This window comes from Pelophylax lessonae, assembly GCF_965119305.1.
Source record: "Pelophylax lessonae genome assembly, chromosome: 4".
Taxonomy (NCBI): domain Eukaryota; kingdom Metazoa; phylum Chordata; class Amphibia; order Anura; family Ranidae; genus Pelophylax; species Pelophylax lessonae.
This window is the reverse complement of record NC_138771.1, coordinates 42291837-42436015: the sequence shown is the minus strand read 5'-3', so window position 1 is coordinate 42436015 and position 144179 is coordinate 42291837. Positions and strand designations below refer to the sequence as shown.

At 42.9% G+C, this 144179-nt stretch overlaps 1 protein-coding gene across 1 annotated transcript; it reads left to right on the top strand.

Annotated features, from left to right (window-relative positions):
• Positions 1–31236: 31236 nt before the first annotated feature.
• On the top strand, positions 31237–134198 carry LOC309552497 (uncharacterized protein; the record flags this gene model as incomplete). Its single annotated transcript, XM_082253466.1, has 5 exons — positions 31237–31333; positions 33614–33757; positions 36162–36311; positions 41415–41502; positions 134174–134198. 5 exons carry the CDS (start codon positions 31237–31239, stop codon positions 134196–134198), a joined length of 504 nt encoding a protein of 167 aa, XP_082109592.1.
• Between the last annotated feature and the right edge of the window lie 9981 nt (positions 134199–144179).

The window sequence follows — 144179 nt, the reverse complement described above, 5'->3', positions numbered from 1 at the left end:
CGAGGCCTGTTCTGAGTGGAATCTGTCCTGTTAAACCATTTTATGGTTTTGGCCACCATGCTGCAGCTCAGTTTCAGGGTCTTGGCAATCTTCTTATAGCCTAGGCCATCCTTATGTAGAGGAACAATTCTTTTTTTTCAGATCCTCAGAGAGTTATTTGCCATGAGGTGCCATGTTGAACTTCCAATGACCAGTATGAGAGTGAGAGCGATAACACCAAATTTAACACACCTGCTCCCCATTCACACATGAGACTTTATAACATTAAGGAGTCACGTGACACGGGGAGGTAAAAATGGCTAATTTGGCCCGATTTTGACATTTTAATTTAGGGGTGTACTTTTGTTGCCAGTGGTTTAGACATTTATGGCTGTGTGTTGAATTATTTTGAGGGGACAGCAAGTTTACACTGTTATACAAGCTGTACACTCACTACTTTACATTGTAGCAGATTGTAATTTCTTCAGTGTTGTCACATGAAAGATATAATAAAATATTTACAAAAATGTGAGGGGTGTACTCACTTTTGTGAGATACTGTATATACATATACACACACACACACACTGCTAAAAAAAAAAACACTTTGAAAACACATCAGATTCCAATGGGGAAAAATATCATGCTGTATATCTATACTGATATGGACTGGGTAATGTGTTAGGAATGAAAGGATGCCACATCGTTTGATGAAAATGAAAACAATCAACTTACTGAGGGCTGAATTTAAAGACACCCTGAAAATCAATGGCACTCAGTAGTTTGTATGGCCCCATGTGCTTGTATGCATGCCTGACAATGTTGGGGAATGCTCCTAATGAGACGGCGGATGGTATCCCGAGGTATTTCCTCCCAGATCTGGACCAGGGCATCAAAGAGCTCCTGAACAGACTGAGGTGCAACCTGGTGATGTCGAATGGACCGAAACAATGTCCCAGAGTGTTCTATTGGATTTAGATCAGGCGAGCATAGGGGCCAATCAATGGTATCAATTCCTTCATCCTCCAGGAACTGGCTGCAAACTCTCGCCACATGAGACCAGGAATTGCACCAAGAGGAACCCAGGACCCATTGCAGTGAGCACAGGGCCAACTAGAGAACCTCAGGCCCTCAGGCTATCCTCATGAAGTCTGTTTCTGATTGTTTGGTCAAACACATTTACACCAGTGGCCTGCTGTAGGTAATTTTGTAGGGCTCTGGCAGAGCTCATCCTGTTCCTCCTTGCACAAAGGAACAGATACTGGTCCTGCTGATGGGTTAAGGACCTTCTACGGCTCTGTCCAGCTCTCCTAGAGTAACTGTCTGTCTCCTGGAATCTCCTCCATGCTCTAGAGACTGTTCTGGGAGACACGGCAAACCTTCTGGCAATGGCACGTACTGATGTGCCATCCTGGAGGGGTTGGACTGCCAGTGCAACTTCTGTAGGGTCCAGGTATCGCTTCATGCTACCAGTAGTGACTGACCCTAGCCAAATGCAAAATTAGTGAAAAAAGTCATAAAAGATGAGTAGGGAAAAAATGTCAGTGGCCTTCACCTGTAAAACCATTCCTGTTTTGGGGATCATCTCATTTTTTTTCCCATCTAGTGCACCTGTTGTCAATTTTAGTAACACCAAAGCAGCTATTTAACGGACCAGATCAATATCCCAGGAGTTTCATTGACTTGATGCTATACTCTAAATTAAAAATTGTTCCTTTATTTATTTTTTGAGCAGTGTATATATATATATATATATAAAATCAAGGGGGAAATCCTGCGCTAGGTGAAAATGTATATGAGGAATGACAAATAGTGTATAGCAGCTAGAACACTGGACCTATAGAAATCCAAAAGGTATAGTATATCAAATAGTGCAGCGCTAAATAGTAACAATGATGACTATGTATCAAAACAACATATGTGAAGTGAAATCACACAAAATCAACATGAACGTCCATGAGAATCATGAATCCCCAAAGAAGTATGGATCTGGAGTGGAAAGCAGAAAGTCCAAAAGGAGGTGAGGTCCCAAGATATGGTGAGCAGGAGGAAGACACCCGTGATGAATGGATAAAGGTGGCTGCTTACCAAAATGACTGGACCCCCAACTTAATGGACAGGTCAGTCAAGCTTGAGACAGAACCACTCAGGATGGACTCTTTCTTCCACAGACAATGGACAAGGGTAATTTCCAGCAACTTCTCAACTCTCCAGGGTATGACAAACGGCCATAGTATATCATATGATAGCTCAGATGTTAATGGCAACCCAGATGGAAAGGAAGGAGGAAGGACACCATAGCGTAATCCAGCAAAATGATGATTTAACGTTTATTAAAATTATACTCACATAACATAAGGCACAAACGAGCAGACATCAAACAAACATCGTGAATCGCGGCGTTCCGCGATATCAGAATGGAGCCGGCGTCAAGAGGGGCGTGACAGGTGTGGTGTCCGGAACCGCCCGACCGGTTTCGCCAGATGTGATGTCACAGGGACCACGCCCCTGACAACGTCACATCTGACGAAACCGGTTGGGCGGTTCCGGACACCACATCTGTCACGCCCCTCTTGACGCCGGCTCCATTCTGATATCGCGGGACGCCGCGATTCACGATGTTTGTTTGATGTCTGCTCGTTTGTGCCTTATGTTATGTGAGTATAATTTTAATAAACGTTAAATCATCATTTTGCTGGATTACGCTATGGTGTCCTTCCTCCTTCCTTTCCATCTGGGTTGCCATTAACATCTGAGCTATCATATGATATACTATGGCCGTTTGTCATACCCTGGAGAGTTGAGAAGTTGCTGGAAATTACCCTTGTCCATTGTCTGTGGAAGAAAGAGTCCATCCTGAGTGGTTCTGTCTCAAGCTTGACTGACCTGTCCATTAAGTTGGGGGTCCAGTCATTTTGGTAAGCAGCCACCTTTATCCATTCATCACGGGTGTCTTCCTCCTGCTCACCATATCTTGGGACCTCACCTCCTTTTGGACTTTCTGCTTTCCACTCCAGATCCATACTTCTTTGGGGATTCATGATTCTCATGGACGTTCATGTTGATTTTGTGTGATTTCACTTCACATATGTTGTTTTGATACATAGTCATCATTGATACTATTTAGCGCTGCACTATTTGATATACTATATATATATATATATATGTATGTGTATATATATATATATATATATATATACACATATATATATATACATACACACACACATATACATACGTACATACATACATATACACACACATACATACATACATACATACAGGTGTATCTAATACAATTTGAAAATCATCATAAAGTAAATTTATTTCAGTAATTCAATTCAAAAAGTGAGACTCATATTTTATATAGATGTGTTACACACAGAGTTATATATTTCAAGCTTTTCTTTCTTTTAATGTTGATGATTATGGCTTACAGCCAGTGAAAACCCAACATTCAGTATCTCAGAAAATTAAAATATTACATAAGACCAATAAAAAAAAAGGATTTTTAATACAGAAATGTTGGCTTACTAAAAAGGATGTACATGTACAGTATAGTATGCACTCAATACTGGGTCGGGGCTACTTTTGCATGAATTACTGCATCAATGCGGCGTGGCATGGAGGCGATCAGCCTGTGGCACTGCTGAGGTGTTATGGAAGCCCAGATTTCTTTGATAGCAGCCTTCCTTTTGACAATACCCCACAGATTCTCTCTGGGGTTTAGGTCAGGCAAGTTTGCTGGCCAATCAAGTGCAGTGATACCATGATCATTAAACCAGGTATTGGTATTTTTGGCAGTGTGGACAGATGCCAAGTCCTGCTTGAAAATTAAATCAGCATCTCCATAAATCTGGTCAGCAGAGGAAAGCATGAAGTTCTCTACTCTAGAATTTCCTGTTAGAGGGCTGCTCTGACTTTGGACTTGATAAATCACAGTGGACCAACACCAGCAGATGACATGGCTCCCCAAATCATCACTGACTGTGGGAACTTCACACTGGACCTCATGCAACTTGGATTTTGTGCCTCTTCCCTCTTCCTCCAGACTCTGGGACCTTGATTTCCAAATGAAATGCAAACTTTTCCACAGTCTGTTATGAGAAGCACATCTATATATATATATATATATATATTTATATTATGCTGTATACCACCCCACCTCCAAAAAGTTGGAACACTCTGTAAAATCTAAGTAAAAACTGGCAGCTGGTGCAACGATCCTGCTCCAGGCTCCCCCTGCATTCTATACCATTCATAATTGGCGTCAAGCCGTGCCATGACGTCACCACACATCCGCCTTAACCTGGCCTGGCTTCGGAACCAGCCAGCCCGTGGCCATCTTTTCTTACAGGCAGCGTGTTGCCATTTCCGTACATTTACAAACAGGTAAAAAAAATCGGTCTATTATTACAAACAGTTCATAAATTTACAGGCATGTGGCAACCCTGAATATAGCATCACCACTGGCGGTGCACTACCTAAGGAGAAAAGAAGGACATGGTGCTGGTTGGATTGTACCAATTAGGATCCCTAATGTGACTTGGGCCTAACATTCCTTTAGTGGTCTTTTTCGGACTCCAACTGTTGTAATAGTGACTTGTCCCCTTGCTGAGACCCCTACGGCTGACCTGTATAAGCAGATATAATCATCACGGACACTCAGATATCAGATAGCTGAACTCAACTTTTTCAATCCACAATATCTTTACTGACTACAGTAGTTACAGCAGAGAACAGGATGTGGCAGATGATTGAAAGATGGTATTTTGCAGGTCAAAACATGGTAATGTGTTCCTAGATGCAAGCAGATTGCAAAAGGCCTAGACAGAAGTGGCCATCTTTTTCCTCACAAGGCAGCATGAAGGAACAGGAAATACATCGCTAGATGGGAGGGGCAGAGCAAATACAGAAGGGAAAGACAGAAAGGACAGGTGCAACAATGGAAATAACCACAAGATGGCAGTATAATAACCAACTATACAGAAGTCAAATAAACAATAGTTTAGGAAATAACTACATAAATTCTCACAGCATGTGTAACAGCACAGTTCTTGACAGGTGGGTGAAACTGGGTGCTCAGAAAAAGACCCCCTCTACCTAATAACAAGACACCCAAGGTTTTGGATAAATTAAAGTATAATTAAAGGCAAAACTTTTTTTTTTAGTTTTAAAGTTGAGAAGGATCAGAACACCTGTCAGTTTTTATTGATTTCTGTGCCCCCATTATGGACATTCATCCTCTCTGTCCTACTTACCATTATTATTGAAAGTGAAAGAAAATCCCACATTTTGGGTTATCCCCAGATAAGTAATAGAGGTGAAAATCTTCCAAGGCGAACACATTGGAAGGGAAATCTCTGCAATGGAACACAGATGACGGTAAAAAATCTGGCAGGGGTTATACCCCTCCCTTACTCTATCCAAAATGAAAAAAAAAAAGTTTTGCCCATTCCCCCTACATCAGAGACCCCCTTACAACAAGGTTCCCAGAGCACCTCTTACATCAGAGTCAACCTATTACATCAGAGTCCACAGCATTCCCCCTTACATCAGAGCCCCTTCCCACCCTAAATCAGGGTTCCCAGAGCCCCCCTTACATTAGAGTTCCCCTTTAAATTATAGTCCACAGAGCTCCCCAATACAGCGTAAGTGGAAATTCTGCAGACTCTGATGTAAGGGGGGCTTTGGAAACACTGATTAACATGGACTACTGGGAATTCTGATATACATGGGGGGCTCTGGTTACCAGAGTCCCCTTATATCAGAGTTCCCCCTTACATCAGAGTTCCCAGAATTTCCCTTACATCCAAATCTGCAGAGTATCCACCTACAGTGTAAGGGAACTCTGCGCGTTCAGATGTAAAGGGGAACTCTGTGCGTTCAGATGTAAAGGGGAACTCTGCGCATTCAGGTTTTAAGGAAATTCTGTGAATTAGATGTGAAGGGGAACTCTGCAGATTCAGATGTAATGGAGGAACTCTGTGTATTCAGATGTAAATGAGGAACTCTGTGAACCGTAATAAAAGGCCCCGCGATGGGGGTAAAGGGCCCCGGGATCAGTAAGAAGGGCCCCAGGCTCGGAGGGAAGGGGGCCCTTCATGGTTTCTTGTCACGCTTCTGGCGCCTGGCAAAGATTGGGTAATGAAGAGCTACATTATTACAACACTGACAAATGTAATTGTTTGTCGCTTCATTTTATTATTATTACATTTATATTTGGAAATGTATGTAATGTGTATGTCTTCTGGTTTAAAAAGAAGACATGCAACTACAAAAGGCTTTTTTTATTTTTTATTTTGATCTACTCCATCCTATGGAACTGAACATTGGTAAATTTTAAGTACGGAGCTGGATAAGTGTCATCACCTCTCGCAGTGTCTTGCTTACAGCCATTCACAGATATTACAGCATGATTGATGAGGTCTTTAGATGTTTGTTAGCTGAGCTGCAATGAATTTTACACGGATCGAGTAGCTGTCAGGGAATATTGGACCTTTGCCTGATCTGGCTCTGTAGGACTCCATCTAAGTGATGGAGCACCAGAGATAGCGCTTCCCAATCTATTTACTGCATATGAAATCACTAATGATATGAAGGCAAGGAGAACCACATGAACTTCCTGGTCTGCTTCATTCTTATCAGAATGAACCTCTGGCAAAAAAAAAAAAATAGGTGTAATTATATATTCATTAAAAATAGCAATAAAATGTATCTAAAGCCAAATTGTTATTCATTCTGGATAGGTTTGGGAGGGTAAAACTGCCATCAGGTTTTTCTGCTTTCTCTTTCTTATTAGGAATATTTCCCTTCACTTCCTGTCCTGTATGTACCCCAGCCTATGATTGGCAGCCTCAGCTCTATTTCTGTGTGCTTTGTGAAGGGGGGGGTGTGTCCCTTCTCTCCAATCATCGCTCTCTGAGTTCTGCAGAATATAACTTCAGCTCCCACCCCCTGCCTTCTGGAAGTTCAGACAAGCTGTAAATGTTCTGCACTTTGAATGGCTGTAGAGAAGAGAGCATTGCAGATAAACAGGAACAACTTTTGCAGGAGGATTTCTTTCATCTCTGGGTATCACCTCGGCCAGTTACTTCACTGGGTGTATACAGTGTACAACCATTTTAAAGTGTATTTCTACTTTTTATAGTCAATTTGAGAAAACCCCACTATATGTTTGTTATGTGTTCACAGTCACACAACATACCTAAACAACATTTTTACTAAAGGCTTACCTTTTTAGATGTTTCTAAAAAGAAGCTGTCATGGCTGTTTCTAAGAATTTCTGGTCAGTCTCACAGTGTCTTTGTCTCCACACTTTCTTTTATTAACGTCCCATAAACTAGGGCAGTTTCTAAGTTTTTAGCCCTTTGTTGGGGCACACAGTGTTCAAATCCAGCTTTTAAATCCCGTTTCCCAACTGATAATGAAAAACTGTGAAAACAGTACAGACTGGGCTAATTATGTTAAATATTAACCTCTTGCTGACTGCATCACGAGGATGTATGGGGGGGGGGGGGGGCAAAGCAGCTCTCCTGAGCCCGCCTCATGTACCTAGTATTACATTTGGTGTTATCGCTCTCACTCTCTCATACTGGTCACTGGAAGTTCAACATGGCACCTCATGGCAAAGAACTCTCTGAGGATCTGAAAAAAGAATCCTTGCTCTACATAAAGCTGGCCTAGGCCATAAGAAGATTGCCAAGACCCTGAAACTGAGCTGCAGCATGGTGGCCAAGAACATACAGTGGTTTAACAGGACAGGTTCCACTCAGAACAGGCCTTGCTATGGTCGACCAAGGTAGTTGAGTGCACATGCTCAGCATCATATCCAGAGGCTGTCTTTGGGAAATAGACGATAGATGAGTGCTGCCAGCATTGCTGCAGAGGTTGAAGGGGTGAGGGGTCAGCCTGTCAGTGCTCAGAACATACGCCGCACACTGCATCAAATTGGTCTGCATGGCTGTCAGAAGGAAGGCTCTTATAAAGATGAAGCACAAGAAAGCCCGCAAACAGTTTGCTGAAGACAAGTAGACTAAGGACATGGATTACTGGAACCATGTCCTGTGGTCTAATGAGACCATAATAAACTTATTTGGTTCAGATGGTGTCAAGAGTGTGTGGCGGCAACCAGGTGAGGAGTACAAAGACAGGTGTGTATTGCCTACATTCAAGCATGGTGGTGAGAGTGTCATGGTCTGGGGCTGCATGAGTGCTGCTGGCACTGTGGAGCTACAGTTCATCGAGGGAACCATGAATGCCAACATGTACTGTGACATACTGAAGCAGAGCATGATCCCTCCCTACAGAGACTGAGCCACAGGGCAGTATTCCAACATGATAAAGTGGAAGAGGACTCCAGTGGCAACCTGTGAAGCTCTGGTGAACTCCATGCCCAAGAGGGTTAAGGCAGTACTGAAAAATAATGGTGGCCACACAAAATATTGACATTTTGGGCCTAATTTGGACATTTCCACTTAGAGGTGAACTCACTTTGGTTGCCAGCGGTTTAGACATTAATGGCTGTGTTGAGTTATTTTGAGGGGACAGCAAATTTACACTGTTATACAAGCTGTACACTCACTACTTTACATTGTAGCAAATGGTCATTTGGGACCGTGGGTGTCCCAGCAACCAGTGACGTCCCGTGTGTGCGCCCGGCCCCCCTGCTTTTGACTGCGGCTCCTGGAGCTCACTCCTAGCCGGGTCGTGAGTTGGGACGTGATGTCACGTGCGTGCCCTACCCCCTGCTTCTGACTGCGACTTCTGGCTCTCACTCTCAGCCAGGCCCGAGTTGGGGTGTGACATCACGTGCGCGCCCCGCCCCTCTGCTGCTCGTGGCTCCTGGCTCTCACACACTGCGAGGTATATCTTGCATTTTCCGCCCCCTGCAGCTTGCTGAGTCCTTCCCCAAAGGTTTGTGGGGCACATTTTAAAGGGGATTGCTGGTGATATTTGCACACTGATGGGCATATTTTGTAAAGGGACACGCTGATGGGCACATTTTGTTGTGCCTATTAGAGTGCCCCATAAAATAAAATGTGCCCATCAGAGTGCCCCCTAACATAAAATGTGCCCATTAGGGTGCCCCTTATTTTGTGTTAAGGGTCACGCTGATGGGCACATTTTATGTGAAGGGTCACTCTAATGGGCATATTTTATGTTAAGAGCAACGCTGATTGACATGTTTTGTTTTGCCTATTAGCGTGCCCCTTAACATAAAATGTGCCCGTCAGAGTGCCCCTTATTTTGTGTTAAGGGTCATGCTGTTCGGCACATTTTATGTGAAGGGGCACTCTAATGGGCATATTTTATGTTAAGAGCAACGCTGATTGACACGTTTTGTTTTGCCTATTAGCGTGCCCCCTTAACATAAAATGTGCCCGTCAGAGTCCCCCTTATTTTGTGTTAAGGGTCACGCTGATGGGCAAGTGTTATGCTAAGGGGCACGCTGATGGGCATATTTTATTTTAAGGGGCACTCTGATGGGCACAATCTATGTTAAGGGGGCACACTGATGGGGACAAGTGATGTAAGGGGGTACTCTGACGGAAATGCCTAATGTAAGGTGGCACTGTGATGGGGACAGCTGATGTAAAGAAGCACTGTGATGGGGACACCTGATGTAAGGGGGCGCTCTGGTGGGAATGCCTGACATAAGGATGCATTGTGATGGGGACAATTGATATAAAGGAGCACTTTCATGTGGCACCTGATGTAAAGGAGTACTGTGATGGGCACATTTTTTTGTGCCCATCAGAGTGCCCCTTAACATATAATTTCTAATTTTTTGATAAGACATAGTCATAGCACAGACTTGAGATTCGGACCTCGAGAAAGAAAATTTAGCAACTGGACTTTTTTGGATTTTAATTCAATACCCCTGGTATAGATATAAACACAAACATGAATAATACAAATCCAATAAAATGTATTTAAAGTGATAATACTACACCTTTGTGTTTATATTTCACTCTTACAATCAATTTGTTAGTGGTAGCTGCTGTTACTTTTGATGAAGTATATAATTATTATTGATCATTTTTTCACGTTAGCCCAGGGTTCATTGGGGTTTGGTATATGCATAGTTGCATAGTTACATTGGTCCAGCTTGGGTGTAAACATTTACAATGTAAAAATGATAATACCTAAACTTTAGCTTAAGTGTCAGTTCACACTACCGCGACTTGTCAGGCGACTGGTCAGCCTGACAAGTCCCGGTCCATTGTGTGCTACGGGAACCGTTCTAATAGGAGCGACTCAAGTCGCTCCGACTTAGAAAATAGTTCCTGTACTACTTTGGGGCGACATTGGAGCGACTTGCATTGATTTCCATTATGTGAAGTCCGTGCAAGTCGCCCCGAAGTCGTGCCACGGTAGTGTGAACCGGCACTTAAAGAGGGGAAATCAGTTCTAACCTTTGTTAGACACATCCTAAATAAGCAGTGTGAAGGAGTGTACTAAGCTGAACAACTCAGAACACAGCTGCATGGTCAGGGGTGTGTTTTGCTTTGTGTCTGTTAAAGCAAGGAAGCATAAAAAGCCTCTGCTGTATATTAAGGTTTACTTTACTAAACAAAAATGCTGCACATACAAATTACTTACAATTATAGGAAAACTATACATGACATAAAGGGTTTTACAGATATATAGTAAATCTCATAAAAGTGAGTACACCCCTCACATTTTTGTAAATATTTTATTATATCTTTTCATGTGACAACAATGAAGAAATGACACTTTGCTACAATGTAAAGTAGTGAGTGTACAGCTTGTATAACAGTGTAAATTTGCTGTCCCCTCAAAATAACTCAACACACAGCCATTAATGTCTAAACCACTGGTAACAAAAGTGAGTACACCCCTAAGTTATAATCTCCAGGATGGGCCCAAAGTGTCTATATTTTGTGTGGCCACCATTATTTTCCAGCACTGCCTTAACCCTCTTGGACATGGATTTCACCAGAGCTTCACAAGTTGCCACTGGAGTCCTCTTCCACTCCTCCATGATGACATCACGGAGCTGGTGGATATTAGAGACCTTGCACTCCTCCACCTTCCATTTGAGGATGCCCCACAGATGCTCAATAGGGTTTAGGTCTGGAGACATGCTTGACCAGTCCATCACCTTTACCCTCAGCTTCTTTAGCAAGGCAGTGGTCGTCTTGGAGGTGTTTTGGGGTCGTTATCATGTTGGAATACTGCCCTGCTTCCCAGTCTCTGAAGGGAGGGGATCATGCTCTGCTTCAGTGTGTCACAGTACATGTTGGCATTCATGGTTCCCTCAATGAACTGTAGCTCCCCAGTGCCGGCAGCACTCATGCAGCCCCAGACCATGACATTCCCATCACCATGCTTGACTGTAGGCAAGACAAACTTGTCTTTGTACTCCTTACCTGGTTGCCGCCACACACGCTTGATACCATCTGAACCAAATATGTTTATCTTGGTCTCATCAGACCACAGTACATGGTTCCAGTAATCCATGTCCTTAGTCTGCTTGTCTTCAGCAAACTATGTGTGGGCTTTCTAGTTTTGTTGTCCTTCTATATAGGATCACAGGTCTCTATGGTCATTCCACAACCCCCGCCCCCATACAGTTAGAATCACTCCCCTTAGGCTCACATTTAACCCCTTGATCACCCACAGTATTAACCCCTTCCCTGCCAGTGTCATAAATACAGTAGCAGTGCATATTTTTAGCACTGATTACTGTAGTAATGTCACTGGTCCCCCCAAAAGTGTCAAAAATGTCAGTTAGGGGTCTGAGCTGTCTGCCGCAATGTAACAGTCCCGCTAAAAATCGCAGATCGCCGCCATTACTAGTAAAAAAAAAAAAAAACAATAAAAATGACATAAATCGTTCCCGTAGTTAGTAGACACGATAACTTTTGAGCAAATCAATCAAAATACGCCTATTGTGATTTTTTTTTTAACCAAAAATATGTAGCAGAAAACAAATTGGCCTAAAATGTTAAAAAAATTGGATTTTTACATTTTTTTTTTGGGTAATGTTATATAGCAGAAAAGGAAAAATATTATTATTTTTTTTTTTTTTTCAGAATTGTTGCTAATTTTTTGTTTATAGAGCAAAAAAAAAATTGCACAGGTGATCAAATACCACCAAAAGAAAGCTCTACTTGTGGGAAAAAAAGGACATCAACTTGATTTGGGTACAGCGGCGCACGACCGTGCAATTGTCCGTTAAAGTAACGCAGTGCCGAATCGCAAAAAATGTTCTGGTCATTAAGGGGGCAAATCCTTCCAGTCCAGAAGTGGTTAATGACTGCATATCAAGGATATCACGATGATAATAAAAGGGTTATACAATTACTTCCATATGGCAATGTGAGTAACATTTTAGTATGGCACCCCTCCAACTAGTGCCAATCAAAATATCAATGTAAGGCACCCTGAGCATGGACCATACATGTAACCGTCCAAATCTTCTTTTTTTACATTATTCTGATTTTGTGCATCAACCACCAAAATACAATGTATGTTCTAGTATATGCAGAACACTGCAACAACTTTCTTAAGATATGTTTAGGAAATTGATGGGGTTTGGGCAGCTTTGATTTTGCTGTGAGGCCTATTTCAGCTTCTTTGTCCTTTCTGCCTGACTGGATATAATTGCTGCACTGAATATATGTATAGCCATAAATACAGGTAGCGGTAAAAAAATGCTCAGCAGTTTTAGAAGTAAAGGTTCTGTAGATACTGAATTGTGAAAATCTTCATCCTGCAAAAGCCATACATTTGGTGATTTGTACCTTGTTCATAGAGCTAATAAAAAAAAGTGCCAGTCCTTCATCTTATTCAAGCAATATATAAAGTTGTGTAGTATTTTGGATTAAAAAATGACTTGGTCTAACATTTTTGTTGTCCATTATAACTAAGCCTCTGCTTTTGGGTCAGAAGCTTGTAACATTTAGACGTAAATTGTTTTAAAAGTTAAATTTTTCCAAAAAAATAGCCTAAGTATTAAAGGAGCCCCAGTTAGAAAAAATTGCAGTTTTTTTTTTTCTTTTTTTGAGAGCAGAATATTATTTTTAATCAGAGATGTATAGTAACGAAGTAGAACTACTTAAGTACTGTACTTAAGTACCGAAATGCGGTATCTGTACTTTCCTAGAGTAGAATTTTTTTCTCCTACTTCTACTTTTACTTCACTACATTTTTTCGATGATTTCGATACTTCTACTCAAGTATTTTTTTTTTGTGCTGCATAGTTACTCGTTACTTTTAAAAAAATTACTACGGCCAGAACAGTAGATGGCAGGTTGCATAAAGCTCAAAAAAATGTGTATAATGTCATTTGTAAATCAGCGCATACGAAAATAAAGGCTGTGTATAATAAAAGCTGCTATACCAAATCTTTCCAATAAAAAGAAAATATGAAACAAACAAATAAATGGTGCTACAGCGCTTAAAGTGCATCAAGAAACTACTAACAAACACAGGTTAATCATTTGAATAAATCATTTGAAATAATAAAAAACAATATGATGTTCAAACTTTTGACTTCTTTCTTTAATAACTACATAACACAGTACTTGTACTTCTACTTTCAGTACTTGAGTAGAATTTTTTTTTCAAAACTACTGGTACTTTTTACTTTTAGTACTTAAGTAGCAATTTTTTTGAAAAAACTACTTGCAATACTTAAGTAAAAAAAATGTTGAATACTTTAGTACTTCTACTTAAGTAACTTTTTCTGCGAGCACTTCCACTTCTACTCAAGTCACTTGATCGAGCACTTGTACTTTTACTCAAGTAGAAATTTCGAGTACTTTATACAAGTCTGTTTTTAATACAACGTTACAGTTGACCTGAGCAGGTGAAAACGTAGGGTGCCATAGGTTTCAGAGGAAGTCTAATCACCCTCAGGCAAAACAATGGTCCACTGGGTGCTTAAATATAAATGTTAAATATGTTTGTTGTTTGGAAGATTGTTACATATTTCATTAACAAATTTCAGAAATCTAAAAAAAAATCTATTGCTTTGTCAGTGAATATACGCAAAAAAAAAAAAAAAAAAACTATAGAACCACCACAAAATACTATAAGATAAAACCACAATATATATATTAAAATAAATAAATTATATAAGAGACAATATTAACAATGATACAGGGAACCTATGCGTATCTAGTAATATTGTTCTTATAGCATTTCTATGGTACATATAGTCTCATACTGTACATATCCATGCTTCCCCCTATCTACTTTATATTCATACATGTATGTGCATGCTAGCATTACTGATAGCGATCTCATTGTCTACTTTGATCCCAGAGACCAATTGAACTGCTTGCATTTCCTCTGTATATTTATTCTTGCTAAATCACCTATACTGTATTTCCTCTGCAGTGGGTTGTAAAATTTGTCAGTTTGCTTGTGAGGAGCTTAGAAATTCAGTCTACTGATCGAATTTCTACAGTATTTAGGTCTTCTGCATTTCACCTCCATGTGCAATCCTTGGTTATCGATTCTTAAATATTTGAAGGACTGTATAATGATTGTATGCCAATTTTACATGCTTATTATTGCTGTGACTGAAAAGATACAATTTAAAAGTATTTATTAATGTGTAATGCGAATAGTGCACCTTTCAATGTAAAGAAAAAAGTATATAAATATGTGTTGTAAAACTTACATAAATACTCAATAGTGATATAAAAACCACCCGTGACCAAAAAATAGTGGTATAGAAGAATCAATAAAATGAAACAAATCAAAATAAATCAAAATATATCACAATGTGTAATGAAAATGTCCACAGTCCATATGTGCAAAAAAGTTCACAAGTGAAAAGAAGTAAAATTCTTCTTAGACTTCCGTGATATAAAATTTATAAAGGGATGAGGAATCCAAAATAAAATCAATATGGTGATGAACAAATGGTTAAATCCCTCCACCTTGTGAAATGCCTCCTTACCCGGCGGATGTAAGATAAGTGCCTTAGAATATATTCTTGTATAATTGCTGTATAGATCTCAACATAAACACCTCCACTCGTGCGCAGATTCACCACTGCAAAAACCAATATAAGCCTCTTACCAGACGAAGGAAAAAATCAGCTCTTTAATCAACGGCTGAAACCTGTAGAAACTCCTCCTGTCTCTCTCAATAGGGGTGGGTGGCTAGCAGCTCACACGATGAATCGGCAACATATGCAAAGAGTATATGGAAGCTGATAGTGCATTACCTCAGATGATTTTTTATTTCACAAAAAAGATTGCACTTACATTGTTTAAGTTGGTACAGGCAAGATGAATATTTCTATGAGCAGAGGATCTCTGTGTTGACTCGTGTCCGGCTGCAGCACAAACTCCGAGTGACGCAATGACGGCACGCCTCCCTGCTGACGCGTTTCCTTCAATAGGGCTTCAACTGAGAATGGGAGGAAACATCTTGCCTGTACCAACTTAAATAATGTAAGTGCAATCTTTTTTGTGAAATAAAAAATCATCTGAGGTAATCAGCTTCCATATAATCTTTGCATATGTTGCCCCAGCATTAGGGAGAGCCCACTCTCAACTGGGGACGAGGCCCTCCACCCAAAGGCCAAGTTCAACCCAGGAGAAATATGCATACATTATTAAATGTGATATTTATGCCCTGCCAGCCTTGTCACTGTCATATCTCTCATGTAAAGTCCCAACCTTCTCTTTTTTTCTAATTGAATTTGGGGATGGAGACGCACGGCAAATCCCACCATGCGCCTCATTTAAAGTCCCGCCCTTTCCCCCCCTCTTCCCTTTAACTGACAATTGTGCAGTCATGCAACGCTGTACCCAAATAAAATTTGTCATTTTTTTCCTCCACAAATAGAGCTTTCTTTTAGTGGTATTTGATCACCACTGCGTTTTTTTTTTGTTTTTTTTGCGCTATAAACAAAAAAGGACAGACAAATATTTTTTACTTTCTGCTATAAAATATATCCAATAAAAATGTAAAATATCAAATTTCTTCATAAATTTAGGCCAATATGTATTCTGCTACATGTTCTTGGTAAACAAAAATCCCAATAAGCGTATATTGATTGGCTTGCGAAAAAGTTATAGCGTCTACAAACTATGCGATATATTTATGGAATTTTTATTTATTTATTTTTTATACTAGTAATAGCTGCGATCAGCGACTTATAGCGGGACTGCGATATTGCAGTGGACATTCGGACACTGACACTTTTGACACTTTGCGAAACCAGTGACAATAATACAGTGATCATGATCAGAGCTAAAAATATGCACTGTTACTGTACTAACGACATTGGCTGGGAAGGGGTTAAACATCTAGGGCAATCAAAGGGTTAAATGTGTGCCTATCCAGTGTTTTTGTGTACTGTATGTGCTGCCTTTACTAGGGGAAGACATTGATTTGAGTCCCTACTTTGCAGGAACACAAAATCCATCCCTTCCCCTCTGTCAGAAAGGAACTCTGCCTTGTTTACATAGGTAGAGCTCTGTTTTGAGTCTCTGCCCGATGATGCTTTCAATAACCACAGCAGAAGTTTCCCACTGGCGGCACATGCATCCCCCCTACAGGGCGGAAGTGCAGGATTATATATATATATATATATATATATATATATACACACATGATTTGGCACAGAGGTGCCACCCTGTAGCAGTAAAACTGCTATAGGGCTGTCAGCAAGTGGCTAACCACACGTTTAAGGCCTCGTTTTCACCATGTGCAGAGATGTGAGTTTTCCTGCACCTGAAAAAACAATTATTCGCTGCGTGTCCTGTTCACACTACGACACTGGTATCATGTGCATTTTTTTCCGCGCAGGAATGTGCAACATGTATGCAGTTTTTCTGCGTGGAAAAAAAACTGACATGACATCAACATTTTAATGTGAACAGGGCACATAAAGAACAATTGCTTTTTTTGTGCCCTTACATAGAATAAATGTTACATTCCTCCTTGCAGAAAAAAATCTGCACGCGATATCAGTGCTATTGTGTGAACAGGACACAAAGAAAACCTTTGTTTTCTTTGTGTCCTTGCAGAGACATGCATAATAAATACGCACGGTTCTGCACATGGTGCGAACAAGCCTATGCAAGTCAAATCTGCACATTTTTTCTATCAGTTTAAATCCCTTCTTGTCGGTTGCACATGAATATGTGACCTCTCGATGGGACGGGTCTTGGCGCCGAGCGGCCACATTTTGCATACCACACTGCAGACACAGCTGTGCCGAGAGTGCGTGCCCTGCGTGCTTCCAGCACAGTTACTGGCGGCTATTGGAAAGCTTTCATTGTTTTATGATCAAGTGACGCCGTGATTGGCAGTCGCGACAGTCACATAATCACAAACTCCGCCTCCCAGCATCAGAAACTCCTTTAACCACTTAAGGACCGGGCCTATTTCTGACACTTGTTGTTTACAAGCTAAAATCACTTTTCTTTGCTAGAAAACTACTTAGAGCCCCCAAACATTATATATATATATATATATATATATATATATATATATATATATATTTTTTTTTTTTAGCAGAGACCCTAGAGAATAAAATGGAGATCGTTGCAATATTTTTTATCACATCGTATTTGCGCAGCGGTCTTCCAAACACAATTTTTTTGGAAAAAAATGTACTTTTTTTGAATTAAAAAATAAGAAAACAGTAAAGTTAGCCCAATTTTTTTCTATAATGTGAAAGATAATGTTACGCCGAGTAAATAGATACCCAACATGTCATGCTTCAAAATTGCGCACGCTCGTGGAATGGCGACAAACATTGGTACTTAAAAATATCCATAGGCGACATTTTCAAAATTTTCTACAGGTTAACAGCTTAGAGTTACAGAGGAGGTCTAGGGCTCAAATTATTGCTCTCACTCTAACGATCACGGCGATACCTCACATGTGTGGTTTTAACATTGTTTACATATGTGGGAGGGACTTTCATATGCGTTCACTTCTGCACGCGAGCTAATGGGAACAGGGCGCTTTATTTATTTATTTTCCTATTTTATTTATTTTTTATTTTTACAGTTTTAAAAAAATAAAAAATGTTTTTATCACTTTTATTCCTATTACAGGGAATGTAAACACCCCTTGTAATAGAAATAAGCACGACAGGACCTCTTTATTGTGAGATCTGGGGTCAAAAAGACCTCAGACCTCACAACTACACTAAAAAAGAAAAAAATAAATAAAATTGCTGAAAAAAATTGGCTCTTTAAACCAGGTGCTAGGAGACAACGTTTGACGTTGCTCTGGTCCTCCAAGACCATAGAGTCTTGTGGGGGCCATCTTGCCCTCACTCGACTTCCTATCTGTGAGGAGTGCGGACTGGATCGTTTTAGTTTTCCCCGCTGCTGGCGGGTCCGGTAAGCGGGGAAAACGGTAAGGGTGATCCCACGGCAAATCTGCCACTAGGACCACCCTTATCTGAAAGAGGACCGCCCGCCGTTTCGAAAAATTCTGGGGTTATGGCAGCTATCTGCTACCATAGCCCCGATATTTAGCGTCAAAGTACCGACGTAAATCGATGGCGAGCGGTCGGTAAGTGGTTAAGGGCTAAGAAGTGGCGGCTCAAAGTGGTTAATGCATGTATGGTGTGAATGAGGCCTAAAGCTGAATTAACCCCGTCATTATAACGGTTTCCCAAAATAGTTGCATTCAAGGCATGCCATAACTGCCAAAACCGCTTTTTCTCTCAACCGAACCGTCAAACAATCAAATAGCTGGTGTCATAACTGATCACATGTCCGTCACCATGGCAAGATCAGAGACTAAGATGGCCGCCTCCTTGGCTGTGAAGGAGAGGTGGTGGGTTTAGTTCCGCTTTAAACCAGGCCCTACATTAGCTCTAGGAATCAGCTCAGCTCTGTTAGGTTGCTCCTGACACCGGCCGGCGTTAGATTGACACCAAACCCAGAGACATGGGGAAAAAGATGAAGGTTTATGTACCCTTCATTTTACGGATCTCAGTCATTTTTCTGACAGTCACAGGTGAGATAAATCATATTATATGTATGTTTAAAATGTAATATTATATATATCGTTTTAGGATCTCTATTTTGGATGCCCAGAACATTTTTGAAAATTAGAAAAAAAAGAAAAAGTGTTAAATAGGCGGTCCACCTTGAAATTTTATTTTAGTTATAGGCTGGTTTCTCACACTGGTGCGATGTTAGACATCACATGTGATTTTCATCGCACTGATATGCATATTACATGCGATATCTGTCCGATGCGATTCCAGCCATACAGATTGTATTGCTGAATTTGCATCACATTCGCACCAAAATGGTGCAGGACCCTTTTTTTGGTCCGCACTGGAAATGGATCGCATGGGTGTTCTTCAGCAGATGAGGATGGAAGCACCTGCAGCGGTGACAGCGCGCCGTTTGAGGGCTTCATTCTAAGGTAAGTTTCACATAAATTGCTGGTATGAGATGGATACTAGCACATTATTACATTGCCTGGCAAGTTAAAGAAAAAAAAAACTGTGGTTTACTACCGCTTTAACACTTTTCTGACAGTATGGTCCCTCTAAATGTCCTGTCCCAAATTCATGAAAGTATTGCACCATTTTCACTAAAGGGTCAGTTCACCTTTACCAAAAAAAATGGTCTATGCAGATAATGGTCATCTGTAGATAAAAACAAACTGTACAGCTCTGACTTAAAATGATGCCCTTTCTATAGGTGTAGGCCATTTACATACCTCCCAAAGCCTGACTGGAATACGCCCAGGACGTTACTAGGACGTTGCTAGGTGAGGCCTAGTCATTACTGCTCACCTTCACCATCACAACAAAGGTTGAGCTAAACGTTACTGCATCAGGGGAGAGAAAGCGCATTTAAGGGTGTTTGATTCAGAGAAAAAGCTCCCCCCTGTGACGGTGAAGATGAGCAGTAACAACTAGGCCTTACTTAGCAATGTCCTGGGAGTACTCCAGTCAGGCTTCAGGAGATGTATATGGCCTACATCTATAGCAATAGCAAAGGCATTATTAGTCACAGCTGCACAGTTTTTTTTTTTTTTTAAGCTTTAATACTTTCTGACATTATGGTTCCTCAAAATGCCCTGTGCCAAATGAATGAAAGCATTGTGCCATTTTCATTCAAGGCTTAGGTCACCTTTACAAAAAAATGGCCTATGCAGATGAGAGGCATCTGTAGATAAAAACAGACAAACTTTGCAACTCTGACTGAAGTTGAATGATGCCCTTGCTATAGGTGTAGGCCATTTACAAAAAAACTGCTTATACAGTTAGGGTGACCAGACGTCCCTGTTTTTCGGGGACAGTCCCCGGACTGAGGACACTGTCTCCAGACCAAGTCTGTCCCCGGTTTTGTCCCCGGCACTAATCTGTGCGGCGATGGGGGGGAGTTACAACCCTTGATCTCCCTGTATAGCTTTCAATGAAGCAGCTGACAGCTGCTTCTCCTCCTCTCCCTCCCGCGGCTGTCAGCTGCTTCATTGAAAGCTATACAGGGAGATCGGGGGTTGTAACTTACCCCAACCGCCCCACAGATCATCCCCGAATGCCCATCAAATGTCCCTAATCTCTGGGCCCCGTGCCCTCCTCTGGCTCCCCGGGTCCTCTGTGCTCCTCCAGCTCCCCCTCTGTTTTCCTCTGGTCCCCCTCTGTGCTCCTCTGGCTACCCCTCTATGGTCCACCCGCTACCCCTCTGTGGTCCTCCTGCTACCCCTCTGTGCTCCTCCAGCTCCCCCTCTGTTTTCCTCTGGTCCCCCTCTGTGCTCCTCTGGCTCCCCCTTTGTGGTCCTCTGGCTACCCTTCTATGGTCCACCCGCTACCCCTCTGTGGTCCTCCTGCTACCCCTCTGTGGTCCTCCAGCTACCCATCTGTGTTCCTCCAGCTCCCCCTCTGTGTACCTCTGGCTCCCCCTCTGTGTACCTCCGGCTCCCCCTCTGTGTACCTCTGGCTCCCCCTCTGTGTACCTCCGGCTCCCCCTCTGTGTACCTCCGGCTCCCCCTCTGTGTACCTCCGGCTCCCCCTCTGTATTCCTCCGGCTCCCCCTCTGTGTACCTCCGGCTCCCGCTCTGTGTACCTCCGGCTCCCCCTCTGTGTACCTCCGGCTCCCGCTCTGTGTACCTCCGGCTCCCCCTCTGTGTACCTCCGGCTCCCGCTCTGTGTACCTCCGGCTCCCCCTCTGTGTACCTCCGGCTCCCGCTCTGTGTACCTCAGGCTCCCCCTCTGTGTACATCCGGCTCCCCCTCTGTGTTCCTCCGGCTCCCCCTCTGTGTTCCTCCGGCTCCCCCTCTGTGTACCTCCGGCTCCCGCTCTGTGTACCTCTGGCTCCCCCTCTGTGTACCTCCGGCTCCCCCTCTGTGTACCTCCGGCTCCCCCTCTGTGTTCCTCCAGTTCCCCCTGTGTGCTCCTCTGGTCCCCCTCTCATTCTGGATCTGTCAGGATGGAGAGCGGAGGAAGGAGACGGTAAATGTCATTTACTGGCTCCTTCCTTTTCTGAATGAGCAGAGTCAGTGATCACTGACTGTTCATTCATAACTGAGCATCGTAAACTATGTCTCCTGTCCATTCATATTATTGCAGTTGAGTCTGCAGAGAAAGGGATTGGGTAATCTGTGTCCTCAGTCTCTTTCTCTGTCTAAACCAGGGACCCTCAAACTACGGCCCTCCAGCTGTTGTGGAACTACAAATCCCATGATGCATTGTAAAACTCCAACATTCACAGACATGACTAGGCATGATGGGAATTGTAGTTCCTGAACAACTGGAGGGCCATAGTTTGAAGACCCCTGGTCTAAACAGACCCCTGATATCTCACCAAAGCCCCCCCCCCCCCAACAGGGCTGATAAAAAAAGAAAGAACTGTAATAAATAAATATTTAAAAATTACATTGTATAAATAGTAAAGAATAAAAAAAAATCAAAAAAAAAAACAAAAAAAAAAAAAAAACACTGACACCCTCTGCTCCACCCCCCCCCCCTCCAAAAAAAAAAAAAAAAAAAAAAAGGACACTTCTCTACTGACACCATCCACTGTCCTATTGTTATGATCCACTAACAATCTCCGCCCCCCCCCCCCCCCACAAAAAAAAAAATGTGAAAAAATGAAAAAACAAAAATAAGAAATTAAATTGTAAAAAAAAATATATATATATTTATAAAAAATGTATAAATAATAATAAAAAAAACTACTAATACTGTCCACTGCTCTACTGACACTGTCCAGCTATACATGTCCACAACCCCCAACCAAAGCACTTTAAAAAAAAAATATATTTGAATAAAAAGAATAAAAATAAAATTGTAAAAAGTATTACAAAATAAAATAATAAAAAAACTACTGACACCATCCACTGCTCTGATACTGTCCTCACAAAAGGTTTGTAAAAAAAAAAAAAAAAAAAAAACTAAATTGTAAAAAAGATTAAAAATAAAATAATAAAATCCAGGTAATATCTAGATAATTTTCCCCCTAATGACCAGTTTATGGGCGGCCCATAAAATGTTGGCGGAGATATCCCCTGTATCATTTAGTTGGAAAAAGTCTTCTATTACTTGTTAATAATCGTATATTGTACAGAATCGATCAAAAGGGCCTCATTAAGGCGCCATCTGAACAATTTTTCAGAGCCTAATGGTCGAGTAAGGAATAGTAACACTAATGCATGATCTGATAGGGTCATGTCCCTGATTTTAGATTTAGAGGCCTGGGGGATAGAGAAAGATTTAATAAAAATATGATCTATCCTGGCATGGGTCTGGTGAGGAGCAGAGAAGTGTGTGTAATCCCTTGCACGTGGATTGAGCTCTCTTCAAATATCGTGTAATCCCAGAGAATATAAGGATTGTGCTATTTTGAGGCTTTGTCTGGGAGGACGTTTAGAACAGGAAATTTAGCTCGATGATTTGTCAATGGATCTAGTGTTAGTATCCTCTCCAAGTATCACAAAGCCTTTGAGGTGAGATTTAAGAGATTGAAGCATTGATTAAAAAAAAAAGGGCTTGGCCTTTGTTCAGAGAATAGTAGGAGATAAACCTATAGGGAGATCCATCGATAAAACCCGAAACTAGAATGTAGCGGCCATTAGGGTCTTTGATGACTTTGGTAATGGAGAAGTTTAAGTGTCTTGAGAAGCAAACTGCACTCCTTGTGTCTTATTAATAGCATTGGCCAAAACAATTTAGGATATTTGTGGTGTAGGAAGGGTGGATTATGTGAGTTAGGAAAATGGGTCTCCTGTAGTAGCGTTACATCTATTTTTTGTGAGTGGTATAGCTGAAATATTTTCTGTCCCTTAACCCCGGAGAGTTTAACCCCTGGACATTGTGTGAGGCTATACAAAGATTGGTAGAGTTACAGTTTGCAGCACACATGGATCAGAAAGATAGCAACCTCATCAAAAGAAAAGGATGTACCCCCAGAGTGAGAACCAGCTGTCCCGTTCAAATGATCATGCTTTCCAGGAAACCTGACAGTTGGAGATTTGGAGGGATCCCAAGTGACTACGAAGAATGTATGTTTCCCAGTGAAAAGAAAAAGAGCTAGGATCATAGACAAGACAAAAAGAGAATGAGTGCAACTAATAACCACAAAAAAAGGTGGAGACTCCCTGACCGTTTCGGGTCTGGAGAGAACATCCAATTCCCACACAGGGGGTCCATGCAGGTGACTGCCCTGAGGGGGGCTTCAGTCTGTCTGAGAGTGGAAGACATAGTCCATGCCAAGAGAGAGTGAAGTGCATGACATCCATCATTTGGCTGAAGACGGTCCTCTTTGGTGTGAAGTAGGTGGATGGTCCTGCAAGATCAGACCCAAATTCAGTAGAATTCGCTCCCCTTCTGGAAAGGAGAAAAAGCCATAGGATTTATTGCGATTAGAAAAGTTAAAGCGAAATGGAAAGGACCGTCTGTATGTAATATCTTTCTGTGTTGATGCCAGTGGCAGGGGTTTTAAAGACCGTCTTCGTTAAATTGTATAAGGGGAAAGGTCCGCAAACACTTGGATTTGGAAGCCTTGAATTGCAAGTTGGTCAGAATTGCAGGTTAATCTCATAACTAGGGTTGAGCGGACACCTAGATGTCCGTGTTCGACGGGTTCGGCCGAACTTTAAAAAAAAGTCCGGGTCCGTGTCCCGGACTTTTACCGAACTTTTCCCGGACACCGAACCCCATTGAAGTCAATGGGGACCCGAACTTTAAGGCACTAAAATGGCTCTAAAACACCAAAGGAAAGGGCTAGAGTGCTGCAAATGGCAGCAAAACGTAATTAAGAGCATGGCAAGTGCTCTGCAAACAAATGTGGATAGGGAAATAACTTAAAACAACAAAAAAAAACAGAAAAATAAAACAATGTTCTTCTTCATCTCTGAAGGACGAGGCCCATATGGAGTAGGAGGGAGGTTGAGGTGGTGGTGGATGTGGCGGTGACATAGGCGTGCGCACAGGGTGTGCTGGGTGTGCCTGGGCACACCCTAATCACCTAGGGCACATAGCATTGCCAGTGAGGAGATGGGAAAGATCTCCCTGGGACCTGCTCTGCTCTATTTCTCCTTGCCTACAGGTACATGGCCCCGATACATTACTCTCCCTGCTGGCAAACACATGCATGTGTATTTCAACTTTGGGGTGCACACCTTAATGCAATAGGCTGCGCACACCTATGGGCGGTGTAGGTGGAAGCGGCGGTGGAGGAGGACCAGGGCCGGATTAACAGCATCATGGGCTTGGTGCTGAGGATTTTGAAGGGCCTTAAGGGCCGTGCCTTGCCATGCACCCAGAGGAGTAAGGGTGCAGCCATGCATGCCTAATTCAACATGGGATGCTGTCTCTGAAGCCCATAAACACATCCATGCATCGCCAACTGTCCCTCCTTGTCCGGCCTTCACGCTGTGTGGGGAGGTTCTGAGGGTGCTGCCTGGGGAAGCGAGCATAGAAGCCAGACTTCTGTGTTTACAAGTGACAGAAGAGCGGTAACAGTGAATATGGCCAACCCGGGGCCTATATAAAAGGTAGGGGCCTGGAGCTGCAGCTCCAATAGCCCCTACATTAATCTGGCCCTGAGGAGGAGGACGAGGTAGCCAACACTGCTTCTTTTCAAAAATTTTAAATGAGGGTACACCCCAAAAGAGTGAGAAAGAGCAAAAATGGAACAATGGGTGGGTAAGGTCGGTATCCATTGCTATTCTGCATAAGGTACGGAAAAGTCCCGTGGGATCCATGCCTGGTTCATTTTAATGAACGTGAGCTTGTCCACATTGTCTCTGGACAGGCGGCTGCGCTTGTCTGTTATAACGCCCCCAGCCGTGCTAAATACCCGTTCAGATAATACACTGGCTGCAGGGCACGCCAGCACCTCCAAGGCGTAAAGGGCAAGCTCAGGCCATGTGCCCAATTTGGAGACCCAGAAGTTGAAGGGGGCAGACCCGTCATTCACTACATGTAGGCGTGTGCACACATACTGCTCCACCATGTTGGTAAAATGCTGCCTCCTGCTAAGACGTTCCATCTGAGCTGCTGGTGCTGCTGTTTGTTGTGGCGTGCTGACAAAGCTTTTCCACATTTCGGCCATGCTAACCCTGCCTTCTGAGGTGCTGGCGGTGCCCTGGTTGCGTTGGCGACCTCCTCCTCCTCCTCCTCCTCCTCTGCCTTGTGCTTCCACTGTGGCCCCGCTGTCAGATGGGAATGCCAGCAGCATGGCGTCTACCAGCGTGCGCTTGTACTCGCGCATCTTGCGATCGCGCTCCAGTGAGTGAATTAAGGACGGTACGTTGTCCTTGTAACGGGGATCCAGCAGCGTGGCCACCCAGTAATCAGCACAAGTTAGAATGTGGGCAACTCGGCGGTCGTTGTGGAGACACTGCAGCATGCAATCGCTCATGTGTGCCAGGCTGCCCAGAGGCGACGAAAGGCTGTCCTCTGTGGGAGGTGTATCGTCCGTGTCCTCTGTATCCCCCCAGCCACGCACCAGTGATGGCCATGAGCTGGCCTGGGTGCCACCCTGCTGTGAACATGGTTCCATCTCCTCCTCCAGCTCCTCCTCCTCCTCATCCTCCTCATCCTCCAGAACTGTGCCCCTGCTGGACAATTGTGTCCCTGGCGTTTGTGTGTGCAGGAACCCACCCTCGGAGCCCCTTGCGAATGACTGCCCTGAAAGCCTTTGAAATGTTACCTCTTCATCCTCCTCCTCCTCCTCCTCATCCTGTGCCACATCCTCTTCCATCATCGCCCAAATTGTTTTTTCAAGGAGGCATAGAAGTGGGATAGTTAAGCTGAGAATGGCGTCATTGCCACTGGCCATGTTGGTGGAGTACCCAAAACAGTGCAACAAGGCACAATATATGCAAATGTCAAATATGCAAACTATGCCGCAATTTAATGTTTTTTACACCAAAAGGGTGTGTATTGAATAGCGGAATAGGATAAAAAACTGTGTATCTCACACGTACAAACACAGACTAGGCCCGATTAAATTTTTTCCTACCCTAAAGGGAGGATGAGGAAGAGGAGTATGGAACATGCAGCACCCTCAAATCTTCAGAAGTATGAGATGAACCCCAAAAACTTGGAAAGGTGGATCTCTCTCACACGTACCAACACAGACTATCCCCCAATTTAACTGATCCCCAAAGGTTTTTGATTAAATAGCGGAATAGAAAATATGATCCAAAAAAAGTGTATGTATATCACACGTACACAACCACACTAGGCCCCAATTACTATTGTTTGTACCCCTAAAAGGCTAGATGAGGAGTAGGGGGGGTATGGAACAGGCAGCACCCTCAAACCTTCAGAAGTATGAGATGAACCCCAACAACTTGGAAAGGTGGATCTCTCTCACACGTACCAACACAGACTATCCCCCAATTTAACTGATCCCCAAAGGTTTTTGATTAAATAGCGGAATAGAAAATATGATCCAAAAAAAGTGTATGTATATCACACGTACACAACCACACTGGGCCCCAATTACTATTGTTTGTACCCCTAAAAGGCTAGATGAGGAGTAGGGGGAGTATGGAACAGGCAGCACCCTCAAACCTTCAGAAGTATGAGATGAACCCCAACAACTTGGAAAGGTGGATCTCTCTCACACGTACCAACACAGACTATCCCCCAATTTAACTGATCCCCAAAGGTTTTTGATTAAATAGCGGAATAGAAAATATGATCCAAAAAAAGTGTATGTATATCACACGTACACAACCACACTAGGCCCCAATTACTATTGTTTGTACCCCTAAAAGGCTAGGAGTAGGGGGAGTATGGAACAGGCAGCACCCTCAAACCTTCAGAAGTATGAGATGAACCCCAACAACTTGGAAAGGTGGATCTCTCTCACACGTACCAACACAGACTATCCCCCAATTTAACTGATCCCCAAAGGTTTTTGATTAAATAGCGGAATAGAAAATATGATCCAAAAAAAGTGTATGTATATCACACGTACACAACCACACTAGGCCCCAATTACTATTGTTTGTACCCCTAAAAGGCTAGATGAGGAGTAGGGGGAGTATGGAACAGGCAGCACCCTCAAATCTTCAGAAGTATGAGATTGTGTTCACTGTACCCCACAAAGATTGAGTTCACTGCACCCCACAATGATTGTGTTCACTGCACCCCACAAAGATTGTGTTCACTGCACCTCACAAAGATTGTGTTCACTGTACCCCCCAAAGATTGTGTTCACTGCACCCCACAAAGATTCTGTTCACTGTACCCCACAAAGATTGTGTTCACTGCACCCTAAAAGGATGTTGTTCACTGCACCCCACAAAGATTGTGTTCACTGCACCCTAAAAGGATGTTGTTCACTGCACCCCAAAAAGATTGTGTTCACTGTACCCCCCCAAAGATTGTGTTCACTGCACCCCACAAAGATTGTGTTCACTGCACCCCAAAAAGATTGTGTTCACTGTACCCCCCAAAGATTGTGTTCACTGCACCCCAAAAAGATTGTGTTCACTGTACCCCCCAAAGATTGTGTTCACTGCACCCCACAAAGATTCTGTTCACTGTACCCCACAAAGATTGTGTTCACTGCACCCCAAAAAGATTGTGTTCACTATACCCCCCCAAAGATTGTGTTCACTGCACTCCACAAAGATTCTGTTCACTGCACCCCACAAAGGATTTTGTTCACTGCACCCCAAAAAGATTGTGTTCACTGCACCCCAAAAAGGATTTTGATCACTGCACCCCAAAAAGGATGTTGTTCACTGCACCCCAAAAATGATTTTGTTCACCCCACCCCAAAAAGATTGTGTTCACTGCACCCCACAAAGATTGTGTTCACTGCACCCCAAAAAGATTGTGTTCACTGTACCCCCCAAAGATTGTGTTCACTGCACCCCACAAAGATTCTGTTCACTGTACCCCACAAAGATTGTGTTCACTGCACCCCAAAAAGATTGTGTTCACTGCACCCCAAAAAGGATGTTGTTCACTGCACCCCAAAAAGGATGTTGTTCACTCCACCCCAAAAAGATTGTGTTCACTGCACCCCACAAAGATTGTGTTCACTGCACCCCAAAAAGATTGTGTTCACTGCACCCCAAAAATGATTTTGTTCACTGCACCCCAAAAAGGATTTTGTTCACTGCACCCCAAAAAGGATGTTGTTCACTCCACCCCAAAAAGATTGTGTTCACTGCACCCCAAAAAGATTGTGTTCACTGCACCCCACAAAGGATTTTGTTCACTGCACCCCAAAAAGATTGTGTTCACTGCACCCCAAAAAGGATGTTGTTCACTGCACCCCAAAAAGGATTTTGTTCACTGCACCCCAAAAAGATTGTGTTCACTGCACCCCACAAAGGATTTTGTTCACTGCACCCCACAAAGATTGTGTTCACTGCACACCAAAAAGGATTGTGTTCACTGCACCCCAAAAAGATTTTGTTCACTGCACCCCAAAAAGATTGTGTTCACTGCAGCCCAAAAAGATTGTGTTCACTGCAGCCCAAAAAGATTGTGTTCACTGCAGCCCAAAAAGATTGTGTTCACTGCAGCCCAAAAAGATTGTGTTCACTGCAGCTCACACACAGAAAAATGGATGTGGATCACTGACACCTGCCTATCTCCAATCCCACACCACACAGCAATATCGATTGTAGTTTGTAGAACACAGTTTCCCTAAAATTCAGCAGACTCTGTCCCTAACAGGATTGAGAAGAGATCGTAGATCAGGATTGAGTGCAGATTCACCCCACCCCCCACACAGCAATATCGATTGTAGTTTGTAGAAGACACTGACCCTATAATTCAGCAGACTCTATCCCTAAAATGCCTACAACTCGCCCTGCCTAAACACTCCGACCTGTCCCTCAATTCTATACGGACACAAATGGTTTTTTCCTGCCTATCTTTCCCTAATCAGCAGCCAGCACATTGATGTGTGCTCTGTCCCTTAGCTAAGCAGCAGAATGACGCTGCTGCGGCGGCTGCCTCGAACTTATAAAGACTTGGTCACATGCTTCAGACGGCCAATCACAGCTACTAAGACATTTGCAGGCATGGCTGGGATGGCTTAAGGCACACCAGTTAAACGATTGTTGATTGGCTGTTGAAAGCCCGCCATGAAAAGAGCGCCAAAGCATGCAAAACCCGGAAATAAAACGACCGAACACGGATTTGTACCCGAACATACAGTAAAGTGTCCGTGTCCGTGTTCGGGTAAAAAAAATCCAATTATTCGGTACGAACACGAATAATACAGTCCGTGTTCGCTCAACACTACTCATAACCTCTTCCATTACTGAGTAGAGGTATGACTTGACTATAATGTCTCTAGGAAGGCCGCCTGTACGTGGAGGTTGGAGTGCCCTATGAGCTCTGTCCAGTTCCCGACGGCTATCCGCGATATCTGGTATGAGATCTTTTATAAAAAAGCGGATTGCAGAGTGGACATCTTTCACTGATTCAGGGAGCCCCGTGTTCTAAAATTGTAGCATCTGGATCTGTTCTCCAGATCATCAATTTTAGATATAGCAGAGTCTAGTTGATCCTGGAGATCCTGTAAGCGAGCTGTATTCTGATTTTTTTTTTCTCTATGGCTCCCAGATGTGAAATGTTTTTGTGTGTAGTAGTTGTGATCTGAGCCGCTGTGTGAGTTAAGCCCCTGGATAGCAATTTGGAAAAGGATGTCATCATAGAGGAAAAATCAGTTGGAATGGGGGGTATTAATGTGCAGCTACTCCAAATATGTCAGGGCTTGCTGTAATGTCACCCATAGGTGTAAGTAGGATTTCACCCATAGTTCTCTCTATCAGAGATTCAGTGGAGGTTGGAGAGGGTAAAACTGGATGCGGAGTACTCACAGTTAAGTTAGTGGGGATGTGAGCCCCACTATCTACCTAATCCTGGTCTGCTATGGAGCTTTCGGCCTCTGCTACAGAGCCTTGTGGCGCTGCTGGTGCCATCTTGGGGATCTTCGGTGTCTGCGGTCCGGTAAATAGAAGTTTTGAGAGGCCTCTCCTAACTGAGCCTCCCAACATCGGATCACTACTGTGGATCTCCAGGATCGGGTGTCTGCGGTGTGGGGAGACACTGAGCTCTTTTGCGGCTGTGGTAGGGACGAATAGGCTGGAGCAGTGCGGAGCTCATGAACTAGACGTCCATTCCGTGGCTCTCGCACATGCTCCCCATTTTTTCTTTATTTTATCTTCTTAACATTTGGTAGTCATATTCCCAAAAATTCTAAGAAGTGTCTTTTATTTATCTCATGGACGAAAGTTGAGAAATAATGTATATATATCATACAATTATTCCATAAACACCATTTGCCATTTAAAAAAAAAAAAAATATATGATTTTTCATTTACAAATCTGGTCACCTTATGTTAAGGTCCTCCCTCTGGTCTGTTCTGCCTTAGTGTACTCATTGGGAAAATTCTCCACTCTATTTGTCCTTTGTGACCACTGTCACTGAAAAGGAAAGTGAGGGAAAATCCACATTTTTAGAGCTGTCCCTAGAACAAGTTGTAGGGGGAAATCTTCCAATGGGGACAACTGTCTAAGAGGGAAATTTCCTTTAGTTCGGGAGATTCCTGCTGCATCTCTGGGACAGAGAGCAGAGTTAGATTCCCAAATGGTACACAAACAGCAAAATTTCATCTAGACCTTTAGTGTGCACTGAGACTGATTTTGCTCCATTTACCAATAAATCCTTGTTCTTAGTAACATGCTGTGCCAGCGTTAATCAGATCATAGGGTGCTGTATTAGTCTCTTGCTTTCTCTGGTCAGGTATGAAGCTGCTTTGGGGATTTCCAGTGACCAATCCGAATGAGATAATGACTAGTGACAGCCAAGTACATGAACATACTAAAGGTAATGTGAAGAAAAGCTGGAAGCTGCAACATCTAAATCAGCTGCTACAAAAAGGGAAAGGTAAGCTAAAACGTCACTCAAAGCTTTTGAAAACTGGGTTGCAGAAAATCAAGTTGGTAGGCTACTGGTTTGGACGCAGAGAGGTTGAGGCATGGCCCCAGTTGAATGGGTCAAATTTTGCTTATTAAATGTAATAGGGGGGAAAATTTTGCTACACCATGAAGCAAAGGATTACATTAAATGCTCACCCCTGTCCACTGCCTTTGCAGCTTAAGGGGGTTGGTAGTGGGGCAGCGAAAAAGCAGCTGAAGAAGTGTTTTTTTATTGCGCCCCCCCCCCCCCCCCAATAGCCAGCACCTCAGCATCCAATGACACAGGTCGAACATTGACCATGGACGGAGCCTGAGACACTAGTTCCACATCAGGTCCGCCTTAATTGTGATCACCAGTGGGTGTCAGTGGGTGGATTACATAGGCACTATTAGGCTGAATAGTGGTTTTGGAATCTGCCCACTACCACCACTAGTCTCAGAGTCCTTCATAAGGCTCCATCCAACCAACAACTCAACTCCACCTCATTGTGGCTATTGAGTGGGCGGGGCCTGATGGGGAACACTGATCGACTACTTGTTTCACTTGCATGTGATTGGCAGCAGAGGGCAGTGGGCGGAGTGTCTACGACACTTCTTATGAATTTCATAGATTGAGTCATCTGTCAGTTTTTCAGGGTTGCTTAAAAACAGTCCAAAGATCAATTCTTTAGGTTTTTCCAGGTATGCACACATTGTCACTGTATTTGCAGATTAAAACATCCTTTTACAATTTCATGAGCCTAAAAGGCAAATAAAAAAAAAAAAGAACAAAAATAGGGCTGATTACATAGTACATTTTTGGATGTTGTCACACATGATATATTCACCGAACGGGTAGAGATTTCTCAATGCGTTTCATGAACCAAAGTCAACATCTTCAGGAGAAAAGAGGAATGTTGAATATCTACCTATTAATATTTGCAAAACAGCCACCATAAAGCACATAATGCTCAACAATGAACATTGCCAAAAGCCCGACCTGGGGACTGCGAGAGGTATAGAGAGGGGGGAACTACAAACCAACCAAATTTCTGAAAGTACTTTGAAAATTACTTTGATATTCCTAGATAGGCATTACGTTAGACTAGAGATTTCTTGTAAATGGATTTTTATGTTTCACTATATTTAATTGGTCTGACCCGGACTTGAGCTAAATCCAACTTGCATCAAGATAGACAAATGTAAGAGAGAGAACTCCACATAATACTTCCTCCTATGCCTCCGCTTTATTAGGGTCCTCTTTCTTTTCCGTTCTGCCTCAGTGTCCCCATTGCGGAGATTCACCAATCTCTTTCAGTGAACGATGCCAGAACTCTGTCTACGGGACTGTGAAAGGGACAGAAGACGGGGGAACAATAAACCAACCAGATGTCTGAAGCATGCTTTCCAAATTGCCTAAATTGTTAGCGAGGCTTTAAGTTAGACTAGAGGTTTCTTGTAAATGGACTCCTATGTTTCAGTGAATTTAATTGGTCTGCTCTACTTAGTTGAGCATCATCATCAACCAAAATTTTACAGTTTTCACTAGAACAATGGGTAGGGGGAAAACCTCCAATGGGGACAACTGTCTAAGAGGTGTACTGCCCTCACTTTGGCAGATATGTTTTAACTTCCCTCTGTATCTCTGGGACAGGAAGCAAAGATAGATTTCCCATTTGGTACATAGAATGGTACAATGGTACCATAGGCATACACAGGGGGTGTGCCAGGTGTGCTTGGGCACACCCTAGCCACTATGTGTGGTACTGATTCCCCCTATCGCTTCCCCCTGTGTTGTGCCCCCCCCCCCCACCAATGCCGCAGTGCTGCTGGCTTCCCTCCTCTCCCCCTGGCTGCTGTGGGGATATTTCAGGATGGAGAGCGGGGGAAGGGACTAGTAAATAGGTAATTTACCAGCCCCTTCTATTTCTAAATGGACACAATGAATACAGCCCCTCACTGTGTTGATTTACAACTAAAGCATAGAGCACTTCCCATTCATTCATTCATTGTCCGGTGCAGCTGAGGCTACAGAGAAAGGTGTGTGTTTGAGCTTGGGGGTGCACACCCTAAAGCAATATGCTGCGCACACCGATGAATGGTACACAGAAAAATAAACTGCCCAGGGTTTTCAGTCCTCTACAGCTTTAGTGTGCACTGACACTGGTTTTTCTCCGTTTACTAATAAATCCTTGTACTTACTAAAATGCTGTGCCGGTGTTAATCAGATCATAGGTTGTTGTATTAGTCCCCTGCTTTCTCTGGTCAGGTATGAAGCTGCCTAGGGGATTTTCAGCGAAAGCTCCAAATGAGATGATGACTAGTGACAGCCAAATACCTGAACGTATTAATGGTAATGTGAAAAAAATCTGGAAGCTGCAACATCCAAAGTCGCTGCTACAAAAAAGCAAAGGTAAGCCAAAATGTTCTTCTATGGCAAAGCAAAGCTTTTAAAAAAATGCACTGCAGAAAGTCAACTTGATAGGCCATTGATTGCAATGCATGCAGTTTCAGGGCGGTTGTTGCACGGCCCCACTTAGCTGAATGGGGCTCATGCGGTATGAGACGATATCGCTCATTAAAGGAATGTTAAAGGCAGGAAGGTTTTTTTTAATCTTAATGCATTCTATGCAGTCTCCCCAGCACGCCCAAATACTTACCTGAGTCCCATCTCTGTCCAGCAATGTCCATGAGTCCCTCGGCTGCCTGGGACTATCCCTCCTGATTGGTTGAGACAGCCGGAGCACCATTGGCACCCGCGGCTGTCAATCAAAGTCAGTTAGCCAATCAAGAGAGAGTGGGGCGGAACAGTTCTTTCTCTGGATACACGGAGCTGCAGCCCAGCTTGGTTGCCCCCCCCCCCCCCCAAAGCAAGCTGTTTGCTGTGAGGGCACTCATCATGAGGGAGGGGCTAGGAGCAGCGAAAAGGGACCTGAGAAGAGGAGGTAAGTATACTATGTTTGTTATTAAAAAAAGAAAAGCAATACTTTACAATCACTTTAAATGTGACAGGGGGCACAATTTTTGCAACATGGTGATGCAAAGGATTGCAGCCGCATCATGTGTACACCCCCATTTACTTCTATTGGGCTGAATAGTGATTGTAGAATCTGCCCACTGTAACCACTAATCTCAGAGTTCCAGAGGCTCCATGTACCCGACAGCTCAACTCATTGCATCTGTTGAGTGCACATGGCCTGATGAGGAACACTGACAGACTAGTTCCCCATTAAGTCCATCTTGCATGTAAATGGCAGCGGATGGCAGAGGGCGTAGTGTCACCCAACACTGCTTATGAATTCCAGGTATTGAGTCATCTGTCAGCTTCTTTCAGGGTTATTTATTAAACTGTTAAAAGAGCAATTCTTTGAGTTTATCCAACAAACACACATTGTCACTGTATTTGTGCAACCTTTTATTATTTTCCGCTGTATTTAATTGGTCTGTCCCACTTTGACTTGAGCATCACCATCCGCCAATTTCAACTTGCTTCAAGATTGACAAATGCAAGAGAAAAAAAACTCCACATAATGCTCCCTCCTATACCTCCGCTTTGCTAAGGTCCTCTCTCTGGTCTGTTCTGCCTCAGTGCCCCCATTGGGGAGATTCACCACTCTATTTGTACTTTGTGAACACTGTCACTGAGAAAGAAAGTAAGGGGAAATACAACATTTTACAGTTGTCCCTAGAACAATAGGTAAGGGAAAATACTCCAATAGGAGCAACTGTCTAAGAGGGGAATTGGCTTTACTTTGGGGGATTTGTTCTAACTTCCTGCTGTATCTCTGGGACAGGAAGTGGAGATAGATTTCCAAAATGGTACACAGAATGGAATCGTACGCAGAAAAATAAACTGGGCTTGGTTTTCAGTTCTCTGCAGCTTTATTGTACAATGAGACCAGAGTTCAGGGCCCTGGTGCAAGAAGCCTTGAAGGGCCCTCCTTACCCCTGGGGCGACCCAGCCCCATGCGTCACCTCTGTACACCTGAATAGAAGGGGTGGCTTATAGAGGAAGTGATCTGATCCCCTCCGTTTCCTTCCTGCAGCAGAAAGAGGATTGGTTCCTCTATATGCCACCCCGAAACCCTTCCTATCCAGGTGTACAGGGGTGAGGCATGGGCCCTCTGGAGCATGGGGTTGGAATGAGTCGCAGCGGTGGTGGTATTGGTAGGGGGATGGAATAGGATGATTGCCAGGAGTGGTGGGGGCATGGAATCAGTGGCAGCAGAGGGGGGAATGGGAACAGTGGCAGCAGTGGTGGTGGGGTAGATGGGATGGCATGAGTGGCTGTGGTTGTGGTATTGGTGGGGGGATGGGATGAGTGGCAGTGGTAGTGGTGGGGGGATAGGATGGAATGAGTGGCAGGGGTGGTGTTGGGATGGGATCAGTGGCAGGGGTGGTGGGATGAGATGAGTGGTGATGGTAGTGGTGGGGGGATGAGATGAGTGGTGATGGTAGTGGTGGGGGAAGGATGGGATGGGATGAGTAGCAGCGGTGGTGGGGAGGGGGTGGGATGAGTGGCAGCGGTGGTGGTATGGGGTCAGCTTTTTTGCTTTTTGCTATTTGCTTTTAGTAAATAGTAAATAAAACCCCAATGTGAAATGCTTGCAGTCTGCCATGACACCTTCTCTTAAGATGTATCTAAAAAGTAATAAATATTTTAAAAAAGAACATTTTTTAGGTAAGATGTGTAAGTGGGAACACATACTGTAAACATATGGTGGAGTTTTCTCATAATTGACTGCAAAAGTGGAAATACTCTTTTAAGACAATTTAAAACTGAATTAAATGTAACTGTGAACACTTTGCTTCCCCAGGCCTATGGCGCTCCAATGGGCATCCGATCACCAGGGCGCGAAATCAGTCAAAGAGTACAGCATTGTTCTTTGATTATGAGGATACCAATACTGATAGGCTTGCTCAAATTGCACGTTTCATAGGTGAATCACCAAAACAAAAGCTGAAAGGTAATTTGAGTTTTTACTTTTAGTCCAAGGCCTTGATATTATTATTATTATACAGGATTTATATAGCGCTAACAGTTTGCGCAGCGTTTTACAATGTGAGGGAAGACAATACAGTTACAATACAATTCAAAACAGGAGGAACTAGAGGGCCCTGCTCGTTAGAGCTTAAAATCTAGAACACATTAAACATGGCTTTAAAATCATGCAAGCTCATCTGATTTCTGAATAGATCAAAGCTGAACTTCAGGAATGATCTTTATTGCATGGTTACATTAGTCCAGCTTGACACATTGTAAGTATGCATATCTCATACTTGAAGGAACACTATGGAAGGGGACAATCACTGTTGTAGTTGCGCCTACTGCAGTAATTGCCAAAATTTTCTTGGTCTTGTGTGGCTTTTCTTCTACATAGTGACCACAGGGGGCGCATGCTCGGCACTTTCCATTCACAGAACACCTTGTATTTTTTCAAGGTGTGGTCACTATGTTGGAGGGAAGCAATTTGGCACAGGATCTAGAAGAACATGGCAATTAACCACTTTAACACTGGACAATTTTACCCCCTTTATGCCTAGGCCAATTTTCAGATTTCAGCATGGTCACACTTTGAATGACAATAAGTCATGCAACACTGTACAATAATAAAATATGCCCTGATGCACCCCGTGATGCACCTCCATCCCTCAATAACATAGAAAGTTGCAAAGATTTGCCCTTGGGACTTTAAATGAGGTGTGACACAATTAATGATAAAGGGTAAAAAGCATGTTTATTGGAACATACAATGTCAGCAGGTACCATATTATGAAACAAATTTGTGATGTTTTACATAGTATATTCATAAGTTGCGCTAAATAGTGAAAACATATATGATAATGTAAAAAAGTCCAGAGATAAAGTCCATATAAGGCAAACAGCACGTCTGACGAAATTTTCTGTACAGGTACCGCTTACCAGAGGCTAATGATAAATAGGCCCAAAGATTCCAAGTGATCCACAGGAACCAGATCTCGGACGGACTCCGTGTGTTGAATGGATCTCCTCAGTGTTGAGTGATCATGTGAAATGAAATAAAAAACGCCATAGCGTAAAACCACAAACAAATAGATGTAACACTCCAAGTGATGGAAATATCAGAAAGGTGCTGTAGTAGTGATAGTAAAGAACATAGACACCTCCAATCCTGTGAATATACTCCTTACCAGAGTAATAGAAAAATATTGCAGAAACAAATAGGGTAGAGGACCTCCCCCAATAGGACTGCAGCTTACCAAAAGGAAAGTAAATAGAGCACTTAGATCCCAATCGTGTCACCGAAGAGGGCTAACAAACATATGCCCTTACCAGCTCCAAAATGATAAAGGCAGAAAAAGGTCCTGAATCGCCTAAGCACTTCCGCTGCGAGCAAAACTCCAAATGCTGGTGTCTAGATATTCCAAACCAGGCGCCTCCAATGGGAACACTGATACAGGCTCAGCATACAGATGGTGATGGCTTTGTCAGTCGATTTCTCCCTCAGCTTCAGACAGTCTCGACTGTCCTCTACACTATTTGTTTCTGCAATATTTTTCTATTACTCTGGTAAGGAGTATATTCACAGGATTGGAGGTGTCTATGTTCTTTACTATCACTACTACAGCACCTTTCTGATATTTCCATCACTTGGGGTGTTACATCTATTTGTTTGTGGTTTTACGCTATGGCGTTTTTTATTTCATTTCACATGATCACTCAACACTGAGGAGATCCATTCAACACACGGAGTCCGTCCGAGATCTGGTTCCTGTGGATCACTTGGAATCTTTGGGCCTATTTATCATTAGCCTCTGGTAAGCGGTACCTGTACAGAAAATTTCGTCAGACGTGCTGTTTGCCTTATATGGACTTTATCTCTGGACTTTTTTACATTATCATATATGTTTTCACTATTTAGCGCAACTTATATTTATACATTGTTTCTGAGGTGATAGTCACACTTGAAGTTGCTGCTTACAATCTTTTTGGTTTAGCGCAGTTGTTCACTACTTTTTTTTATAGTATATTCATAGTCAAGTTCAGTATTCCATAGAGCAATCCATGGTAGGTATGAAAATGCATCCTGATCACCTGCTATCACCCCCCCCCCCCACGACCCTCTCCTACTTACCCTGATGTCCTCCCAACCCTTCCAGCCCAGCCCCCCCCCCACCTGGCCCCCGGCATACCTAATCAAGTGATATATCTTTGTTTTGGCTGAGACCCCTTCTGTGTGGGGGTCCATCCACGCATTGTGACCTTGGCCACACCTACAGTTAGCGCGTACCCTCAATGCTTCTCAGACGGGACGCCGGGTCGATTCCATATACGGATCACATTGTTACCGGTTACTTGATTGTTATATGCTGCAGTTCTGTATTTCAAAGCGACTTGTTTTATCACGGCATGTACCTAATCAAGTACCGTATTTCTTTTGCCTTAAATAAAAACCATTTAAAAGAAAATGCATCCTGATAACCCAGCGCGTTTTATGAACAACCTCTTCCTCACTTCCTCAGGAGTTGACTTCCTCAGGAGTTGATGCGATACATGGTTTCTAAGAAATAAACAATTTGTAGCATGTAATGAAGATAGTAGATAGCGAAACACTAAGGGGTCACCAAGGGGCCCATACTTACAAATCTGTTAAAAGAAATCGCATGGTCCTGATCCATTGGCTGCCGCTGGGAATGTCTATTCCAGGAGCTTTGGGCCTGCGATCCACAAGGGCCCGGCAGGACAAACAGGGCCATGCAACACTGTGCCTAAATTAAATTTTTATCATTCTTTTGAGACAAAGCGTTCTTAGTTTCTGTTTTAAAATTTTGAAAATAAATAATCGTTTTTCATAAATGTAGGCCAAATGTATTCTGCTTCCTTTTAGTTGATAAAAATAACCAAAATCGGTGTATATTATTTAATCTGTAGGAAAGTTATAGAGTCCACAAACGTTGGTATATACAGTATATTTACAAATTGATCAATCCTCATGTACTGATGGCTTATCTAATTTCTTGAAGCCCTAAAATACCAGGACAGTATGAATACTCCCCCACTTTTGGAAACTAGACAGTCCAAGGTATTTAGGAAAAGGCATTGTGAATTTTTTGAAGATTTAATTTTTTATCACTTTTTTAGGAAAACAAAGACATTTATTAAAGTTTGTTTTTCATAATTTTTATTATACAGTCATCAGAGCAGTGAAGTTACCATATGACTGGTGCAACAGTGATCAGGGACAATGACTGGTGACAGTATATAAATAAATATTAATATTTTTTTTCACTTTTTTTAAACTTTTCTTATTTTTTTACAATTGTTTTCTTTTTTTACTTTTCTTTTTTTTTAATACTGTGACCATAGAAGTACAGTGTAACCATAGATGTGAACAGAACGGGGACAGCATATAAAACTCATGAAACACAATGCTTTGATGAAGGCTTCATAGCCAATACAGGTCCGGGAATACTCTGTACCTGTACCCATGTAGCAAATAAAGTACTTTTATTAAAGAGAATGCCGAGTTGCCAGCCTTTCCTGATTAAGCACAAATTAAATTCAATACTAAAAGAGAAAACCATAGATTAAGATGAAACTTTGAAACCTACACAACTTGATTATTGGACGTGAGAGATGTATGAACACATCTCATTGCTAGAGAATAGACAATGTAGGACAGACATAATTTAAAATGGCATCTATGGTCTTTTACTGGCCCTCCATTGTGCATATACAGTATATTTTTAAGGAGGGCATTTTTGCTTAAAGTAACAAAACTTGACAATTCAACAGAGTTGGTTTCATCCTCAAACTTAAAGTGTATCTAAACCCCAAACAAATACTGTATGTGATGTAGCACCCTCCTAAATAGGCTGCTAGGATGTTAGGTAAATTAAGTTCTTTAAAGCAGTTGTTGATTTGGATTTCACAGACTGCAGATTTGATTGCTTCCCCCTGCATTCTATAGGCTTCTAGAACATCGAGTGCAGGAAGTGGCAAATGGGCAGCTTGAATATTTATTGTGCTCCAGCAAATCCCTCAGCAGGTGTGCCCAGTAGGTGGCTGGAGTGGACATTAATAGTCTTGGGTCTGGAGCAGCTCTGTTCTTGCCCTGCTGGTTTAAGCTGTGGTAGAGCTTGGGGCCTATTCCCAATTTACTTTAGAGCTGACCAAGCAGTCTCACCCAAGGATCTGGTTTGGAGTACTCACTGAAGAGTGTCGGGTAGAATCTAGGGACTGAGCAGTTGCCGTGAAGCATAGAGATGTCTGAAGGAGACGGGATTTCAGCTGCCCTGAATATATATTGTGACAATAGACCTGATCTCAAAGCTCTTTTCTGAGACAGTTCTCACAGGGTCTCAGTCCTGGCCATTCCGATAAACCCCTAGCACAGAGACTGAAGTCTAACCTAGTCAAGAGTGTCCTCCTATTACTATTCAGTGTGCTTTGAGTATCCCATACCTCCTTTATCCTGCTCTCATCCCAAGTTCTACAAGCAAAAATGTACAAATGGACAACCTAGACTGTTTATTGGAGCAGTCTGCATTGTGTGGGAAAAAAAAAACGTTAAAATCAGCAGCTCCTACGGAGGTAGCCCTACAGAATATATTGCAGCTTACCAGTCCTTAATGTGGTCGCTGCATTTGTTTTCCTATGTTTAGTAAGTACAAAATATTTCTGATCTTGTCAAAAATGCAGTTCCCTTGCCACTTGAAAAGACATTATCTCATCCTCCATATAATGTAGAAGAGCAAAGACAGACATGTTTGTAGTCTAGCCTATGTGACAACCATAGATCTCTCCCTGGATGTAATGGATAGCTGAATGTAGTCACACAGGGAAAGGAAGTGAGTTATTCCAGGTTATTAAAAAGGGCAAAAAAAAAAAAAGAACTGACCACCACATATGCAATATATTACATTTTTTTTTGGATTTAGATATACTTTGAAGCAAAATATGAAAGAAGATGTATATTATAACTGGTGATAAGCATGCTCAGTTTTTACGAGTGTGAATCTATGAAATGGGCTGCAATTAACCTACTTAGCCAAGGAATGTAATATTTTATTTCTTTTTTGTCTTTTAGTTCCCCTGAACGCCATATTAAGGATTATGCAGATCAGTGTTGGGGTCTTACTTATACTGTTTCTGCTTTTTCAAATATTCTTCTGGAGGTATTTATTAGTGCATCCTCTGTACAGTATATCCTACAATTAGTAACTCGCAGGGCTATAGTTTGCTGCCCTGGGCACTTCTAAATGATTATACCCTTTTGTTAAAGTTCTGTCCCTTCTGTCATGTGATTATTTGAAAAAAAAAAAAAAAAATAGTTAAAAGATAAATACAGCACTGCAACCCAACCACTCTTACTGCCTAAGGCCCCTTGCAGATGGGACGGACTCTGTCCTGATCAGCAGGGATCCACTCAGATATCCCCTGCTGAGCAGAGAAAAGCAGGCGGATTACAGGTCCATGTCTGCTCAGTTTCTGCAAAGCATACATGGAAAGAGCCCGCTCGGCTCTATGGGTAGCTAGGTGTAAATGCTGTCTATTTAACCCAACTACCCTCCAAACAGGTGCACCTAAATGTAAGGGAACAGATACTCTTCTGTATTTTTGAGTAGTTCGGATTAGACCTGATGGTAGGTGGGTGTAAATGAACACAAGTTCATTTACACCCGCCTGTCTATTGGGATGAATAGACCTTCCAATCAGGTCTGCCTGAAAAACTGACAGGTGGACCTGATTGGATCTCCTTTGTCAAAGGGGCCTCTACAAAAATCAAACAAAACAAACCTTTAAAATGTATAAATGAACTAAGGTTTTTGTAATGTTATTGCAATGATGTAATGGTGATCTTCAAAAAAAAAAAAACAAACAAAAAAAACGGTGCACTTTCCCACCCACTGCAACTCAAATCTACCAAATTCAAAAGACCCGTATCTCTAGATCAGCCTTTTCCCAATGTTTTCACCTCTGAGTGAACCTTGGAATTACAGTATTTTCAGGTTTTGAGGCATCCCTGCTAAAGCTAATTCAGAGATTGGTGGGAAAGTGCCCCTTACATTGGTGGCTAGTGGGAAGAAATACCCCCTTAGAGTGGTGATCAGAATGACACCCTTACAGATAGCTAAAAAGAGCATTGGTGTCATGTAGCTGGCCCTAGCAGGTGTCGTTGATCTGGATCTATGCAAGCACCATAAAATAGGAGGTCAGTTAGCCACAACTCAAACAACCCCTACCAACCCTTGGAGGAACCCTATCTAGGATGGTTGCTCTAGAAAGTCTTAATGCACTTTCTCTGCATGCATTATTCATAAGCCAGAAGGGAAAACCTTTATTCAAAATCTTCTTGAATAAAGTACATATTTCCATTGATGGACTATCCCTTTAGAAAAGATAAAAGCTGCATATGGTATCAACACAATAACATTACTACCCTGCTCAACTCATTACATCTACCAAGAACTTTGAGAGTGCGTGTGTAAGTCAGCACTGCTACATAAACCACTTAATACAATAAATCATCAAAAAATAAATAATCATCAAATAAATATAAATATAAAGTGCTCAATGCAGTCCGTGCCAAATATAGTGCAACAGTATCCTCCTGAAAATAAATGATGTCCCCATAATTTCAGGGTAAACTGTTCATAAGTCCAATGTGCCCAAAAGTGCTTCTGTGCTCCAATCTGAAGAAAGTGCTTGTGCTCTCCCTCTGATTCCCTACTCACCGGAACAGTATGCAATCCAAGCCTGTACGACACAAAGACTGTGCGGGGCTGCTGTGCCCTCTTTGGATGTCTGTGTCCCAAACGCTGTTCTTGTGTAGGATTTACAAGTAAAAGTCTGATACACAGCATTATGTGGTCCGGTGGTTGCTGCTCCTGCAGCGTGCGTTCCACCGTCCGGAAGTGACATCGTACGCTCTGCCTCGCTAGACACATTTTTCCCTCCCCTTGGGCATCATCTGTAGCCAAGGCACAATTGGAGCAGATTGGAGCACAGAAGCACTTTTGGGCACAGTTGCACTTATGAACAGTTTACACTGAATTTATGGGGACATTATTTATTTTCAGGAGGATACTGTTGCACTATATTTGGCACAGACTGCACTGAGCACTTTATATTTATTTGATGATTATTTATTATTTGATGATTTATTGTATTAAGTGGTTTATTTAGCAGCCCTGACTTACATATGGCTCTTTTCCACTGCATGGAACCGAACGGTTCGGCTCGCTTTTGTGCTTTTCCACTGCTGGTACCGCATGGTATGGTGTAGGAACGGTTAGGTACGGTACGGCGGTGCTTTTCCACTGCATGGAACCGAACGGTACGGCTCTCAAAAACAGTACCTACTCGATTGTGGTTCAAGAGGTACCGTACCCGGTACCATATCCCACAATCCTTTGCATGCAGTCACTACTAGCCACTGATTGGTCAGAGAATCCCACCCACCCCATTGTTATCCCACCCACTTAACTTTAGTACTACTTTAGTGGAAAAGCAAACCATACCGTACTGTACCGAACCGTTCCAACACCGTACCATGCGGTACCAGCAGTGGAAAAGCAAACCGGGCCAAGCAGGGCCAAGCAGGGCCGAGTAGACCCGAGCCGGTACTTGCAGTGGAAAAGTGCCAATACACTCTCAATTTAAAGGCACCTGCACCGTATTTGTCAGCAGCAGCTTTAATTTACTAACATTCAAACTCAGCACATTATATATCCATAAGCGCGAGGATCTCCCTTTGTTACCAAGAACTTTGTCAACATCTGGGGGAATGACAGACTTGTACATCTTTATAAGCTCTCTCATTTTTAACACTTTCAACTTTTTAAAGTATAACCTTAGTAGGATTATGCAGTTGAAGGCAACAGAGTCTCGTTCATAGACTTTTGTCAGACTTGCTTGTCAACTACAGAAACCACCAAACAGGAGGAAAAAGACACATGGTCTTGTGGTTTTTTAATTATAAAAAGCCTTCTGATGCTCAACATTTCCTTTACCCCCTTCCCATTACTGCTGAATATAGTCACAAATGTTCAGATGTGAATAGTAGAAGGAAACAAAATAAGAAAACATTTATCGTACTTTGTGTATTCTGAGGATTGGCACCCAAATGTTCATTGTGGTAAATACAGCCCAGATTGTCTTGTACAGTCTATGGGCTCAAACATATATTTATTATTATATCCGTTTTTATACTGCTTACAATTCCCACAGTTCTTTACATATTGTACATTCACCTCGGTCCCTGCCCTTAAGGAGCTTGCAATCTAAGGTACCTAACTTGCATACATATAAACACATACTCTACCCAATTTAGGAAGGAGCTGACTAACGTACCTTGTCTTTGGAATGTGGGAAGAAACCAGAGTCCCCGTGGTCCACTCTAGTAGTCCTATCCACTAAGCCCCTGTGATTTCTATTTGATGGAGGTCAGAAAGGACAGGAGGAAAGGAAAAACCTTCCTAAAGGGCAAAAAAACATGAATAATTGCAAATTATTCCAGTGAATAGTGATGGGCCGAACACGCACCGGTACGGTTCGCACCAGAACACCAAGAACGGGGAAATGTTTGTCAGAACATTTGAACTCCATTGAAGTCTATGGGACTCGAACATGAAAAATCAAGAGTCCTCATTTTAAGGCTTAAATGCAAGTTATTGGCAAAAAAAAAAGTGTATCGGGGTCCAGGTACTGCTCTGGGGGATATGTACCAATGCAAAGGGTTTTTAAAGGAGCAGTGATTTTGATGATGCTTAAAGTGAAACAATAAAAATGAAAAATTCCTTTAAATATCATGCTTGGGGGTCCCCTTAATGTGCCTGTAAAGTGGCGCATTTGTGTGATGTATGTAGCCTGCTGCAGCAATACTGACATTTCTAAAGGAAAAAATGTCATTTAAACTTGCTTGCGGCTGTAATGTATTGTCGGCTCCCGGAAATACAGATAAAAAAACATAAAATAAATGGTGTAGGGTCCCCCCCAGTCCCTTCGGGTCTGGTATGGATTTGGATCTGGTACGCAAATTTTATTTAAAAAAGACGCGCAGGCACAAGGCGCAGGAACGAGCACTACTGTTGAAATCGCATGTACTTGTCATACAGGTGCAAAAAATTAGGTGTTGGTGGTGCCCTAAACCAAAAACATTGTTGGAAGCTAGCATAATCAAGATTCAGGAATAGGATAGGCCTGCATACGCAGTCTTCAAGGGATGCCAGACCCCTAGCAAATTCTAATTCAATCAATTCCTGTTCATCCAGGACTGATTCATTTTCATAAATGTCAGCTGGTCAACAGAGTCTGTGGACAGGCGCACTCTTTTATCAATCACAAAACCTCCAGCAGCACTGAATGTCCATTCAGAAAGCCAGCTGGAAGCAGGACAGGCCAGCAGCTCAATTGCATATTGAGCAAGTTCTGGCCAGTGGTCCATCCTCAAGACCCAGTAACCCAGTGGATGCTCAGTTGGAAATGTCTCCATGTCTACTCTTTCCCCTAGATAATCCTGCACCATATGATGGAGACGCTGCCAGTGGTTGCTTAAACCTAACAGCCTTGGGCGCTGAGGACTAAAGAATTGTTTAAAGGCATCGGTCAGCTGGCCGCCTTTTCCACCTCTACTCATTTGGCTGAATGATGCCTCAGAAACACGCCCAGAGAAGGTTAACCTCCCAGTGCCTGGAAAGGTGTTACACAAGTTTTTCTTCAAGGTGTCCTCAAGATGTTTCATCCTCTGCTCCCTCTGTAAAGGCAGGATGAGCTCTGCAACTTTACCCTTGTAACGTGGATCAAGAAGGGTTGCCAACCAGTAATAATCCCTCTCCTTGATACCACAAATCCTCTGGTCTTTTCGCAGGCTTTGCAGAATCAGGGAGCCCATGCAGTGTAAGTTTGAGGAGGCATGCGATTATGAGTCCTCTGGGTCACTAAGGATGACATTGTCAGGAGAAACCTCTTCCCAGCAAGGTATAACTCCTGTGGTTTCTGGGGAATGAAAACCATCCCTTGAAGACTGCTGTATGTTATCCTCTACATCCATGCTTCCACAATCCTCCTCCTGTTCCTCCAGTGTGTTTTGTGGCCCCGCAAGTATGTTATCTGCATAAAGGTGGACTTTGGAAGAAAGGAAGTCCTCCTCTTCCTCCCACTGTTCTGCCTCAAATGCCCTGTCCATGATTCCATGAAGCATGTGCTCCAGCAGGAAGACTAGAGGGACAGTGTCACTGATGCATGCATTGTTGTGGCTCACCATCCTTGTGCCCTCCGCAAATCAAGACAGGGCAGTGCATGCATCCTTTATCAGCAGCCACTGGCGTGCCGAAAAGAAGCCAAGCTCCCCCAAGTCTGTCCTTGTGCCATACCCACACAGGTACTCATTATTGGCCCTCTGCTGCGTGTGCATTGCCAATGTTGAGTTTCACAAATGATGCGGTTGGTGGGCAGGTTGATTTCCTGTTGAATCTCAGGTAACCGAGCATTGGCATTGTGTGACTGCCGGAAATAGCCACAGTCTTTTCTGGCCTGATCCACAGGCTTCTTGTCTACAGCTACTCCTTCAGTAGCCTTACCATCATGCCCATAGGAGTCACCTGAATTATTTGATCATAGTGTCAGTTACATGATGTTGGAGGATGCGCAGCAATTTGAATGCTCCGATGTTGGTTCCCAGGTTGAGGAAGGGAATAACAAGAGCCTAGAGAGAGGGGGTGACAATAACGGACAAGAAACTAGCAGTCATGTTGCCACAGCTGCAGCATACTGCCAAGTTTGCTCTAGTGATGAGGAGGGAGGGGATCATGAGGTCAAAGACTGTACTTGGGTGCCTGAGAGAATAGATGAGGAAAGTGAGGAGAAAAGTGATGAGGATGAGGTGGCACAACTCCAATGAGCCAGGATGTGCTCCAGGGCCTTAAGGGCAGCCACCCTATTGCAATACACCACAGAGCTCCACAGATGCAGGGCACTGCTAACTCCCCGCTGACTTCCAAAAGTTCATTGATGTGGGCTTTTTTTCAATGTGCAGTAGACCGCAGCGTTGCTGTTTGCAATCTCTGTCTGATGCGGATCAAGCGTGGCCAGAATACCAGCCGCTTGGGCACCACGTGCTTGACAAGACATAGGACGACCTTCCATGCAGTCTGTTGGCAACGGAACCTGAAAGATCGACATCATAAAAAAAATACTTCACCTTGCTCCTCATCTGGGATCTCTACCCCTACTATACCTCATGTCTTCTCAAAAACCTGCACTGAGAGGGATGATGGTATAGCAATGCGCCACAGAACCTTGCACACAATCTAGTATGAGCCTGTGTCACAGAGGATGAGGAGGATGAAGACAACTTAGTTATCCACTCCACCAACTCTTCTGCATTTTGTGGCTCAATAACACAGCCAGCACCGGAAAAAAAGGACAAGCGTGCTCAGCCTGCAGAGAATAGACCCTGTCCATGACCACCACTTTTCCTTGTGGACACAGAGGCTGCTTGCCATCTTTTAGTGGCCTGTGAGCATCTGCCTCTCCTTGTTGGCCTTTTGGACATGATGTGGATTTTAGGGGGGTTTTTATAACTGTTTATTATAGAATGTGGGATGGAAATACGATGCTTCGGTGCAATCATTTTGTGCTTGGTGCACTATAAACTCTTTTATTATGGTGTTTTATATTTTGGCAGGGGTTTTTATAACTTTTTAGTTAAGAGTGTGGAAAGGGAATATGGTGCTTGGGTACAATACTTTTGTGCTTGGTGCACTATAAACCGTTTTATTATATATTTTGTATGAATAAATAAAAGCCCAAAAAAAAGAAAACCCCTGCTGAGGCAGAAGGAAAAGTGCTGGAGATGTACAAGGGGGTACAGCAATTATGCCCTTAATATTATTAGTGCTGGTGTGCCAACAACAAAAACACCCACGTGTAGAGCAGAAGGAATAGCGCCAGAGATGCACAAGAGGGCAGCAATTATGCCCTTCATATTATTAGCGCTGGTGCGCCAACAACAAAAACACCCACGTCTAGAGCAGAAGGAATAGCGCCTGAGATGCACAAGGGGGGCAGCAATTATGCCCTTAATATTATTAGTGCTGGTGCGCCAACAACAAAAACACCCACGTCTGGAGCAGAAGGAATAGCGCCTGAGATGCACAAGGGGGGTAGCGATTATGCCCTTTCTATTATTAGTGGTGGTGCGCTAACAACAAAAACACCCATGTCTGGAGCAGAAGGAATAGCGTCTGAGATGCACAAGGGGGTACAGCAATTGTGCCCTTAATATTATTAGTGCTGGTGTGCCAACAACAAAAACACCCACATCTGGAGCAGAAGGAATAGCACCTGAGATGCCCGGGGGGGGGGGGGGGGGTCAGCAATTATACCCTTAAAAAAAAAAAAATATATATATATATATATATATATATATATATATATCTATCAATGAAATAGTAAAGGGTATCAGTGGGTTGACACAAAGGTCTGGTATACAATAGACTTCAGTTGCCCCACTACATTGTGTAACATAAAAATCAGCCCTACACTATACTGCATTCCCATTTCCAAATTGTACAGTTTCTACCATCTCTCCATTGTACCTCCATTCTCCCATCCTCTAGTTCAGTGGTCTCCAAACTGTGGCCGGGGGCAGGATGTGGCCCTTTGCTTGCCATCTTTTCTGCCCTTGTGGCACTATCCCTCTCACTGACACCAAAAATAGGGCACGATTCCTCCCACTGATACCAATTATAGGACACTATTTCTCCTCTTACTGACCACAGACACAATGTAATTTTTTTTACTTCCACTAACCACCAAGTCCGAGACATTATTTACATTGACTCTGTGACATTTTCTACTCCCAAGGACCACAGTCTGGCCCTTCTAATATCTGAAGGACAGTAAACTGGCCCTTTGTTTAGGAAGTTTGAGACCCATGCTCTAGTTGCTTCTTTTCTCTAACATTGTATCTCCTCTCTCCTATTCCCTTGATTGTATCTGCTACCCCAACTATATCTCGCCGTTCCCATCCATTCACTGTATTATTATTATTATTATTATTATTATTATAATACAGGATTTATATAGCACCAACAGTTTGCGCAGTGCTTTACTATATGAGGGAAGACAATACAGTCACAATAAAATTCAATACAGGAGGAATTAGAGGGCCCTGCCCTTACAATCTAGAAGGGAGGGTCAAGTAAAACAAAAGGCAATAACTGTGGGGAATGAGCTTATGGAGAAAATGGAAGTACAGTTGTTAGGTGTGGGTAGGATAGGCTTCTCTGAAGAGCAGGGTTTTCAGGGATCGTCTAAAAGCTAATAGAGAAGGAGATAATCGGACAGATTGGGGTAAGGAGTTCCATAGGGTTGGAGAGGCTCTGGAAAAGTCCTGGAGGCGAGTATGGGAGGAGGCGACAAGGGAGCTAGAGAGCAGGAGGTTTTGAGCCAAACGAAGTGAGCGATTAGGTTGGTATTTTGAGACTAGTCTAGTGATGTAGCTGGGGGCTAAATTGTGGATGGCATTGTAAAATGTTGTTAGTATTTTGAATGTAATTTGTTGGGTGAGCGGATGCCAGTGGAGGGATTGACAGAGAGGTGTAGAGAACACGGAGCGATTGGTAAAGTGGATGAGTCTGGTGGCAGCATTCATGATAGATTCAAGGGGGGATAGCCTATGTAGAGGTAAGCCAATGAGAAGGGAATTGCAGTAGTCGAGGCGCAAGATGACCAGGGAGTGAACTAGGAGCTAGGAGTTCTGTCATTGGTTAGAAAGGGGCCTATTTTGGAGATGTTGTGAAAGTTGAAGCGGTAAGATTTGGACAGTGATTGGATGTGGGGCTTGAGTCCAGGACAACACCTAGGACCTTGGCATGCGGGGATCGGGGGAAGGAGCATGTGGTGGAGGAAAAATTATAAGTTCTGTTTTGGATAGATTTAGTTTGAGGAAGTGGTTTGACATCTGGACTGATATATCTGCTAGTAAATTAGTGATACGTGAGAAGACCGAGGGAGTAAGTTGAGGGGTGGATAAATAGATTTGGGTATCATCAGCGTAGAAATGGTTTTGGAAGCCATGGGAGGCTATCAGCTGACCCAGAGAGGTGATGTAGATTAAAAATAGGAGATGTCCAAGAACAGAACCTTGGGGGACCCCAACAGAGAAAAGAAGAGGAGGAAGTAGAATCGTAAGTAATGCTTACGGAGACCAAAGTATCTTTTGACTCAATTTCTCTGTTGAATTTCTTTACAGATGTTATACTGCTTACCTAATTAAGAAAAACAAAAGGAGCCTCTATTATCTGTCATGGAGATAACAACCCAGTGCTGGAGACTGCCCTGTCCGACTAGCTGAAGTGGCTCTATTTCCAGGGCACAAACCTCTGCAAAATGCATAGTAGACAGCACTTAGTATGATCCTCAGCTGTGTGTTTCTGGTTTTATGTATGAGGGTCTTAACATTAAAAAGTTTGTGGATTTACTGGATTCTACTGCTTCTATTTAAATTTTGTTGTGAGCATTGATGATCTATATATGCAAGAAGGTTTGTGTACTTCACTGGGGGTTTTATTGCACATGTGTCTGGAAACTCCTGAATTATTTGATTTTACCCGCACTTCACAAGTACCTTGGAACCTCAGAAACGCAGAGGGTTTCAATATATATATATATATATATACTGTATATACTGTATATATATATATACTGTGTATATATATATATATATATATATATATATATATATATATATATATATACTGTATATATAATTAATTGTATTTATTTATTACAGGTACTTATATAGTGCCATAAATTTTACGCAGAGCTTTACATACTACATATATTATACATTCACATCAGTCCCTGTCCTTACTAGCGTACAATCTAAAGTCCCTAACTCAAATTCTTACATACATATACTAGGGCCAATTAAGACAGGAGCCAATTAACATACCAACATGTCTACTCTTTGGAGTGTGGGAGGAAACTGGAGTACCTGGAGAAAATCCACACAGGTACAGAGAGAACATGCAAACTCCATGCAAGTAGTGCCATGTTTGGGATTCAAACCAATGATAAATTAATGCCCCATACACACGTGCAGATTATCTGCAGACTTTTGTCTGCAGACTTACCAAAACCATATAATATGAGGTCAAACCTAAACACTTTCAATTTGTATGCAATCCGGCAGGCCCTTGCACTACATAGAAAAGGTAAGTCTGCAGACAAAAGTCTGCAGATAATCTGCACGTGTGTATGGGGCATAAGTTTGGTAAGCAAATTTGCAGACTAGTCTGTCCCCTCCTGACTCCAACAGCTAACTTACCTATTGGTTCATGATGAATTGGTTCAGAAACCAACATTTTGGGGCCAGAAACAGGAAAGGGCAGCTAAATCTCGGCTTTGCTTTCCAAAGTCAGTATTTTCATGCCAGAGAACCTGGGTTTTGAGGGTGATGGAACTCTTGAGAAGACTTTGAAAGAGTCATAAAAGCTCCTGAGGATCTCTGTTCCTAATTAAAGTAGAACTTTAACCTTTCAATTAAAAATATGCGCTGCAGCAATTAATTATAAGTGTGTTTGCGCTCATCGTCCCCTTGCAAAGTTCCACCAATACCCATTGATCCTGTCAGTGAAGTCCACTCAATGCAGCTTCCTGCGATGGTGGGGAAACAATGCTGAAAGGCTTACAGATTCAGAGCATAGTGGTCACTCATGTAGGTTGTGTCTGCTTGCACTACAATGAGATGAGAAGAGGTTGCAGGGGATGTGGCTTTTAGCATTTTCACTGCTGATTACCAAGCCTGTAGCTTGTCAGCACCTGGCCACATCTTGTCCTGCCCACTGCTTTGACAACACTGACTCTGTTGCTGAAACCCTCCCACTGTAAGCTGGAGTGCCTAGGAAGGGGAGTATGTGAGACACAAATGAAGATCAGCGAAGGTGAAGAGTTTTTTTTTTACTTTTTGAGGCATGTGCATTGCATAGAAACTCGATTTGGTACTTGTTTATACAGGGACCTTCAGCTATACTTTAATGTTGGCATCAGGAAAGGTTTGTTTTAAAGAATTAAAAAAAAAATAATTTTAATGAACACTGTCCTTTAAATCAACAGTCTCAAAAAAGCTGCAGCCCGGGGGCCAGATGCGGCCCTTTGTTTGCCTTTATCAGGCCCTTGAGGCACTATTCCACTCACTGATACTAACAATGGGGTATCATACCTGTCACTGACACCAAAAATAGGGTACTATTTCTCCAACTGACACCATCAAAAGGGCCAATTCCTCCCTCTGACAACAACTATGGGGCACAGTTCCTTTAATTGATACCAACTATGGGGCGCAATTCCTTCCATTGATACCACTGATGGGGCATAATTCCTTCCATTGATACAATTGATGGGGCATAATTCCTTCCACTGATACTAATGATGCGGCATAATTCCTTCTATGAGAATTGGGTCTCTTTTCTTTCCACTGATATCAACAAAAGGGCAAAATTCCTCCCACTGACACCAATGATGGGACAGAATTCATTCCATTGACACCAACAATGAGGCACTATCCCACCCACTGACACCAATGATGGGGCACTATTCCTCCAACTGATTCTAACAATGTGGCACTGTTCCTTCCACTGACAACAGTGATGGGGGCACTAGTCCTTCCACTGTCAACAAAGATAGGGCATTGTTTACTCCCACTGGATGCCAGGACATTTTCTATTCACTCCTGCTGGCCCTAGTCCACCCCCCCCCCCTAAAGTCTGACCCTTTATGTAGAACGTTTGGAGACCCCTGCATTAAATGTTGATTTTAAAGGAGAGTGTTCAGTTCACTTTATAAATTCATGCATAAGTTTGGAACCATCCACAGAAAACCTAATGTCCCAAAAACCTCTTCATTTAATTTACTTACCTTTCTGATGTTGCAATTCATCTTTTCCAGGCAAGTATTTTTCTAGCCATAATTGTTTCTATGGACATAGAGATTATTATTCTTGCATCAAAGATTGGCAACGGCGATAAACAGGTAAGCAACAAGCTGGGCTATGTTTGTTCAGAGGAATAATAGGAAAGCCAGGCATGCCAAAAGCAGCAGTAAATGCAAATATATTTATGTACATATGATCCACTTCATAGTTAGGTCCGTCTGCCACCCCCGACCCATGGAGCACCAGCCGCCACTGTGTAAGATCCTCCAAAATGCTTCACACATGCATGATCACAAACATCTATGAACACTACAAAGATCCATGTACTCTAACCTCTCCATTTCTTGTGTTTTCGGTAAGTAAAAAGATTGAAAGTTTGCAGCAAGGCTGTCTGACCTGTGGCCCATGGGGCCTTTGTTGTGCTGGGTTTTAGTTACAGCCTATGCAGAGTGGTAGAAAAGTTCAGAGTGCTGGAACGCACCCAAGCACCCGGCACTCAAATGACACCAGCATAAGAGTGACCTCTTACCCAACAGGGATAGTATAGTTCCAGGTATTTGGGAAGAGAGGAAGTGTTGCAGGGGTATGTGTTTTCATGTAAGTAACCACTGAACACCAATGAAGGGGGGGTGGAGGGGATCCTAAAGTTACTACCACTTACACCAAAGAAAGGAAGTGGGGCTATTGCTTCTGACTTTGTTGCTGCCACTATCCCTGACACCAACGAAGCGGGTGTTTATTATATCTGCTACTGACATGAATGCTAAGGGTCATTATTGCTGCCAATGTGAGACCAGTATAGTGGGCTTATTATTCTTACCTATGCTCCGAGCTGAACCCCACTTCCCAGGGTTATGATTAAGCGATTTGGTTCGTGAAACATGTTACCTTGCTGCTACAGTCCTGTTGTATCGTGATTTAGTGATGGTATGTGTGGATTTTTTAATATTAAAGCATTTATACTTCTGGAGATTGGAGTGCGGTCACTTTGCACATACTTTGACAGTTTTTCAGTTCACGGACTGGACCAGCACCAGATCTTCAGTACAGCTATTGTATCACCTGGGGCGTTGTTTCAGCCTTTTTGACGTATTTGATTCCACTTCCCAGAAGCTCTTGCGCATACCTACCACTGTCCATGAAAGGGAGATATCTTGACAGTATGCAGGTGAGCAGAGGTTTCCTTGTAAATGGAGTAAATGGAGTTTCCTAAAAGAGGTTATCTCTGTTATATACATGTCTTCTTCTGCTTTTATTACTTTACATATGACCACCGCCTGATTATTAACACTTAGAAATTGTATAAAAAATGATTCATTTAAATGCAGTCCACTATATTTGCGGATATAAATGTAGCCCTTGGACCCATTAAAGTTGGACACCAACGTGTTATAGAGCACTTTGAATGAGGTGTGTTAATAGATTGATGTGATGGATAGATTGTAGACATGTGCAGTTCATTTTGTTCCGAATATTCAAACAAATTTTTAGTTATTTGGAGATTCAAATATGTCCGAATTACAGTATAAATTAATTTTATCGAATGCTCAAAATAACTAAACTAAATTGGTCCAAATTTCCAAAATTCGAATAAAATTTTACATCAAATTCCATTTGAATTCGAACTGTAAACATGTTTCTGAAATCAAAGACTCTGTGTGTTATTAGAGTGCCATTTCAAAATAATACTGTTTTTGTTAAGCCAAAGGGGATTTAAAGAGTCGTAATCATTTGAAGATTTTTCTTTTGTTTGTTCACTTTGCCACATTTAAATTAAAAAAAAAATCTAAAATGTCTGATTCAACCGATTTGAAATTTATCTATTCAAACGTTTTGAATCGAAAAAGTCAATAAATTCAAAGAAAATTTGAAAAAGACATAATACGAATTCTGAATATGAATCCTGAATATGTATTGAACGAATTAAATGAATTTAACTAAATAATTAGATTAACAAATCGAAACAAAACTATTTTCTTGGTCAGGCGAGTGTCTAATAGATTGTCTTAAAGTGATATTAAACCTTCATTTTTTTAAGCACTTTCAGCAGCTTAATTAATCACTTGCTGGTCATGTGACTGCTGCCACAGGTTTCCTTTTTTAGGGTGGCTCTTTTCTCTTGCAGCATCCTATGGAGCCATCTTTGCATGCCTGGACTAGAGTTGTGTCTCTCTACACTGCGTGCATCAATAAAAACACACAGCTCCATAGCCTAGGATGGCAAGGCACTGCTCTTCTCCCTCCACCAAACAAACTAACTGAAGACTGAACTTTCCACTGTTAACTCTTTCCTGTGAAGACTAGAAGTTCATGGAAGCAATATAGAAGAACAGAGAGCCAACAGCATTGAAAGTTGTAATCTGCAAATGCTGGTGTAAGATTTTTTAAAAAAAATAGTTTACTGGGGAATGTTTATTTTATTATTTTTTTTTATGATACAGGATTTATATAGCGCCCACAGTTTGCACAGCGTTTTACAAAATAAAGGCAGAAAGTAAAGTTACAATACTAATCGATACAAATTAAATCAATTTTATTTCACCCAATGTGTTCAATTAAAAAATGCTGAGGGTTTAACACTACTTTAAAATTAATAAGTTCACCTTTTGGAACATGTGACATGTTCCACCCGTATTTAAGATGGAACATGTAACATGTTACAACTCCTGCCACCAGTTCCCCTAATCCCCCCATGGGAATCTTCTCTTGACACCGGCTATCACTTTTTGAAAAGAGAATGGCCATGTAGGGTTCCGCCCTCACAGCCATGTCATTCATTTACAATTTCCTGCAAATGAATGGACTACAAGTACTGTCAGCCACCATGGCTGATGGCTTGTTTTTCTGAATGAACTGCAAGGGTGCTGATGGGCACTTTTGTAGCCCTGCAGATTTCAACAGACAGCTGGTATGAAGGTACTGACAGAAAGTTGCAGGGCTTGTTTGCAGAAGCCTAGGATTGCACCCCTGATCCACTGATCGCGGGTGCAGTTTTTTGCAGAGTCCTCCAGGAAAAAAATGTTAAAGCGGAGTTCCACCCTAAGAAAAAAACTTTTCAGCATCAGGTAGAGTAAAAAAAAAACTGAAAAAGAATTGGATAGTTCATTTCTTTTTTTGTTTCACTTACCTTGTTTTTAATGAAAATTAACTTACCTTCCTCTTCCCCCTTATGCGGCCATGGCCCCCGACGTCACTTCCTCCTTTGCATTGCGTCCTGGGAGATGAGCGTCATCAATCCCAAGATGCAATGGGAATGGCCGGCCGCTACTCTGATTGCTGATCGCAATCTACAGCGCATGCGCGAGATTGCGATCGGCATTCTGGGTAGCTGAAACCAGGAAGAGCGACACAGCGGCTTCAGACACCCACACCGGAGATGGCCGCGCTCTTCAATCAATTTTAAAGGTAAGATTTTATCTATTTTCATTTACTGTACACTACTGTAATGTGGGGTTAGTGTTAGTGTAATTGGGGTTAGTTTAGGATTAGGGTGGTATTTTTAGCTAAAAAATGTGTATGTGGCTGGAACTCCGCTTTAAATGCACTTTTTTTTTTCTGCAAAAATATGTGCATTTATTATTTTCTCTGGAAAGGTAAAGTTAACCTTTAAGCATATTTTTATGGACAACTAAAACATCTAAAATCTAGAGAAAGACAACATTTTACCTGTTCTGTGTAAGGGGTTGATTTTTTTTTTTTTTTTTTTTAATGATTAGGAGATTATACTGTTAGTACTATGAAGAATAATTTTGTTAACACAGCCAGTAGAGGGCATGAGAAGCACACATAACGAACCTACTGAAACTAAAACCCGGAAGAACCTGGCTAATTTACTGTTACAACACAGCAGAATTAAATGAAAAATGTGTCAAAAATAAATGTCCTAAAACTAAAGCCACTATATAGAAAAACCTCTCCACGTACAATAAAGATGAATTATTAGTAGCAGAATAAAAAGGTGGAACTTTAGACAATACTTTTTTCTTATACATTTTGCATTGATTCGTTAGAGATCAGAAACTCAGATTCCCATTCTCATTCTCTTTTTTTTTTTTTAATTCGCGCAAAGGGTAGGAAATTTTCCTTCATTTTGTAGTTTGTAGGTAGTGGTCACAGTGGATTGATTCATTAGAGATCAGAAACTCAGATTCTCATTCTTTCTTTTAATTTGTGTGCAAAGGGTAGGAAATTTCCCTTCATTTTGTAGTTTGCAGATAGTGATCACAGGGATATAAAGATAAATCCTTCTAAATGGCGACTGAGAAAACAATAAAACTTATTTGAATCTAACTCCTCCCACTTTATCAAATACATTTTAAATGAAGTGAGATTTAAAACCAAACTCTGGGAAATGTAAAAGTTCTTTCTTGCACTGGAGTTGTGTGCACAAGCAGATGGTGCTCCCCCATGTTCCATTGGTGCTCTGTCCCATGGCATCATCACATCCAACGCAGGGATTTGAACCCGGAATTGGGCGTCATTCTGGCAGGTACTTAAACTGCTGAAGCATGAAGGAGAAGGCACTGCGGGGACCGGTCTAGCAGCACATAGGAGCAGGGGTCAGGTAGAAAAGTCTTTCTGTTATAGACCTACAGTAAATAAGCAGGTAAACCATACCTCTCAACTTTTTTAGATGGGAACGGGTGACACCTATCAGCAAAAGTATGTAGACATAGGACATGCCTCCTGCCATGCCCCCTTAAAGGATAATTATACAAAAAAAAATAATAATTATAAAACCCACAAGTTCTTTTTTTTTTACCACTACTATTTCTTTATGCTGGCTTTTGAAATTTACAAATGCAGCAATTTAGAAATTGGATGAAAGGTTTAGCACTGGGAAACACATTTTGAAAGATAAAAAGTGCATTTTATATACAACTATATAATCAGACCAAAATGAGGGACAAATGAGGATGAAAGAGGGACAGAGGGACTTTGTTCCAAATCAGGGACGGTCCCTCACAGACAGGAACAGTTGGGATCTATGGTTAAACCTTTCAGTGTGGGTGGGGCCTCAATTCAAGGAAGCATGTGTAATCCTGTGTATCCCATTACCTGCAGGAACCTCTGTCAATTTTTGGACCTGCGACTTTTTTCAACCTTTGTAACTGCTTCTGATAAAATCCTTTGTGCTCGGTCCCCTTTACAACCGCTGGATATTGCTCTGAGTAGCTGTCTTCCAGCACTGTTAACAGCAGTGACTCCTAATCAGGAAAGTTGCACCGCGCACGCACCCCCTCCTGCCTCCTCTGTCAATCATAGAGCTCATCTTACTACACTCCTGTAGTGCTAACCCTTTTGAGGGTCGCTGGATTTTAAAATCCTTTCCCCCCTCTTCCCACCTCCTTCCCTCTTTTCCCCTCCTGCCCCCTTCCCTCCCTCTTTCTCCCCCCGCCCCCCCCCCTCCTCCCCCATTTTCTTTTTCCTTTCCCTTCTCTCCTCACTCTTCCCCTCTTCCCTTCCACTCCTTTCACTCCTCTGCTCCCCCCCCCCGATCCCCTTTACACATGCAATCCAAAAATATAATTATCATACATACTGCATGTAGATACATTATAGGAAATGTTTTTTAACATCCAGATACATGATATCGTCCAATACCGGTTGTGGGCATTTCTATTTGAGGGTTTGGAGAAATTTTATATTTGGATTTTAAAAAGGTTCACCTAGTATAGCCAGATGGGAGGCATTCCAGCCCGGCAGCCAAGCAACCAGCATTTGTAACAGTCACTTGCAGCCAGAAAACAGTCAATAGAATTGTGAGTGTATTTGATAGAGAATTTCAACTTGGATAGGGTATCGGAAAAGGTCCAGGACACCATTAATCCATTACCTTTATACATTGAGGTCCCTGTCTCTTTAAGAACTCTTCAGACTGCCCAAGAGAAGCCTCTGTTATATGGCGCAGTCTCTTTAACAGCAAATCTTCACATACACTGCATCACTTGTATTTCCACTCCTCTTCACATCCCCACTGTCTCTAAATGCAGTATATCACAGTCCTACTATAGCAAGAAGTTAGATCCCATCTGGGATCTCTGGAAATTAGCTGGGCCCTGTGCCTGACTGCTTCTTTCCCCTCTGCTGGCTATAGAGGTTCAAATGAACAGATGCCCAGCTTCCTCTGATCCTCGTTTTTAAGGGGATGGTTACTCACAGAACAGCTTGCTGGGGTGCCTGCTCTTCACCAGCCTTAGGAATGCCAGCAGCCAGTCCTGACTGTGGCACAGGAACAGCAGTGATCACCTCAACCAAACATCCAGTCAGAGGCACCACCCTCCTTCCACCCGGGGGCTCCCTCCTGGCTTGGCACTCCATCACTCTACACGACTCCCCCGCATGGCAGGCCCCAACAGTATTGATGTGGTGCCCACCCCATCAATTCCTCATTAAGCCCCACATCAAGCCCTCAGCCCTCAAGCAGTGGCCTCTCTTTCCCGTCAGTCAGTCCCTGGTGGAACCCAGTAGATTTCTACCCAGACTGCTTAGGGGGACCAAGCAAAGCCGCCCACCTGGGTCTGCCCGGCCTACCAAAAAAATTAATTAACTAATTACAGACACTAGTACCAGTAATGTGCTACACTCCCATAATGCATCAAATACTGTGAATTGGCGGAGGAGATCCTATCATTCAACTCCTCCTGAAAGACAAGTTCTATGAATGGTGGAGAAGGCAGCAGGGGGCAGGTGACCGGTGCAACTTTCCTGATTCTCCCAGAAAAAACCTTCAGGTTTAATATAGAACTATGGCCTCCCATTAAAGAAAAATTGTGCTGCAGCACACAATTATATATTTATCTGCACTTACGGTTTTCCCTTAGTCCCTCTGCGAAGTCCCACAAATAACCGTTGGTCCTGCCAGTGAAGTCCACCTAACGCATTTACCTGTGACGGCTTTGCAATGAGGCTGCATTGCTCCTGAATTCAGAGCAGAGTTGTCACTCTAAGGAAGAAGGTGCCTGTTTGCACTACAGGGGAATGAGAAGATGCTGCTGGGGGTATGTTAAACTGAAATAAAAACATGCTGTGCTACTACCTCTCCTAATCATCCAACTCTGCTCTAAAGCTCTGAAAAAGTGCACTAAATCCAAAGAAAGAAGCCAGCACAATGACATGTGTCAGTGGGGTGATGAGTTTTATTTAATGCAGAATATTACAGCCACAAATTAGTTCTACCGCTTTGAAGAAGTCAATCTCAACGTAACACGTAGTGCGGAGCTAGCATAAGCACGAGCCCAGAGCAGAGGTTTATTCTTTCTAATCACTGCAGCCCAATTACAATTGCAATTACCCTAGCTGCCAGCTGAATGAGCAGTGAGCTGTGGGTTCAATGTACTACAAAATCTCGACTTGCCTTGTGAGTGCGATTTTAAGCTTTTAATAAATGTGACTGAGAATGTTATACAGAGAGCACTATTGGGTCTTGTTTTTATCCTTTTAGGAGTCTATGTTTATGATGGAGCTGGTTTTAAGTGAAGAGAAATTAAGATTAGAGACCCCATTTCCTTAAGCTGATCCCCGCGTTTTGAAATCCCGGCATACACATTGAGACCTTCATTATTTAAAGGTCCATCATTTAAGGTCAGCGGCCATCTTTTGCCTTGTGGTGGTAGAGTCTTCTCACTAGTGGGGTGGAATGCAAGGTGGTGCTTGTGTGAAGATTTTTTTATTCACATTGTCTGCTGGAATTCATTTAGGGTACATTGGTTATTGGACTGATATACTGACAGACTACATATGTAAGCACAAATTTATATATACATTTTTTGGCACCTATGAATAAGATTTAACACGGTTTTACAATAAGTGTGTATTTATCATTTTGCCATTTTTGCTTGTTTTTTAACCTCCCTGGCGGTATGATTCTTTTGGATTTTAGGTGCTGAAAGCGGTACCATTATTTTGCATGCAATTCTTGTGAATGAGCAGCCCAAACCAACTGTATACATTTATTATATATTATATATATATATATACACATATATATATATATATATATATATACACATATATATATATATATATATATATATATATATATATATATATATATATATATATATATAACGTATACAGTTGGTTTGGGCTGCTCATTCACAAGAATTACGTATATATATATATATATATATATATATATATATATATATACACACACACACATATACATAAAAAGTACAGTAAAACTGCAGGAAAGGGCACTGGGGGGCAATGTAATGTGAATTTTTTTATTTTGAATGGTATCAGTGTGTTTGGTGTGTTTTACACTTGAATTTGCCACTGGTTCCACCCCCCGGCGGACGTCACGTCGCCGGAGACGGAAGCCGGGGCTCGCAGATGATCGGGAGGAAGCTCCGCCGCCGCATACCGCCCGCAATCTTCGCTGGATCCCGGAGAAAAGGTAAGTAAAACCTCTACCAGGATCCAGCGATCTTCCTAGCGGTACCCCGAGTGTGGCTCGGGGTTACCGCTTTTGGCTCTAAAATCTAACTTCGAGTCACGCTCGGGAATACCGCTAGGAGGTTTAAATTCCAATTGCACGGTAGCATGGCACTTTTAGGTACACTATATTGTCAAACGTATTGGGACACCTGCTTTTACACACTCATTAACTTTAATGACATCCCAGTTTTAGTCCGTAGGGCTCAATATTAAGTTGGCCCACCCTTTGCAGCTATAACAGCTTCACCTCTTCTGGGAAGGCTGTCCACAAGGTTTAGGAGTGTGTCTGTGGGAATATTTGACCATTCTTCCAGAAGCGCATTTGTAAGGTCAAGCACTGATTTTGGACGAAAAGGCCTGGCTCACGTTCTCCACTCTAATTAATCCCAAAAGTGTTCTATTGGGTTGAGTTTAGGACTCTGTGCAGGCAGTTCAAGTTTTACCACCACAAACTTGCTCATCCGTGTCTTTATGGACCTTGCTTTTTGCACTGGTCAAAATCATTTGGCGCAGGGGGGATTATAGTGTGGGTTTTTTTTTTTTAGGGATTGGGCTTGGCCCCTTGATTCCAGTGAAGGGAACTCTTAGGGCGTCAGCGTACCAAGACATTTTGGACAATTTCATGCTCCCCACTTTGTGGAAACAGTTTGGGGATGGACCCTTTCTGTTCCAACATGACTGCGCACCAGTGCACAAAGCATCCTGGACCTTTACTATGTGATCAGCTGTCAGCCAATGACAGCTGATCACATGATGTAAACAGAAGCTGGTCATCAGTTTTTCAGCATGAGAAGAAAAAAAATAAAGCAGATCACCTCCTTCTGTAAGAGGGACATCGGTCCCACACTGTCCCCACCAGTGCTGCTAAACAGCGCCCACCATTGCCACCCACCAGTGCCCATCAGTACTGCTAATTAGTGCCCACAAGTGCCATCTCTCAGTGCACTTCAGTGCCATCTATCAGGGCAGCCCCATCAGGGGGCGGAGAGCTGAAATTAAACACTGCAGAGCTCAGTGAGGTGAGTTCTTAGAGCTGATTGGGAGGGATGGGACACACCCCTCTGCACTCAGCACACAGGAAGAGAGGTGAGGCTGTCAATCACAGGCTGTAGACTGGAGGTCCCTCACCTGTCTCCTTTTTTCTCTTGGTGTCAGGAAAACTTGTTAGAAGTAACTCATGCAGATAGCAGAGGCATGAAGCAGCATATAGAAAAGACACATAGTGCACACTATAGAGGGATATGCTTTGTTCATAATTATGTCTGAAGTTTGCAACCATTTTAATGACACCCAAAATGCAAGTGCATTTTCCTGCACCCAACTACATGATAGGTTGCAGTGAGTTTCCAAAAGTAGCACATGAACTACTTTTGGTGCAATTTCAGCCCATTCAAAATGAATGGGTTAAAATCCGGCTGCACAGAACTGATCAATACTATAGAGAAAAATGGATGAATGGCTGAACACCCTGGAAAGATGCCAAAATCTTTATTGTAGTGATCAACAAATAAAAACATAATCAGCACAGCGAGCACCAGGAGATAAAATTTTGACGCGTTTTACACAGAAAACAGTGCTATAACTAGTTATGGTATCCATAATCACCACCACACGAGTTACAGTGTCAAAATAAAATAATTGTATAGAGAAAATAGACTTTATTGGCACGACACTACTCAAAAGATAGGTAATATGCAAAAAAAAAGTTTTCTTGAGCATATCAAACATGAATATAACTTATGACTTAGTTTCAACAAGATCCCTCAACAATTAGAGTAGACTCCCAAGATAGTACACTATACTAGGGGCATAGAAAGTGTAGCCCCAATCCCCTAATAATAAAAATTACGGAAAGTTTTACCAGATATACCACAGTTCATTTACATCAAACCCCCGACACTACGTTTAAAATTAGCTCATATTGTCGTTGATCCACCTAAAAATAATTTTTAGACCAAGTGGGATTTTTTAGTTGTGGTAAGTATATGATTTGTAGAACTTCTAAATATAGAAAGAGGAAAACCACACATTTGAATCTCACTCACCTGGAGAGTCCTACATCAGAAAAAAAAAAGTATCACATGTGAAACTACGCACATCATATATCTCCTGGCCTGCCCCTGCGGGCTCCAATATGTGGGCCGAACAACTAGGAACATAAAAAAGGTTACAAATATCACAGCCTTTCCAACCACTTTAGGCTCCACCATGGGAAAGACCCTACTGGTTTGACCTTCTGTGGGATGGACAGAGTTGAGTCCCACTGGAGAGGAGGTAATTTAAAAAGGGCCATTTCCCAAAATGAAACACTTTGCATCCATCGTTTGGGAACTATGAGCCCCTTCGGGGTTGAAGCTCAACTGTTATCTCTCTAATTGGTGAACTAATATTGCATACTTTAACTATTTCATTGCATTTTTACATTTTTTAATGTATATTTATTTTATTTTTTTTATTTCTATTTTCATTTTTTGTGTCTTTTTTTATTCATTTTTATATTTATTTACCAGCGTTATGATTTTCATTTATGTTACTCATTTTTAATAAATTTTCAATTTATTTTATTATTCATTATTTTCAGCTCTACTTTTATTTTTGTATCCATTTTTCCTATTTTTAGCATACATTGAGCTAGTAATATTAATCAACATCGTTCGTCTCTAAAGAATATCATAATGGTTTTATGTTCTATATTTTATTAATAAAGTTTTCTAATTAATGTGTATCAAGTTGGAAGGGATATTGTTACAACAGTTTTATCCATGATTAGTAAGGGGATTTGTTAGTGTATTATAAACAATGAAATCAATGGTATACATCTAAAATGGCCATCATGCAATCTGATTGGTCACTGAGGAGGAGGCTGCTCTTTTTTGGGTATAAATGTTAGTTGTTCGCCTACCGGAAAGGAGGTCCTTGATGATGCCCTGTGGGAGGGTGAAACGCGATGATGTACCTTCCGGTTCCAAATTTTAACAATGTCACTTCGGCCTGCCATGGAACGCATGCTGGTTACGACATTCTTGGAAGTATCCTTGCATTTTATATGCTTGTTTTTGTCTTCTGTTTTGTATGAATAATAATTCATGAATAATAATAATAATAATAATAATAAACATGTATGCTTTTTACTGCACAATTAAACTTCAACCTATGTACTTTACTATTGGGTCCTTCTCTCTGTTCTGAACTTGAGGAATATCTAGATTATCTGAGAGGTATATTGGGGAGTTCTTGATTCCATCCTTGTGACCCATCGGTTTAATAAAGTTAAGCCTGTTTGACTACCAGACTGAAAAGCTGGGGGTCCATTGATTCCGGTAAGAAATAGAAAAGTAGGACTTTAAAGGCCACAAAGGAGGGATGATCACATATGTATAAAAAATATATACATTTATTACATCCATATACTTAAAAAGACTGTTGTACAAAACATAATTTGACATAAAACATATTCCTATTAGGAATATTGAAAATACAAAATATAGAAATGTCCCTCCCTGATAGCGGAATGTGCAGGTCCTCAAAGCCAAGAGTGAATTTATGTGGAGGACTTCAGCACTTTCAAGAAAATTGGAGCCCAAAACCACTTTTGATTTTTGATTGTATTCGACATATTTGGACTTTTGAATTTTTGTTTTGTTATGTGTACATGATGCAAGCGCTGTTTTGTTGTATTTCCAACTATGTAACTATGTATGTTTTATAAACTAACATGTTTGAACAAATATCATACACAATTGCCAATGGGAATGGCTGTACTCACGGGATAATATACAGCATGCTAATGAGGCAAGTGGACGGGAGGGTTCCCAATTGTGGATGTGGGACATACCTAGGGGTGACAGTGAAGGTTGATATAAAAAAATAACTACTGAAAGGGTGTCGTAGGCAAAATATCCTAGTGATAGAGCTCATTTACACAGATTCAGATAATAGCTCAAAACCGGGAACAAAAAAGGAAAACTATGCAGTCTAATGGTTTCATACAAAGCAAGAAATCCTAGAGAGGGGATGGGAACCAATAAATCAACAATACACGACATACAGTATATGGGTAATGGAATATAGTACAATAATTGACCACTACTGGTCGATAAGAAATACGTTTGGACCTGTCTAGGCAGAGAATTAGGTCCATTGCTCTATTACCTTGAAAAATGTAGGGAAGAGTGTAGTTTTGCCTAAAACGAATAAACTGTGTAAAGGGTATTTGATAATATAGCATTTAGTCTCTTAATCAATATTTAGACAGTGACATCATTCGCAGTGTGCATATACAGTAAGGGGGGAGGGGATATTTGCCCCTGCAATACAAAACAAAGTATACAGATAGTTGCACCATAGCCAAACTGGTACATAAGCTAGTTATCCACAATAGCCCTCTATCAGGTTCCCCTCAGATGCAAAAAAACCTTTACAAGGTTTGTAAAGTAAATGCAGTGCTTCCATCTGCCACAAAATCCAGAGGGTGCTGGTAATAAAGCCCAGCAGGACTCCTGGGTGTACCCGGCCAGCCACCTACTATTTATGCCCCAACTGAGGCGAGCACGCTGGCTGGGACACCCGAGTGTAATGTTACTCGGCCCAGCCATGAGAAAAGATGAGAGGAACTGAATTTGTTCTCTCTTGAGAAGAGGAGATTAAGGTGGGATATGATAAACATGTATAAATACATAAGGGATCCATATAGTGAACTTGGTGTTGAGTTATTCACTTTAAGGTCATCACAGAGGACAAGGGGGCACTCTTTACGACTAGAGGAAAAGAGATTTAGACTCAGAATATGGAAAGGTTTCTTCACAGTAAGAGATGTGAAAATGTGGAATAGATTCCCTCCAGAGGTTGTTCTGCCCAGCTCACTAGATTGCTTTAAAAAAAGGCCTGGATTCTTTCCTAGGTATAAATAATATAACTGGCTACTAATATTCTATAGGTAAAGTTGATCCAGGGAAAATCCGATTGCCTCTCGGGGGTGGGGGGGAGGGGGGGATGAGGAAGGGATTTTTTCCCCTGCTGTACCAAATTGGATCATGCTTTGCTGGGGTTTTTCGCCTTCGTCTGGATCAACTGCGGGTATAGGATTGTGTATATGGGATTGTATGGTTGTGTTTTCTTCACCGTTTTTTGTTTTTTATTGGTTGAGCCAGATGGACTTGTGTCTTTTTTCAACCTGACTATGTAATCACCACCAACCCAGTTACAGAGTCCCAGTTACAGTGTCCCTGATCATCGCCACCCCAGTCATACTGTCCCTAATCCCCGCCATACCAGTTATAGTGTCCCTGCGACCACTGCCACACCAGGTACAGTGTCCCCGATCACAGCCACCCAGTTATATTGTCTCTAATCACCGACATACCAGTTACAGTGCAGTTTCCCTGATCACCAGCACACCAGACATATTGTCCCTAATCCCCGCCACACCAGTTACAGTGTCCCTGATCACCACTACACCAGTTACAGTGTTCCTGATTACCACCACACAAGAGACAGCGTCCCTGATCACTGCCACACCGGAACAGCATCATTGATCACTGCCACACCAGTTAGTGTCCCTGATCACCACTACACCAGTTACAGTGTCCCTGATCACCGGCACACCAGACATAATGTCCCTAATCCCCGCCGCACCAGTTACAGTCTCCCTGACCACCGCCACACCAGTTACAGTGTTCCTGATTACCCCCACACAAGAGACAACGTCCCTGATCACTGCCACACCGGAACAGCATCACTGATCACCGCCACACCAGTTACAGCATCCATGATCACCACCAACCCAGTTACAGAGTCCCAGTTACAGTGTCCCTGATCATCGCCACCCCAGTCATACTGTCTCTAATCCCCGCCATACCAGTTATAGTGTCCCTGCGACCACCGCCACACCAGGTACAGTGTCCCTGATCACAGCCACCCAGTTATATTGTCTCTAATCACCACCATACCAGTTACAGTGCAGTTTCCCTGATCACCAGCACACCAGACATATTGTCCCTAATCCCCGCCACACCAGTTACAGTGTCCCTGATCACCACTACAGCAGTTACAGTGTTCCTGATTACCACCACACAAGAGACAGTGTCCCTGATCACTGCCACACCGGAACAGCATCATTGATCACTGCCACACCAGTTAGTGTCCCTGATCACCACTACACCAGTTACAGTGTTCCTGATCACCGGCACACCAGACATATTGTCCCTAATCCCCGCTGCACCAGTTACAGTCTCCCTGATCACTGCCACACCAGTTACAGCATCCATGATCACCGCCACCCAAGTTACACTGTCCCTGTTCATCACCACACCAGTCATTGTGACGCTATAAAGACTTGTACACATGTTCAGTGCTCTCTGAAGAGCCATCCATGTTCATGCTCTTCAGACAGCATTTGACAGGCAGTGAGGAGGCATTGTATCACCTCCTCACCACCTGCTTTAGCCCCTTGGACCCTGCACAAGCAACCCCATTCACTTGAATAGGTCATGCTCGGTGGGTATACAGGGTGTAGAATTCCTGCCACAGCTGTGAAGCTAAGCAAAATTCATGGGTTGAAATCACTCCGCACAAAACTGCTGGTAAATTGCACAGGAACGCACAGCGTGTGAACCGACCCTTAGCCCTAAAACTCCAGCAGAACTTATGAGACTCAATGGTGGGAGAAGTCATACGCTACAAATGTCGAGCAGTTTTCTACTCAAGTCTCTCAGGCATATGAGAAGCCAGTTAGTGATTTGACCCACCAGAGGTTACCCAATAGAAATTCAGTTCTGCTTGGACTGACCCATGAACCGTTTCCTGCTTTCAGATGTCAGCAGCTTGTACTTTAAAAAAAAACAAAAAACTTAAAAAAAAAACAAAACACTAGGTACCTGTCAGTGGAGCCACTTAGCATCTTTGACTACATTAATCTCTTAGCAAGCTTTTGTGAATGTTTGGCAGTATGGTTTGGATAGATTTGCTGATCTTTGAGCAGCGTTTAGGTCAGTTGCATTTGCTGTTCTTGTTTGAGCTATATTTATCCACAGTCCTTCACAGCTCCACACAATGCTTGGGTTGGATTGGCAGCAGAGGCAGGAACGCATCCATGTGCAAATGTGTTTTGTTAAAATAGGCTGACAAGAATGACTTGATGTTTAAATGACCTTGTTTTTTCCAGACATGACCACCATGCCATTTCCATCACTGTAATTATTTGTATACTTTGAATGGAAAATGGTTGAAATAGAACTTCTACAGTGACAAGCAAAGTCATTTTCTTTGTACTTTTTTTTTTCAGTGGAATATTTTAACAGTTTTATTTGTAACAATCAGACGAATGTCAAGATCAGTTTAAAAGTATTGAAGAAGTCATCACCATCCTAGCACATTTCAAGTGTCGGTATACAGGTGCACTATGGTTTTTAATTATTGTTTTTGCCTATCGTGGTTAACATTACAACATACAAAAAATAAATCCCCCCATGTGATAATATCTCACAAGTTAATAGAAGCTAAATATTTCCATTACCCACAGGCAGATCAGTACGATACCTGTCCCTCCTATGGTCATCAATACATTCTAAGGCCAGTCCTTTACCCCTTTTTTCTCTGCAGTGTCCAGTCTATGTAATTCTTCTGAGCATCCTGAAGGATATTCCTCCAATATGCACTGTTTAACTGGACGACTATGTGGCAAATGAGGTAAAAGAATTTGCATGCATCATGCATACTAGGGAGAATACCACTGGGGGGGGGGGGGCAATGATGGATGATGGATCTGGGTGTTCTGGTAGATCAATGGTAAATGGTAATGCAATGCCAAGCTGGGGTTTCCAAAGTGAGCAAAGTCATTTCTTGTATTAGGAGAGGTATGGACTCCAGAGAGAGAGATATAATTTTGCCCCTGTACAAATCATTAGCAAGACCTCATCTGTAATATGCAGTTTAGTTTTGGGCACCAGTTCTCAAAAAGGATATCAGAGAAAGTGCAGAGAAGAGCAACCAAACTGATAAGAGGCGTGAAGGAGCTATGAGGAAAGATTAGAGAAACTGACTTTAATTTCTCCTGAGAAGGAGATTAGGGGGGGGGGGGGGGATTATGACCGCCATGTATTAATACATAAGGGGTACATATAGTGAACCTGGTGTTGAGTTTTTCACTTTAAAAGGCCATCACAGAGGACAAGGGGGCACGCTTTACATCTAGAGGAAAAGAGATTTCATCTCCAAATACGGAAAGGTTTCTTCACAGTAAGAGCTGTGAAAATGTGGAATAGACTCCCTCCAGAGCTGGTTCTGGTCAGCTCAGTAGATTGCTTTAAAAGAAGCCTGGACTATTTCCTAAGTGTATAAAATCAGGGATTGAGTCCTGCAGAAACGCATGGGAACGGCGTTCCTGTACTTTTTCCACAGCAGGAACATTTTTCCTGTTAGCAGCCGCGTCCTGGTGTCCCTCCCCCCCCCCCCCCTCAACAGAATCCCGGCAGCACCTTCTGCTCTGGGACGGTGGGTCGGTAAGCCCATATTGCGGGTTCCCCACCTGCCTTCCCCGAGCATCAGTGTGAAGAAACTTAAGGAACTGAGCCGGCACTAGAGAGAGCGGAGCCGATGCTTCCTGTATAGTGCTGGCTCCTGTCACAGGCATGTGATACCAAATGTACTCCACCCAGTGGTGTATTTAGGTTTTGTGCTGCCCTAGGCCTGACTAAACTTGGGCATCCCCTCATTTAAATATGACCCACCCTTTCCTGTAAAGGCCACACCCCTTCCTGTTACCCGTTATCACGTACCTGAAGGTGAGCCTGAATGGTGAGGAACCTCTCTTGCACCTCTGACTCAGGGCCCCTGATAGTGCAGACAGGAGGCGCCGGAGTGTAGAGTAGCACGAGTGCCTGATGTAACTGGAAGCAGGCTGATGTCCACAGACAAGGATAGCCGTGTAGGTCCAGAGGATAAGCAGGTATGCAGGCAACTAGTGCTGGTGGCAGGAGCGTAGTGAGACAAGCCGGGTCAGAAGCCAAACGGTCATAAAGGAGCCAGAAGGAGCAGACTGGAGCGGAGGTCAAGGGACAAGCCGGGGTCGGTGCAGGCGGAGAGCAGAGGATAGTCAGGACAAGCCGGGTCTGGTACTGGTAAGCAGGATACAGGTTAGCAGGTTCAGGTCAACAAGGCTGATGACAGAGCATCACTGGAGTTGAGCAAAGGCTGGGTTTAAATAGCCCATTTGGCGCCAGCATCTGTCATGTTGCGTGCTTGCGTGCGTTCGCGTATTCGCGCGTTTGCGCATTCGCCAAGTCCCGACGGGATTTAACAGAAACATAACATTGAACAGCAAGGCTCTTCTTACACCCGCCCTATCATCTGTAAACCACAGACCACAACCACAGTCTATCAGTGCCCATCAGTGCAGCATATCAGTGCGGCCTCATCAGTGGCCATCTGTACAGCCCCATCAGTGGCCACCAGTGCATTGCCCATCAGCGCAGCCTATCAGTGCCCATCAGTGCCCATCAGTGCCCATCAGTGCAGCCTTATGTCACTAGATTGGTAAGATTACTCCTTTCTTTTAAGATATTTGGACTTGTGTTTGCTGCCACTGATTGTAATCATAGGATTATTTCACCAGCCTGCGGTCTGTCCGAATGTCCTCACCCGTTGGTATTATCATACCGGCAGGTAGCAGTGTAACTGCTTTATGGGGGTGCCAGACTGATTTGCCTCCTGGACCCAGCCCTCCGGCCCAATTTGCCCCATAAGGCTGGCACTATACTAAAAGTGTAGCGCAAGCCGGTGGTGACCCTTTTCGTACAGGGGTCGGGATGAGGCTGTTTTTTTTTCGTGCAGGGTGCAGCTTTTTTGCTGCCCCCCCCTGCAAAATGCCGCCCTAGGCCTGGGCCTTGTTGGCCTAGGCCAAGATACAGCACTGACTCCACCTGTGACAGGGCACAGGAACAATACAGGAAACAGTGGTTCTGCTTTCTGCTGCAGGCCCATGCTTCCTCCAGCACGGCTCCTGTCACGCTGATGGTCAGGAACCAGCCAGCAGTACCAGCCAGCAATACAAGCCAGCCAGCAGTACCAACCAGCAATACAAGCCAGCCATCAGTACCAGTCAGCCAGCAGTACGAGCCAGCAATGAACTACAAGTGCAGTGATGTTAGAACTACCATAGGCGTGCGCACAGGGTGTGTCAGGTGTGCCTGGGCACACACTAGTCACCCTGTGTGGTTTGGATTCCCCCTGTTTAGACCCTTGATATTTCACCGAAACCCCCGTTACTTGGCTCCTAAAAAAATTGTTAAAAAAAGTAATAAAATAAAAACTTCTGACACCATAGCTCTGCTGACACCATCAGTATATACTGTATACACACGCACACACACGCAAATATGTCTAAGCTTTGGGGTGCACACTCTAATGCAATAGGCTGTGCACACATGAGAACTGCTGTCTTCATGCCGTAGTGGCCAACGGGAGACTCATAGTTTTCTCATTCATAGATTACTGTGAATGAGTGATGCAGCTTTGCAGGTGGAGCCACGCACAGCCTGGACTTTCTAAGAATGGGAGGATTGAATGTGCAGGTTCTGCACACAGCCTAGGTTTCATATCACACCCCAAAATAAGGGTGTAACATGAATCACGGTCAAAAAGGTTGACTTAGCCTTTAACCACTTCAGCCCCGTCAGGTTTACCCCTCTTCATATCCAGGCATTTTTTGCGATATGACACCGCGTTACTTTAACTGACAATTGTGCGGTCGTGTGACACTGTTCCCCAATAAACTTTATGTTCTTTTTTTTCCCCTACATATATTGCTTTCTTTTTCTGATATTTGATCACCTCTGCGGTTTTATTTTTTGCGCTATAAACAGAAAAAAGTCGACAATTTTGGAAAAAAAATAAATACGTTTTTTACTTTCTGCTATAAAACATTCCCATTAAAAAAATGTAAAAAATCTAATTTCTTCATCAATTTATGGCAATATGTATTCTGACGCATATTTTTGGCAAACAAAAACCTGATACGTGTTTATGGATTGGTTAGCATCTACATACTATGGTATAATTATTTTATCCTATTTTATTTTTTACCAGTAATGGCAGTGATCAGGGACTATTAGGGGGACTGCGATATTGCGGCAGACAAATCGGACACCTAACTGACTTTTTGGAGACAAGTGAGACTAGGTGTAGGGGTATATATACACACACACATATATGTATATATACACATACACACATATAGGTGTGAAAGGAGCGGAACCCTATCCCTGCGATACTGAAATTATTTGCAGGGATGGTGTTACCCTCCTTTCACACCTATATGTGTGTATGTGTATATATACATATATGTGTGTGTGTATATATATACCCCTATACAGAAGTTCAGATGTCATGCCTGCCTCCAAAGACGCCCAAAAAATGCCCAATAAACGCCTGGAACAAAAACGCCCAGGTGTGACAGGAGCGGAACCCCATCCCTGCGCTAATAAAAATTCTAAGAAAAATTATCTTTTTTTTCTGGTTCTGGACATGCTACAGAGCTGAAACTTCAAAGGGAAACTTTTTAGACCCTCCAGACACTAAATCCAAAGAAATCTAATTTTTTTTTTTTAAATAATCTTTTCAATAATTGGCTCTCTATCAAAAACGACAATTTTTAAGAACTTTTTTTTGGTGGGCAATGAGGCAACGAGGAACACATCATATTCTGATTGGCCCAATACAAAGTCGTCTATCATATAAGTCGCGCTGAAGTCGCGCTAACAATTCGCCCCTTATTAGGCGACTTTCTGGTTGCGGTAGTGTGAACCGGCTCTTATACAGGGATCAGTGCTAAAAAATATGCACTGTAACTGAAATAATGACACTGGCAGGGAAGGGGTGAACATCAGGGGCGATCAAAAGGTTAACTGTGTTCCCTGGGAGTGATTACAAACTGTGGGGGAGGTGCTTTGACTGGGGGAATGCTCCTTCCCCTCTCACAGAATGGCAATCTGCCTTGTTTACATAGGCAGACCACCGTTCTGCCTTTCTCCTGAACGATCGGCGGGTCCCAGTGGACAGCATGTCCGCCTGACCCGCTGATTGGCTCCTGCTGTGTCTATTCGCATCGGGAGCGGGTCACCAGTGGTGCGTGCCCTAGACCCGGAAGTGTCATATCACGTACTAGGTACATGATATGGTGCAGAGCGACCGCCCTGCTGCAGTATAGCTATGGTGGGTGGTCGCTAAGCGGTTAAAGAGGAGTCCCAGTCTCTGCAAAAAAAAATAAAATACTGTGGCTGCTGACTTTTAATATAAGGACATTTACCTGTCCAGGGATCCAGCGATGTCGGCACCCCGAGACTTTTCATCAATCGGCTTCGGGTGCAGGTGTCGGCAGCTTCACTAAGGGAGACTGGGAAGTGAAGCCTTTAGACTTTACAGCCAGTTTTCTAATACGCATTATTGAGTCGTGTTGCGCTTTCTGAATGGTCCTACTGTGTTCTGGGACCTGTGTGTGTCCCAGAAGGCAGTGGGGGAAAGGAGAAGGAGGGGGTCGGAAATACTCGGAGATCGCCACGGCCATCTTACCTTGAAGTGGGAGCGGGTACCTGTCAAAACCAGGTACCTGCTTCCCCCTTTCCCCCCAAAAAGTGCCAAATGTGGCAGTAAAGGGGGATAGGGTGTCAACAAACGGAGTTTCCCCTTTTAGGTGGAGCCTTGCTTTAAGAAGAGAAAACAAATTCACTGGGTTCAAGGCCCAACCTAGATCGAGCTAATGTGTTCACTGAGGATATCTACTGAAAGATGTGGCCATGTTCGATAATTTGACCATTCCTGGAGTTTAGCTTTAACAACTATTTTTGTGTATTGATTCATGGTGGTCTGTATTATTGAGGCTGTGGAAGGGTTGAGTATTGTATGTCTACCTACTTTCTAATAGGTGTCCCGATTTCCCATCTTAGAAAGTTGGGAGGCGTGTCTTCTGTCTTATTTTGTCTGGAGCCAGGTTCCTCTCACTAATAAAAACTCCATCTAGGTTTAAAGCCCTGTTGTATATCTGGAGCATGCATGCAGTGGGGTGGTCACCGAGCAGCGTCCCTCTCCTTGGGTAAGGGTGTTGTAGCCAGAGCAACTGCCCCTCCTGCCCCCCCCCCTCCGTCCCTCCATGTTTGTCTGAGAGGAACAGTGAAGCTGCAAGCATTACTCCTGTCGTTGGGGGTCATACAGAAGGCAGGAGAAGGAATCACCACTCTAGGTGAGACAGGGGGATCAATCCACAGCAGGTAACCCCACAGGTGCTGGCCCGACTCACCACCGCGACAGACAAGGAAACTTGAAGTAGGCAGCCATACACCACAACGGGATACCAATCATTGACTTCTGTGACTGTACTTGTCTTTATTACAATAAAGGACTCAATGGTAGGTTAACCCAATTCCCACATCTTGTGCTTAATCATAACCAATGATAAAACACAAGATGTGTGAAACGCGTTAACCCTCCATTGAGTCCTGTGACTGTACCTGTCTTTATTACAATAATGAAGTCTATGATTGGTATCCCGTTGCAGTGTGTGGCTGCCTACTTCAAGTTACCATTGGGGTCAGACAGACAGCGAAACCCTGTTGTGATCTGTCACATGGCCACAATCAATGCTTATATCATGATTGACCTGTTGGACCAAGCCGGACCAATGTAACTATGTATAAAAGTATCCACCCTATTCATTTACCCCAAGTAGTGGTAGTGAAACAGGAGATCCGTCAACATAGTCTGCATTTATTTTAATAGCTAGCTTCCATGGGTGGCCATTGGCTCACAGCAGAAGAAGCAAGCAGAACTTAATGTGGTTGTAAACCTTGGACATGAAATATGAACAAGGCATATCCTTCTTTAGGGTTTACTTGTCACAATCCAGAACACGAAGTGTCATTTCTCTCTGCTGCCTTGTTCCTCTGTTATCAGTCACTTCTGGCAACTTTTTGTGACACCAAAAGAAAAAAAGGTGACAGGGGAGGGATCTCCAGCACACAGCCTGAGATTGACAGCCTCAGATCTGTTCCTGTGTGCAGGGGGGGGGGTGTCCCTGCCCCTCAATCAGCTCTCAGATTGGTCTTCACTGAGCTCTAATGTGTGTAACTTTAGATCCTCCCCCTCTGCTTTTCCGAGCTGAGAAAAGCTATAAAAAATTCTGGACTTTGATTGGCTGTAGAGGAGAAAGACCTGCAGATAACCAAGCACAACTTATGTAGGATAATTTGTTTTATCTCTGTGTATCACCTGAGGTTAGTCACTTCACTGGATATATGCAAGGGCTTACAACTACTTTAACCCCTTGGCACCTGCCGCACCCAAATATGGGGCCTTTCGGCGCCTGGTCCTTGGTGCCGAGAGGCCATGTATTTGCGTGAATTGCAGTCAATACAGCTGTGCCGAGAACGCACGCGGTGCTCGCTCCAGGACAGTTACCAGCGCCTAACCGAAAGCTTGTTGCGACACGTTGTGATTGGGAGTTTTCGGATCACCTGACTGCTGTGATCGCAAGCCCTGCCTGCCGATGTCATAAACCTTTCTAAAAGGCAGGGAGGTGCCAGCACAAAGAGGTTAAAAAGTAACTCCACTTTTGTTGAGAAAAAAAAAAAAAACATTCCCCTCTGGGTGATCTCTGTACATTACAAGAATTTTAACAAACTTTGTTGCAGATTTCTAATTTTTCGTTATTCTGAAGAAATCACTGTGTTTCTCTGTGTCCATGTGGAAAGTGCATTTAATGAGAGTGGTTTCATCATTATTAATCAGCTGCTGCACCTGCAGGGCTCTAATGAGGAAAGTGACAGGGTCTGCATCACTTTAGCTGTGCTGTCTTTTTGGGAGTATCCCATAAAAAATGACATTTTTTTGAAGGGGGTGCCTGAAATCTGACATGTATCTTGGTGTAGATTTCAGGGAAAGTCAGTGAGCCAATCACACAAGCAGGAAATTATGGTTCTGGGGGGGGGGGGGGGGGGGGGGCGGTCTGTACACATTCTGTATAAAACACCTCCAGGTTGCCATATTGCCATATTGCAATGATGTCATCAGTTGATAAGGAGGATGCCTGTCGCCTCCACAACATCCTTACTTGACTCTCCTGTGCCCCTCTCCCTTAGCACTGGGGTGACATTAGCAGACTGATGGAAAGAAATTGATGAAGAGAAACAATGGAATACTAGTCAGTACCAGTGTGCAAAAGTGTATTTGCTTTGGAAGAAAAAAATAAACCCTAGCGTTGGGTGTCCTGCGTGTGGATGTTGCTGCATTATGTAAAAGCTATTAGAATCCTTTTTTACATTTTAGAATGAGGTACCTCGAGACTGTCCATAATTTTAAAGGGTGCCTCGACTGAAAAAAAAGTTAAAAAAATACACTTATATTTGCTATATTATTATTATTTTTTTTCATTTGTTATTTTTTTCCCACAAAAGTGGAATTACCCTTTTTTCCACTTCTGGACCGGAAGGTTTTATCCCTTAATGACCAGGCCATTTTTTGCAATACAGCACTACGTTACTTTAACTGACAATTGCGCGGTCGTGCGACGCTGTACTCCAAAAAAATGTATGTCCTCCCCCCCCCCCCCCCCCCCCCACAAATAGAGCTTTCTTTTGGTGGTATTTGATCACCTCTGCAGTTTTTTGTTTTTGCACTATAAACAAAAAAGTGCGAAAACTAAAAAAATTTTTATTTTTTTTTACTTTCTGATATAAAATATAGTCAATAAAAAAATGTAAATAAAAAAAAAACTTTTCCTGACAGACTCCATGGCAGCCTACGTGTGGGTTAGTCCCGCCTCCTCCTACCTCATAGGACCCCACTCCCATAAATTTCACTCTGCCCCAGAGACCATGTTCCTTTTTTGTCCTCCTCCTGTTGGATGGATATCAAGTCTTACCTCATGAAGATTTTCGGTCTATTTCCTGGTGATATACATGATCGATTCCAGGCTGAATTCCTGAAGAGTCCAGTACGCCCTAGCTACTAGCGGGGTAGGACACGGGTGTGCAATCCCATGCATTGAAGAAGCATAAAGCCTGGCCACTGGCGGGCAAGCTGAATACGGCCAATCGTCCTAGCTACTAGCGGGAGGCCCATTAATACACCCCGAATCGATGCGCTGGAGGTTTTCGTGTCCCAGGTCAGACCGTGGTTCGGAGCGTGCTTGGTAATGTATGGCAGCCATTTTTTTGTATATGTATTTTGTCTTGCGGTGTTTTGGAACGCAGGTGCGTTTCATCTTGCAGTCTCTTCCTGTGTCCCAGCGCAGCTTCCGGGTCACCGTTGGGTGTCTGGGGGCGGTGCTGGCGCAGTGGAGTGGCTGTTCGTGCTCACACATGCGCACGGATGCTGTCTGTCACGGGGGGGGCGGTGACATCATCATCTGGCAGCAGATTTAAACTGCTGTCACAGTGGATCACATTGGGATTGTACTGCGAGCATATGTGGCAGATTCCCTGTGCTTGATCGGTCTCCTTCTAGGTCTGATAAACAAACTAAAGCACGCGAAGATAAGGACCTTACTAGGTCACAACGTCATCACACTTCTCCTGGCACTAGTCGCCACAAGTCTTCTACCAAACATCACAGGGAAGGCTCCACGGTTGCATCAGCACAAAGACACCCTGATAGAAGATCTTGCTGGGGTTGTGCAGCACGTGTTTCTGATGGCAAATCAATATGCGATGCATGTTTTGCCCATGCCTCTAGAGAAAGGGGGAATGATAACCAGCAGGTGGAATCCCTGGTTAGACGGGTGGTCCAAGAATCCCTACAAAACCTGGAGGTTGACCGCACCTGTAGCCCCTCGGCTGGTATGGCAGACATCCCTGTTAGGGATAGCCTCAGTACTCCTGGCCCTTCTCAGCAGAGCATTTCCGGCTTCAACTCCTCGGATAGTGAGGACGAATCGGATACTCCTGGCTCAGGCTTTGATTTTGCCTTTGTCCCTACCCTGGTTAAGGCAGTAAAGGGAGCCCTAAAGTGGGAGGAGCCAGTAGAGTCACCATCTAAACAAAGAAGGTACTTCAAGCACCTAAAGAAAGAGCGCCATAACTTTCCCTTTTTAGGTGAACTTGGTGAAATTATCTCGGATGAGTGGGGCTGTGCAGAGAGGAAAAATTCTCTGGTATCCAAAGTTTCCAGGATGTACCCATTCAAGAGTGAGGATGTGAAGCACCTGGAGTCAGCGCCCCTAGTGGACGCCGCCCTCATGAGATTAGCGAGGCACGTCACTCTTCCACTCAAAGACACAGTGTCTTTTAAAGATGGGCTGGAAAGAAGAATCGACACTGACCTTAAGAAGATTTATGTGTCTGCTGGAATGGCTTGTAAGCCAGCCCTAGCCATTGCGGCTTTATCCAAGGCCATGGAGGCCTGGACAATAGAGGTGGATTCAGATCTAAGGCCCGTATCAGAAGAAGAGCCAGAGCTTCAGCAGTGAATGAGCTCAGACTGGCGGCTTCTTTTCTGGGGGAGGCTTGCCTAGATATTATTCGTCTGGTGGCCCGAGGCAATGCTCTCTCAGCTAAACAGGCTCTATGGCTGCGCCCCTGGCTGGCTGATCCTTCCTCCAAGCAGGCTTGGTGCCGTATTCCATTCAAAGGGTCTTCCTTGTTCCGGAACAAGCTGGAGAGCGCTATTTCACGGGCCACGGGCCGTAAGTCGGGGTTCCTCCCGCAGGATCGTCGTCTGCTGGGTCAGAGAAGGACACAGTCCAGACAATCTTCGGATAGAGCAAAGGATGCTCGAGGTTACAGACCTGGTCGTGAATTCCGGAAAACATGGAGGAAAAATCCATCTTCAAACCAAAAGGCTTCCAAAGGAGCCTCTTCTAGTAGCCGGGAAGCTGCTAAGTCCTTTTGATGTTGGGCCTGTCCAGATGGTTCAGGTCGGTGCTCGCCTTCTCCGGTTTCGACACGTCTGGGCAGCCTCGATAAAAGATTTTTGGGTCATCAGGACAATCTCTACAGGACACACTTGGTCGTTCTACAGTCCACCTATCCTCAAGTTCGTTCCCACAGCTCTTCCACGGTCGGAAGAAGAAAGGCAAATCCTTTCAGCATACGTAGATGCGCTGCTGCTTCAAGGCACAGTAGTTCCAGTACCAGCCAAAGAGAGGTTTCAAGGCATCTATTCTCCACTCTTCTTAGTAATGAAGAAGAACGGCTCCTGGAGACCGGTCATAGACCTCACACATCTAAATTCCTTTATAAAAAAGGGAAAATTCAAAATGGAGACACTATTGACAATCCGCCAGGCGGTTCAGCCAGGAGATTGGCTTGTGTCAATAGACTTGAAGGATGCATATTTCCATGTGCCTATAGCAACAGAGTTACAGAAATACCTGCGGTTTGCTGTGGATCAACACCATCTTCAGTTTACATGTCTCCCATTCGGGCTCACAACATCTCCACGAGTATTTTCAAAACTCTTATTGGCTGTGGTAGCCCTGATCAGAATCAAGGGAGTGTGTCTTCACCATTATTTAGACAACTTACTACTTCTGTCGCAAGATCAAGAGCAACTCCTGGTTCACAGAGATCTAGTCACGGCGACTCTTCTCGAGTTCGGCTGGTTGCTAAACTTGGAAAAGAGCCATCTGGAGCCCACACAGGCACTTATCTTTCTCGGGGCTCAATTCAATACAGTCAAGGGCATCATCTCCTTGCCTCTAGAGAAAATCCTGATTATCAGAGACAGAGTACAGCTGGCCATGTCAACATCTCATCTCCGGGTCTCACAGTGCCTCAAAATAATAGGTACTATGGTGGCCACGACACCTATGGTGAAATGGGCTCAATGGAGGATGCGTCCTTTTCAAACAGGATTTCTTCGCCAATGGTGCCCAGGCGACATGGATCATCTGAATTGGATTTCCCCAGTAATGCGGGACAGTCACCTGTGGTGGTTGCAGAAGAGGAATCTACTCAATTGCCATTCTATCCTTCCCATCTCTTGGGTCACGATAACCACGGACGCAAGCAACACAGGTTGGGGCGCTCACTGCCTATAAGAGATAGCCCAGGGCAAATGGAATCCTCGGTTACACAGGGAAGTTTCGAACATCCTGGAGCTTCGAGCAGCGTTTCGAGCTCTCCAAGCATTTCATCACCTTACAGTAGGAACACCTGTCCTCCTGAGGCTGGACAATACGGCGGCAGTGTCGTATATAAAGCGTCAAGGGGGAACTCGCAGTCACTCTTTATTGAGAGAAGTCGAGCCAATAATGGTCTGGGCTCAGAAATACTTATCCAACCTCACTGCGGTTTTTCTGCCAGGAACACAGAACATCCAGGCGGATTTTCTATCACGAGTCTCCATGGACAACGAGTGGAGTCTTCATGCCGATGTGTTTCAGTGGCTAAAATCCCTAGGGTTCCTTTCCCAAAGTGGATGTGTTCACTTCCCCGTGCAACTTCAAGTTGGAGAAGTACTACACGAGATGCAAATGCCCACAAGCTTTCGGGGTGGATGCCCTAACAGAGCAGTGGAGGTTTCACAAGGCTTACGCCTTCCCACCAGTTCCAGTCCTCCTTCAATTCCTGACGAGACTCAGGTCGGAAGAAGTGGAGGCTCTTGTGATAGCCCCATATTGGCCGAACAGGCCCTGGTTTCCGATGCTGCTACAGCTGAGCCTTCGCGAGCCAGTTCCACTACCTTCCAGGCAGCATCTCCTGTCTTAGGGAACGGTGCTACACCCTTGCCTGGCCCATCTGCACCTGATGGCCTGGTTTTTGAAAGGGAAAGTCTGGAGGCACTAGGGTGTCCAAGTGGAGCTATCTCCACACTGTTGAATACGAGAAGAGCTGGAACAAATAGAGTCTACAAAAGGATATGGAAGAAGTTCATGTCTCATATCTCCGGAAATATGGATGTGCAAGGCACTCCAAAGGTTCAACACATTTTGAGTTTTCTACAATCTGGCCTGGATCTGCCTTTTATCAGTCAGTTCTCGAGATCAAGTGTCAGCTATCTCGGCTTTCACAGGAACATCCTCGGCAAAGCATCCTCTAGTGAGGCAATTTTTCAGAGGAGCTTCTAGGCTCAGACCACAAAGGAAGCCCAGATTCCCTAAGTGGGATCTTCCACTTGTTCTGGATTTCTTTGCAGACCTCAGAAAAGATAACCTGGTTCAACTCTCCATCAAAGAATTGTCTCTTATAGTAGCGTTCCTGGTGGCAGTCGCCTCAGCAAAAAGGGTCTCTGAGCTAGGAGCTTTGGGATGCAAAGAACCCTTTTTGTCGTTTTTCCCGGATTGGGTGGTTCTGATTCCCACGTTGGATTTGCATCCAAAAGTATCCTCTATTTTTCATGAAAATCAGGAAATTGTCTTGCCAACATTCAAATCCTCTGACTCTGCGACTCATCCACTGGATGTAGGGCAAATTCTGAAACTATATCTGGAAGCCACATCTCATTTCCGCCATTCGAATTATTTGTTTGTGCTGTTCTATGGGAAGAATAAAGGCTTGCGTGCTTCGTCTAGAACGATCGCATCTTGGATTGTCCAGTCCATTCAATGGGCCTATAGAGCTAAAGGTTGGCTCCCCCGGAGGCGGTGACAGCGCATTCTACAAGAGGAATGTCGACTTCTTGGGCAGCGTTTCGTCATGTGGCTCCTGAAGTTTTATGCAAAGCGGCCTCATGGTCCTCAGTTCACACTTTCATGGCTCATTATTGTGTCGAGCCAGCTTCTTTATCATCTGTTGATTTTGGTTTGCGGATACTATCAGTTGATGGTGCAAATTAAACTTCTTTTGAACAGCAGATTGCCCACCCTGGTGTGTTTGGCTAGTTATTTCCCACACGTAGGCTGCCATGGAGTCTGTCAGGAAAACTGAAAATTTATATCAAATACTTACAGTAATTTTCCTTTCCTGATGGACTCCATGGCAGCCGGATTCCCCACCCATCTGCCTGAGGAGGCTATTTTATGGAACATGGTCTCTGGGGCAGAGTGAAATTTATGGGAGTGGGGTCCTATGAGGTAGGAGGAGGCGGGACTAACCCACACGTAGGCTGCCATGGAGTCCATCAGGAAAGGAAAATTATGGTAAGTATTTGATATAAATTTTCCGTTTTTTTTTCATCAATTTAGGCTAATAAATCTAAAAGCTAAAAAAAAAAAAAATCTTAATAAGTGTATATTTTGGTTTGCGCAAAAGTTATAGCATTTTACAAACAAAATGCAATATTTTTATGGAATTTTTATTTTTTTACTAGTAATGGCGGTGATTAGCGATTTTTAGTGGGACTGCGAGATTGCGGCAGAAAAATTGGACATCTGACACTTTTAAAACTTTTTGGGGACCAGTGACACTAATACAGTGATCAGTGCTAAAAAAAATAAAATGCACTGTCACTGCACTAATGACACTAATGACAGGGAAGGGATTAAGTGTGTCCCTAAGGGGTGCTTAAAGCGGAGTTCCACTGGCTTTTGTGTTTATTAAAAGTCAGCAGCTACAAAAAGTGTATCTGCTGACTTTTTATTGACACATACTCACCTGTCCCATGGCCCAGCGATGCAGCCGGGGGGAGCCTCGGTTCTCTCTGTCCTCTCCCCATGGCTCCGGCATCTTTAGTGTGGACACTCGGCTGTGAAAGCTTGCGACTTCACAGCTGTGAGTGCACTGCGCATGCGTGAGTCATGCTGCGCGACCTGAATGGATGGGCAATCTTCTGAGACCTGTGACTTGTCTCAGAAGACTGCAGGAAGGGAGGGGAGAGGAGAACTTCCGCCTGAGCCGCCTAAGCATCCTGAGCAGAAGTGGGAGCGGGTACCTGTCAAAACTAGGTACCCACCCCCCCCCCCAAAAAAAAATGACATGCCAAATGTGGCATGTCAGGGGGGTCATGAGCACTTAAAGCGGAAGTTCCACTTTTGACTGGAACTCCGCTTTAATAACTGTGGGGGGGGGGGGTTACACTGATTGGGGGAAGGCAAACATGGGTTCCTTCCTAGGAACCCAGATCTCTGTCTTCCCAGATGATCGGCGGTGGCCCGCATACATCAGGTCCGCCGGACCCGCTGATTGACATCCTCGCTAGCCAATTGCGCCGCGATGACGCCTCTGGCGGCGCGATGGTGCCATCTAGTGGCCTTTGAATGAAACGTTGTACAGGTACGTCGTTTTGCACAACAGCGCCACTTTACTGCAGTAAATGCACGGCAGCTGGTTGGCTAGTGGTTAAGCAAAGAGAGCTCATCCCTGGATTCCCAGATAGATATAAGAAATTGTCAGGTTATTTACTGTGCAAATATCAAAACCTGCAATGAAACTTTAATACGGTTTTATATTTTCCTGAAATAACCATCCATACTATTTTCTTTCATCCTCTGCCCTCGATAACATCTGGTGTTACATTCTGTTTCTGCATCATTCTAATTCATTGGTGATGCAATCACGTTAATGCACAGTTCTCTATCATATACTGAGTTTTTTTTAACAAAAATTAATAAAAATAAAATAATAATGCATTAGGACTGAGTGGGTTAAAGCTACACATATTATTCTAGACTACACTGCAGGATACCCAGAGCTAATTAATTATAGAAAGGAAATCACTGCTGAGGTACCAAAGGAAGGGGGGGTGTTGCAGGCGTTCTATATTAATGATGCTTCATAAAGAACCATGAATGGAACAAATGCATTGTCCTAGGTGACTGATTATATAATTGCTCATCATCGATAGGATCTATTCATCCATACTGTGTAGATGTCACGTTTTGGTTGAAAAAGTCTTTGTCATCTGGTAGCATAAACGTAAAAGATAGCCCAATAATCAAAGGCATAATTACAGCCATCGTTTATCTGTAAAGCTGGGATAAAGAGTTTAAAGGAAAAGCATTAGTAATTCCTTCTTCTACATATTTACTGTATTTAGGAACCGAAAATTCAGAAAGAAGGGATCCTTTAGCCATTAAAAAAAAAAAAATATCAAACTTCTATTACATAGCATAAATATTCCCTGGTATAAGTATGGCAGCAAATACATTAATCTTTTGATGTGGATGAGGGAATCACTCCCGCTGTGCTATTATATTCCGCACACAATGATCAGTGCTGCCAACAATGATTGATTGTGTTGGTCTGTTCAGGGTCTCCTGAGCTAAGAGTTTTAATCCACTGTCCTGCCTCTGAAAGAAGTTTCCAGAGCATAGGGCTGGGAGATTCAAGTGATCAATTGAGTACTCATCATGTCCTTGCCAATCCTTGGAAGAAGGCATCCTGAAGGTGGGAGAGGAGGTGATAAATGTTTAACCGCTTGTCGACCGCCGCACGACTATTTACTGCGGCAGTCAGCCCCTCACAGGCGAAGCGACGTAGGGCTACGCCACTAGCCTGTGAGGCTCTAGGGAGCGAGCGCGTGCCGCCGGAGGCGCTCTCCCGCTCCCGCGCGGTTATGGACCCCCCGCGCGTGTGCCCGGCGGACCCGATGTCTGCCGGGCACTCATGATCGTCCGTTACACCGGAAGAAAGGCAGGCGGCTAATGTAAACAAAGCCACCTGTCATTCTTCCCTGTGTAAGAATGGCGATCACACGGTTCTACTTTGTAGGACCATTGATCTCTGTTCTTACACTAGTAGCCACAGCCAATCACAGTTAGAAACACACCCCTAGGGACACACTTAACCCCTCCCTCTCCAATAAAGTTAACCCCTTCACTGCCAGTGTCATTTTTACAGTAACAGTGCATATGTATAGCACTGATTACTGCAGTAATGTCACTGGTAACCCCAAAAGTGTCAAAAATGTCAGTCAAGGGTTCGACCGCCACAATGTCGCATTCCCGCAAAACAAATCGCAGATCGCCGCCATTACTCATGAAAAAAAAAACAACAAAAATGACAAAAATCTTTCCCTTACTTTCCCTTACAATAACTTTTGCGCAAACCAATCAAAATACGCTTTTTGCTATTTTGTTTTACCAAACATATGTAGCATAAAACAAATTGGCCTAATATGTTAAAAAATTTTGATTTTTACATTTTTTTTTTGGGGAATTTCATATAAAAAAATGTGAAAAATATTGTTATTTTTGCAAAATTGACGCTCTTTTTTTGTTTATAGCGCATTATCAAAAAATCACACAGGTGATCAAATATCACCAAAAGAAAGCTCTGTTTGTGGGAAAAAAAGGACGTCAAATTTGTTTAGGTACAGCGTCGCACGACTGCGCAATTGTCCGTTAAAGTCACGCAGTGCCGAATCGCAAAATAGGCCCTGGTCAGGAAGGGGGTAAAATCTTCCGGGGCTTAAGTGGTTAAGAGACCTGAACAGAGGGTCCTTCCTCTTTAACCACTTTAGGTCCGTCCTATAGCAGTTTTACTGCTACAGGACGGCACGTCTGTGCCGGATAACATATATATATATATATATATATATATATATATATATATATATATATATATATGTGTGATCCAAGACTTCCGGGTAGGTTGGTGTGCATTCGCGCCGCCAGCAGCTCACTTCCACTGTGATTGCACACAGCAGAAGCCGGATGGTGGGTGCAGGGTACTCGATTTTCTTCCAGCACCCGACGATTGTTAGGCAGACACACAGAACTGCGATCTGCCTATGTACACATTCCGACATAGTTACATAGTTAGTCAGGTTGAAAAAAGACACGAGTCTATCAAGTTCAACCAATAAAAAAAAAAGGGGAAACATTCTTTTCTGATCCCCCGAGAGGTAGTCAGATATTCCCTGGATCAACTTTACCTATAAATGGGAGTACCCATTTATATTATGTACTGTGTGAGTCACTTCTGACAGGTTTTCTTGAAACCAAGAGAAAAAAAAATTGACAGGGGAGGTATCTCCAGCACACAGCCTGTGATTGACAGCCTCAGCTCTGTTCCTATGTGAAGGGGGTGTGTCCCTTCCCTCCAATCAGCTTTTAGAGCTCTCCTTACTGAACTCTACAGAGTCTAACTTCAGTTCTTGGCTCTCTTTTTATCTGACAGCTCAGACAAGCTTTAAAAATTCTGGGCTTTGATTGGATGTAGAGAAGAGAAGGCTACAGATAAATTAGTACAATCTAATAGTGATTGCATTAGTCTTACTTTTATCACCAGGTGAACCACACCTCATGTTTTTTTATGACTACACTTGCTGCCCTACTGTACCTATAGAGAAGTAGCGTAGCCACCCTTGTACAGCAGCATTGTCAACCTGTGGAGAGGGTAATGATAGGTGGACTAGTGAGTTTAGACGACCTTTACATAAATGACTTGCAAATGAATGAAGAATGAAGTCTTCTTCTATAATTGTACCTACAGGTAAGCCTATAATTATCTGTAGGTATTGTGAATATCTCCTAAACTTGCACAGTTTAGGAGACATTCCGAGTGCATGCAGCCAATGACGTCATTGGCGCATGCGCTCTGAAAATCCAGCTTACCATCCTAGGACCTTCAGAGCTCGCTCCGCAAATGGTGACACCGGCTGGAGTGACGTCATCGCGGCTCCAGCCACTCACAGCACCGGAGCCCGCGAACCCAGAAGAAACACCGGGGAAGATGTCAGCTGTCTCAGCAGTGTGCGAGCGCCGCTGAGACAGCTGTGTTCTAAGGTAATTATTTCATAATGAGCTAGTATGGGATCCATACTAGCTCATTATGCCTTTGTCTTACAGTTTTATTTTTTTTTACAAGGTTCACAGTCTCTTCAAGCCCTAACTCCAGCTAATATTTTTTTAAGCAGAAATCTGTTATCTTTGTGCGATAAAGTTTATAACAATATGGATAAAAGCTGACCGTTGTAAGCACCACTGTCGGTGTTGAAGTGGTAATAAACCCAAAACCAAAAATAAACCCAAAACCAAAAATGTAATATATTGCAGCTTACCAATCATTAGATGTGCTGCCTGTATTGGTTCTCTTTTTTGGCTTTTCCACTGTTTTCACCTAGTAATCTGGCCAGCAACACACCTCCTGTATTGCAGTGCCCCCCACCCCTCTGAATGAAGAAGCACAGGGAGCACCTTTTTGGATAGCAACATTGTCAGTCTGGGGGTGGCGGGAGTGTTAGATGGACTAGCAGAATTAGATACACTTACAACTGAAGCTAAACTTCAGCAAACACTTTATAGGCAGTAACAGCATAACATTTTTTCCTTTTGAGATTAACATTTTATATAAATAAAACTGAACCCTGTCAGTGTTAAATGGTTTGTCACATCCCTTTAACTGATGTATCAGCTTGTTCTGTTGAAAAACAGACTTACTGGCTGGATCACCAGGTAAAAATAAAAGAAAGAAAACTAATGCAGCAATTACATCTACGAATTGGTTAGCTGAAACATATATATGTTTGCTTTTGGGTTAAAAAGGATACGTTCACTTTTAAGAGCCTATTACATCCATATTTAGGGTGTAACATGTAACATGCTCCTATGCCCCCAAATATGCCCCCAACCTTCTGCCGCCAGCACCCCCCTCTCTGTGACTGGTGGCAGGGGATCCTCTCCCTGCCCCCGCTGTCACTTTTTGAAAACATAATTTGTGAATGAATGACACGGCTGTGTGGGTTAGGCCCACACAGCCGTGTTATTCATTCACAAAATGTATATGAATGAAAAAACTACAAGTATCATCTGACACCATGGCAGACAGGCTTGTAGTTTAAATGGGTTGCTCAGCATGCTCATAGTTCATTCAGTCTTCCTCTAACTTTGTAACTAAATGGTTGTTTGGGGATACAGGAACAAAGCTAGAGGAAACTTGTGCAGGAGTCTGACATTGCACCTACGATCTGCTGATTACGGGTGCAATGATCTGCAATTTCCAGTATAAAAAAAAAAAAAATAAAACAAATGCACTGTTTTTTTATCTTTAAAAATATTATTATTCATTTTTTCTAAAAGGTGAACTTTAAAGTGCAAATATGCCAAAATCAAATTTGAATTCCACCTAAAACATAGTTTTATTAAATTCTAAATGTAGTTGTATTACAATTCTAAAAGTATGTCTTATATTTTTCAACATCCTTTTATGACAAACCTTTAAAAGCGGTATTAAAAGCTAAGTTCACCTTTCAAAAAAAAAAAAAAAAAAGGGCACATATTTTTACAGGTGAAAAAATGTGCATTTGTGCATTTATTTTATTTTATTTTTTTACTGGAGCCTGTAAAGCATTGCACCCTTGAATATGAATAAAAGCCATGGCAAAAATGCAACCGAATAGAAGCTGTGGCAAAAACGCAAAAAAAAAACTGCATATGCCTTTTTGCAACGGAGCAGTATAAGAGCAGCCTTACTGTATTTATTATATACCTGTAGTGCAGTTTTTAAAATAAAAAATGTTAATGCAACATAAAAATGAAATAGATCTGAATCGGTTGAGATAATTCGCTATATCGTTACCCTTTTTGGATGCTTAAAATATTAACAGAAAGTCTGAATGAAAAAATGAATGAAAGTGTGAGCCTAGAGGAGTGTTTTCTAACTGCATGGGGGAGGGACTTGTGAAATGAACATAGAGACTTGTGAATCCTATATAGAAGGATACAGAATCGGTCTGTTTCCAACAGCAGACCGTCATTCTCTCTCAGCGGGGAGCGATGGTGGGTGCCCGGCGGCAATTGCAGCCGCTGGCTCCATGGATTGGTATCCCCCTGCCTAGTGGGGGCCCCCAGGAGTGCTCTTGGAGCTCTAAGAGGAAAAGGTGGAGCCTAAAGAGGAAGGGGTTTGGTTTATAGATGACAGGGCAGTTCTTAAATATGAAGGGGTGTGGCCTTGACAGAAAGGGGTGTGCCGTAGTTAAATTAGGGGGTGTATGAGTTTAGACCGGCCTAGGGCAGCACAAAACCTAAATACACCACTGGGGTCAACTACCCCTGGAGCTATACAATCTCGTAATGAGGGTGATTTTCTATGGATATTGTGGGCCTGCTGGAAGCAATGGACCAAGCACTCGATCATGCTTGAGTATAGCCCAATGCTTGGTCACAATTCTCTCAAATTTTTTTTATATTGAATATTGTAATCCAATATCATATGGTACTTATTACTCTTATTCCTCTGACTCTGAGTTCCAGCTATAATCATCTCTATACAGAGCCTTGACTCTTTCTATCTCACTCTCAATGATCAGTCAATCATAGCCTTTTTGTTGGAACCTTTTTGCTAGTACCTGAGACTGGGAAAGCTAATCCCCCTCCGATGCAGTTGCGTCTTAATCTCATAAACTGTCCCCTAGGAATATTACAAAGCCACTTATTTGTGTTATATGTTTATAAAGGGTTTATGGTATTTACCTTGAAGCGTTAAACTGGCAATTAATATGCATTGTTAGGTATATCTGCGCTGAAAATTTTTCCTTATTAACATATACATAAGCATATCTTACGAATGTAGTAATGCAAATATGATCCAAATCTGTATAAAATATCAATCCAAGAGTCAATTTAAGTGGTATCATAAACCACTAATATATAAAACACAAAGACATTTCCTTACTCCCAGGTGTCCAAACCAGGAAAGTAAACCACTATTTAATTCAATAGTAATTTTCCACCAGTTATAATAAAGAAGCTCATCCAACTGTTGTACACCTCGGTGTGTACAAAAGGTACCTTACCAGATATATGACTATCTATTAAATCATGGTCATATAGCCCTCAAAAAAATTGCAGCAGCCTGGTCTCCTGTAAGAAGAATATCTGTAATGAGTGGAGACCAAGCCATGTTCGGTGCAGGAGAGAGTTTCGTAGTCGGGAGTCACAAGCCAAGGTCAATGTAGGAGGAGAGTTTTGTAGTCGGGGTCACAAGCCCAGATTGTTTTCCAAACAGCAATAGAAGTAGCTCAAGTAGTATGCAGGATCAGACCACAATAATCTGGTGACAGGAAGTGCAGAGGCAAGGCTTATATAGGAAGTTCATGGGAGGAGCAAGGAGTTCAAGGTTCAATAGCAACCAAGACACAAGGCAGGGTTGTCCAATAGATTAGGCAGGGCACTGTCCAGCATCCCAGATAGCTCAGCGAGAAGAATCGATGCCAGACACAAAAGAGGTCCCAGGTTTGAGCCCAGGTCTTGACATCATCACAGATCTTCACATGAGCTTTATTCCAAGCAATCTCCAAGAATATGCAATATATAGGAAGGAAAGCTCTCATAGTGAAGTAAATCAAGCCAAATATTTATTAAAACAATAAAAATTACACACTCACATAGGTATAAATGAATAGAACAACATCACATTATACCAAGAACATCCAATCAGCCGCTGTCTCCATGTGAAGCCGCTTCTGGTATTGGCATGTGTGGGGATGTCACTTCCACTGGCCCCGCCCTATGCATTTCGTCATAGTAGATGCAATCAGGGGGAGTGGCTGGAAGGTGGCACCACATGGCATCCATTTATAGTCCCAGTAAGCGGAAAGATCGAACGTATCCAGCTTCGATCTTACTAGCGGGAAACTGTAAACAGCACCATCACATCACCGATAGATGTCAAAAAGGAGGGACAGCATCCCCAAAGTGTTAGTCATAGAATATTACAGTCAGAAACCTGTATATATACAATATATATATATATATATATATATATATTAAATTATACACACACATATATATACACATATATACATATACACAGACGAAAAAAAAAAAAGAAAAAAATATATATATATTTATAATATATATATAGAAGACACCAAAAATGACCGATCCGATGTTCACATACTTAATAAATAAATCCAATCATAAAAAAAACACAAAAAAAACCAAAATTGTCAAAAATAGGAATAACAATACACCATCTTAATTAAAGGTTTAAATAAAATAAAAACTTGTGCTAAAGAATTGTAAAAAAAAATTTGGAATAAAAAACAGAGCGCCTAAGGACTAAGGAGGAAAACTAAATTTTACGAATGGGATGTTCAATTACGTTAACTATTTTTATTAAAGCTATGGACAACCCAGTCAACAATAAAGCCATATGGTTTATAGGTCTTTAGATCATATATGCATTGAGGGTCAAATATTGATATTTCTCTCCTGATGGAACTCTCCAGTGGGGTAGGTATTTATCAATTGCCATAAACAAAGTTCCAGTGGGATCTCTATTATGGAATTGGACATAATGTTTGGACAAATTATGTCCTCAAAACTTGCATTTTTATATTTGCCACTAGGGATGATCGAACGGTTCGACCCGAACATTGGGTGTTCGAAATTCGGCCAAATTCCAAACTTTTTGCTGAAAAAGTTCGGAATTCGGCAACCAGAACCAACCAAAATGCAATGGGACAGGAACTGGGCTTTAAAAGCCCGTGATTGGACCAGAACCATCAGTAAAAGCTAATTGAGAGGACAGGAGAATGCTAGGAATGTTAAAGGAGTGACTAGGGGGTCCAGAGGCCAATCATTAGTGAATACACCCCCCAGTATATAAGATAGCCCCGCCAAATTCCTAGCATTGTAATACAGGGACGTGGAAGAGAGTGGAAGCAGTTCTGTTACTTCTGCTTCAAAAGTGTCATTTATCAATTATTAGTGTGAGGAAAGGGATATCTAGTGTAGTTAGGGTGCTATTTTCCATTTTAGTTAGATTCAAAAATCTAGTTTCTGTAGGAAAAGTGTTAAGTGCCAGGGTGACCGTAGTGTAGTGTAGGGTGAACTGACACTGACTGCTATGGCAGGGTAAACAAACCCTTCCATTTCAGGGTGACCGCTATAGAGAAAAGATAGTTTCTCTTAGGTGACTTATAGAACAGCAATATGGCTTCTCACCTGTCAGCCTGCTTTTTGCTGCAGGCGTTTATAGGGCTTTTTTGAGGACATGTTTGGAGTCAGGCATGGCATCTGAACTTCTGTATAGGGGTATATATACACACACATGTATGTATATATACACATACACATATATAGGTGTGAAAGTAGCAGAACACTATGCTTGCGCTAATGAAATAATTAACAGGCATATGGCTCCGCTCCTATCACACCTATATGTGTGTATGTGTATAAATACATATAAGTGTGTGTATATATACCCCTATACAGAAGTTCAGATGTTTTGCCTGCCTCCAAAGACCCCAAAAAATGCCCAAAAAAACGCCTGCGCCAAAATAAAAACGCCCAGGTGTGTTATTGCAGGTGTTTTTTTGGGCATTTTTTTGGGTCTTTGGAGGCAGGCAAACCATCTGAACTTCTGTATAGGGGTATATATACACACACACTTATATGTATTTATACACATACACACATATAGGTGTGAAAGGAGAGAAGCCATATGGGTGTTAATTATTTAATTAGCGCAAGTATAGTGTTCTGCTACTTTCACACCTATATATGTGTATGTGTATATATACATATAAGTGTGTGTGTATATATACCCCTACACAGAAGTTCTGATGTTATGCCTGCCTCCAATAACCCCCAAAAAATGCCCAAAAAAACGCTTGCTACAAAACCGGCAAGGTGTGAAAATAGCGGAACCATATCCCTGTTCTATATTAATTCTAATACAAACAATCTTTTTTTTCTGGTTCTGGACATACTACAGAGCTGAAAATTCACAGGTACACTTTTTAGACCCCACAGACACTAAATCCAAAGAAATCTTTTTTTTTTTTTCCCAATAATTTTTTCAATAATTGTCTCTCTATCAAAAATGACAATTTTTAAGAACTTTTTTGTGTGATTAATAGTCTCTGGGGCATGATCCAGAACCCTAGGCACTTTTTAGGGGCATTTATTGGGTTTTAGGGCTTCAAAATTGGGTTTTTTGATTACCGAAGTTCGGGTCCCATTGATTTCAATGGGGTTCTGAAATCCAGGCCGAACTTTCTGGAAGTTCTGGTGTTCTGGTCGAACTGAACTTTTGAAAAGTTCGATCATCCCTATTTGCCACATGCTCTTTAAAGCGCACTTGCAACATGCGTACCATAAGTCCCTCATATTGCATGTCACAAGGGCACTGAATTAAATATACTATATACTATACTAATATATATTTAGTAGAGCGGGTCTTAAAGGTTTGAATATAACATCTTTTAGTCTGCTAAAAAAAAAAAAAAGATGTACGTTTCCTTCCTACAGCAGAGTTAATATTACAGATAGCGCACTTGTGGAAGTATATAAAAGCCAATCAAAGCCTCAAAAAAACGTTGGTTTCATGGGGGTCTATCTAGTATTATGTTTATGTTTAGTAGATCTAAACATCATTAAATAAGGACTTCCTGGGAACAGAGTGCAAAGTAGATTTCCACCACTTTCATCCTTCAAAGAACTGGTAGCCTTGATGCAAAACCCAATTACACAGTATTGGCTTGTTTAAAAGCATTCTACGAATTACCAAAACTGTGATTCTACTCCTTTGAGAGCCGGTTCACACTGGGGCGACTTGTCAGGCGACTTGGTCGCCTGACAAGTCGCCGCGGGTCGCCTGCCATAGATTAGCACAGGACCCGTTCTAATAGAAGCGACACAAGTCGCTCCGACTTAGAAAAAGGGTCCTGTACTACTTTGGGGTGACCTGGAGCGACCTGCATTGACTTCAATGATATGAAGTCCGTGCATGTCACTCCGAGGTCGCGGTGCGCGCGGTGCGCGCGGTGCGCGCTGTGCACCACGACTTCACAGGTCGCCCCGGCAAGTCGGATTGCCTCAGTGTGAACCGGCTCTTATAGTTCTTGATACAAGTTGTTTAGGTGTTTTCTATATTGTGTCCACCTCCCTGTAGTATGTAAGTGCACTAACAAAAGTTAGCTTTTTTTGTTGGGAAGATAAAAAAAGATGGGATAAAAAGCTTACTATAGTGTACTGTATACATAAGAACACAGATTTTAATTTCTTTCACATATTTACTGTTCAGTTAATGAGTACCTTATTGTTACTTGTACAAAAAAAGGGTTTGTGGTACTCACTTATAATTGGGTTGGAAACATGAAAATCTGGCCTCTGATTAAATTTTGAAGGTCGCAGAATATGTAGATTATTTGTTGGCTACAGGGCCATTTTTTACAACTCCTCCTGGCTTCTGTCTAACAAGGACCTGTACACACCGGCCGAATGTCGGCAGTATCTACTACTGTACCGGCTGATTTCAGTAAAATTTTGGCCTGTGTGTATAAGGCTTTAAGCCAGCCATATATGAATCAAAATTCTGCCATTTCAGCAGGGGTAGGGTGGTTTTACAGAAGTCGATCTACCGACTGTTCACTTTGCACGGGAATTTTCCCTTCGCTTAGTAAATGTGGTGATAATTCACTTTGAAGAAAAATACCCAATCACATGCAATAAAAATAAAAAATATATATTTTTGCTTGCACACGATTGGATGATGGAAGTCAGCAGAGCTTCATCCCATTCACTAAGCTAAGTGAAAACTCCCTGGCAAAATGAACAGCCTATTTGGCTTTGGTAAATCAACAGCTTTGCCTTCACAAGGATTTAGCTGTTTTGTCCTAGCTTCTCCTTTCTATATTCATATTCAATATTTGTGAGTTCCTTTCAGCTCAAACCTATCCTCAGCAATGGGGATCAGCTAACGTCAAAGTCCTGCCCATTAAAGTACATTTTCATTTTGGCAACACAACGCTGTATGTTCTGTCTCCTCTCTGTCTCAATTTGTATCTGTTTAGTTTTGTCTTTGATTGCTCAAATGGTTTTGAACCTTTACTCTTGGATGACAGTGTCCTTTGGCATTGACCCTGGACATTTCCCTAGATTATGGGTCTCCAAACTTTCCAAACAAAAGGCCAGTTTTCTGTCCTACAGACCAGTGGGAGTAAGAAATGCCCCAAGATCAGTGAGAGTAAAAAATTGCCCCTAACTGGTTTTAGCAGGAGGAATAGTACCCCATTGTGAGTATCAGTTGGGGGATAAGTGCCCCATGGATAGTGTTAGTGGGAGGAATAATGTCTCCTCATTGGTGTCAGTTGGAGGGACAGAGCCCCAAGGGCAGGATAACGATAGGCAAAAGGCCACATCCCGCCCCTGGGAGACAGGTTGGAGACCACTACCTTAGATTAATAAATTATAGAATAAGATAATCTATTTTAAATCATCTTGGCTTCCTATTATGATTCTTGCCACAATCTACCATGGACCTGTTCCAGGAGTACTTAGCTCAGCTAACCTCACCCAGCCAGTCATTAAAAATAATATTAAATGCATCCATATATTAGGATGAGCTGTAGGCAGGTAGTATACACACATTATTGTTCTTTCTGAAAGGCTGTACGTGATAATAAATACTGAGATTGTCACATGCAGCAACCAAACTCACAACAGGTGCTTTCACTCTGTTCTCTCTACATGACATTTTATGCTAAGTATGACAAATGTGGATGTAATTCAAGCCATGGCAACTGAGCTCTTGCTTTGATGCCCAGCAAAAGCTAATAGTGCCACTTGAAAAGAGCTTATGCATTCATCTTTGAGCTGACTTAACATATTCCAAAGTTTCATCATGGGAAATTGTCACATTTTCTGCTGGATTTTTTCGTGATTTGTAGGGACATTTTCCCTCAGTCCGGCTTGCAGTGCTTAGTAGTATTGGAGTTCCCATTCTTAGGCACCTGCTGCTGTGATAATTAATCTGAGCTTGCTGTTTATCACTTCATTCCGCAGCTATGTTAGCTCTCTTCTCGGCTGAAGAAAACAGATAAGTGCCAAATTGGGCAGGCAGCTAGGAAAAAGGCTGCCAATAAATGTATGTCTAGAGAAAAGACCACACACAGAAAGAAGAACTTAAAGTAGAAATCCAGGTTAAATTTTACTTTGAATAGTTGGTTTGGCCCAAGCTGGCCTCAATTAACTGTTTACGTTGCATAGGTATGTGGCTATGTGCTCTGTAATAAACTGTAGTAGCACTAGCTACGTACATGTAGGTAGGTGCAGGTATTCTTTCTGCCTGTAGAAGGCAGTGTGCCATTGCTATAGGGCAGTCATGGTGAACCTTGGCACCCCAGATGTTTTGGAACTACATTTGAACTACACACTGCAGAGTGCATGAGCATCATGGGAAATATAGTTCCAAAACATCTGGGGTGCCAAGGTTCGCCATCACGGCTATAGGGTAAGAGAATTCTGCTAAGGAACTGTCCCTTATGGACTCAATTGGTTCTCTCTGGGTAAGCAGGTATGTGGTTGATAGGGATGATCGAACTTTTGAAAAGTTCGGTTCGGCCAGAACATCCGAACTACCCGAAAGTTCGGCCCGGATTTCAGAAACCCATTTAAATCAATGGACCTGAACTTCGGTAATCAAAAAACACCATTTTAAAGCCATAAAACCCAATAAATGCCCCTAAAAAGTGCTTAGGGTTCTGGGTCATGCCCCAGGGACTATTAATCACACAAAAAAAAGTTCTTAAAAATTGTCATTTTTGGAAAAAAAAGCCAATTATTGAAAAAATAAAAAATAAATAAAAAAAGAGATTTTTTGATTTTGATTTAGTATCTGGGGTGTCTAAAAGGTGTACCTGTGAAGTTTCAGCTCTGTAGCATGTCCAGAACCATAAAAAAAAAAAAGATTGTTTGTATTTTGTCACTTAGAACACAGGTAGTTGGCTTCGTCCCTGTTACACCTTGCCGGTTTAGTAGCAAGCGTTTATTTGGGCATTTTTTGGGTTCTTTGGAGTCAGGAAAAACATCTGATCTTGTGTATAGTGGTATATATACCACTATACACAAGTTCAGATGTTTTGCCTGCCTCCAAAGAACCCAAAAAAATGCCCAAAAAAATGCTAGCGTCAAAAAAAAAAACGCCCAGGTGTGTTGTTGCAGGCATTTTTTTGGGGTTTTTGGAGGCAGGCAAAACATCTGAACTTGTGTACACACACATACTTATATGTATTTGACACTTAGACATATATAGGTGTTATAGGAGCGTAACTCTATTAGTGTAAATGATTTCATTAGCGCAAGCATATATTTCTGCTACTATCACACCTATATATGTCTAGGTGTGTATATACATATAAGTATGTGTGTATATATACCCGTATACACAAGTTCAGATGTTTAGCCTGCCTCCAAAAACCCCCCAAAAAATGCCTGCAACAACACACCTGGGCATTTTCTTTTTTGACGCTAGCGTTTTTTTGGGCATTTTTTTGGGTTCTTTGGAGGCAGGCAAAACATCTGAACTTGTGTATAGTGGTATATATACACACATACTTATATGTATATACACCTAGACATATATAGGTGTGATAGTAGCAGAAATATATGCTTGCGCTAATGAAATCATTTACACTAATATGGTTATGCTCCTATAACACCTATATATGTCTAAGTGTAAAATACATATAAGTATGTGTGTGTACACAAGTTCAGATGTTTTGCCTGCCTCCAAAAACCCCCAAAAAATGCCTGCAACAACACACCTAAGCGTTTTTTTTTTTTTTTTGTTGCAGGCATTTTTTTGGGGTTTTTGGAGGCAGGCAAAACATCTGAACTTGTGTATAGTACCACTATACACAAGTTCAGATGTTTTTCCTGCCTCAAAAGAACCCCAAAAAATGCCCCAAAAAACGCCTGCTATTAAACCGGCAATGTGTGAAAAGCGAGAAGCCAACCTCCTGTGCTGAAAGTGTTCTAATACAAACAATCTTTTTTTTTATGGTTCTGGACATGCTACAGAGCTGAAACTTCACAGGTACACTTTTTAGACCCCCTCAGACACTAAGTCCAAAGAAAATTTTTTTTTAATTTTTCTTTTTTTTCTTTTTTCAATAATTGGCCCTCTATAAAAATGACAATTTTTAAGAACTTTTTTTGTGTGATTTTGTGTCTGGGGGGTCTAAAAGGTGTACCTGTGAGGTTTCAGCTCTGTAGCATGTCCAGAACCATAAAAAAGATCATATAGGTGTAAAAGGAGGGTCCCACCATCCCTGCTCTACTGAAAAATTATCTTTTTTTCTGGTTCTGGACATGCTACAGAGCTGAAACTTCACAGGTACACTATACACAAGTTCAGATGTTTTGCCTGCCTCCAAAAACCCCCCAAAAAATGCCTGCAACAACACACCTGGGCGTTTTTTTTTTTGATGCTAGCGTTTATTTTTGGGCATTTTTTGGGGTTCTTTGGAGGCAGGCAAAACATCTGAACTTGTGTATAGTGGTGTATATACACACACATAGTTATATGTATATACACACCTAGACATATATAGGTGTGATAGTATCAGAAATATATTGGTGTTAATTATTTAATTAGCGCAAGTAGTTTTTTCTGCTCCTTTCACACCTGTATATGTGCAGGTGTATATATACAGACATTGCTGTGTATATATACCCCCTATACACATGTTCAGATGTCATTTCTGACTCCAAACATGTGCTCAAAAAAGCACTAGCAACGCCTGCAGCCAAAAATGCTGGCGGCGGCGAAGCCATATCCCTGCAGCGAAGGTGACACAAGAAAAACAATCTTTTCTCTATAGCGGTCACCCTGATATGGAAGGGTTTTGTCACCCTGCCATAGCAGTCACTGTCAGTTCACCCTACACTACATTACGGTCACCCTGACACTTCACACTTTCCCTACAGAAACTGAATTTTTGAAGCTAACTAAAGTGTAAAGGAGCACTCTAACTACACTAGATATCCCTTTCCTCACACTAATAAATGCTAAATGACACTTTTAAAGTAAATTTAACAGAACTGCTTCCACTCTCTTCCATGTCCTGTATAACAATGCTAGGAATATGGCGGGGGCTATCTTATATACTGGGGGGCATATTCACTAATGATTGGTCTAGGGACCCCCTAGTCACTCCAATCACATTCCTAGCATTCTCCTGCCCCCTCAATTGGCTTTTGCTAATTGTTCTGGTCCAATCACAGGCTTTTAAAGCCCATTTCCTGTCCCATTGCATTTTGGTCGGTTCTGGTTGCCGAATTCCGAACTTTTTGGGCAAAAAGTTCTAAATTCGGCCGAACCTCGAACACCCAATGTTCGGGCCGAACCGATGGTCGACCCGAACCGTTCGATCATCCCTAGTGGTTGAAAACCCAATTTCTGCGAGAGTGCAGGTGGTCATCTTAATGTGTGAACCTTTAAAAGAGGAATCCCAAAACCTTTGGATGCACTTCTGAGTGAGTGGTAGGTCAGGGAGGGAAACCCATCTGATAGGTGGGAATGGTACTTGACAAGAAGGAACGTGGGGGACACTGTTTGGGCCATCTAACCTTCCAAGGATCTCCTTCAGTGGGCTATTGCAGATAAGTTGTACAGCATAACACCACCCCTCCAAATGAAGTCATCCTCCAGTAACATTACAGTGTAGTGCAATACTGAAAGCTGAACTGAATTGCCTATTCTACAGTGTACCAATCAGTTGTATAAATTGTGACTGTTTCACCAACAGCAAATACTAACGTTATTTTGGAAAACTTAGTGTGTGTGTAATCTCTCCCGAGTGGCTACCCTTTTTAAGCCCCTCCTACATACAGTTTGCAGCACTGTGTTTCGGCAGCAGTATGGGAAAACTCTGATCTACTTCCAGAATAAAAGAAAGATTGGCTGAATGCTTTTCCTCCATTCACCAGAAGCCTTGTATTTTTACCAATGAATGCAATGCTTCCTCTGACTGGCCAAGACAAAGGCGGGCGGAAAACACCAGAATTCCCACTTAAGCCATTAAGCCATTCAAGAAAGTCTATAAGCCATTGATAAAAATACAAGGCTTCTCCTGAATGGAGGAGAAGCATTCAGCGCGACTCTAGTTAGTTCTGCTAGCAGATGAGAAATTGCCCATGCTGCTTGAGGAACACAGTGTTGCTTACTGCTTACTGTATGTAACTAATGCTAATGCAGTATATTACAGCGCATACATCAGCCAGTTTGACCCAAACAAACTTAAACCTGGAATTCTGCTTTAAAAACCTAAATTCATATTGATATAGAAAAATATATATATTTTATGTAGTACCTTTCTTTAAAAAAAAAAAAAAAAAAAAAGAAGGAACATATATACAGTGCCCTGAAAAAGTATTCATACCCCTTGAAATTTTCCACATTTTCTCATGTTACAATCAAAAATATAAATGTATTTTTTGGGGATTTTATGTGATAGACCGACACAAAGTGGCACATAATTGTGAAGTGGAAGGAAAATGATAAATGGTTTTCAAAGTTAATTTACAAATAAATATCTGAAAAGGGGGCGTGTATTTGTATTCAGCCCCCTTTACTCTGATACCCCTAATTAAAATCTAGTGGAACCAATTGCCTTCACATGGAAGAATCTGTCCACAGGACAACTATCAGTCGTGCACTCCACAAATCTGCCCTTTATGGAAGAGTGGCAGGAAGAAAGCCATTGTTGAAAGAAAGCCATATGAAGTCCCATTTGCAGTTTGCGAGAAGCCATGTGGGGGACACAGCAAACATGTGGAAGAAGGTGCTCTGGTCAGATGAGACCAAAATTTAACTTTTTGCCTAGAATCAAAACGTTATCTGCGACAGAAAACTAACACTGCACATCACCCTGAACACACCATCCCCACCGTGAAACATGTTGGTGGCAGCATCATGTTGTGGGGATGCTTTTCTTCAGCAGGGACAGGGAAGCTGGTCAGAGTTGATGGGAAGATGGATGGAGCCTTCCAGCAGGGCAACAAACCTATACATACAGCCAGAGTGACAATGCAATGATTTAGATCAAAGCATATTAATTGGTTAGAATTTCCAAGTGAAAGTACAGACCTAAATCCAATTGGGAATCTGTGGCAAGACTTGGAAATTGGGGGTTCACAGATGCTCTCCATCCAATCTGACAGAGCTTGAGCTATTTTGCAAAGAAGAATGGGCAAAAATGTCTCTCTCTAGATGTGCAAAGCTGGTAGAGACATCCCCAAAAAGACTTGCAGTTGTAATTGCAGTGAAAGGTGATTCTACAAAGTATTGATTCAGGGGGGCTGCACAAAACAATTTTTAGATTTATTTGCAAAAAATGTTGAAAACCATTTATCATTTTCCTTTCACTTCACAATTATGTGCCACTTTGTGTCTTAGGGACACTCACACGCCTGGAAACAGTTTATAAGGGCTTTAATAAAGGGGAAAAAAAGCCTGAAGAGGGAAGAAGGTTAGACAACAAATATGCTATACAATGTGCAGTTTATGACGTTTGGCATAAAGATGGCCTACCTACGAGCAAAAATGCCCTGACTACTTCACTGGCCAGTGGGTCAATATTTAGAATCCAGTCCTGCCAGTGTTGGGGCCCTTTAAATTTTGGTGGAATACTCACTCCTCCCTTCATGGGTATTTTTTATCCAATACTTTCAGACCTACTTGAGTGCCATGGACAAAGAGGTGTACTGAGAGCCCTGCCATTTTGCCAGGCCTGGGCATAAGGAACATGCAAAAAGATTTCCAAGATCATGGACTTTAGTCTTGGTATTGCCTTTTCTAGATCTGTGGTCGGATGCAGTCCCTTGCTTGCTTTATCCGGGCCTTGGGTTGTTATTCCCACCACTGACATTAACCACTTGCCAACCAGCCGCCATAGTTGTACTGCGGCAGGTTGCCCCTGTTACGTGAAACAACGTACATGTATTTCGTTTTGTGTAGCAGTTAGTGGGGGCAACCACAATCGTTCCCCATGGAGACAGAACGGCGGTCTTCCGATGTAAACACGGGTAAATTTGGGTACAACATCGCACGAACGTGCAATTGTCAGTTAAAGTAACGCAGTACCGTATCGCAAAAAATGGCCTGGTCATTAAGGAGGTTAAACCTTCTGGTCCTTAAGTGGTAACAATGGGACACTATTCCTCCTACTGACACCACTGATGGGGCGCTAAAACTCCCACTGACACCAATGATGGGGTGCTATTCCTGTTATGTAAACCAATGATGGGGCACTATTCCTTCCACTGACACTAGTGATGGGGCAGCCTTCCTCCCACTGTCACCAATGATGGGTGCTATTCCTCCCTCTAACACCAATGATGGGGCACTATTCCTCCCACTGACTATTTCTGTCATGAAAACCAATGATGGAACATTATTCCTTCCGTTGGGACCAATGATGGGGCACTATTCATCCTACTGACACCAGTGATGGGGCGCTATTCCTTCCACTGACACCAATGATGGGGTGCTATTCCTCCCACTGACACCAATGATGGGGCACTATTCATCCTACTGACACCAGTGATGGGGCGCTATTCCTCCCACTGACACCAATGATGGGGTGCTATTCCTCCTACTGACACCAATGATGGGGTGTTATTCCTCCCACTAACACCAATCATGGAGTACTATTCTTCACACAGACACCAATGATGGGGCCCTATTCCTCTCACTGACAGCAACGATGGGTCACTAATACTCTCACTGACAGCAATGATGGGGCATTGTTACCAACGACAGGACATTTTCTTTTTTTTTTCCCCAAAAAAAGGTGTTTATTGAGATGTCATTCAGAACAAATATTACACAGAAGTCGTAGGTAATAACAAGGTAATTACAACACTAAGTTGCTAACAATTCGTCTATAATTATTCCAAGATGAATGTACTGTATAATTGAAGGCACGAAAAGGGGGAAAGGAGGTACATGTTTTTTGAAAAGGATTCCAAGAAAAAAGAAGCGTCAAGTACAAGCTAGTAAATACCAGGGAGGACAACAGGAGCTAAGTATCAAAGCACAATACAATTAATAATATGGATTTCTTATGAGCAGGGGCATTAGGAAAGGACAAGGGCCAAACTCCCCACACCTCTGGTTTAGAGGGGGAGTCCGACTCCCGTCCGTATATCATTCAGGAGTAGGATACCTCATGAAGTGTAATCAAACATAAGAAGTCATTAGTATAATAGACATTTTACTTCGAGGGAGGCAACAAAGTGCACGTGAACAGAACAATAGGAATAGGGCATTTAGGACGTTAAGGTTGTATATTCCAAAGATGATCGGAAGTGTAACCAGCAAGCCCAGGTTTTGTAAAAATTTGTGGGGTTATCACTTGCACAGGATATAAGTTCTTCCATATCCGCAATATAGTTAATCCTACGGAACCATTCAGAAATCGAGGGGACATTTTCGGATTTCCAATGGCAGGGGATGCATAGTTTGGCAGCATTCAACATATGTATGGGAAGGGATTTACAATAAGCCGTATTTGGAGATTCCGTAAGGTGAAGCAAAAATTGAGTTGGTGAGAAATGAAGAGAGAGCGTCGATACCTGTTCTATGACATTATGAACAGACTGCCAGAATGGTTGAATTTTTGGGCAGGACCACCAAATGTGTATCAGGGAGCCAGTATCTTCTAAACAGTGCCAACATTGCTCCGAGGAATCAGAATAAAATTTATGTAGTAAAGTAGGAGATCTATACCATTGTGACAACAACTTATAGTTGTTTTCCTGAATGGCTACATTGCGGGAACCCTTATGTACTGTGTGAAAGATGTGTTTCCATTCCGTGTCCGAAAGGTCTCTCTGCAAATCCGAAGTCCACGTGTTGCAAAATTTACCACTGCTCGGTAGTATCTTTGTAAAAAGCAAATTGTGAGTAGTGGAGATAACATGGCGTTGCGGAGTAGTCTGAGAGGATAAAACCGTGTCAACAGACGAAACAATGACCCATCGCCATAGTTAGTGTTCAAGAAGTCACAGATATGCAGAAAGAGCCACCGGGGGAAAGAGTTGGTTGTTGTCAGAGAAACAATAGCGTCCAAGTTTTTGTCTACGCCCCCACATCCATACCCCTGGTTTCTTTCTTTCTCTTCACGCGGAGAAGGAGTTCGACAGGTGGGTCTGGGACTATCTAGAAGCTACATTGCAATATCTTGGCTTCCCGCAATGCCTGTTATTGTTCATCATGTCCCTCTATAACACACCAACGACGAGGGTCAGAGTAAATGGCCACCTGTCGAACGCCTTCCCAATCCGCAATGGAACGAGACAGGGGTGCCCTCTCTCCCCCATCCTTTTTGTCTTAACCCTGGAACCACTGTTGCGTTGCCTTAGAGCTTCTATAGAGGTGAAGGGGTTGTAAATCGCTGACAAAATATATAAAGTAGCCGCTTTCGCGGATGATAGTTTGCTTTTCCTTAGAGACCCACTTACCTCGATTCCTAATCTTTTAAAAAAATTTTCTGACTTCCAATTAATTTCAAATTTAAAAATTATTTTTCTTTGAATCACATGCTTTAAATATTTACCTTCCGCAACCTCTGGTCGACCAATGCAAAGCCAACTTCCCCTTCCAATGGATAAACACACCTCTTATCTATTTAGGCATTTCGATCCCGCATAAACTCTCAGACCTTTTTCAAGGTTAACTACTTGCCTCTTTTGGATGCTATTGTTAGGGATCTACATAATTGGGAAAAATCATTTTTTTCATGGTTTGGTCGAGCCGCACTACTTAAAATGAACATACTTCCCCGCGTGCTATATATGTTACAAGCAGTCCCTGTTTCGCTCCCCAATTCTCTCTACCAAAAATTTTGCTCCGAATGTATAAAATTCATTTCGAACAACAAACGTCCTAGAATTAGCTTTGACCAACTGTCAAAACCCAAAGACAGAGGGGGCATTGGAATACCTCATCTTAGAAACTACGCTTGGGCTTGTCAACTTGCCAGAATTGTATATTTGTCAACTCACTCCTTGACAAAGGACTGGGTTTCCCTGGAAGATTAATTTAGCTCACTCCACATCGAATCTACGCCTTGGCTTCCCCTTACATGTATCCCAAAATCCCTATCCAAACATCCGCTGATTGGCTATACCCTAACTGTTTTTCATGTGTTATGTTCTAAATTAAATATTTCTTCAAACCTGGGTCCACTCACACCAATTCTAAATAACCCCGAATTCTCTTCGGAACCTTCCCTTATCTCTTCCGCTTGTAATTGCCAGGACATTTTCTACTCCTACAGGCCATAGTTCGGCCCCTCTAAAGTCTGAAGGATAATAAACTGACACTTTACATAGTTATCTGGCCGAAAAAAGACACAAGTCCATCTAGTTTACCAATAAAAGGAAAAAAAAAATATACATATACATATTCTTTGTTTAGAACGTTTGGAGACCCCTGTTCTACCTCATAGTATACGTTAGAGGAGGGGTATGCTGGTGCATTGGCTCCAGATGTAGCGGTTGTGTAACTGCTCACCAATGCCTATTGATGAAAGTTGCACATAAAGTCTTAAAACCATAAAACCTTCCTCTATATAATGCTTAGTCCTTAGTGTATAGTCAAACAAAAGCAGTTTGAATGTGAAATTACCGTTTTAACACATCATTACTACACTAGTATTTAGAGTCACTCCATTTAGGCAACAGTCTGCAATTTCTTCATGTCACCGAGCAATGCCGGTAATAAAACCATCATGTTTTAAAAAGAATTGTTCACTTTTCTAGCAAAACCCCTGATAGGCAATGTGGCTGGATGACAGTTGAAGGTGCTTTGCGCATTTCAGAATGCAGAAGTACAACAAAATCTTAGTCTTAAGGACACTGATGTCCTCAAGCTAAAACTTTGTCAGGTTGTCAGAAGATGTAAACTTGCAGCAAAGAGATGGACTAAGCGCACTTGAAAGAACACGTGTGTTCCAAAATGATGTGCTAGCAGAAAACCAAGGAGACTTTGGCTTTTGAAATGTTGAATTTCAGTGTCATCTCACTGCTAGAGATAAAACAAGCGGTTGGTTTTCAAGCAATTTAAATAATATGTAAAAAAAAAATACTCTGACATGCTGACTATATCATAGGGTGACCAGATGTACCCTGTTCCTGGGGACAGTCCCCGGACTGAGGACACTGTCCCCGGACCAAGTCTGTCCCCGGTTTTGTCCCCAGATTCAGGGCCGGAATAACGTAGGCAGGGCATCCCATACTGGCTAAGAAAAAGCATGGTGCCCTGAAAGCTGACACCCCTTGCTGGACGAACTCACTGCCGCTCCAGCTGCTGTTCAGTGGAGCAGAGGTAGAGCCTAAAATGTACTGTGTGGAGGGCTGAGACAGGGAGGTGAGCAGATGGGGGGGGGGGGGTCTCTTTGTACAAAGGTGAGGGCAGTGGGGGAGCAGGGGTCAGAGCTGATGCAGCTTCATGGAGAGATGGAGAGTTTAGCTGTTATGGGGCGAGGGCTAAGAGGTGGCTGCAGAGATAATCTGTGAGAGAAGGGTGCAGAGGTGAGCTATGGATGTGGAGGCAGAAGTGTCCTCTGTTCATAGCAAACCTCTGAACTCTGCACTCTATATCTAACACCCTCCTGTATATGTATATGTATTATGCAGTCCTGTGCCCAGCGCTCTGTGTATTATGCAGTCCTGTGCCCAGCGCTCTATGTAATATGCAGTCCTGTGCCCAGCGCTCTGTGTATTATGTAGTCATGTGGTCGGCGCTCTGTGTATTATGTAGTCCTGTGCCCAGCACTCTGTGTATTATTTAGTCCTGTGCCCAGCGCTCTTTGTAATATGCAGTCCTGTGCCCAGCGCTCTGTGTATTATGTAGTCCTGTACCCAGCACTCTGTGTAATATGCAGTCCTGTGCCCAGCACTCTGTGTATTATTTAGTCCTGTGCCCAGTGATCTATGTAATATGCAGTCCTGTGCCTAGCACTCTGTGTATTATGTAGTCCTATGCCCAGCGCTCTGTGTATTATGTAGTCCTGTGCCCAGTGCTCTGGGTATTATGCAGTGCTGTGCCCAGCACCCTGTGTAATATCCAGTCCTGTGCCCAGCGCTCTGTGTAATATGCAGTCCTGTGCCCAGAACTCTGTGTATTATTTAGTCCTGTGCCCAGTGCTCTTTGTAATAGGCAATCCTGTGCCCAGCGCTCTTTGTAATATGCAGTCCTGTGCCCAGCGCTCTGTGTATTATGTAGTCCTGTGCCCAGCACTCTGTGTATTATTTAGTCCTGTGCCCAGCGTTCTGTGTATTATGCAGTCCTGTGCCTAGCACTCTGTGTATTATGTAGTCCTGTGCCCAGCGCTCTGTGTATTATGTAGTCCTGTGCCCAGCACTCTGTGTAATATGCAGTCCTGTGCCCAGAACTCTGTGTATTATTTAGTCCTGGGCCCAGCGCTCTGTGTAATATGCAGTCCTGTGCCCAGCACTCTGTGTATTATGTAGCCCTGTGCCCAGCACTCTGTGTATTATGTAGCCCTGTGCCCAGCACTCTGTGTATTATGCAGTCCTGTGCCCATCACTCTGAGTATTGTTTAGTCCTGTGCCCAGCGCTCTTTGTAATAGGCAGTCCTGTGCCCAGCACTCTGTGTATTTTGTAGTCCTGAACCCAGCGCTCTGTGTATTATGTAGATCTATGCCCAGCGCTCTGTGTATTATGTAGTTCTATGCCCAGCGCTCTGTGTATTATGTAGTTCTATGCCCAGCGCTCTGTGCATTATGTAGTCCTGTGCCCAGCACTCTGTGTATTGTGTAGTCCTGAACCCAGCGCCTCGAACAAGCCATTTGTTTATGCATCCCTAGCCAGCAGGTTCTGCATACAGGCAGTCCATTCAAGTGTATGAGAATGCAGTGGTTGCACGGACAGACAATGTGCATTCTGGACCAATCACCCACCCCCTGTCACATTAACATTAATGTAAACGGGGCATCCCATGCGTTCCTAGTCAGCAGATGTCCATGTAGCACCTGCTGACTAGGGATGCATAAACAAATGGCCTGTTCACGGTGTATGGGCCTCAGTGCTGTGTATAAACGAGGCACCACAGGACATGAGTAGGAAGGAGTAAGCTATGTTTTGTTTAACCCCAGAACCTGTGTAATTATTATGTGTACGGTTTTAAAGGGATGAGGTGGCAACCCTACGGACACAGCGAATTGTTGATCACTATGCGATCACAAGATCTCAGTGTCAACACAACTGTTATGAATGGGTTCCATTCATAACAGTTGTGCTTAGTATTGTGATGCTGTGAATGACCCACCGCTATCACATGGTACCTGAGCCAATTACAACACTCCTTACGATGTGATTAGCTGTAGCCAAACACAGATCACTAGTAATCATAGCTGTCATGAATGAAAACCCATTCATGACAGCTCAAAACATTACTGTTACATTGCTGCATACAGAAGGTGTTTTATCTTAATGCTTAGAAAGCATTAAACTAGAACTATAGACAAAACGTTTTATTTTTATTTTTATTGAGTAAGGGGGCGGGGGGTTATGACCCCTGTCATATTTTTTTTTGTGTCCCATTGCAGAGATTTCTCTCCACTTCCTGTCCCATAGCCAAACAGAAAGTGAGAGGAAATCCCTTCAAATTAGGGGAATTCCTTGAGTACCCTCAGGTCACCAGAACTAGTGTCCCCATTTGAAGATTTCCCCTCTATTACTTTTCTGGGGACAACCCAAAATTTGGGATTATCTTTTACTTTCACTTTCAATGATAATGATAAACAGGACAAATAGAGAGGATGAATCTCCCTAACGAGGGCACAGGCAAAAATAAAAACTGTCAGGGGTTCTAATCCCTCTCCAATCTATCCAATCTTTAAAAAAAAAAGTTTTGCCTTTAGTTATACTTTAAGATAAAAAAAAAAGGGTTGCAACCACTTCAACAAAGTGTTATGTAATCTTAACACACTCTCTTTCCTACAGTGACAATGCTGCTCAGTACAGTTGCATACCTCCCAAATTTTTGAGATGGAAACAAGGGATACCTATTCGCAAAAGTATGTAGGTATAGGACACACCCCCTGTCACGCCCCTTATAGGAGAATTATGCAAAAAAAAAAAAAAATGTTCAGTTAAACCCACCAGTGCTTTCATTCTACCACTGTTGTTCCTTTATACTGGCTTTTGAATTTTGCAAATGCAGCAATTTACGATTTGGATTAAAGGTTTAGAACTATAAAAAACTTTTTGATAAATAAGTAATGCATTTTTTATACAACTATAAAGATCAGATCAAAATGAGGGGTTGAGGTCAGGACTCTGTGCAGGCTAGTCAAATTCCCCCACCCCAAACTCACTCATCCATGTCTTTATGGACCTTCCTTTGTGCACTGGTCCAAATAATTTGGTGGAGGGGGGGTTATGGTGTGGGGTTGTTTTTCAGGGGTTGGGCTTGGCCCCTTAGTTCAAGTGAAGGGAACTCTTAATGTGTAAGCATACCAAGACATTTTGGATAATTTCATGTTCTGAACTTTGTGGGAACAGTTTGGGGATGACCCCTTCCTGTCCAACATGACTGCGAACCACCTCAACCTGATAGCACACCTTTGGGATGAATTAGAGCAGAGACTGCGAGCCAGGCCTTCTTGTCAAACATCAGTGCCTGACCTCACAAATGCGCTTCTGGAAGAATGGTCAAACATTCCCATAGACACTCCTAAACCTTGTGGACAGCCTTCCCAGAGGAGTTGAAGCTGTTATAGCTGCAAAGTGTGGGCCAGCTCATATTGAACCCTTTGGACTAAGAATGGGATGCCATTAAAGTTCATATGCGTGTAAAGGCCGGCGTCCCAATACTTTTGGTAATATAGTGTAAGTAGGTCCATGTTGCAAACAGGAGGAACAACATTTTATAATGCGAGGCATAAATAAAGTCACACTAGGGAAGTAAATGCATAGTAGGGGTGGGCCAAACACCCCCCTTTTTGGTTCGCACCAGAACATCTCGAACCGGTAAAAAGTTGTAGCGAACATGCAAACTCTATTATAGTCTATAGGACACAAACAAAGTCCTCATTTTAAAGGCTTTAAGCTATCGTTTTTAAAGGAGCAGTGATTTTAATTATGCTTAAAGTGAAAAATAAATTTAAAAATCCTTTAAATATTGTGCCTGGGGGGTCCCCTTAATGTGCCTGTAAAGTGGCGCATCTGTACAATGTATGGAGCCTGTTGCAGCAATACTGACAGTTCTAAAGGAAAAAATGTAATTTAAACTTCCTCCCGGCAATAAAGATTAAATAAAAAATAAAATAAAATGGCGTAGGGTTCCCCCCCCCCCCCCCGTCCATACCATGCCAAAATGTAAAAAAACGGTATGGGGTCCTCCCCAAAATCCATACCAGACCCTTATCCGAGCATGCAGCCTGGCAGGTCAGGAAAGGGGAGGGGATGAGTGAGCGACCCCTCCTGAACTATACCATGCCACATGCCCTCAACATGGGGGTTGGGTGCTTTAGGGCAGAGGGGACTCTTCCCCCCCCACCCCAAAGCACCTTGTTCCCATGTTGATGGGGACAAGAGCCTCTTCCTGACAGTTCTGGGCTTTGGTTGTCTGGGTCTGGGAGCCCCCAGATCGTACCCATACCCATTCACCAAAAAAGGGTAAAAAAAGGAAAAAAACACAGGAAACTGTTTTTTGTTTTTTGACAAGACTAAAAAGATAAAAGAAAAAAAAATAGTGTCCCTCGATGTAAATTAATCGTCAATCACGACGCCCCTGGACCCGAAAAATAGAAAAAGTGCAAAAAACACTTTGCCCCCTAAGAGGCTATCCGCCGTATGCCCGATCTTCAGCTTTGACAGTTCTTTTACAGTCAAGGGGCGAGGCCACCCAGTTACGTCACCTGGTGGCACTGCCCCCTTCTGATGTCTCGTGAGGGACACTATTTTTTTCATTTATATTTTTAATAAAGGACTTGTTTCCTGTGGTTTTTACTTCTTTACACTTTTTGGTGAATGGGTATGGGTACCCATACCTATTCACATAAGTGGGGGGGACTAGGATCTGGGGGCCCCTTGTTAAAGGAGGCTACCAGATTCCGATAAGCCCCCCACCTGCAAACCCCCACAACCACAGCCCAGGGTTGTCGGGAAGAGGCCCTTGTCCCTATCATGGGGACAAGGTACATTGGAGGGGCACCCCAAAGCACCATTCCTATGTTGAGGGCAAGCGGCCTGGTATGGTTCAGGAGGGTGGGTGATCGCTCGTCCCCCCCTCGTTCCTGGCCTGCAAGGCTGCATGCTCGGATAATGGTCTGGTATGGATTTTGGGGGGCCCCATGCCATTTTGTTTTTTCATTTGTGCGTGAACTTTTACTTAAAATCTAAACCAGACCCAAAGGGCCTGGTATAGATTTTGGGGGGGACCCCACGCCATTTTCTTTTTTTAATTAGGTTATAGGGTTTTCCTTAACCACTTAAATACAGGGCACTTTCACCCCCTTCCTGCCCAGACAAATTTTCAGCTTTCAGTGCTCATTAGTGTCTATGGGAAATATTGGTCAGCTTGTCATGGCACTGCTTCCCATCTTTAACCTTGGCATCTATGGGAAATCTTGGTCAGCTTGACAAGGCACTGCTCATGAACCATAAGTGACAGGGGCACCAAAATTGGGGGCACTGAGAGGGGACCCAGGACTACAACATACATTTTAAAAGAATATGCCTGTACAGTACGCTGACTGCACTAAACTGACTGAACACTATTCACTAATTACCTGCCCAAATCTCTATTGTCACACACTATACACAGCTGCCGTGTAAGCAGCAACCTTATATAGTGTGGGGCGTGGACTTAGCCCCTGTGTCATTATTGGCCAAAGGCACTCTGCCTTTGGCCAATCATGGCTCTGACAGTACATTGTGCTGTGACTGGCCAAAGCATACAGGTCGGGTGCATGCTTTGGCCAATCATTAGCAATCAATGCACTGCAAGAGCGCAGTACATTATGGGGTGCTCATCGGTGGGCGAACTTCCCGCTGAGCGCCCCATTTCTTTGTGTGTTCAGCGAACACACGAAAAGCTGATGTTTGAGTTGAACTTAAGTTGACTCAAACACAGAGCCCAACCCTAATGCATAGGAACCAGGTGGACAATAGCAGGGCTCCCAGAAATTTCTTGTAGGGAGCCAAATGTTCCCATGAGCATATTGAGATAGCAAAAAAAAAAAAAGTGTGTGTCCTGATCCCGGGGCCGGGGGCATTTTCCCTCTCAAACCTTAGTGTAGATAAAGGACGCAAAATTGGAAGAGTAGGGTAAATGGTTCCAAACAGACCAGGTAAGGCGGTGGGCCTGAGATTTATCCTGCTCACCAGCAAGCATACTTTCCAGAAGTTCAATATTGTTCACTTCACAAGCCCAGGCAGCAAATGACGGGGGCTCAGGCTGGTGCCAGCTTCTGTCAATAACAGACTGAGATGCCATCAAAAAATATCTGATCAAACTTTTCTTGATTTGTTTGTAACTAGTGGGACTTTAGATGCGATTTCAGTTGCACAGAATCACATGACAACGGAAATCACATTGTCTAGATTTACTAAAAGTGGAGAGTGCAAAATCTGGCACAGCTCTGCATAGAAACCAATCAGCTTTCAGGTTTTGTTGTCAAAGCCTAATTGAGCAAGCTGAAGTTATAAGCTAACTGGCTACCAAGCAGAGCTACACCAGCTTTTTCACTCTCCACTCTTAGTAAACCAACTACATTGTTTTCAATGGTGCCCGTTCACATCAATGCAGTAAGCATGGCACCTTTTTGGAAACATTTTCTGTACATGGCTGTGATTGCAGTATGACTTTGGCCCCATAGAATATGCAAACCACATCCAAAATGCTACCAAGTTACCCTACATAATCGCTCTGATAATCGGATCAAAATCAAAACCTAGCTGAAAGGAAATCTGCAGCTATAGCAAACTCGATAAGCTACCACATGCATACACTGACAGGCACCTCCCAGGAGATTTGCATATTATTGCAACCCAGAAAGCTAATTCTACTGGCAAACAGCTGCAGATGCTGATTGGCTATAAAAGTGACAGTTGAATACAATTACTATGACCACATAAACTTTAGGGCAGGCATGTCCAACCTGCGGCCCGGGGGCCACATGCGGCCCAGAACCCCAGGCAATGCGGCCCACTGCCCCCTGACAATTTTTTTTTTTGCTGGGGAGGAAGGAAGTCAGGACGGGGGCATGGCCACAGCGGCTTCCAATTAACGGTAGGCAGAGGCTGCCTTGGAGGGTGTGGGAGGCAAGCATGTGCAGTGTTTCTGACTCTTACCACCATGACCGCTTCAAAGCACTGAAGTGGTCATGATGGTTAGAGTGTTTCTTTAATATCTCTCAGAAGAAGTAAACCTCTGTATACTGATTTTCATTTGATCATTTGTGTTAAATTAGTGTATACCTTAAATATAGTATATATTTTATATGCGGCCCGAGAACATTTCTCTACACTTAATGTGGCACAGAGAAGCCAAAAGGTTGGACACCCATGTTTTAGGGCCTCATTTACGCTTTTCAATTTATTTTTATTCAGATGAAAAATGTCAGTATGCAAAGCAAAGAGCAGAAATCCGCAGACAGTACAGACTTCTACTAAGAAATTGATAAGGCCAGGGATACTACTAGAAGTACTACTAGAAGTACGTGAGAAACTTTACATACCACTACCTCTGTTGATGGCCTTGTGCTTTCTTCCTTTGTGTTATGTACTTATAACAAATGATCACCAGCCAATGGCTAATGAGACACGTGTTTCCTAGGTACTGGTGTTGCTCCGGGCAGCCTTTTAGCACTCACTTAGTAGTCATTACCTACCTAAACATCAGCTGCAGTAAGAATCTCTGAGAAGTGGTAAACTAAGCTGAGGTTGAATAATTTATATGATTTAATTGAAATACTTTACATTATGTTTAGAAGTAGTTTATTATTTACACTTTTGCTTATGCTTTAAGTGGGTCTCTTCCATTTGTTAAACGGATGCCGAAAACTAGTACCAGGAGAAGGTCCTCTAGCACCCAAGGCAAATATGCTTAAATTTTAATCCCTAACCCCGCCACCCCCTCCCCTTCAAAATGAGGTTTATTGAAGGGAAAAAAGTGATCAGACAAGTTGGAAAACTTTGTGCAATCACTATTTTCTCTGTCATAACCCTGAGCCGTTAGTGCTTCTAATGCTCTTCCCCCTTTGACCATAAACCACCTCCAAAAAAAAGCTACTACTAAAATAGCTATAGGACATACGTATGGTGTTAACATTATGGGGTGTGTATATGATGCGTTTTGGGGTCGCACCTCTTCCTCAGAGCTAGGCTACTCTAGCCTAGCTTTGAGGAAGGGGGTGTGCCCCCCAAAACACGTCAGTTAAACACCCCTTGGTGTTAACAGCTTACGTATGAACTATGGCATTTTAGTTGTTGCTATTTTGTGAGTATTCATTTTTTATCCATTTTTATATTGAATAAATATCTATCAGTAATGCACGAGATGCCTGCACCTTCTTGTTTGTTTGTTTGTTTTTGCATTACCCCAGTTGAGGGCTGCATCCGCCTAGTTTTTGGAATTGCCATTGTCCTTTCTGCATTCCCCCACAGAGGTCCTCTTAGCGCTGGAAGTGTTTGCTAACCTTTGTGTATTGTGGGACAGACCCCAGTACTCAAGACAAGTATGTGTGCCGTATAGGCTTCCCTTGCTCAATAACACAATGATACCAGATCCTGCAGCCCCCAGTCACTTGTCAAAACCCAGCGTAGGGGGGTGGAAGACATAAGACTATTTATTGAAACACAGCCAAAAAAAGATATACACTCTTATACAATTCTCCCTTTTTTGCATAATGACACAGGGCGGGGTAAACTGTACATCCAGTAACATGAGACACAGGTACATTCAAACTTTTCAACAAATAACTCAATCAGTAACTGGGCTCATAGATAGCACCTAGGAAGGGCTGTTGGAGAAATCACCCCCCCCCCCCCCCCCCAACAGGAAATAATAGCTGACATTGGTTTAGTTAACATGAACTAATTAACTAGGCACCCAAACCAGCCTAGGCGACCAGACTAATCGGCCCCTCTGCCCCTACATCCCTGAGTACAAAATACTGTACAATACACAATCTTATAAGCATAAAACATAACATCTCACACTAGTTCCATAACAAGTTAAAGTGGTCACAAGATTAGTCTCGTATACAAGAGGTGCTCAGGCAGACAGAAACAATAGAACAACGCCACTTAACCAGGGCAGTTGTTACCACTAGACAAACTAGGCAGCCGCCTAGGGAGCACTGCTGTCTAGGGCACAGCCAAGGCCATGATTCACAAGCAACTCTGACATGCCAGTTAAAATTAGACTTAGAGTTAAAAAAAAAATGTTTTTTCAATACCATAATTTTATTCAAAATAGTAAACTACTAAAGTAGTGTCACAAATTTGTAGAAAGTGAACTATTATTTGAACAGGTGGCTTGGTATCCAGCCTGTTTTCATCTGAGATTCTAATATTGAAGATGGATTTCACTGCATGCTGGTCTTAGGTCCTAACTCCCAGGTTCACCCTGCTCAAGGTGCAAAGACAAAGCTGTACAAGTGGATACAAAGTGATGCAGGAGTACAGTACAGGCGGAGCCAAAATGGGCAGAGACGATAAGGAGATTCAGGAAACAGACCAGATGCAGACAGCAGAATAACGAATCTGAGAGAAGAAGCCAAAGTGAGTATACAAAATATCAATCCAAAGAGACAACAAACAGGTCAATGAGTCTTAAGAGGGAGCTCAGAGGCAAATAGGAATGTTTTCTTGGGTGCTGGGCACAGGAAGAATGCTCACTTAAATAGGCACAGATGCTTTAAGAATGACACACCAATGACATCATAGCCCATGGGGCCAACCAAGAACCTGGAAGGACCGTGGGCAAGGCAGACAATGCCGGGACAAGGAAAGTAAGTGATGGAACCCCCTGCTTATGAGACCTTCCTATCCATTTAGGGGCAGGCTTAAAGGAAAGCTTCTGTTCAAAAGAATGTGGCAGATACACCTGAGGAATGAACCCAACATCTTTTCTCTAGACTGAAGGATTTCCAGCTGATTAAATAAAAGGAGCCTCCCCCTGGAGTATTTAGAATCCAAGATTTGCTTAATTTTCCTATTGATCCATGGTATTCAAGAAGTGCAGGATCATACCATGAAGACTAAAGAAGCACTAAAGTAGAAGCTAAAAACAGCCTGGGGAGTAGAGTTGGCTGGCACACCCCCACCATCCAGATGACATTAGAGGCCTCTGAGGAAGGTAGATTTAAGATAAAAATCTATGGAAATACAATGCCAAGGTTCACCTGGGATTGGCAGCAGTATAAGGGGACCTGCCAGGGCAGATAAGAGAGACTTGGATTATTAATAGTTTGAACACACCTAAACATATTCTTTGACATCCTTATGAATGGAGGGACAACAGTAGTAATGCTAAATGAAAGAACAAGTATTATGTACACCTGGATGTCCAAAAAACCTTTAGTCATGTGTCCATTTGAGGATTTTAGAGCCAGGAGGAGGCTGGACACCACCAAGGCCCTCCAGTGGTAAATACTTGGGTACTGGGGAATAGGTAATGGCCAGAATATAATGTGGAGGAATAACAGGATCAGATCTGTGCTGTGCATAGTTGAGTCGCCTAGCCTTGTTTGCATGTCCTATACATGAAACTATAGGAACTGTGGTGCAGAAAGATGGCAGCAGATGCTCTGGACTGAGTCATCGAACCAAAATTTGAAATATTTGGCTGTAGCAGGAGATAGATTGTTGGTAAATGGCTAGGTGTCTGCAGGCAACAGTGAAGCATGGTGGAGGTTCCTTGCAAGTTTGGGGCTGCATTTCTGCAAATGGAGTTGGAGATTTGGTCAGGATTAATGGTGTCCTCAATGCTGAGAAATACAGGAAGATACCTATCCACCATGCCATACTATTACGGAAGTGTGTGCTTGTCCCCAAATGTATTCCGCAGCAGGATAACGACTCCAAATATATAGCCAATGCCATTAGGAACTATTTTCAGCATAAAAAACAGGGAGTCATGGAAGTGATGGTTTGGCTCCCACAGACCCCCGATCTCCACATAATGGAGTCTGTCTGGGATGACAGGAAGAGACAGAAGAATTTGAGGCAGCCTACATTTACAGAAGATCTGTGGTTACTGTAGTTCTCCAAGATGTTTGAGACCTACCTGCCAAGTTCCTTCAAAAACTGTCTGCAAGTGTACCTAGAAGAGTTGAAGAATTGATGCTGTTTTGAAGGCAAAGGGTGGTCAAACCAAACATTGATTTGATTTGGATTTCTCTTCTGTTAATGTACTTTCCATTTTGTTAATTGATACAAATAAGCTGTTAACAATTCTATTTCTAAAAGCATTCTTCATTTACAGCATTTTTTCACACGTTCCTAAAACTTTTGCACAGTACTGCAGCTCTTGCTTAGGATGTAAAGTAGGTAGACACAACCTCAAGGTGAGGAGGTTCTGGGTAAGATGTGAATAGGACATTCATAAGGACGATGAGGAGGGAGGAAGTTTGCTGTTGTTTTGCAAAAAAAAACATCTTGGAAGGAATGCTAATATCAAGGAAGCATTGAGGTGGTGGTAGTTCTGTCAGAGGTACAGAAATAGGTGATAGCACATTGGGAAGGGAATTATGTGACAGTAATATCCCCAAGACAACACCTGAGTACCAGCCAAGATGGGGTGAATGTCTTTGTATTCAGGGTAAGCAGAGAGGACTAGTGGACTTAGGAAGAACCATAAAGGAGACTTCGTCATAATGTAGAACTTTGATGTACATAGATACAGAGGTAGTTCTGAACCAAATAGAGCTCACAGCCAAGGTAAAGCCATCCATTGGAGAAATAGAAACAGGAATTACCAGGGAGACGAGAGAGATGCCCAGCTCGGAAGCAAGGATCGCCTTATGAAGTTACTGGCTCCCCCAGAGTCCACGTATAAAAAGAATTGATAAGGGTTCAGAGCCCAGTCAATGGAAATGGGTAAGGTGAGAGGAAAGAAAGTGAAAGTCAGAAGTTCAGATATCACCTCCCTCTAGGTGAAATAGACCTGGGAGTTTCCACAGTTGACAAAATGTGGCTACTGGACCTACAGTAGAGTCCTAACTCAAACTTCAGACGACAGATGCACTCTTCCAGCAAGAGGCATGGTCACCCTAGTTGTATGGGCCTTTCCAACGTGTTAAAGGGAGATGAAGAGAGTAATTCAAGAGCTTTTGAAGAAAACGGGACCTGAGCAGCCAGCTGAACTATGACATAATCTAGATCTTTCTAGGGCTCGCTCCTGGAAGCAGACGTGAATTTGGGTCAGGTCATCCAGGGCAGCAAGAATTAACTTTCCTGCTAATTCATCCTTTATTCACTCAGATAAGACTTTCCAAAAGGTAGAAGTAATGCCCTCATTATTCCAAGAAGGCCAGAGTGTGAAACTGGCCAGAGTATTGGCCTACAGTCATGTCTTTTTGAGAGCTCCAGCAGTGGATTAGTCTCTAACTGATTCATCAAAAGTTTTCAGGAAAGCGTGTAATAAAATAGCAAGGTTGGAGGTCTCTGGGTCTTGACATTCCCACAAAGAGGAGGTCCAGGCTAAAACATCAATCAATAAATTCAAATGAGACAATAGGCAGGACAAGGAGTCACAATAGGGAGCTCAGAGACATACAGGGATATTGCTCAGCTGCCCGGTGCAGAGAGGAAACTCCCTTAAATAGACACGCCCCCTTGAAGAGGCTGCAGTGTTTCAGGGCATGTGCCTGATGAAGGGGTGCTGCATTGCCTTTGAAATGTTAAAATTTACTTTTGTGATATGATAATTTTTATTCATTTTTGAGCACTATTTTGAAGATCCATTGTGTGCTGGTGATATATGCTTTGACTTGTGATGGATGGATGTTTCTGAAAAGGACATGGATTTGCAATCCAGACATAATGTAATTGTGGCTTTGTTCTTTTGCAAATTTTATCCACTGGGTTTAATGGCACTTTAAGATGGCATAAAGATGTTCCTACAGTACAGGGTGAGTCTAGGATGGAAAAGGACCTGGGGGTACTGGTAGACAACAGGCTTAGCAGTGGCATGCAATGCCAAGCCGCTGCAAGCAAAGCCAACAGAATACTGGGATGTATAAAAAAGGGGATTCACTCTAGAAATAAAGAGATTTTTCTCCCTCTCTACAAGACTCTGGTCCGGCCACATCTGGAGTATGCTGTCCAGTTCTGGGCACCGGTCCTCAGGAAGGATGTGCTGGAACTGGAGAAAGTCCAAAGAAGGGCAACAAAGATAATTAGGGGAATGGAGGACTTCAGCTATGAGGAAAGACTACAAGCACTGAACTTATTCTCTCTGGAGAAGAGACGATTGAGGGGGGATATGATATCAATGTACAAATATTGTACTGGCAACCCTAGCATAAGGAACAAACTATTCAGAGAAAGGAAATACAATAAGACACGTGGCCACTCACTAAAACTAGAGGAAAGGCGGTTTAACCTTAAAATACGCAGGGGGTTCTTCACTGTAAGAGCAGTAAGGATGTGGAATTCTCTTCCGCAAACAGTGGTATCAGCATTGAGCATTGATAGTTTCAAAAAACGATTAGATGGGCACCTTAAAGACCACAACATACAGGGGTATACGATGTACGGTTAACAGCAAACACACACACACATCATAGGTTGAACTGGATGGACTGATGTCTTTTTTCAACCTCACTAACTATGTAACTATGTATGAAGGCATTTAATATACTATTGTGATAATAGTATATTTCAAATGATGAAAATGCTGCCAGTTACAAGAGGACACAAATATGTGCACCTGTTTCTAATAAGATTGATGAGCAGTACAAAAACTGTATGTATGTTGCTAATTTCATATTTGGAAAATGTCACATTCTACTTAGTAGTGGATCTTCTTCACTAACAGCAGTAAAAATCCTTAAGGCATCGGCACTTTGCCAGAAGACTCAAAGCTGTAATTAAAAGATTTACATTCAATCCTGGTTTATTTCAGGCAGTCGAGCCAACAACTACTTTAAACCTCTTTGATCATTAATTCATTTTTTATACACAATTTTCTTTTAAGGACAATGAAGTTTACCATTTCAGTCAGTAAATCAAGAGAAAGCTGTGAATGAAAATGATAGACTGAAGCGCCACAGGTTTACCAGTTTCAGTCATTGCTCTTTCCATCACTAAGAGCCCATTCACACCAGATGAAGTGGGATGCATGACTAGAGCTTAACAGATATCCTCAATCCACTTACCAAAGGGTACCGCTATTCCCCCCATCCCCTCTTACCCCATATGCCTGATGGTCAGACCGACACTCTTTGGAGTGAAAATTAGTTATAGTGGTCATTTATTAACAAATAACCAACATATAAAAAAAATTCCTTTGAACACAAATATAATAGTAATAATAACAATAACAACCAAGGTTGCCGATCTTTGGAGGTACTAACAACGTTTTGTATCTAAAGAACATTTAAAGGTCCAAAATTGCAGAACACTGGCTCAAGGCCAATTCCAGCTCTCAGCTGACACCAATTCCCGATAAACCCACCGTTACCTGATATTCAACAAACAACGCCATACCATCGATGTGTCTTTACTCTGATGTAACACAGTAAATTTTGAACACCTCCAAAGTACCCAACCGCCAGGCCACTATGACTGCCAAATTAGTCCGAACCATAAAGAAGGGCGGGAGGGAGGGGAGTTTCTTTGTCGTTCATTGCTTTGAACTGCTTGAAGATCTTGAAAATCCCTCCTTGACATTGTTGCAGCCCATCTCTAAATATTTAATCCCACCAGTCTAGGTATGTGCATCATATCTCTTGATCTTTATCTATACGGGTTATTCCTCTAACTCCTGACTCCCCAGTCATGTCTGGCCTTTGCTTTTTTTTTTGCTTCAGGCCTATCTTTTTTGACTGCTCTCTAACTAAATAGATAGTCCAAAATCCATGTTATCTTATGGGTACAGTTCACACTATTGCAGCACAGTGCAGTGAAAAAAGTTTACAGGCTGGATTCTTCTGCATTGCAAATGAAGGGAAATGAGTGCAATGCATGTAAATGCATGAAAATGCAGTGCAATGCACATAAAAGCCAAAAGGGAAAAATAAGACAGAAATGGTCTCAAAGGAAATGCAATCTTAAGAAAAATACACCACAAATGCATGCAACCGCTCATACGAAAACTGCCAAATGCATGTCACTGCGCATGCAAAAACACACAGTAAACATGCAGTTTCTAATGTGAATGGGCTCTAAGATTATTGAATATCAAATAAAGTGATTTCAACTAGAAACTTGGTAGACAAAGGTACAGTATATCCTCCTGCTGACTGCATATACGCAGGAGCTAGAAAGGTTGGCTTTAACACCCAGGTGCCACACATATGCATCCATGGCAGCATGAGATTGTGTGCTGAGAGCACACAGAGACAGGGTTTAGAGGCTTTAGGCAAAATTTCTTCCTTGGAGATTCTGTTGGTAAAAGCATTAAGGCAAAACTCACATGGTCAAAAGAGTGCAATGGCCTCATACAGACTAGTCTATTAGTAGTTTGTGTTTTGCAAAAACTCTGCAGAAATGCCAAACCTGGATGCACACAGTCTGCGTCAGGCAGAGGCCCTTTTCACATGAAACTGCTCAGATAAGCGGTTAAATGTGAACAGTGACGGCAGTGTGTTTCCATCACACTAACTGAACAGTCATGGCTTCTGGATGATAACCTGCGGTGCATGTATTTTTTGCGAACCTGTTGCAGGCTGACAATTGAAGCCCACAACCTCACAATTGCAATCCGTCCAGTCAGCCTGCCGACTATCAGAAAAATAACACAACTAAAGTAGCTTGCAGGGACCCTTGAAAAAGTCACTCTTGTGACGCAACGCATCGGGAGGAGCCGGGTGACGTCACTTCCGGTTTCGGCCGAGACCGGAAGTAGTTGTGGAAGACGCCGGTTCAGTCTGCGGACTCCGGCAGTCTATTACCTACGCTATTCTTATGCAACTTGTTAGGAGATTTACTACTTTTTTTCAATAAATCTTGCCATTATCATACTACACTATGGGGATGTCCTTAATTGTATTTGCATGAGCGGAGGAGCATATTAGTGGAGTATTCCAGAGGGAGGATCCATCCGTGTATTATAAAGGGGGACCTGCCAAAAGTCTCTGTATATTGCGATTAATTATTATCATTAAGGTGAGCGACCATTGCTACTAGTGTGTATCCACAGCTGCACTGCTCCGGTGATTTGGGATCCCTTATACCACTTGAAGGTACCCACTCAGCTAAAGATTTTTTAGGATTCTGTATTTGCACCTTTGGAATTAGACTATATTGTTTAACACAGTGTCACTTTATATTTATTTATCCGTTAATGGACACTATTTTGAAGCACAAAGGACACTATTTATTTTGAGTATCATCAGCACATCATGTGACATTTGTATTATATATGTATTCATTTTTTTATCATTGTTATTCACTATATGCATGACATCTTGACTTAGCACATAGTCACTTCATCATATATATTAATATTATTATGGAGCACTCAGTCACTTTAATCAATATTTTTTTGGAAGCACAACGGATACTTCATTCAGGGATATATACCATATTTTCTTATCTGTTTAATCTAAGAATTGGTACAATTGCGTATCCAAATCGTTTTGCTGCTTATGCACATTTATTGGATATACACTCAGTGCATGTTTACTTTTTTTACGCAGCACTTCATCAACTTTTGTTGAATCACTATTGATCTCACTTTGCACTTTTTAGATGTTATAATCTATGATTATTTAAAATTTGTTATGAATTTTATGGTGCAATAATTCATGATTATTTATTATTGGTCTGAGTTATCAATATCTTATAGGTGATATCTTTCTAAATAGCGCCTATCCATTTATTTTATCCATTACTTATTTTATGTGGTGACACATGTAGGATTGGCAGCTGTTTTTTTATAAAGGTTATCCGCTAGATTCGCATTTAGATTCACACCCTGTTTCTCCTTCCATATCTGTGAGTTTTCAGAGTGGTAGCGCATTGGTCACTTTACATTGTATTCCTTTTCATTTTGGATGTTCACAAACATGATCAGTAACTAGTAGTTTTTTGGGGTGATAATCCCGACATGTTTTGCGATGATCGGTGGGGAAGCTGGGATCTATTTCCACATGGGCACAAGTTTACAAAACCCCATGGGGCACATATGGAAGAGAAAAGCACAGCGCCTTCTAAGTGCAGCAGTTGACAAATTTAATGTAGGTGTAATAAAAAATTACTCACAAGGGTAAGCTTGATAAAAGCACAGCAGAGGGATTCCTGGGTGGTGTCCGAGGTTTCCCCTGGTCCATGGAATGCAGGGGATCAGCTCCAACAGACCACGACGTCACTTCCTGGTCACGATGTACAGACGTAATCGGCGATGCGTTGCGGAGCATGTGCTCCTTCTTCAGCCCTGAAGAAGGCTTTGTCTATTGCTGCACTTAGAAAGCGCTGTGCCTTTCTCTTTTTTGTTTCTCCAGAGTTGCTTCTACCTCCTCCACCAGCAGCAGCTACAGTGAGGAGCATTCAGATGAACTGTCCTTGCTTTCCCTCTCCCCCCTCCCCTATATTATCCACCAGTTGTTGAGGTGACACTGTGAACTCTAACTTTGCGCCAATTATTTTGTTCTCTGTGTGGCCACATATGATGAGGATCGCAGACTTTACTTGTTGGAGACACCCACCACCTAGCAGTGGACAAAGACCTGACCTGTCCCACCTGCGGCCAACAAATGAGTGCCCCATCTTATAGCTATCTGGTGTAGTTCTCTTTCTCTGCCTCTTGAAGTTTATGGGGATCTTGGGACCTTACATCCTATTAACCACTTGCCGGCCGCTTACTGTATATATACGGCGGCAAGGTGGCTCGTACAGGCAAAACAACGTATGGGTAAGTTGCTTGCCTGGTGGCAGCTAGGGGGCGAGCCCGCGGCGCCGCCAGCGCACTCCCGCCTCCGATCATCAGCGAGAAAGCCGATGCGTGCGTTAGGCGGCTTCGATTGCTGCCTGACACCCGCGATCGCTCCCCGCTGAGAGAGAAGAATGGTCAACTGTTATAAACACAGCCGACCGTCCTTCTCCCTGAAATGATCACACAGCTCATGTGATCCTTCTATATAGGATCACGTCTCTATGGTCATCTCAGAAGCCACGCCCCCCACCCAGTTAGAATCACTCCCCTAGGGTCACATTTAACCCCTTGATCACCCACACTGTTAACCCCTTCCCTGCCAGTGTCATTATTACAGTAACAGTAAATATTTTTAGCACTGATTACTGTAGTAATGTCAGTTAGGGGTCCGATCTGTCCGCTGCAATGTCGCAGTCCTGCTAAAAAAGGCAGCTCGCCGCCATTACTAATAAAAAATAAATAAAATAAAAATGACATAAATCTTTCCCGTAGTTAGTGACGTGATAACTATTGCGCAAACCAATCAAAATACGCTTATTGTGATTTTTTTAACCAAAAATAAGTAGCAGAAAACAAATTGGCCTAAAATGTTAAAACATTTTGATTTTTAAATTTTTTTTTTGAGAATGTCATGTAGCAGAAAGTGAAAAATATTGTTTTTTTTTGTTTATAGCGCAAAAAATAAAAATCGCACAGGTGATCTAATACCACCAAAAGAAAGCTCTATTTGTGGGAAAAAAAGGACGTCAATTCGGGTACAGCGTTGCACGACCGTTAAAGTAACACAGTGCTGAATCGCAAAAAAATGGCCCGGTCATTAAGGGGGAAAATCTTCTGGTCCAGAAGTGGTTAAAGGGTAACACCACTTTCATGGGGAAAAAAAAGCAAATAAAGAAAAAACATTATAACATATACAATTGCAACACAAATCATATAGTAATTGAATGTTATTAAAAATTACCTTTCCTTTTCAATTTGCAGCTCTGTAATTTCCCGAAAATTCAATGCAATATGGCATCAATGCCCCCCAGAAACATAATTTCCTGCTTGTGTGATTGGCTCACCAATTTTCCCAGATGTCTGCACTAAGATACAAGTCAGATTTCTGGCATCCCCTGCAAGAAAAATGTCATTTTTGGTGAGATACTCCCAATAGGAAATTAAGGCTAAAGGGATGCAGGCCCAGCAGCTTTCCTCATTAGAGCCCTGCAGGTTCACAGCTGATTGATAATTATGAAACCACTTCCATTAGCATAGGTGTGCTCACTGGGTGTGCCTGGGCACACCCTAATCACTCTGGGTGGCGCAGATTCCCCTTGCTTAAAACTCTGATTTTTTTTTACCAAAGTCCCCTAATGGGCCTGATAAAAAATGTGTAAAAAAGAATAAAAAATAAAATAATACAAATAAAAAATACACCAATCTCTGCCATACTGACATCAATCTCTGCCCTACTGACACTGTTCACTGCTCTACCGACACCATCAGTATATATATATATATATATATACACATGCACACACATATGTGTTTGAGCTTTGAGGTGCAAACCCTAATGCAATATGCTGTGCACACCTATGTTCATTAGACTCACTTTTCCACATAGATAAAAGCACACAGGGATTTCTTCATAATAACAAAAGGTAGGAATCTGCAACAAAGTTTGTTAAAATCCTTGTAATGTACAGAGATCATCCAGAGGGGAATTTTTTTTTTTTGTCAACATAAGTGGAGTTACACTTTAACCACTTAAGGCCCGCCCGCTGCAGTTATACTGCGGCAGGCTGGCCCTCCACCGCAAAGCGACGTAGGTATACGTTGGTCGCGGGCCTGTAGCTAGGGAGCAAGCACGCTCCCGCCCCCACTCGGCAGTGGGGAAGCCGATGCACGGGGCAGGCAGCTCCAATTGCCGCCTGACACCCGCGATCGCTCCCCGCTGAGAGAAAAGAACGGTCAGCTGTTATGAACACAGCTGACCGTTCTTCTCTCTGGAATGATCAGAGCCCCTGTAATCCTTCTATATAGGATCACATGTCTCTATGATCATTTCACAAGCCCCGCCCCCATACAGCTAGAAACACGCCCCTAGGTACACATTTAACCCTTTGATCGGCACCCAGGTTAACCCCTTCCTTGCCAATGGCATTATTACAGTAACAGTGCATATTGTTAGCACTGATTACTGTAGTAATGTCACTGGTCCCCCCAAAAGTGTCAAAAATGTCAGTTAGGGGTCCGATCTGTCCGCTGCAATGTCACAGTCCCGCTAAAAATTGCAGATCGCTGCCATTACTAGTAAAAAAAAAAAAGCAATAAAAATTTCATAAATCTTTCCCGTAGTTTTTAGATGCGATAACATTTGCCCAAACCAATCAAAATACGCTTATTGCAATTTTTTTTACCAAAAATATGTAGCAGACAACAAACTGGCCTAAAATGTTAAAAAAATTTGATTTTTATATATTAAAATTGTTATATAGCAGAATGTTAAAATTATTGTTTTTTTTTTTTTTTTTTCAGAATTGTCGCTATATTTTTGTTTATAGCACAAAAAATAAAAATCGCACAGGTAATCAAATACCACCAAAAGAAAGCTCTATTTGTGGGGAAAAAAAAGGACATCAATTTTATTTAGATATAGCGTTGCACAACCACGCAATTGTCTGTTAAAGTAGCGCAGTGCCGAATCGCAAAAAATGGCCTGGTCATTAAGGGGGCAAATCCTTCCGGTCCAGAAGTGGTTAATGCAGAGATTGCATTAAAGAGGTTGTAAACCGAAATTGTTTTTTTTTTTTTCCACCCTGAAAGAGAAACACATAATGAGCTAGTAGCTCATTATGAAATACTTACCTTAGAACGAGCCCCCTCCGTGCCGCCCGCTTACCTCTATGACGGGCGACATGTTCAGCCGCCCGTCTTCCGGGATCGCGGCATCCGGCCATCTGATTGGCCGGAACCGCGGTGACGTCACTCCCGACGGTCACGGCACGGGCTCTGAAGGAACGGCACCAGCGGCCGTTCCTTCAGAGCGCATGCGCCAGTGACGTCGCTGGCTGCATGTAAGGTAAATATCTCCTAAACGGTGCATGTTTAGGAGATATTTACAGTACCTATAGGTAAGCATTATCATAGGCTTACCTATAGGTACAAGTGTCAGAGGAGGGTTTACTTCCTCTTTAAGGTGAAAAAAAAAAACTTTAAATTTTAGAACTCCTTTAAATTACAATGCAAGACACGAGGGTTAGGAAAGCTCTGCTCGTGAGGTTCATTGACTTATGACTAGTTCTGCTACCTCCTAGTGCATTCATAGGCTGCATTCATTCCCGTTAATTTTATATCAGCTTGCAAAAGCTTATCTCTGTTCTGCTAACTTGGCAGGTTCACTTTTTATATAAATACATCTCTATTAAAAAAAAAAAATAAAAAAATAAAAAAAGAAGGGGTGTTGTTTGTAGACCGTACAAAGATCCATCACTATGTATGCGTTCAAATCTAGACGCTACGGAAATGCTTTCAAACCTCCAAATGGCAACATCAATATACATCCCTACAAAAAAAGCTGTTTGTTGTCCGGTTTATGTATGCAAATAGCCTCTTTTGCATCGTTCTGGAAGAAAAGTAAACAGACTCGCATCTCCGTGCAGCGTTCTCCCAGTTCGCATTCTCAGTTGAAAGCGGAAGAAACCGATTTCTTAAATAAGTTTTCTCAGACGCTGTGAATTCGAGCAGCTACTCTACAAAGGCAAAGCTGCAGGCTGCATGCTAGAGATAAGGCTTTTACAGTGCTTCTAGATGGCGCAGTTAGAAAATATAATCACAAAGAGCTATTTGATTAAGTCTTTCATTTTCCTGTTGTTGAAATTCACGAGGAGCACTGCTCCAGGCCACCAAAGCAGCTTTGTGAGAGATAATCAATGTATATGGTATGGTAAAAAAAATAAATAAACTGGAGGAGCCATCAGAACCATAGCATAGTATTAGTATTATAGACAACGTGGCCGTTACTTGAGAGTGAAGGAATTACATAGCTTCAGGGACAAGTGTCCAAAGAGGACCACGGGACTGAGCTGCTTTCCCGTATTTGATAACATAAATAACAATACGGCGCGGAGGCGTAACTAGAACCTTCAGGGCCCCCGGTGCAAGAAACCATGAAGGGCCCCCCGGACCCCTGGCCGGGGCCCTACCCTTCAAGCCTGGGGCTCTTCCCACTGATCTTTGGACCCTTTACTCTCGTTGCAGGGCCCTTTATTACGGTCCCGCAGCGGGACTCTTTCACAAGTCCTTCAAAGACAGCAGAACACAAGTGAACTGGATGGGAGGAATGGTGGGGGCAGCATACAGAAGAACCAATTTCCTTCATTTTCCTCCTGCAGCTACAGGAGGAAAAAGGAAGACAGTGATTTTTCTACATGCTGCCCCTCCTATCCAGGTGTACAGGGGAGCTGCGCAGGCCCCCTGGAGCATGGGGCCCAGTTGCAATTGCACCCCCTGCAACCCCTGTAGTTACGCCCCTGATACGGTGGCTCGTTTGTAAATAGCGATGCTAAAGGAAATGAAAAGTAATGGCTGACTGATTGATATAAGCCAGTGATGGCGAACCTTGGCAACCCAGATGTTTTGGAACTATATTTCCCATGATAATAATAGATAAAAATTCAGCGCAACTGTATAAAATAATATAATAGAAAGCTGCTATGCACTAAAGGATCAATAAACCAAAAGTCCCAATAACAAATATATAACAAAAAGTGCAGCGCTATCAAATATGGATTATGAAGAAGATATCGAGGAGAGCAGTCCACAGGTGAAAATTATGGTGAAGCATGCACAAGATATAAACATTCAGTGCTCTTCAATGTGCTGGTAATCCTCCACCCAGTCTCATTAGCCTCTCACCTCACACTTAGCCCCTGTGTCACCAGACGGGCTAGTAAGACAAACTTTCTCCAAGGATATCCCAAATATAGATCAAATCAGTATTCCTCTTCATCAGAAGATAAGGCTCACAGGTAAAAAATCACAGGTCCATAAAGCGGGTCACAGGTCCATAGGAAAACAAAGGTCCGGACATAGTGCATTACCGCAATAAATTACTTTATTGAACATAGCATAAAATCATAAAAATTACCTTGTAAAGCACTATACAAGTGCATGTGATGAGCAGATTGTATTACACACAGCGGTCTCGACCGCAATGGATGGCGGGTGACGTCACCGGCCCCTCCCCCTTCGCACGCGTTACGTCCCACTGCACGCTGAGGAAGTCCCGTCGCAGTTATACCCCTGGGCGAACCGACGTAGCTATAGCAGCGGGGAAGCGGTTGCAGCATCAGGGGGCTCCGATTGCCGCCTGACACCCGCGATCGTTCCCTGCTGAGAGAGAAGAACTGTCAGCTGTTGTAAACACAACTGACCGTTCTTCTCCCTGAAATGATCACAGAGCTCATGTGATCCTTCTATATAGGATCACAGGTCTCTATGGTCATTTCACAAGCCACGTCCCCCATAGGTACACATTTAACCCCTTGATCACCCACAGTGTTAACCCCTTCCCTGCCAGTGTCATTATTACAGTAACAGTGCATATTTTTAGCACTGATTACTGTAGTAATGTCACTGGTCCCCCCAAAAGTGTCAAAAATGGCAGTTAGGGGTCCAATCTGTCCGCTACAATGTCGCAGTCCCGCAAAAAAAGTCGCAGATCGCATACCGCTGTCTTCAAGAGAGACCTGCTACATGTGGCAGCCCCCCCTTGTCTGTCTCTGCACTGTGCTGATCTACTCACACTGTCCTTCCTTGCTCCTGCTGCCTCTCCGGAAAGCCTTCTTCCAGCTGCCTGTCTTCTGTGGTAGGATGCTTCCAGGCCAGCCACCCAAGCTCCAGTCACTGGTAAAGCCCCTCTGTGGTGGGGACCCCCCAAGGGCCACCAACAGTCTCCCTCAGCACTGCATCTCCATCTTTCACCTGACTCCCCTGCTGGCATGACTCCTGTCTATTTAAGGGCTCACTTAGTTCCCTGCCAGGCCCACTTCCTGAGGATTGGCTAAGGGCCCCTAAATATGAAAGACAACTCGCCTAGCTTCTGCCCACTATTTACTTGAATATTCTCCAATAATCTAGAACCAGGAGGAGGCACCAGAGAGCTGCCCAGCTGAGTCATCCAGCCCAGAACTCTAATGAACCCTGACCCAGATTCCAGCTAAGCCCTAAACCAGACTGATGTAGCACCCTCCTAGGCAGGTACTAGGTAAAACATATATGTGACCCTGTTCTGCTTATCAGGAGGGTCTGATCTGTTGGTTTAGCCTGTCACATGTTTCCAGGTGTGATTCCCTGGGTCTGAGGGAGTGTCCCCAGTGCAGCCAATGAGGGAGCTCATTGGACAGTGGATGAAACCTAGCCAGTGGCGCACTCTGTTTTATGTCAGTTCCAGTGGGAGGGCATTCCTGCAATGCATCCTGGGATTGGACATAAATAGGAGGGGAGCATGTGACAGGGGGATTTTTGGCGGGAGCAAAGTCCCAGGAGGAGGCAGACAGTAGGGATGATCGAACGGTTCGGGTCAACCATCGGTTCAGCCCGAACATTGGGTGTTCGAGGTTCGGCCGAATTTAGAACTTTTTGCCCAAAAAGTTCGGAATTCGGCAACCAGAACCGCCCAAAATGCAATGCTTCAGGAAATGGGCTTTAAAAGCCTGTGATTGGACCAGAACCATTAGCAAAAGCCAATTGAGGGGGCAGGAGAATGCTAGGAATGTGATTGGAGTGACTAGGGGGTCCCTAGACCAATCATTAGTGAATACGCCCCCCCAGTATATAAGATCGCCCCCGCCAAATTCCTAGCATTGTTATACTGGACATGGAAGAGAGTGGAAGCAGTTCTGTTAATTTTACTTTAAAAGTGTCATTTAGCTATTTTTAGTGTGAGGAAAGGGATATCTAGTGTAGTTAGAGTGCTCCTTTACACTTAAGCTAGCTTAAAAAAATTAGTTTCTGTAGGGAAAGTATGAAGTGCCAGGGTGACCGTAATGTAGTGTAGGGGGAACTGACTGCCATGGCAGGGTGACCGACTGACCAAACCCTTCCATACCAGGGTGACTGTAATGTAGTGTAGGGTTAACTGACTGCCATGGCAGGGTGACCGACTGACCAAACCCTTCCATACCAGGGTGACCGTAATGTAGTGTAGGGTGAACTGACAGTGACTGCCATGGCAGGGTGACCAAACCCTTCCATGTCAGGGTGACCGCAATAGAGAAATGATCATTTCTCTGAATTGCTTCGGAACTGAAATATGGCTTCTCACCAGCCAAGCATTTTTTATGCTGCAGGGGCTGCCACTGTCAGTGCTTTTTTGAGGACATGTTTGATGTCAGACATGACATCTGAACATGTGTATAGGGGGTATATATACACATATATGTCTGTATATACACCCCTAGCCATATATAGGTGTGATAGTACAAGTGCTACTATCACACCTATATATGTCTAGGTGTGTATAAACATATAAGTATGTGTGTATATATACCACTATAGACAAGTTCAGATGTTTTTCCTGACTGCAAAGAACCCAAAAAAATGCCAAAAAAAACGCTAGCGTCAAAAAAAATGCCCAGGTGTGTTTTTGCTGGCATTTTTGGGGGGTTTTTGGAGGCAGGCAAAACATCAGAACTTGTGCACAGTACCACTATACACAAGTTCAGATGTTTTTCCTGACTGCAAAGAACCCAAAAAAATGCCTTCTATTAAACCGGCAAGGTGTTACAGCAGCGAAGCCAACTACCTGTCCTGAAAGTTTTCTAATACAAACAATCTTTTTTTTTTATGGTTCTGGACATGCTACAGAGCTGAAACTTCACATGTACACATTTTAGACCCCCCAGATACGAAATCCAAAGTAAAAATAAAAAAATCTCTTTTTTTTTTTTTTAATTTTTTCAATAATTGGCTTTTTTATCAAAAATGACAATTTTTAATAACTTTTTTTGTGTGATTTTGTGTCTGGGGGGTCTAAAAGGTGTACCTGTGAAGTTTCAGCTCTGTAGCATGTCCAGAACCAGAAAAAAAGATCATATAGGTGTTAAAGTTAAAGGAGGGTCCCGACCCACATCCCTGTTCTACTGAAAATTTATCTTTTTTTTTTTCATGGTTCTGGACATGGTACAGAGCTGAAACTTCACATGCACACCTTTTAGACCCCCCAGATACTAAATCCAAAAATCTCACTTTTTTTATTTTTTTATTTTTTCAATAATTGGCTTTTTTATCAAAAATGACAATTTTTAAGAACTTTTTTTGTGTGATTAATAGTTAATGGGGCATGACCCAGAACCCTGGGCACTTTTTAGGGGCATTTATTGGGTTTTAGGGCTTAAAAATTGTGTTTTTTGATTACCGAAGTTCGGGTCCCATTGATTTCAATGGGGTTCTGAAATCCGGGCCGAACTTTCGGGAAGTTCGGATGTTCTGGCCGAACCGAACTTTTCAAAAGTTCGATCATCCTTAGCAGACAGCTGTCTCTCCTCCTGCAGAGTGAAGAAGGTGGTCCAGGTGGTCGGCCTAGGGACCAGGAGTGGAGCTGGGCTGCAGAGTATCCAGTGTGCTGACCAGTTGAGCTGCTGGGCAGAATACTTTGGGAAAAACAGTATTGTGAGTACTTAAGCATCTGCCCAGGGGTCTGCCTAAGAGAGGGGACCACTCCAGACACGTCAAGGGGATCAAGGAGCCAACTAACCCGGAGTGTTCCAGTAAAGGGGGTGCCAAGTTGTAAAGCCCTGAAGATTATGGATTAAATGGGGTTCCAGAAAGGACCCTGAAGTTGCTCAGCAGTGCAGTCTATTATTAAAGTCAGCTACCTCGGGAAAGGAGTGCCTTAGGAAGCTAATATGACTCTTTCACAGTCAAAGGTGAATTACAGTAAGCGGCCTAGCCGTGACTATCTCAAGCAGCGTTAACCAGCGTCAGTCAGCGTTAACCAGCGTCAGTCAGCATCTTTTGTACAGTCTCTGCCTTTTTTGCATAGTTCAGGTATTGGAGTATTCCACTCAACCCTTCTCCTATCCAGGTTACAAATAAAAACACAAAACCCAAAGAAACTGGACTGGTCCTTGTCTGAGGTAAAATCACTTGGAAACATGTCTGAATGTTGTACTGTTGCTAATGGTAACCCAGGGGATCCCGTCTTCAGCAGCTCCCTTGGGAGAAAGGCTACACTATAATTTACCTGTACTATATCTAGTAGCACACTAGAGGGTGCTACAGTTACATCCAGCTTGGGCAGAGTTATGTGCATATGCCCGCACTGTTTCCTTCTACTGACGTGAATCCATCCTTCAGGAGATGATGCTGCCATCCATGCCAACAAGACCTAACAGTGGCTAGATAAACTAAAACATAATTAGAGGAAATACATTATGTTGGGCATGCCAGCTCTTGGGTGGCACACATTTCGACACTGGACAACAACAAAATACTCTTTAATTAAAGTCACTATATGTACAATGTGGTAAAACCGGGTACCTACATCCTATTATAATAGATTTATTAAGGCCAAATGGCCCAAAGAAGGGAGAAGGATGGAGGGGTAAGGAGTCATGTAAAAACAAAAAGTTTGTATTATATTCTATGAAAAAAACGTATATGGATACAATTTACAGTACAATACAAACAAGGATAAAATTAACCCATTTAACTATTTTGTCAAAATTTTGCCAATAAGCATTTACATATTTTCATTATTTTTATATTTGTATATTTATATGTGTATTCTATTTTTGTAGGACTATTGTCCCCCCATTCTCTTGAACTTCTGAGGAAGTGGTTCCGGCGGGTATGGCCTAACTATATATATATATATATATATATATATATATATATATATATATATATATCAACCCAACTATGTGTTGTGCTTTACAGCAAGGGTAAAACATTATAGCTACAGTTAAGCCTCCTGAATGGGTTAATTTTATCCTTGTTCATATTGTACTGTAAATTGTATCCATATGTGTTTTTTTTTTTCATAGAATATAATATTATCATTTCTTATTATATATAGCGCCAACAGTTTGCGCAGCGCTTTACAATGTGAGGGAAGACAATACAGTTACAATACCATTCAATACAGGAGGAAATAGAAGGCCCTGCTCGTTAAAGCTTACAATCTAGAAGGGAGGGTCAAGTGAAACAAAAGGCAATAACTGTGGGGGATGGGCTGATGGAGAAAATGGAAGTATAGTTGTTAGGTGTGAGTAGGATAGGCTTCTCTGAAGAGGAGGGTTTTCAGAGATCGCCTAAAAGCTAATAGAGTAGGATAATTGGACAGATAAGGGTAAGGAGTTCCATAGGATTGGAGAGGCTCTGGAAAAGTCCTGGAGGCGAGCATGGGAGTAGGTGACGAGGGAGCTAGAGAGCAGGAGGTTTTGAGAGGAACGAAGAGAGCGATTAGGTTGGTATTTTGAGACTAGGCTAGTGATGTAGCTGGGGGCTAAGTTGTGGATGGCTTTGTAAGATGTTGTTAGTATTTTGAATTTAATTTGTTGGGTGAGCGGAAGCCAGTGGAGGGCTTGACAGAGAGGAGCAGTGGATTGGTAAGGTAGATGGGTCTGGCAGCAGCGTTAATGATGGATTGAATGGGGGGATAGCCTTTGTAGAGGAAAGCCAATGAGAAGGTAATTGCAGTAGTCAAGGCGCGAGATGACCAGGAAGTGAACTGGGAGCTTTGTTGTGTCTTTGGTTAGAAAGGGGCGTATTTTGGAGATGTTGCGAGATGTTGGAGATGTTGCGGAGGTTGAGGCGGCAAGATTTGGACAGCGATTGGATGTGGGGCTTGAAGGAGAGTTCAGAGTCCAGGACTACACCTAGGACCTTGGCATGCAGGGATGGGCTAATAGCAATGCCATCGATATTGACAGAGAGATCAGGGGAAGGGGCACGTGGTGGAGGAAAAATTATGAGCTCGGTTTTGGATGGATTGAGTTTGATGAAGTGGTGTGACATCCAGACCGATATATCTGATAGTAAATTAGTGATACATGAGGAGACTGAGGGAGAGACTTTTATTAAATACTTTTTGTTTTTACATGACTGTTTACGCCTGTTGATGGTACCAAGAAAATCCTTCTTGTCCCCCCCCCCCCCCTCCCTCCTTTGGGCCATTTGGCCTTAAAAAAATCTATATGTACAATGTGGCTTGTGTGTGTGTCAGTTTGCACATCCTGGGTGCATAATAACTACTTTGAGGATACAATTTGGGTTTTCATACATGATCAAAGCTCTGTGATACATGTATAAGCTTTAGTAAATCGGGTCCAGTATGTGAGGATCTGCTTATTTGTTCCAAGAGTTATTTTGCTACTAAGTGACATGTTTTTCAGTAAAGAACCATTCTCGTGTGTTTTTTTTATACATTTAATTGACTGACTAGTAAAACAAATGGACTGTTTCTGTATGGAAGCCAGCTGAAATGGCTCAGTGAGCCTCCTGCGTTGTTCCAAATTTTGAGCAGCACAGATGGTACCAAAGCTTGGCAGAATTTAGCTTTGTTGACCAATAAATTGTTGAACGGTAGTGCAAGCTAGAAGTGTTTCTCCTTCCCCTACTTAACTGCGAAAACAGCCTCATGTGTTATTTTGTTAGGTTGACAGCATGACCAAGTATTTGTGTTATATGTAAAGCATCTATTGTACTTCATATGAAAATGAAAAGGAAAAAATATGTAGCTGACAAATGCTAAATGATGGAATGTTTTATTTACTCCATCTGTTTATATGCTAATTGGAAAATCGGTTACTGTAGCATTGCAATTATTTTTTTTTTTTAAATAGCGGTGTCCTGAGCAACCACAATCTCAGTGGGCCAGATATTTACAGTTCATATAAGCATTAGGGTACATTGAATACTAGTAAAGTGAACAGTTACTTACAAATAACCAGATAGGAAGTTAGTTAACTACTTGACCAATGGAAGCTTTTACCCCCTTCATGACCAGGGCATTTTTTTGTTATACGGTACTGCGTAACTTGAACTGGCTATTGCGTGGTCCTGCAACACTGTAAGCAAATAAAATTTATATGACACACATAACTCTGTGTGTGATTCAAGCAAGTTTCAACCAAAATCATTGGCTGAAATCTGCTGCCAAACTCATGCTGTGTCCAATCACAGCACAAATCAGCAGGGGACGGGTGCCCCAAACCTGGAAGAAGGCCAGTCATGGCCTTTACCCCCTTTTGCCTGCTCACAGTATATTTACTGTGAGCAGTCAGCAGGTTGGGTAAAGTATATATAAACCCTAAATGCCCATTACATGCACCGTAGTGCCATTTTTTTTTAATGGCACCCCAAGTGGCCATTTCAATGTGTGACATTGCACTATAGGGCATCAGGTTGCTTTAAAAATTTAGTGGCATGTCCAATTCCGTGTGTGTTGGTGGCCCATTGCTTTCACTGGACTGCTTTAAAAGAGTTGAGATTGGAAAAAATACAAGGACTTTGTAGGCACAAAAATATCATAAAAGGTTCTGTTGATTGATTGTACATTTTTTAAAAACACACATGTCACAGCTATAAGGCCAAAGTATGGCAAAAGTTATGTGATTGGTAAAGTACATAATAAGGGCATAACACAAAATACATAAAAAAATACATAACACAGAGTATCAAAAATCTATAGTTCAAACCACAGCGGACGATTCCGTCATAGGCAACATATAGTAGGGGCTGTCCTCCGAGAGGATCACTGCATGTGGTCATTACAGGTATATGCACTTCATATAATTAATGGCTGCTGCGCCGTGCAAAAAAGGTGCTGGTAGATGCACTGATTGCATCAATGCTGAAGCCATTTATGTTGGAGGATGCAGCCGAGGCTGCTGTAGACATATGTGTTGCGTTTGTCACCCACAGGCCGTCCTGTGTGGTTATGGGTTTCTCTTATCCAGCTTATTTTGACAATTGTGTCTATAAGTGCTGGGTGCGTATTGGTCTGGCAATCAGGGAACAGGCTTCTTCAGACCTGCTGACAAGGCCCTTTCGGCATGAAGGTTTTCCCCCATCCATGTCTTGCGTGGGGGGACATTGCTGCTGGTTCTGGTTCTGTGGCCTTGCCGGGTCAGTGACCAATGGGTCCATTAGGTGGCTGTATCCGGTTCTTGTCCTCTGGAAAGGTTCCTTCCTTCCAATGTGCACCTGCCCCCAGATTGGCCTCTTCCGGTGTCGGAACGTTTTCGGGGGTTTTATTTATACCCTTTCCCAGGAAGGAGGGCAATTTGGTCAGATTCTGGACCTCAGTAGCGTACCTGCATCAAAGGGGTTTCCCTGGCTTCTTTGGATGTCAGGATGCCTATCTGACATTCCTATTTACACCCGGCATCAACGTTTCCTCCGCTTTGCTGTGAGTAAGGAGCACTATCAGTTTGTGGCGTTACCCTTTGGTCTAGCCCCTGCTCCTCAATTCTTCATGAATGTTTTGGCCCCCGGTCAATGGGGGATTGCTGTGCTGGGGTACCTGGACGACCTCCTCTTGGGAGCGGAGTCTCCGTCGTCTCTGACAGCCAGTGTGGAAATTACTCTCCAGACTTTGCAGAAGATCAGGTGGTTTCTGAATTTTCAGAAGTCTGTCCTGGTTCCAAACAGGAGGATGGATTATCTGGGGCTGACTCTGGATTCAACTCTGGCAAGAGTGTTCCTTTCTTTGAAGCAGTTGCAGAAGTTGCGTTCTGCGATTCAACTGTTGCTAGCCCACAAGCGGTCGTCCCTTCAAGCATGTATGCGAGAGTTGGGCCTGATGGTGTCCACCTTCGAGGTGGTTCCGCTTGCTTAGTTTTACATGGGACTCTTTCAAAAGGAGATTCTGGTCAATGGGATGAGTATCCCAAGTCGCTGGACTTTGGGATTTGTCTGTGTCAGGCGACAAGAGATCTCTGGTCTGGTGGCTGTACTCCTCGACCTTGATACAGGGCGAATCCTTTCTCCCCTTGTACTGGACATTGGTCACGACAGATGCCAGTCTTTCCTGGTGGGGAGGGGTCCTGGGGCTGTACACGGTCCACGGCTGTTGGACGTTGAAAGAGTCATGATTGTTCATCAATGTCTTGGAACTTCGAGCGATCAGGCTTGCCTGGATCGGAGCAGCTCCAGGGGCTCCCTGTGCGGATTCAGTCTGGCAACGCCACGGCGTGTGGCTTATGTGAATCACAAAGAGTGTGTTGGCAGTCCTGGAGGTGTCCAGCATTCTCCGGTGGGCAGAAAGGTTCGTTCTGGCCATCTCCGCCGTGCATAGTTTCCGGCATAGAATATTAGCGGCCATGTTGTCAGACATTGGACCAGGTGGACTGGTCCCTACATCTGGACTTGTTTCATCAGATATGTCTATGGTGGGGCACCCCCAAGGTGGATCTGTTGGGTTGTGAGATCCTCTGGCAGATGCCACGGAAGCTTTGGGGACTCCATGGAGCAGGTGCCATCCGTTTTTACGCCCTTCCTCTAATCCATCTTCTTCCACGACTTCTATGCAGGATCAAGGACGATGGGATTCCGGCCATTCCGTCCCCTGGAGGCTTCCTCCCAAGGACGATCTGTTGTCTCAGGGGCTGATCTTCCATCCTGTTTTGCAGTCACTGGCTTTGATGGCCTGGCTGTTTAGAGCCAGGTGCTGAACTGGCTCTGTGTTTCCGACTATTTTGAAGGTGTGGAAATCTACAACTCGAAAGCTTTATCATTGGATTTGGAAGGCGTACATTTCCTGGTGTGAGGTTCAAGGAATCCATCCTCGTTTTTTTTTTAGGGGCTTGGGGGCTCAGATTATTTCCTTTCTTCAATGGGGTGTTAATCAGAAACTGGTTTTGAGCTCCGTGCAAGTCCAAGTGTCCTTTGACCTTTCACTTCCCATTGATTGGTCCATATTTGCTTTCAGGGGGACATCTTTTTACTCCACCTGTAAGTTCTCCTCTGCCACTGTGGGATTTGAACCTGGTTCTGTTGGTTCTTCAAACACCTCATTTTAAAAACGTATGGGATATACCTTTTCTTACGCTGTCACATGAGGTAGTTTTTTGTTGGCTATCACCTCTGCTCGCAGGGTGTCAAAGTTGGTGGCTTTGTCTTGTCGTTCTCCCTATCTGGTGGTTCACGGAGATAAGGTGGTCCTGCGATCACGGCTGTCATTCCTCCCGAAGGTTGTCTCTGATTTTCATTTTAATGAAGACATTGTGCTGCGGTCCTTGTGTCCCAGGCCGGCTCATCCAGGGTATTTTTCTTGCCTACTCTGGACGTAGTTAAAGCTGTTTGGGTCTATTTGGTAGCCATTGAGTCCCTTTGGAGGTCAGACTCGTTCTTGGGATTACGGACGGGCCGCGGAAGGGGCTCCTGCTTCCTCTGTTAACATTTCCAGATGGATCAGACTGGCGGTGACCCATGCTTATTCACTTATGGGTCAGGTTCTCCCTTCCCTGTGATGGCACATTCTACTCGAGTACTTAGTGCTTTCTGGGCCTTCTGTCAACAGGCGTCGGTGGTGCAGGTGTGAGCGGCGGCCACTTGGTCGTCGGTGCGTACTTTTTCAAAGTTATATATAGTGGATGTTTTGGCATCTGCAGTTGCCTCCTTTGGCCGCAAACGTTTTGCGGACTGCGAATTAGAGAGTCTGTTTTTTCCCTCTTTTGGGTGTATTTTTAGCTTGGCCTCCTGTTCTAGTTGAGCTACTATTACCTGGATTGGCTTGTGTTTAGCCTTGGGTTTGTTATGTCCACCCCTCATGTTTGGCACTGCTTTGGGACATCCCTATGGTGAAGAATATGGAGCTGGATCTGTCACTGAACGGAAAAGAAAATACGATTTTTGTACTCACTGTAAAATCCTTTTCTCTGAGTTCATTGACAGACACAGCACCCGCCCCTCTAAGGAGTTTTTAATGTTTCTTTTACTGCTTGTTACAAAACTGAGTACAGTAAACCCCCGCTCCATTGCGGTTCAGTTTTTGTGGACCCGGTATATTGCAGGTTTTTTTGTAATGTTATTTTACTATATAAATCATTAAAAATGAAATATTTTTGTGTTTTCCATAGCTCTTGCTATGTCTCTCAGTATCTTTTATGTGTTTAAATGAGTTTCTATTGTTTTAAAAGTGTGTTTAAAGACCTTAAAATGCTTTTACACGTACAGTGACAGTAAAAAAAACATGCCTACAATGCATTTTAATAGGGTTTTTCTATTTCGCGGATTTTCACCTTTTGCGGCTGGGTCCGGAACGTAACCCCCGCAATGGAGGGGGGTTTACTGTATCTCCAAGTAGAGAGGGGGATTATGCTAGCTGAAGACAGCCCACGGGGTGTAGCCAAGCTTTTGTGTTGTCTGCCTAGTCCTACACCTGTAGAGGGCAGCATAACCCTATGGTGAAGAATATGGAGCTGTGTCTGTCAATGAACTCAGAGAAAAGGATTTTACGGTGGGTACAAAAATCCTATTTTTGTAATTTCAGAGATTTGTTCCTGTCTCAGGTGGAGCGGCCTACTGCAGTTCAACACCCTTCCTATGGGATTTTTATGAACTTCTTATGAACATTTTATGAACTACCTATGCTACACAGGCATATCTTTACATTTATCTAGTGGGGTAGAGGCTAACTCATGTGGATGGTGCATTAGCTTCTGTTTGTACCACAATTTCAATTGCTGTTTGTTAAAAAGCTTGTCCAGAATTTGATGAGTGATCACACCCAATGCTTCCTGGAAGTCCTGGCTGATCATGTACTGTGAAGTGTTTGGATCCTGCTGAACAATAGCTTGCAGAAATAGTGACGAGGAAAAAAAAAAAGCTCCTTAAAGCGGAGTTCCACCCTAAAATTAAACTTACCTCCATCTTCATGCCCGGGGTCACCTGAAAAACAAATGGATAATCGCAATTTTATTTATTTTTTTTTACTTACCTGGTTTAGAAGAAAATATACTTACCTTACTTCCTCTTCCTCCCCTCGGCGGCCACGGCGATTCGTCACTTCCTGGCTTGCAATGATTCCTGGGAGCTGAACGTCATCGCTCCCAGGAATCAATGCGCCTGCACCGGCCCCGACGTCAGTTCTGGTTCAGGCGCCGTCATACCTTGCTAAACAGCTTCTGGGCATGCCCAGAAGCTGTGCAGGGATGACGCTGCCGCACCGGAAGTGACGGCGGGGCCGGCGCAGTGCATCGTGGGACCGAAGAAGAAGGAAGAGGACACAGAAGAGGATCGCGCTGGCTTGAAGCTGCCCACACCTGAGATGGCAGCGCTGGACAATACTTTTTCAAGGTAAGTATTTCTTCTAAAAGGTAAGTGCAAACTGGGACAGATCAGAGGCTAGCCATTGTGGAATGTACTAGCCCTGACTGTCCCGGGGTATTTTTATTAAAAAAAGCTTTCCCAGGGTGGAACTCTGCTTTAAAGCGGAGTTTTAGCCTGTTTTTTTTTTTTAAACACCCCCGTTAAAGTGGAACTTCACTCTACAAATCAACATTGATTATTTTTAATTCTCATGCTGCTAACACGATGGGAAAGCATATAAAATTTACTTGTTTTCAACTTTTTCAGTTACTTCCTGGTTTCCTGCCTAGGCAAATGATGCCATATATCCCAGGAGTCTTCAAGAGGGGAGGGGAAGAGGAGCATTTTTCTCAGCTAAGCACACTCTCCTGAATGCATACTTGAGCTTAGGGCATGAAGTATCTGCTACATGAATCATTTGCCTTTACTCAAAGTGGCCACGGCCAGAAATGCTAGGGGTCGTTTTTCAAAGTGATTTCTCACCAAAACAAAGCATAGAGACATGCATAGGTGTGTGCACAGGGTGTGCTGGGTGTGCCTGGGCACACCCTAATCACTCTATGCGGTGCTGATTCCCCCTGCTTCCTGGCATCCCCTGTCTCTCCCCTGCAGTGCTGCCAGCTTCCCCCATCTCCTCTCCCACTGGCTGCTGCAGGGGGATGTTTCAGGATGACTGAAAACAGTGAGTGATATGTACCGACTGCTGCTCTGTTCATTCCTAAATAAAGCATAGTAAACTATGTTTAATATGCTTCAGTTTGTTAATGAACAAGAAGTCCCTCAGCAAAAAGCACTTCTCATTCTTTCACTGTCCAGTGCAGCTGAGGCTGCAGAGAAAAGGAACTGGGGAAGCTCTGTCCTCAATCCCTTTCTCTCTGTTTAGACCCTTGATATTTCACCAAAGCCCCCCAATGGGAGCGCCTAAAACATTGTAATAAAAAAATATATAATAATAATTTTATAAAAAATAATAAAAAAAAAAATTACTCACACCGTTCACTGCGCTACTGACACCAATCTCTGCTCTATTGACACTGTCCACTGCTCTGCTGATACGTGTGTCTGTGCTCTGGGGTGCACACCCTAATGCAATAGGCTGCGCACACCATAGTGTTTTTAGTCAGTAATGCTCAGATGCAGTGAAGATCCGCTTTAAGTTCGCACATAATGCTATACATAAATCTTCATCATACATTTCTAAATCTTTTTTTTTAGACTCATTTTGGTGTCCTAAGCGAGCACACTCCCATCTTCCACGTGGGCATCTGAAGCCCACTCGTTGCTCCTTCTAGAATACGGCGCAGCTGGCTACCGAGCATGCACCTCTCGATCTCGCGCATGCACATTTAGTACAAGCGGCGGATGGCCGTTGACTCCTGGGATTGATGACACTCATATCCAAGGAGCTAATGGGTGGGCGGACATGACATACCGGAAGCGGAGGATTCTCGATAAATAAAAGGTATTTAAATTTTTGAAAAAAAAAAAAGTGTCCAAGTAGACATCAAAAAGTGATCACGAAACACAAGGGGGAGTTTAAAAAATGCCTGGAATTCTCTTTTAAAGTGGTTGTAAACCCACTTTGATGACTTTTACCTATAGGTAAGCCTATAATAAGGCTTACCTATAGGTGCTGTAAATATCTCCTAATCTTTCACCATTTAAGAGACATTTACATTTCATGCAGCCGATGACGTCATTGGTGCATGTGCTCTGAAGAAACGCCCGCCCATGCCGTTTCTTCAGAGCCCTGTGCCATGACTGGTGGCTCCCGCGTGAATGCGTGGGAGTGACGTCACGTGGCTCCGGCCAGTAATACAGCCAGAGTTTGCAGACTCGGAAGGAAGACAGATGAAGATGGATGCGGCCGGCAGCAGGAACAACACGGGCTTTGTTGCAGGTAAGTGTCACATAATGTGCTAGTATGCGATACATACTATCACATTATGCATTTACTTTGCAGGGGGAAAAAAAAGAATAAAAAATGAAGAGTTTACTTCCTCTTTAAGGCAGAACTAAACTGTATCTGAACACCACAAACCTAATGCGCTATTTCATTTAATTTTAATATTTAAAGCCCATCTATCCATATCTCCATGCTTTTTTTTTTGTTGAGAAATACATTTGAAAAAAAAAAAACCCTAGCATTTCTAACTGTGGCCATCTTGAGTAAGGGCAGATGATACATGTAAAATTGACTCCCTGGAATCCATCTGCCCTTAGCTCGGGCATTCAGGCAGGAGGGTTTGCATAGCTGAGAAAGCCCCTCCTCTAGATGAAAGAAAAAAATGCCTCCTGAGGTGACGATGGGGAAATCCATTCAATTTTTTTTTTTTTTTCAGCTTACTGGCTAGTTTAATAAAGCTTCAATAAAGAAACTTCCTAACTTTTAATATGAAAACAGTCTACTCATTTTTTTATGGTATTCATCCACAATCTTAAGTAAGAAGGGATGCTTCCAGATTTATTTGTCAGTATCGAAAGCAGCGG